This window comes from Emys orbicularis, chromosome 4 (assembly GCF_028017835.1).
Source record: "Emys orbicularis isolate rEmyOrb1 chromosome 4, rEmyOrb1.hap1, whole genome shotgun sequence".
Classification (NCBI taxonomy): domain Eukaryota; kingdom Metazoa; phylum Chordata; order Testudines; family Emydidae; genus Emys; species Emys orbicularis.
Genome location: NC_088686.1, coordinates 104,032,673 through 104,176,851, shown reverse-complemented (window position 1 = coordinate 104,176,851; position 144,179 = coordinate 104,032,673). Strand labels below are relative to the sequence as shown.

Genomic DNA, 144,179 nt, shown 5'->3' with positions numbered 1-144,179 from the left:
TCTTTTTTAACCACCTCTCCCTTCTCCTCCACCAGCTGCAAATGTTTCTCCTTCACAGAGGCTAGTGAAGATTAGAAAGAGAAAACGTAGGACGCGTGATGACATGTTCACAGAGCTACAGATGTCCTCCCACGCTGACAGAGCACAGCAGAATGCGTGGAGGCAGTCAATGTCAGACTACAGAAAAGCACAATATGAACGAGAGGAGAGGTGGCGTGCTGAATCGCGGGATGAACAGAGCAAGTTGCGGGCTGAAGATGATAGGTGGCGTCAGCTTGCAGACAGAAGGCAAGAGTCGATGCTCCGGCTGCTGGAGCATCAAACTGATATGCTCCAGCGTATGGTTGAGCTGCAGGAAAGGCAGCAGGAGCAGAGACCGCCGCTACAGCCCCTGTGTAACCAACAGCCCTCCTCCCCAAGTTCCATAGCCTCCTCACCCAGACGCCCAAGAACACGGTGGGGGGGCCTCCGGCCACCCAGTCACTCCACCCCAGATGATTGCCCTAGCATCAGAAGGCTGGCCTTCAATAAGAGTTAAAGTTTTAAACTGCAGTGTGTCCTTTTCCTTCCCTCCTCCCCCACCCATCCCGGGCTACCTTTGCAATTATCCCCCTAGTTGTGTGCTGAATTAATAAAGAATGCATGAATGTGAAGTAACAATGACTTTATTGCCTCTGCAAGCGGTGCTCGAAGGGGGAAGGGGAGGGTGGGGTGGTTGGCTTACAGGGAAGTAGAGTGAACCGGGTGGGGGGGGGGCGGAGGGTTCATCAAGGAGAAACAAACAGAAGTTTCACACCATAGCCTGGCCAGTCACAAAACTCGTTTTCAAAGCTTCTCTGATGTGCACCGCGCCATGCTGTGCTCCTCTAACCGCCCTGGTGTCTGGCTGCGCGTAATCAGCGGCCAGGCGATTTGCCTCAACCTCCCACCCCGCCATAAATGTCTCCCCCTTACTCTCACAGATATTGTGGAGCGCACAGCAAGCAGCAATAACAATGGGGATATTCTTTTCGCTAAGGTCTGAGCGAGTCAGTAAGCTGCGCCAGCGCGCTTTTAAACGTCCAAATGCACATTCCACCACCATTCGGCACTTGCTCAGCCTGTAGTTGAACAGGTCCTGACTCCTGCCCAGGCTGCCTGTGTACGGCTTCATGAGCCATGGCATTAAGGGGTAGGCTGGGTCCCCAAGGATCACGATAGGCATTTCAACATCCCCAACGGTTATTTTCTGGTCTGGGAAAAAATCCCTTCCTCCAGCTTTCGAAACAGAGCAGAGTGCCTGAAGACGCGAGCATCATGTACCTTTCCCGGCCATCCCACGTTGATGTTGGTGAAACGTCCCTTGTGATCCACCAGGGCTTGCAGCAGCATTGAAGAGTACCCCTTGCGGTTTATGTACTCGGTGGCTTGGTGCTCCAGTGCCAAGATAGGGATATGGGTTCCGTCTATGGCCCCACCACAGTTTGGGAATCCCATTGCAGCAAAGCCATCCACTATGGCCTGCACGTTTCCCAGAGTCACTACCCTTGATATCACCAGGTCTTTGATTGCCCTGGCAACTTGGATCACAGCAGCCCCCACAGTAGATTTGCCCACTCCAAATTGATTCCCGACTGACCGGTAGCTGTCTGGCGTTGCAAGCTTCCACAGGGCTATCGCCACTCGCTTCTCAACTGTGAGGGCTGCTCTCATCCTGGTATTCTGGCGCTTCAGGGCAGGGGAAAGCAAGTCACAAAGTTCCATGAAAGTGCCCTTACGCATGCGAAAGTTTCGCAGCCACTGGGAATCGTCCCACACCTGCAGCACGATGCGGTCCCACCAGTCTGTGCTTGTTTCCCGGGCCCAGAATCGGCGTTCCACGGCATGAACCTGCCCCAGTAACACCATGATTTCCACATTGCTGGGGCCTGTGCCTTGTGAGAGGTCTATGTCCATGTCAATTTCCTCATCACTCTCATCGCCGCGCTGCAATCGCCTCCTCGGCTGGTCCTGGTTTAGCTTTGGCATGTTCTGGCTCTGCATATACTCCAGGACAATGCGCGTGGTGTTCATAGTGCTCATAATTGCTGCGGTGATCTGAGCGGGCTCCATGATCCCAGTGCTAGCTATGGCGTCTGGTCTGAAAAAAGGCGCGAAACTAGTATCTGACGGACCAGGAGAAGGAGGGAGGGAGGGAGGGGCGAGTGACGACATGGCGTACAGGTACAGGGAATTAAAATCAACAAAGGTGGCTGTGCATCAGGGAGAAACAGAAACAACTGTCACACAGAATGGCCCCCCCCAAAGATTGAACTCAAAAGCCTGGGTTTAGCAGGCCGTTGATTTGACGGAGGGAGGGGGAAGCAAATGAATACAGAACAAATCTATTTTTTACATCTTAAGACGACGGTGCAGCATGACTGATAGCCCTCGGCATCTTCTGGGTGCTTGGCAGCAAATACTGGGCGCTTGGCAGTTAGTGTACTAAGACTGATAGCCACATTTTTCCTGTATGATGACGATGGCCTTCAGGCCTATTGCACGATCTGCTGCTCAAGGAAGACTCTGCTAATGTGCGATGATCCAACTTGTAATAGGTAACTACGACTGATAGCCATCATCGTCATTGTGAAGGCAGCAGAATATGACTGGGGGGATGGGGGACTGGGGGACATACGGAGTTCCAGCCACTGCTGTACGATGACGACGGTTACCAGTCGTAATACACCATCTACTGCCAAAAGGCAAAAGGCAAGGGGCTGGTGCAATGCAGCCCTACGGCTGCCAGCCCCACGGCTGCCAGCACCCAGATTGCCGATGAAGGCTACCAGTCATGCTGCACCGTCTACCGCCAAAAGGCAGTTAGCTGCTGCTGCTGTGTAGCAATGCAGTCCCACGTCTGCCGGCACCCAGATGACATATGGTGACGGTGAGCTGAGCTGAGCGGGCTCCATGCTTGCCGTGGTATGTTGTCTGCACAGGTAACCCAGGTAAAAAGGCGCGAATCTATTGTCTGCCGTTGCTCTGACGGAGGGGGAGGGGCCTGACGACATGTACCCAGAACCCCCCGCGACACTGTTTTGCATCATTCGGGCATTGGGATCTCAACCCAGAATTCCAATGGGTGGCGGACACTGCGGGAACTGTGGGATAGCTACCCATAGTGCAATGCTCCGGAAGTCGACGCTAGCCTCGGTACTGTGGACGCGGTCCGCCGACTAGAGCACTTAGAGCATTTTATGTGGGGACACACACAATCGGCTGTATACAACCGATTTCTATAAAACCGGCTTCTATTAATTCGACCTAATTTCGTAGTGTAGACATACCCTGAGTGTTTTGGGATCTCAGAGAACTGGATGCAATTTTCTCCCAGAACTGGACAAGGTGTTCTGGAAAAGTGGACTGGAAAAGTTCTCAGAGGGAATCCCAACACCACTCCCCACTAAAATGCAGTCACCTTTGAAAGAGAGTTCTCCTGCAATCTTTTAAAACAGTGCTCAGTCACACTACACAGCTATAAAATAGGAATATTGTACCCATTCTCTATTGCATGTGGGATTTAGGCTGGTAACATGTAACTACCTGAGTTGGAATTTAGGCAGGACACTGGGTTTGTGACCCTTTCTCTTACAAAAATGGTCATAGATTCCTTCTGATTCTCTAAGCACTCCCACATCCCACCTGACCATGACTCAGAGATCAGGCTATAAAATGGAGTTTGTTTTATGAGATGAGGTTTTCAATATCAACCTTAACAACATTAGGTATTGACTTGACATTTATACAGATTCTGACTCATGGGATGAGTTAACTGATTAAAAAAGAGGACAAGCAATCTACCAGAGAATGAGAAAAATGATTGATTGTGAAGCAGTAATGGTTGATACTAATAAAGGGGAGATTATGGATTCATAGGCAAATAGGTTTGGGATCTCATAGGAAGATATTAACTTGAAATAATTGCAAAAAACAGATAGAACCTCCTGCAATAATAGCACCAAATACTGCTTTTTTATGGTGATTTATGTATTAGACTAGTTTAATATTAAAAGGTCAGGTGCACTTTTAGCCAGATGTGTAAAATGAAGACTCTCTTCTTCTCAGCTACCTCTTCAAACAAAGACAAGAGGGAAGGGTTCTCCAATTTTCCAATTTAGCTACAGATCTATGTATATTAAATGAGATTCAGATATCAGAAAGCCTCTTTCACACTCTCAAGTATCATCAACAAAGTCTGGCTGCTGTACGCCTCCCTTGAGTGAGTGCAGACAATGAGTAAGGCTGCGAGTTTGTCACAGAGGTCATGGAAGTCACTGATTACGTGACTTTCCGGGTCCTACGTGACTTCTGCAGCAGCCGGTGCGGCTGGCCCAGGCCCCAGGGCCACCTGAGCAGCGTGGGCAGCCCCTGGGCCAGCCGCACCAGCTGGAGCCATCTCTGGCCACCCTCCCGCCCGGAGTTTGGGGGTGGGATGGGGCTCAGGGCTGGGGGTTGGGGCACGGGAGGGGATGAGGGCTCTGGGTGGCACTTACTTTGGGGGGCTCCCCAGAAGCGGCGACGTGTCCCTCCCTCCCTCAGCTCCTAGCTCCACATGTTGCCTCTGCCCACAGGCACCGCCCCCACAGCTCCCATTGGCCATGGTTCTCAGCCAGTGGGAGCTGTGGAGCTGGTGTTTGGGATGGGGTAAGTACACAGAGCTAGGAGCTGAGGGAGGGACATGTTGTTGCTTCCCGGGAGCTGCGAGGAGCCAGGTAGGGAGCCTGCCAGCCTCACCAATGTCCCCCCCACCCCCAGCGGGGGCCGCAGGCCATGCACCGCCCCCCAGCACCCACAGCGCCTCCCCAGGCTTCTCCCCCCCAAGTACCCCCAACACCCCCAGGCTCTCCCCCCCCCCCCCAAGATTTAGTCAGGTATATAGTACAAGTCGTGGACATGTCATGGGCCGTGAATTTTTGTGTACTGCCTGTGACCTGTCCATGACTTTTACTAAAAATACCCGTGACTAAAATGTAGCCTTAACAATGATAAACAAATGCGCCGTGGCATATTGTACAACACGGTCCATTACCATGGCCTGTCACACACTCATGTTAAAGGCATTGGTTAGGCAAATGATGAGATGTGACTTCTGCTTTCCTTCTAAATTCTGTTTATTTTCTCATCACCTTGTCTTCTCATCCATCCACATCCTAGTTGCCTGTTTTGTCCACCTGTAGCATGCTGTCTGACACCTAGACTGTGAGCTCTCTGGGGCAGGCAATGACTTTTTTTGTGTCTACAGCACTTACCTAGTCTTGATTGGGATTCCTAGGTGCTGCCTTAATTCAAATAATAATCTTAAACAGGGAGAGGAAAGAGAAGTTTTTATCAAGATGGAAGTACACCAGCTGGTGTTAGAAATGCCAAGTGCAGAATTGACAAGAGCTTTTAGTTCCAAATATTTTTATAGTGTGAATTTGCCACACAAATTATTTTCAAGTGACTCTAAGGTTGGGGTTTTTTTTTATTATTATCTGTAGCAGTGTGCTTTGCAGGCAGCAGAACTTACATCTCTATTACATTCTGTGAAGTTATTTGATCCCTCTTCTACCATTACCTTTCTGGATATAAATTGATTATCCTTCACTCTTTACTCATTTGGGTCTAGACTGTGCCTAACTCCTGTGCCAGTGTGCAATGGAGGGGAGGAGAAACAAGGATTCCATCCCTGCTGTGGAGGAGTGGAGCAGAATGAGAGTCCTTGTGCTCAGGGAGCGCACGGGACTCTGCTGGGCTAGTGCTGCTGTCAGTGGCTGGCCTTTCCAACAATGGGTGATGACGGAAATCATCCAATGGCCCCAATCTGCTCCAGACCGCAGAGTTCACTGTTACAGCTAGAGCTGGCTGAAACATTGTCAATGGAACAGGTTTCTGTTGGATAATGCCATTTCGTCAATTTCAATGACATTTTCCGTGGTAAAATTTTGAAACAATTCTAAACCAAAATGCAGTGTTTTGTTTTGACTTTCTGGTTTTGTTTTGACTTTCTGGTTTTGTTTTTTCCCCCAAAATTTCTTGTTTTGTTTGATTTATATTATATTTCATATTTATTATTAAAATGAAAGCCCAGCATTATCTAAGGGTGCCTGTCTACATGGTGCTTTACTTTGCACCAGAGGAGTCTGAATTCTAGTGTACATTAGTGGGACCCTGCTGGCATGTACTAAAAGTTCCCTAGTATGTGTTAATATTGTCCTGTTTCAAACAGTACTACATTAATGCACAGTAGGGAACTTTTAGTATACACCAACAGGTCCACACCGGCCAATTAGTGCGTGACGTGCTACGCTAGAGTTCACACCCCTCTGGTGCGGAATAAAGCACCATGTACACAAGCCCAAAAAGGAAATATTTTGACAAGGTTGTTTCAATTTTTTTCAACATTTCCACTCCAGGAAAAGTTTGACATTTTGGTCTGATTCAGGATGAAAACAAATTTCAAAATGTTGGTGTTTCCTGCAGAACAGCAATCTTGTTTTCTGACCAGCTCTGCTGACAACCTTTCCAAGGACACAATGGCTCCTGGAGCTCCCACAGTGGCTCTGCGATTCCAGACTCCCCAGGGCTATAGCTGTCTCACACTATGGAACCCTTAGGTTACTTTTATCACAGATTTTAAAGTGGGAATCGATTGATAGATTTTTAAGGTCAGAAAAGACAATTATGATCATTTAGTCTGACCGGCATAACCCAGGTGATAGAACCTCACCCAGTAATTTCTGCATCCAGGCCATATCTTGTGGCTGACCTAGAGCAGATCTTTTAGAAAGACATCTGGTTTTCATCTAAAGACTTCAAGTGATGGAGAATGAATTGCATTGGTTGGTAAGTTGCTCCAATGTTTAATTACAGGCAGCCTATCTAAATTATTAAAAATGTGTCTCTAGCTTCAGCTTCCAGCCATGGGATCTTGTTAAGCCTTTGTCTGTTAAACTAAGGAGCCCTCTTCTGTCAGAAATCTTCTCTCAGTGACTCTGATACAGTCATCTTTGAATCTTCTCTTTGGCTTGGTCTACACTTACCCCCCAATTCGAACTAAGGTACGCAACTTCAGCTACGTGAATAACGTAGCTGAAGTTCGAAGTACCTTAGTTCGAACTTACCTCGGTCCACACGCGGCAGGCAGGCTCCCCCGTCGACACCGCGGTTCCCCCGTCGACGCCGCGGTACTCCTCTCGTCTAGCTGGAGTACCGCAGTCGACGGCGATCACTTCCTGGTTCGACTTATCGCGTCCAGACAAGACGCGATAAGTCGAACCCAGAACTTCGATTCCCAGCCGCCGAACTAGCGGCTGGGTGTAGACATACCCTTTGATAAGATAAATAGACTGAAAGGGTGAAACAGCTTTGTCTTGTTACTGTTGTAGTTCATTATTTCCTCTTCCTACACTGTGTAACTGATGTGACCAATCCCATATTTGGGGTCAGGAAAGATTTTTTCCCCTGGGTCAGATTGTCTGAAACCCTGGGTTTTTTTTCGCCTTCCTCTGCGGCATGGGGCATGGGTCACTTGCAGGGTTAAACTAGTGTAAATGGTGATTTCTCTGTAACTTGAAGTCTTTAAACCATGATTTCAGGACTTCAGTAACTCAGCCAGAGGTTAGGGGTCTATTATAGGAGTGGGTGAGCTTTTGTGCCATGGTACTAAGCAGGCTGAGGTCTCTGTATTACCAAATCTTGAACCTTGTTTAAAACTGTTTAATGTTGGACAGTTTCATGCGCATCTTAACACCTTTGACTCTGTGGACCTCTTTATTCCATCTGAATTAATACAACTGGCCCCATTGTGGTAGGCACTATAGAACCATACAGTACCAGATGGTCCCTGCCCCAAAGAGCTTACAATCTAGATAAAACCCTTCCTGGATGCTAACTAATACCCCCCACCCGTATTAGCAATATGCTTGGGCAAGTCTGAGTTAAAGTATGATGCGGTAAAGCCAGAAGATGAAGGAACAGTAAGGAGAGAGGATTGGTAGAGGAATAGAGAGTGAAAGGAGAGAAGAAGGGTGAAATGATGGCAGGTAGATGGGAGCAAGATGATATCCTTGAAAATGACAAGCTTGAACTTGATACAATAAAAGACAAGGAACCATTGAAGTGATTTGGAAAGGGGCTGATGTGTTCAAAGCAGCAGGAAAGAGAAATGACTAGCCAGGAAAGTTCTGGTGTGATTGGTGTAGGCAGAGGTGAGAAGCCGGTAGACCATAACAGGGACGATTAGAATAATCCCTGCAAGAGGTGATGAGGTTTAAGCAGTGAAAAGGAAGAAACCTACAGGAAGAGCTCACTGTTCAATGCGGGGAGAAGGAGCTGTCAGAATTGTGAGTCTTGGTGATGAAGAGGATAGTGGAGTTAATACCAAGGGAGATGGGAATAAGTGAAGAAGAATTAAGAGGAAAGATGAGCACAAGGGATTTGTTCCAGGTTGGGTGGTGAACTTCCCCTTTGTTGAATAAATTACTACTGCCACTATAAATATTGTGTGAGTGAATCCACACTTATCTCCCAACTCAAGCCCAGTAGCGGCTGTCTCTTCCAGAATTTCAAGTGGATGTGAAGAGCTGTAGCGAACCAGACTGGAATTGCATTTGCATATTTGTCCAATGTCATCATGGGAGTGGTGGTTTCATACTATTCAGTGTTTTGGTTCTATTCATTTATGTTTCAGCTGCTGTAGGGGTTTTGTTATTTGTATTGTTGATGTTTATTATACATATTTAAAGAAGAGCAAAGTCCAAGATCACTGATAACTAATGCAGACAGGAGCCTCTGGGCAGCTGCTGGCTGGAACTGAAAGATTCCGGAGGGCTTGCCCATAATGAAGTATGGACTCAGTCTGGCTCCATTTGCTTAACTTCATTCTGGGCTCTGTCTTGAGAGGAGAATCAGGCCTTTTAAAAATGTTTAACAAACACAGACAATGGAAACTGGTCCATGCAATAATTCCTGTACAAATCACAACATCCAGAGGAGAATTTCTTTCGGTTCTTTCTTTATTGTTTCTAATATAATATGGGGGTTTGGACAATTAGGGGGAGATGTCCCATCTGGGATAGTTCCTGTCCAGTTAGGTCTTTAACACAGATGAGCCACAATGTTTTCCCTTCCTTTGTTCCTGGTAAGGGAGTTGTTTTGGAATCTACTATTGAAGTTTATACACTTTTCACAAAGTGATCATTCTATGTCTGACCTATCAGTCCTCATCCTCAAAGGAAACTTGTGGTACAAATACAGTGGTACGGTCCGGTATGCCATACCAGCACGATATTTATAACCAGTATGGCATAGTGGAAAGACACAGGAGGAGCCTGCCCCTCGCCCTTCCACGCAGCTGCGTCTCCGGAGTCCTCCTGCCTGGGGTCTGTGCAGCAGCCCTACTGGAGGACAGGGCTGGGGACAGTACAGCAGCCAGGCTGGAGGAGCTGTGTGTTCTGCTCCTTTTGCTGCTGCAGTTTCCGGGATAGCTCTGTGGTTCAGGGCTCTCCTGGGAATTGCAGCAGGGAAAGGAGCAGAACATGGGGCCACCGGGCAGCCCCCCGCCGGCAGCTCCTCTGGCCTCTAGCAATGGTTTATTATTACTTATGGCCCGCTCCTGTTCCTATTGAACTCAACAGTAAAATTCCCCACTCTCCTCCTGGGAGTTGGATGACTTGCTTATCACAAAATGGGTGCCCAACAGTACTTTGAGGATGATTTGTTGAGCATTTTAGTTTCCTCCTTTCCACATTCTGTTCCCCCTTCTTTACCATGCTCACTGTTGGTGTCCTGAGAGCATATGGGTTGGGTAAACCGTGATTTAGGATCAAATTCTTCTCACTTTATTGTCAGCAGAGCAGTCCATCAGTGGGACTGATATAATGAAACAGACAAACAGGCTTTGGCTCTTACTCTTATTTCTGTTTCTAATACACAATTTGAATTTCCATGTCTCTGTCTGGTACATTGTAATTTAAATGAGAGAAAACTCATTGGATAGCTTGTTAGAAGTCACAAGCTAAAAAGCATGCCTGGTAATTAGATTCCTATGCATGCACATGTATTTCTTAAAATAGGTCTGAGCTGGAGAGTTATTTATTAAGTACCTTTAAATGAGGTAATTGCTAAACTACCAATTCATACACTGTTGCTAACAAGAAAGCCAAACTGCCACATAAAAGCTGTTTACATGGTGAATGCACTGAAATATTACAGGTACAGATTCTAGAAACATATTTAAATATGCAGAGCCCTCCATTACAGATGACTGCTAATTTGGCAGTGTTAAAATGAGAAGTATCCAGTGGCATGTCTGGGGAGATGACAATGCTGAGTCTGGTGTGGAAACTGTGAATTATGAGGAAAGCATTGTTGGAGGTTTTTCCTGTGTAATTTCCATGAAATTGTCAATACAAGACATTAATAAGCTTTTTTTATGCAGGCAATCCAGATTTTTCAAGATATAAGATTGTGATCATAATATCAGAACAGATTCATATTGAGAAAGGACAGCAAAAAAAAATTAATTGAAACAAAACTGGGACATTCTCATGGATGGCCTATTGCCTTGGTTAATCATCTGTCCCAATAAAGGGAAGACTCTTAAAATGTCTGAAAAGGTTTGATATGAAGGAAAAGACCATACTGAATCCAAGTGGCATTTCAACTTATTTCTTCTTTTAAATGTTGTCTATTTCTGTGTAAAAGGACCAGTTATTAGAAAGTCACTTCTAGCTGAACACCATTTAGCACTGGCTTAATGCATGCCAGCAAGCAGTAATTTTGTACAAGAAAACTTAATTAAAATTAAAACCAAACATGTTTTGTGAGGGAGGTCACTATTGTCATCCCCATTTCAGGGCTGCTTGACTCCCAGGACTGTGAAGGGACAGGTGCAGAAATTGTCCCCAAGTTTGACAATAATGAGACAGCTTGAGACTCCCAGGAAACAGAAGCACTTTCTTAAAGCTGCTGATTATAACACAATGTGAGCAACAGGAATGATCATCTGCTTGACTCTATTTTCCCAACAACAGCGTCTCCACGTGCGCCTGTTCCCCCCAGGCTTTGCCCCTCAGCAAGCCCCCTACCCCATGGCTCCGGCTTCCCAGTGTTCTCTTCTTACCTCTAGCTCCTTCTCATGTTTAACAAAGACTGAACAAAGTGGCATGTCTGATATGACTGATGATGGCTTAGCTGTCTGGACACTGCAGAGAGTACTGTATTTCCCTGAACATTTTGAGTCTTGTTATTCATCTGATGAAGATGAGCTCTGTAGGTAAAGTTTGCCAGGGTGCTTTAGGGACTAGAGCTGAAGTCAGACACATTCTTCCCACAGAAGAAGAGAAATCATCCATTTAAAACAATTAAACTAACAAATGCCACCTAGTGCTGTTTCTGCAGTATTATGAATCATGACACACTCTGCCACTTGTGTGGGAGAGATTTAAAATGAAATGCAAGATGAATTATTTTGTGATAGACTTTATTTTTTACTGGAGAGACATCATTGTGCATTGCTATGAGCCATCATAGGCAGCTCCTGTCCGTACCCATAATAAATCATTGTATTCAGTGTTGTTGTAGCCGTGTTGGTCCCAGGATATTAGAGAGACAAGGTGGGTGAGGTAATATCTTTTATTGGACCAATTTCTGTTGGGGGAGAGAGAGAGACTTTCAAAGAGCTCTTCTTCAGGTCTGGGAAATGTACTTAGTGTCACAGCTAAATACAAGATGGAACATTGCTTAGCACAAGTAGCTAACACGTATTTCAAGGGACCATTCAAGGTGAAGCAGTCTGTTAATACCTCTCTAGTTGTAGTGGGGAAAGGAAGGGAGAGAGAGAAAAAAAGGCACGGGGTGGGTGGGGGGGCGGGGGGGGATGTTAGTGGGTTATAGCTTGTTGGACTAAGCCATAAATCCAGTATCCATGATCAGTTCATGATTTTTAGTGTCTAGCAAAGTTATGAATTTAACTCCCAGGCTCATCTTTAGAAAGCGTTGTGCAGATTTCCTTTGAGAATGAGGACTGAGAGGTCAAATATAGAGTGATTGTTTTATGAAAAATGTTCATCCACAGGTGATATGGTATTTCTATCTTGTATCATTTTCCTGTGTGAGCTCATTCGAGAGAGTAGTGATTGTCTGGTTTCACCCACATAGTTGTTATTGGGGCATTTAGTGGATGACATAAACCACATGTTGTGATAGGCATGTGTAGGATTTTGAAAGGTGTGTTATGGGGGAGTGTCGATCACTGTAGCAGTGGAGATATGTCTGCAGGTTTTGCATCTGTTGTTCTGGCAGGGTCTGGTGCTGCTTTGAGTTGGCATGTCCTGGTCTGTAGGGAGCTTGCTTCTGATGATGAATTTGGAGAGGCTGGGGGTGAAGGCCAGAAGAGGGGGTTTGGAAAAGATTTATTTCAGGATGTGGTGCCCATCAAGTATGGGTTGTAATTGTTTAATGATACCCCATATGGGTTCCAGTGTGGGGTGGTAGGTGACAACTATGGGTGTGTGGTCGGAAGGTGGTTAATTTTTGTGCGAAAGCAGGTTTTCTTGGGGCATTTGGGTGGCCCATTCCATGATGCAATCTACTTCTCCAGTGGAGTGTCCTTGTTTGGTGAAGGTGGTTTTAAGTGTGTGAAGGTGAGTATCCTGGACTTTCTCTTGGGAGCATAGTTGATAGTTGCTGGGTAGACTGCGGCAGCCATACGGCCCTGTTTGGTTTAAATGTGGCTGTGCACAGGTGCTGCAGTCTGCCTGGGCACTATCAGCTGCAAGATCAGAGCCATAGTTTTAATACTAAGAATATTTAAGTGGGGTCAAAAACGCAACCGTGATAGCTGCCCATCCTATGCCCGGGTCACCCATCCCTTAGGTTAAAACACACAAAATACTACAAAAGGGCTTCTTATTAACGTAGCCATTCTAATTCTATACCCACTTCCTCCTCAACAGCTTGACAAAAGATTGGTGTCACAGGATGGCTGGCCCCTTAAGGGTGACGTGGGCCTTAATCCACCTGTGACAAGCTTAACTCACCTCTACAGATGGGGAAAATGAAGGTCATGTGACCAGTAAATCAGGTGACCTAATCAAGTTTCTTATAAGGGAGAAGGACAAAAGAGAGCAGAGAATAAAGGAAATGGGATCCTGCTCTGAGAAGGAGGGCTAGGAACTCCCTACCTAAGGGGGAGGGGAGGAAAGATTGAACTGGGGTTGATCTTGAAGGGCCAAACTCCTGACTGGAGCGGGGGAGATTAAACTCTGACCCAGTTCCAGAAAGGAGGGCTGGGAAGAGGTACACTGAACTGGGGTAGAGGCCTGGAGGGCTAATGTGTATAACGACTAAACGAATTGGAGTGTTTTAATTATCTTTTGGACTGTGATGTAGAGTTCTTGAGGAGTCCAAAAAGGGAAACTGAGGCAGAGTGCTGTAGCATAATCTCTGGCTGGTCGGGGGTGCTTGGGTGGTGGTCTCTCTGTGACAATGGGCTTCACAGTATGCCTGGAAGGCTAACAAATCTAGACTCTGACAAACCAAGGGGTAGGGTGGGGGGTGATTTCCAATCCCAAATATGGTTATCACAATGCAATGTTAACAATGTAACAAAATGTTAGAGGCCACATTAAATATTGATTTTATTTCTGATAGAATTTTCCCCCCAAAAAAGATGATTAAACACATCATTGCTCAATTATCTAGAAAGGGTGATTTAACAGGAAGAGGGTTGTCAAGGAAGAATGGGCTGGAAACATGTAGATACAACAATTTTATTTTTTCTGATAACTGGGCTAGGAACTGATGTTTACTTTTCCAAGAGACCATACTGTATATACTCGTTCATAAGCCAAATATTTTTGGTAAAAAAGTGATGCATCAAAGAGCGGGGGTCGGCTTATAAACGGGTCTACACCAAAATTTGATGATTTTCAACTCAATGTATTAGATATTCAATTCAATCATTCCATAAGTCATTTTGTTTACCTGGAGCGTCTGCAGGCATGGAGCCCCTCAGCTCCCTGTGGCCGTGGTTCACCGTTCCCAGCCAATGGGAGCTGCGGGAAGTGCCACTTGAATATCTAATACATTGAGGGGGTCCATGCCTGTAGACGCTCCAGGTAAACAAAATGTCCCAACCCTCCAGCGGCTTACCCTGACGGGCCGGGAGCCAAAGTTTTCCAACCCCTGAAATATAGGGTCGGCTTATGAAAGGGTCATACAGTTTTTGCTATTTTTACCTATCCGTTCTTGGGGGTCAGCTTATAAATGAATGGGCTAATGAACGAGTATATATAAAGAAAGTTGATTGAACACATGGCAGGAAATTGATATTGCCCAAACCATGATTTCCAACAAACTAGGCAGTATTTTTAGGAACCGCTAAGTGTCAGAAGCCTAGTGCCAATGTTAGCATGAAAATATAGTCCAAAAAGTCTGTATCATCATCAGATAAGTAAAAATAACAAACCCAATTCCTTGGCTTCACTGTCTAATGGACTCTGGGGATGTGGGTCCAATGCTGTATACCCCTTTATACATAACAGTGGGATTGATACACCCTTTCTGGTACACTGTACCACTCAGAGCTCTACAGAACAGGGGAGCACCACTGCTGAACTATTTGTGATGAAGGTGCAGTATATATTCCCAGTTCTCTGCCAGCCAGCACTGCTATGCTAAAACTTACTGTTTTAATTCATGGGGAGCCAAGAGTTTACTAGTTTGTTTCTCTGGCTTGTAAGTTATTACTGAAAAGGTGTAAATCTGATGTGCTAATGTTTGTGCTGAAACCTCTGCTTTCCAAGTAGCTGAGCTGCAAGTCATTGATCATGCTTCACTATATTCAAGACTATTATGATGTGCAAAAATGGTTAGAATTCTGTGGGAGACCTGCCCCTACCAGCAAAGATGTGGTGGCTTCAGGTGAGATCTCTTACAAACACTCTTGTTGGAATTTAATTTCACACTTAATATTGTATCTGTTGGTTTTCTCTTCCACCACTTTATTAGGCCACAATCCTGCAAACTTTTATGCATGTGCACACAAGTAGTTCCACTGAAGGCAAAGGGGCTAGGCTAGGATTGCCAACTTTCTAATCGCATAAAACTGAACACCCTTGACCCGGCCCCTGTCCGGCCCCTTCCCGAGGCCCCACCCCTGCCCTGCTCCTTCTGAGGCCCTGCCCCCTGCTCACTCCATGCCCCCTCCCTCTGTCGCTCGCTCTCCCCCACTCTCACTCACTTTCACTGGACTGGGGCAGGGGGTTGGGGTGTGGGTTCTGGGGTGGGGCCAGGGATGAGGGGTTTGGGGTGCAGGAGGGAGCTCCAGGCTGGGGCAGGGGGTTGGGGACGGAGTGAGTGTGGGGTGTGAGCTCTGGGTGGGAGTTTGGGTGCCGGAGGGGGCTCAGGGCTGGGGCAGAGGGTTAGGAGGCAGGAGGGGGTGTGGGCTCTGGGGTAGGGCCAGGGAGGAGGGGTTTGGGGTGCAGGAGGGAGCTCCAGGCTGGGGCAGGGGTTTGGGGTGTAGGAGGGGGCTCGGGATGCGGGCTCCAGATGGGTAGAGCTTACCTCAGGGCCAGGCACTTCCCAGTCCATGACACAGCAAGGCTAAAGCAGGCTCCCTGCCTGCCCTGGCTCTGTGCAACTCCCGGAAGTGGTCAGCATGTCTGGCTCCTAGGCAGAGGGGTCAGGGGGCTCTGCATGCTGCCTGCTCCCGCAGGCACCACCCCTACAGCTCCCATTGGCTATGGTTTCCAGTCAATGGGAGCTGCGGAGCCGGCCCTCAGGTAGGGGAAGCACGCAGAGCCCCCGTTGCCGCACCTACACCCAGGGCCAGCTTTAGCAAGTGCGGGGCCCGATTCCTGGGGCCTGTACTCACCGGGTGGCGCTCCCAGTCTTCGGCAGCACTTCGGATTGCCGGCCGGGGGAGGGGGGTCGCGGGGCTTGCCGCGCTCCGGCCGGGATCACGGGGCCGCGGCGCTCCGGCTGGGGTTGAGGGGCCACGGGGCTGTCGTGCTCTGGCCAGAGCTCCAGCCGGGAGAGCGGGGCCGCAGGGCTTGCAGCGCTCCGACCGGGGTCGCAGGGCCGCGGGGCTGTCACGCTCCAGCCGGAGCTCCAGCCGGGAAAGCGGGGCCGCAGGGCTTGCCGTGCTTCGGCTGGGGTTGCAGGGCCATGGGACGGACCGCAGCCGGGGTGAATAAAAAAAATTAAAAAGTCGCCTAAGGCACGGGGCCCGATTCCAGGGAATCAGGCGAATTGGCCTAAAGCCGGCCCTGCCTGCGCCTAGGAGCCAGACATGCCGGCCGCTTCTGGGAGCTGTGTGGACCCAGGGCAGGCAAGGAATCTGCTTTAGCCCTGCTGCACCACCAACCTGACTTTAACGGCCCGGTCAGCAGTGCTGACCAGAGCCACCAGGGTCCTTTTCGACTGGGTGTTCTGGGCGAAAACCGAACACCTGGCAACCCGAGGCTACGCCCATGGATAAGTGTTTGCAGGATCAGGGCTTTTTTGACTAGGGCCCCAGTTCAGCAAGGTATTTGGGCACATGTGTAACTTTAAGCACATGATTAGTTCTGTTGACCTCAGTGAAACCACTCGTGCTTAAAGCTGTGCAAGAGTTTAAGAACCTTGCTGAATCAGGGTGTAGAACTCCCTGTTGATACCATGAATGTGCCTGTTCTACTTAACTAGTAATAAAAAAAGTATGGCTAATGGTAGGTGATTTTTATTTGTTTGGCACTTATTTGGCTGCTTAGCAGGAGTCATAGAGTTTAAGGCCAGAAGGGATCACCAGATCATCCAGTCTGACCTCCTGTATCTCAGAGGCCACCAACACCACCCAGCACCTGCTCATTAAACCCAATAACTAAAATTAGACCAAAGTATTACAGCTCATAGGAGACTAAATTATTTTGTGCCACAGGCAGAGAATAGGAGGAACTGAGGTGCACCAGTGGCCGAGGACCCTGCAATGGCAAGGAATAGATTAAGTGAGAGATCCCAGCATGTGACCCATACCTGCATGCTGCAGAGGAAGGCAAAACCCCTCCAAGGTCACTGCCTGTCTGAGCTGGGAGAAAATTTCTTTCCGAACCCACATAGGGCAATCAGTTAGACCCTGAGCATGTGAACAAAAAACATGTAGCCAAACACCTGAGAGAGAGAATGCTGGTGTCACCTCAGAGCACTGGCTCACCCTATCCAGTGTCCCATCTCCAGACAGGGCCATCCCTAATGCTTCAGAGGAAGGAGACAAAAAACAAAACCCAACAACCCCAGAACACACTGGGGTTGGGGGGAAGAATCCCTTTCTGAGTCCTGCAAGCAGTTGGCTGAAGTGTTGGTTTTTAGGAACATAAGACATAATCTGGAAGTGAGCCCCAGGACTGCCGAGCCCTGCCCCTCCCCCCACAACATCACAATCAAGCCTGTCATACAATCACACTCCTACATTTGTCCATCTCTCTCTTAAAAAGAATGAAGTTGGTTGTGTCCCCCCATTGGGAGCCTGTTCCAGACCCTCGCTCCTCTGATGGTTAGGAACCTTCTTTTAATTTCCAGCCTTAATTTGTTCATGGCCAGTTTACACCCTTTTGTTCTTGTGACAACATTGTCCTTTAGCTTAAATAGCTCTTTGCCCTCCTTAGTGTTTACCCCCCTATGTGTTTATAAAGAGCTATCATATCCCTTCACTCTTCTTTTTGCTAAACTAAACAAACCAAGCTCTTCCAGTTTCCTCTCATAAAACAGGCCCTCCATCCCCCTGATCATCAGAGTAGCTCTTCTCTGCACCTGTTCCAGTGTGAATTCACCTTTCTTGAACATGGGTGACCAGAATTGTACACAGTATTCCAGATGAGGTCTTGCCAGTGACTTGTATAATGGCATTAATATTTGCCTAATACATCCTAAGATGTCATTTACCTTTCTCGCAGCTGCGTGACTTATAGTCATCCTGTGATCAACTAACACACCCAGGTGAGCCCTAGCTTGTATCAGAAATTCTTATTATTAGATACTGTGTGTGTGACTTTGTACAATTGAATTTAATGCCATTTCTGTGATTCCAGTCTTCAAGGGCATCCAGAGCTTCCTGTATAATATTCTGATCCTCCTCTACATTGCCAATGCTTCCCAACTTTGTAACATCAGCAAATTTCATGAGCACATTCCTAGTTTTTGTGCTAAGGTCATTAATACAAATATTGAATAAGACTGGTCCCAAGACTGATGCTTCAGGAACTCCACTAGTAACCTCCCTCCATTCTGATAGTTCACCTTTCAGCACAACCCATGGTCTTCTCCCCTTTAGCCACTTCCTTATCCACTTTATAATTATTGTACTAACCCCCTTCTTCTCTAATTTAATTAATAATTTTCCATGTGTTACCGTGTCAAATGCTTTATTGAAGTCCAAGTATATTAGATCTACTGCATTTCCTGTATCTAAATATTCAGTTATTTTCTCAAAGAAGGAAATCAGGTTAATCTGACATCATTTACTTTTGGAAACCCCATGTTGCGTTACATCCCCTTTTTCATTTACCTCCATGAATTCAATCACTTTTTCCTTCACAACTTGTTCCAAAATCTCGCATACTACTGAGGTTAGACTAACAGGTCTGGAATTGCCCAGGTCAGTTTTTTTCCCTTTCTTAAATATAGGTCATTAGCTATTCTACAGTCATATGGAACTACCCCCAAATAGACAGATTGATTAAAAATCCTTGCTACTGCACCAGCACTCTTATGTGCCAGTTCTTTCAGTATTCTGGGGTGGGAATTATCTGATTCCCCCTTTCCCCCAATTTGAGCACATTACATTCTTTGAGTTTTTCTTCCACCTCAGATGTGGTAATTTCCATTTCCTTACATGCATTTCCATCAGCTGTCCTGCCTTCATGCCTATGTTCCATATTAGCAATATATTCATTCAACTTTTGGGCCATACTTAAATTATCTTAAATCTCCCCCCGCCCCCATCCACACTGCATAGTAGCCAAACCTCATCCTTCCTTATTCTTTTTATGTTCCTTAGTCTCTTTTTATTTTTGATTGATTGTTCTGTCTTTTTCCTCTCCCACCCACAAACTAAGGATTTGAGACTGAGACACAATTATCTTTTAAAATGTAAATTTTTACTTTTGCAAACTTTTTTTAATGAGAGACTAAGTTGATAACTACAGAGAATATTATATACATGTTTCTTCAATGTCTGTGTAGGAAGCCCCTTAACAAGTTTAACATTTATCTTACACTATACTTACCAGATAAGACGGAATTAAAAAAAAGTATGTTAAAAACAGTGTCGGATTACATACAAGATGTTCTGCCAGATATTAAGAAGACAGCTCCAGAAGGTATTGCATTTAAAGTGACAATGACACGTCACGGAAAATTTTGAAAAGCATTCTTTTTAGAAATATCTCTGCCTGTTTATCAGGCAATTGCTACCACGTTTGTTTTTTCTGGTTTCCTCACTTTTCAGTCTCTGGGTACAGCTGCACTTTTAAAACAGAATCTTTGTTTTTCAGCTGTTGGGGAATGGACAAGTGCAATAAGAGCATAATATTTTGTGCCAATTAATTTCTACTGCAATTATATTGATTTTGGTGGAGTTAAACCAGGAATGACTTTGGTTCCTTGTTTCCAACTAAAAACCCTGCTAAGGAAAATGCACTTCTACTGTTGCCTCCACTGTGGAGCTGCACTGGTGGTGAATTAAAGGCTTGATTTCAACAGTGTAACAAGGCCATAGAGGGCTATGGGAGAGGAAGGTTGGTTTTGTGATTAGATCACTAGACTGGGACTCAAGACCTGGGTTCAGTTCCCAGGTCTGTTACAGGCTTCTTGTGTGACATCACTTTCTCAGTTTTCTGTCTGTAAAATGGCGATAATAATATTTCCCTTGTCTTGTCTATTTAGACTACAAGCTTCATGGGACAGGGACTAGAGCCATGGGAATAACTAATTTTTGGGTTAACTGGACATTCTGAAGAAGTAAAAAAAAAAGGTTTTGGGTCAAAATAAGAGCTGTGTTAGTCCTCAGCTGAAATCTCAACCTGAACCCAAACCTTTTGATAGGTTTGAACAAGTACCTTCCTTCCCCTCCTCAGTAGGCCTCATTGGCTGAAATCCATCTCAGAGTCTCAGTAGGTTTGTCAGTCTCTCCCACTGTTACCTTTAAAACCATGTGAATTCCAAGGATCACTGCGGGCAAGGGGGAAAGGATGATATATTTTGAGGCAACTCTGACATCTATCCCTTGAGAATGCAAGATTTGAGAAGACCAGTTTTTCAGAGCTCAGCAGAGATGGTGCCACACTTGATAATGACACAGTGTTTTATGGGCATGGGGGGAGGTTGGTTGGATGTCAGGAGGAAGTGGGGCTTCAGGTGCCTGTTGAAATTGGGGGGGAAATTGGGGTTCTAGGGCCTGTTGAAGATAAGAAGGCGGCATTGTGGGCAGGCATTGAGTGCCTTTTGAAGTTCGAAGGATGGAACTGAACTTAGGAAGTCCTTATGAATAGGGCCTATATGGGGTCAGATTGTGGAAGCTAGGTCTGTGGACCTGTTGGGAGAATGCTTCTTGGAGGATCAGAAGGAGACCTGCTGGGGTGGGGCTCAATTGACAAGGAAATTACGGGGGAACACAATCGTAGGGGAAAGATACAAAGAACTGGTTGGTGGGAGAAAAGGACACAGGAAATGTCACAAGATATTAGCATCTGAATTTTTGCATCTTTATCCAAACCAAACAAATGGCTCAGCTTTTCATGTTCATCTTCCACTAATTTTTACACAATGAAATGAGATTGCTGAAGCAAATCATCACAGGCTGAGAAAACTGAGTTTCAGTGAGCAACAATGAAGACTAATTCTGGCAGGCTATGGCATTTGGAAACACAAGCTTGACTTCTGGTACTAATAAACATTCACTGTTATGTTTAGCAAGTAGTCATGACCAGTGGTTAAAGCAGACCGAAATAGGAGGGAGAGCTCCTCCAGTCAGGGGGGCTGTCATCACAGATCTTGATGTTATATAGGGATGTGGCATTACATCCTCTTCTAATGATACGATGTATAAAGACGACAATGAAGACAAGACAAAACTATATCTGAAAGGGTCCAGGTCCTCAAGAGGCATAGTCAGCCAAATGAAAAGTACATGTGTGCGTGGAGCTGTGTAGGGGTAGTCTTGCTGCACTCCAACCCTACTGTTATTTTTGAACTTGACCAGGGTGGAGAATCTCTGCTGATGTAAAATCAAATAATAATGGGAGTTTCTTCCCCCAGAAAATTTGGAAATAAATACTCAGTTAAATTGCTTGCATTTCAAAAGCCTTTAAGACATTTTAGAAGAGATACTTTGCATAAAATCACATCTATTAGGCATTATTTATCTGTTTCTGTCCCCCCTCAGCCCTTATCACCCCCACCCTTGGGGGAAGACAGCTGGAATTTCCTTCTTTCTCTACTCCTTGGAGCCGGCAGGGGAATTGTGGTGGGGTATAAACCCCACCCTGGCACTAAAAGGGGTTCTGGAGTTAGAGAGCTCAATTAAGGCACCCGGTGGCTCCTGGAGGATGAGTCAGGCCAAACTGTAGAGAAAGCCCAGCTGGAGGAGTACATGGGTGGTGAGCATCAAGGGAGGAAGCCCAGATGAGAAGGAAGCTATAGAGCAGGAGTGAGCAAACTATGGCCCACATGCCAGAACTGGCCCATCAGGGGTTTGGATCTGGCCAGCAGGCTTGCCACCCCTGTGGCACCGCGGACCCCGCACTGTTCCTGGAAGCGGCCGGCACCATGTCCCTGTGGCCCCGGGGGGCAGGGGGCAGAGGGCTCTGTGTGCTGCCCTTGCCTGCAGGCACCAACCCCCGCAGCTCTCATTGGCCGGGAATGGGGAACCGCGGCCAATGAGAGCTTCAGGGGAGATACCCACAGGAGACGGCAGTGCGCGGAGCCCTCTGCCCCTCCTCCCCCAGGGGCTGCAGGGATGTGGTGCCGGCTGCTTCTGGGAGCGGCACGGGGCCAGGGCAGGCAGGGAGCCTGGCCTGGCCCCAGTATGCGCTGCTGCCACCATGGAGCCGCTCCAGGTAAGCGGCGCCAGGCTGGAGCCTGCACCCCGAACCCCTCCTGCACCCCGTGCCCCAACCCCCTGCCCTGAGCCCCCTGCTGCACCTCGCGCACCTCGCACACCTCCTGCACCCCAACCCCCTTCCCTGAGCCCCTTCCTGCACACCGCATCCCTTCCTGCACCCTAACCCTCTGCCCCAGCCCTACATTCATGGCCCTGCATGCACTTTCCCCACCCAGATGTGGTCCTCGGGCCAAAAAGTTTGCCCACCCCTGCTATAGAGAGAGGAACTCTGCAGTGCCTCTGGTTGCTAGAGAGTTGAGGAAAGGCCTAAAGTGAGCAGATAGATGCACAACCCAGGGAGGGGCTCTGAAAAAGGGCCTGAAGGAAAACCAAGGTTGGAAGAAGTCCAGGGAGGTAGTGAGTGTGAGGAAGCAGACGGTAGCGGTTTGCCACAGGGTCCCTGGACTGGAACCCAGACGAAGGGCCTGGATTCCCCTTCCAGCCACTGCAAAAAGGTGGTGTGGAAACACCCTGATGCAAGGGGGAGAAGGACTACAGGGTCTTGGCCTCCAGGGGCAAAGTGTTGGGAGGTGTTGCTCCAGAGAAGAAGAGGAGGACAATCCCCCAGAGCCCAGGATGGGATGAAGAGTTTGTGGAGGAGTCAGTCTGGATAGGAGTGAAATGCGATATTTGAGTTTATTGGACTCTTTTTCCTTACCTCATCAGGGATGGGACTAAATGTGACCTGGCTGCATGACTGCATCAGGAGATGAGGCAGGCCTCCTCAGGGACTGGAGTGATGATTGGCAGGAGGGACTAGATGAAGACAGTCTGCTATGTCCAGCTGTGAAGGGGTGTGCCTGTGGTAAAGTTCTCCTTTCTACAGGGACAGATCTTTCTGCAGACAGGGCTAAAAACACCCATTTTCCCCCACCCCATCAGTTGCTGCTTCTACTCCACCTACTAACAGGAAACATTGGGAGACCCAGAAACTCCTCAGCCAGGCACTAGCTTTCCTCTTGCTCCCACTACATATTCCCCTGCCTGATGAGTCATTGGGGAGAGGGAGGGAGTGAGCTCCAGAGGCGGGAAGAAGAATCTGTGCTCTCCTTCTCTAACGCTTCTCATGAGTCATATTTGTTAGGAGAAAAGGCACAGAACCTTTATTAATTACACAAGTACTCAACTCAGGCTGAGACTGCTGAGGTGTGTGGAAACCTCTAGTACAAGAGACTGCTAAGGAGTCACAGTATGCCGTTCCCATATTGTTAAATAGGAGGGAGATCCCAGCTAGACCGGGGCCAGCGGAGTGTGAGCCCCCATGTACGTGTCCTGATATGATTGAGAACCACTGCTCTAGTTCACACTGGGTATGTTCAGAAATTTAACACAACTAGTAGCATAATCACACCCATGTTACTATCATGAGATCTACCCTTACATGCATAACATAGAAACAAACATCCCACCCCCAGAACTGCAGTACATGAATAACAGCTAAGTGAACAGGAACACATTAAAATCAATGGTCTTTTGTTTGGGTATTTTGTTTTGGGTATGTACTTTAGAGCTAGAATCTGATTTTTCATGGCAAATTTATGGATTTGTTTGTAGTATGTCCTATTTTAGCACTGAATCATTCAGAGGGCATATTTCTAGCTTTTTGTCTATGTGAATTCTGTTCTGAATCTGTTTTATGTGAATTTTTACTTCTTCAAATCTTCTCTGGTTATTCCAGCTATTTGCTAGTAGGATCTACCAGGAAATCTGAACAAAGTGTATTAGAGTATCAAGCCCAAATACCTTCTAGAACAGTCAACAGGTGACAGGTCTGTTATTATTAGAAACCTATTTTAAAAGATTCAGAGTGACTTCCTGGGCCCATTGAAGTCAAAGGGAGTTTCAAGGTCAAATATTACAGCTAAGCATTCCTAGTGCATTATGTTCCTGCAAGATGGTTTGGTGTGTTCATGTTAACCAGCCTGCTTTCTGTACACAGTCCACACGCAGCACTCCCTCCAACTGTTTCTACACCTGCGAAATGGTCACATGATACCAAGCTCCGCTCACAGGAACGGAGCAAATATTGCAGTATTTTACATGTGATATTTGTGTATAACGTATATAACATGCCTAACTATTCAAATGGATCCAAACGTTTCGGATCCCTTGGAGGTTCAAGGCTGGGGGGTGGAGGGAAGGGAGTTCAACTTGAAACTTCTACAGCCTGATTATCCGACGTGCTCAGCAGCCACAACTGCAGTGAGAGGTGCAGGTGTTTAGCATGTTTGAAAATTGGGTCGTAGGGGCCTGTGCAACCTTAATTCAGCCTCCTTGTGTACACGTATTATGATAAAGTTTTTAATTACATAGTCATATGCTGTTTTTCCACAGGGTCCCACCTCATTCTACGCACCGAAGGGACAGTGTTCAGCTAATGAGCAGCTATTCAATATTTTATTTTCTCCTCATTCAACGTGAGGCCTAATGCCATATTTCCTGCACACTATTCAAACCCTACTCTGAAGACAAAATTATTAATTTCCTCATGAGAAAGTGGGTGGGGTAATATCTTTTATTGGACCAACTTCTGTTTCTGTGGTGCTGTCACCATCGAATCTGAGTGCTTCATAAACGTTAATGAATTTATTTTCACAACACGCTGTCAGATTAGAGGGTATTATTCCCATTTATCAGATGGGGAATGAGGCACAGAGTGACTAAGGTCAAAAGTAGGCACTAATTTTAGGGGCCCAATTTGAGATGTCTGATTTTTCAGAGTATGTAGAAATAGATAGTATTTTATATGTTCAAAGCACAGCTTCCAAGTTGGGAGGGGTTCAGGTGTTTTGGAGGATAGGATTAAAATGATCTGGACAAACTGGAGAAATGGTCTGAAATAAATAGGATAAAATTCAATAAGGACAAATGCAAAATACTCCACTTAGGAAGGAACAATCAGTTGCACGCATACAAAATGGGAAATGACTGCCTAGGAAGGAGTACTGCAGAAAGGGATCTGGGGGTCATAGTGGACCATAAGCTAAATATGAGTCAACTCTGTAACACTGTTGCACAAACAGTGACCATCATTCTGGGATGTATTAGCAGGAGTGTTGTAAGCAAAACACAAGAAGTAACACTACTTCCACACTACTCTGTGTTGATAAGGCCTCAGCTGGAGTATTGTCTCCAGTTCTGGGTTCCACATTTCAGGAAAGATGTGGACAAATTTGAGAAAGTCCAGAGGAGAGCAACAAAAATGGCTAAAGGTCTAGACAACGTGACCTGTGAGGAAAAATTGAAAAAACTGGGGTTGTTTAATCTGGAGAAGAGAAGACTGAGAGGGGGACATAATAATTTTCAAATACATAAAAGGTTGTTACAAGGAGGAGGGAGAAAAATTGTTCTTGTTAAGCTCTGAGGATAGGACAAGAAGCAATGGGCTTAAATTGCAGTAAGGGAAGTTTAGGTTGGACATTAGTAAAAACTTCCTGTCAGGGTAGTTAAGCACTGGAACAAATTGCCTAGTGAGGTTGTGCAATCTCCATCACTGGAGGTTTTTAAGAGCAGATTAGACAAACACCTGTCAGGGATGGTCTTCTATGTTTACTTAGTCCTGCCTTGAGTGCAGGGGACTCGACTACATGACCTATTGAGGTCCCTTCCAGTCCTACTCTTCTATGACACCATTGACTTCAGTTGCAGCTGTGAGTGGTCTGCACTTCTGCAAATCAGACCCCATGGTCTCAAGTCAGGCACCCAGAAAATGAGGAATGCACAATTAGTGACCACTTGTGAAAATTTTAGTTTAAGTGACTTGACTACTGTTACTCAGGACCTCAGTAGCAGAGGCAGGGATAGAATCCAGTTTTCCAGGATAGCATTCAACTGCCTTAATCACAAGACAATCCTACAGTCCCCTACCTCATCCACAACATACCTTCCAACTTCTGCAACAAACAAAGCAGGGGTCATACAGACAATACTCCTGGAGGAATTCTGTACCACTGTGCATGCGCAAAATTTTTGTACCCTGCAGATTTCTTTGCTTCCCTGCAGAAAAGTGACTTTCTGACAGGGAAGCAAAGGGAAGCCACGAGAGCGGTCATATGACCCTCCCCAGCAGTATGTTTCGGGTGCCCTGGGCAGCCAGCATAGAGGTAAATCACTTGAATGCAGCGGGTGGGACTGGGAAAGACCCGGCTGGTGGCTCCTGCCCTGCACTGGGCTCAGCTACTAGTCCCGGCTGGGCTGGGGAGGATACGAATTCCTCTTCCCTTGCATGGCATCTGGGCCAGGTCACATGGCTATATCCAGATTTCTTCCCTGGCTGCAGGAAGCTCTGCAAACTATCCTCCCCCCATGCTTCCTGCACCCATTGCTCCTCAGCTGCAGGAGGAAGGATCACTGTACAGGGAGCTGCTCCCCCATCCGCCCAATCCCTGTGCATCCAGACCCCCTCATACCCAGACCCTCCCACTGAGCCTCGCCCCCCATACTCAGAACACCCCATCCCATTGAGCCCCACTCCCCCGCCTCTGGATCACCCTGACGAGCCACCCGGATCCCCACCCAACGACCCCCAACCAGCCGCACTTGGATCCCCATCCCACTGAGCCATATTCCCCCAGCATCTGGACCTCCCACACCCAGAGCCCTGCCGAGCTCTATCCCCCCCCACACACCCAGACCTCACCCCCCGCTGAGCCCCAACCACCTTCACCTGGACCCCCCTGCAGAGTCCCATTACTGTTGCACACAGAATACCCCAACCTCTGCATCCAGATCCCCCCTGCACCTAGATCCCCCACTGAGCTGCCCGCACCCAGATTGCCTCACACAGAAACCTCTCAACCCACACCTGGGATCCCCCCACTCTAAGCCTCTCCACACTTGGACCCTGCCTTGCTGAGCCTGCCTGCTCACACCAGGTGTACCTGGCATGGAAGGGCAGAACCCTGGGGTGTTTCTGGGGCAGGCCCAGTCCTTGCGCTATGTCAGGGTTGGGTGAACATTTGGAGAAAAATACTTCTTTGTACAGAATTTTACACCTCACTCATTCAACTAGGGTGTGAGATCTTGCAAGCACTCCAAAGAAAGCCAAAAAGGGTACAAGCTCATTTTTTCCCCCTTGCAGGTCACCTGTACTTTTAAGAAAAAGATGTATTTTGTGTGATTTAGAGCAATATTGTTTTTCCCCCCTAGTAATGTGTATGTATATATTATGGACTACTGTACTGGAGGATTGCTTGGATGTCTTGGAGCGCTTTCTTTATAAAGTATAAATGGAACTTGAAGATTGTTTTGTTTTTAAATTTCTACCAGTTGTTTACATAAGAAATTCAGGTTGTGTCTGTTCTGAAAGAGTCAATTGCAACTAGAGAACTTGCTTGTGTGTTTATATCCCTATCCTCAACTCTTCATCCATGTGTCTTGGGCCCTGATCTTGCAAACACTAAAGCCCAGGAACAATTTTATGCATGGGATAGTGTTGAGTTCAAGTCGGCTACTTCCATATGTAAAGTTAGTCCTGGTTGTAAGTGTTTGCAGGATCAGAGTAATCGTCCAGAGCTTGTCTAGCACCTAGCATAACAGAATCCCATTTGTTATTGTGGGGGGGGAGGGGGGGAGGCTTTGTGTCTGACTTTAAACATTATTCATAACAAAATATCTGACATCTTCCATCTTTGTTTTTATATGTATTTTCAGTACCTTGTGTTTGGCAAAATATTGTTTTGTTTATGAAGTTTGATTTGATTACCAGAACAGACAGAACATAAGTACCAAGAATTGTAAAACATACAAGTCTTTGCCTTAACAGTTTTTTGTATTTTTTTTTAAATGGAGAGTGCAGCTTACTTTCAATATTATCACCTTTTTATCCTAACTACCAATCATGAAGAAATCAAGACTATTTCTGTGGAATGATGAAAATATCATCTCACAAGGTTTCACTGGTATACTAGCAAGAAAAACAAATGAAAGGATGGAAAGTGAAATAGGAAAGCTAAAAAAGAGAGGCAAACATAGAGATGTTTGCTTTCTGAGTAACTTTAAACCAGTGAGGTGAACTATCCAGCGGCAGCACAGTGAGATGGTCATTCTAAGAAATCTACCATTGATGAGTAGACTTTCCATTTCAATGTAATACTGCACATTATAACTAATTCATCTGTGTTACCCAAAACTGGGCCAGCTAGTAAGCTTAGGGAGGACTAATGACCCACCAGAGTTTGGCAGAAAGTAGCACATTTATTATAGTGATAGCTAAGCTCAAAAGAAGGGGTGGGTGGGTCACACTCACGCTCCCAGGACAGGCACAGCACTGGAGATGTCAGGATCCTTCAAGGTAAGTGTCCTACAGTGCAGCGATGGACGGTGCGATGAAGCACAATGGAATGCTACGTGGCAAACCACTGGCAAGGCGGTCCGGGCGAAGGGCCTTCATAGGAGGTACAATCTTGGGAGGTACAAACTCCTGAGCACATGGCCCCCTCCCCTTTTAAGGACATGCTCCTCATGGCCTGCAACTAGAGATGACTTGGCTGCGTCTGGTTGGTCATACTCCACCTCGGACAGTGTCCATGCATTGGGCGTGTGATCGCTGCCTAATCAGAGTGTCATGGCTTGTGACTAGAGATGACTTGGCCACGTCTGGTTGGTCACACTACACCTCGGACAGTGTCCATGCATTGGGCATGTGATCGCTGCCTAATCAGAGTGCCAGACACCTTGTCTAAGGTGCCACAGGACCCTCTGTTGCTTGTCTATCTGGGAGCTCTTCTGATCTTCCAGCTGCTCAAGCAGCCCATTCACCCCACAAGCATTCCAGGAGGGAGGGGGAGGGGGAAAGCCACTTCACAGGTATTCAAAAAGGGAGAGGAGACAAAATGGGGGGTGCGGGGAGGTGTAACAGACCTTTTGAGCATACAGGTTATATATAGCATACAGATCATTGGTGCTCCTACAACACTCTGCCCCTTGATCTATGATCATTACAGTAGTTGTTGTCGTTGTAGGGCACAGGTGATCTGTTGCAAACAAACCAAACAATCATAACCAGGTGAATATAACTAAAACCATTACAATTGACTAAACACCAGATATAACATAAACACAAATAATTACAATCATAATAACTCGGAATACAATAAAACCATCACCATTACAATAATTTGGTACATCGACAAACAAAATGAGGCCCAAGTTTGATGCTGCAATAGCCATCAAACAATGAAAGTCAACCCTAACCCTTAAATACACACAACATGATTTGTAGGAGTACCACAGTTGTCATGCAAGGTTAAACTGATTTGGAAGATATAGAGTAACAGAGAACTTGGTGAAATTGCTGATACTGAAACTAACATTTAGTTGCTAAAATGTTGCAGAATCCCCTATTACTAACAGTTGTTCTCAAGAGGTCTCTGGGGGTGGGGGTGGGGAACAAATCCAAGACCTGAAAGATGAGGCCCTACAATTACGGGCCAAAGTAAAAAATCCTATTAGGAGGTGATAATGCGTGTTACAGGTTATTGGGGCCCATGAACTACCCTTCAGGGCTTGGGGAAGTAGAACCAGGGTGCATAGAGGAAAGTGTGGAATTAACAATACAAGAAAATGTAACTAACAATACAAATGTATCAATAACAAAACTCAACAACAAAATGATTATTAGAGAAACTAATAAAAAAATAAACCTGATGCATTGGGGACCAAAGTCTTTTGGACAGAGCTGGATGTGATTGATAATTTGGTTGGAGATGGGGGAAGTAGAGAAAGGAAAAGGCATTTACCCTGTCTAGTATAGTATCCCCTCTCTCTCTGTACCCAATGCTAGCACAGGACACCAACCAGAGACAGACACAGAACATGGAACACAGAATATGCAACACAGAACACTGAACACAGACTTTGTCGCGACACTATAACCATGGTATTTCTATAACTCTTCAGCTCGTACCAGCTCTCCTGATGTTCCGGTTTGGAGGCTGAAAGATAGACACTTAGAAACAAATTAGCACAGTGCTCACACTGCGGCAGACCCTGCTTGGTTGAGTTATCCACGGTGTACCCATTTTCTCTCCGGGGATTTATCTATGCCACCCAGGGTTTTTGCTAACTCTGTTGCTTGCGTGGGAGTCAACTCGGTTTCTGCCACATTGTGTCCGGTACTTGGGGCTGCCCCGCCCCCTGCGGGCACAAGCCCATAGTTTCGGACCACCCTCCGGACTGCCACAACGTGGTGTCTGGGGTCAGGCCATCCGAGGTCCGGATCCAGGGGATCCGGATCACACCAGATATTCCCGTCCCAATCATCATATGGTCCCGCACACCCCTGGGCTTTCACCCCAACGGCGGCGACCCAGGCTGAATAAGCCCCCTGAACCCTGTTCTCCCAGGTGGACCCCTCCAGGACCAGATCCTTCAGGCAGGTAACTGCCTGGCTCAGAGCGGCATTCTCTACTTCCACCCACTCCCGCTCCTCCTCTGCTGCTGCCACCTGTACTGTGGCTATAGAGAGAGAACATGCCTGGGCGCTAGCAGTCAGAGCCTGCACCTTCCACATATCCTGTTCCTTCTCCAACTCATTACATCGGTTCTTGAGTGAATCTATTTCAGTGGCGAGCTGACTCTTTGCCGCCTGCCATTGCCAGCCTGCTTGCCACAGCAGCCAGGCAGCTGCACGATCCAGTCCTGCCTTGTCGGGACCATATATAAGTACATATTTATCCAACATGAGCTCTAGTTCAGGAATTGTATTCCCAGGTGGAACCCCCCCTGGCATCCAGGGGTCTGCCCCTTTCTTTTGGAGCCATTCTAACAACACCCCGGGTGGCGGATCCGCTCCCCAAGGGAGGGAGTGTCCTCTCGCTTGGGTTGCTTCACCTTTTTCTTTCCCTTGCTCCACAGTGGCATACTTAGCAGTGGCATCCTTTTCTCCCTGCAGTGGGTTGCTAACCTACTACTTTTTCATGCAGGCTCGAGCCGGACCCACTCAAGAGACTACCGGGGGGCACCAGGGGACCTCTACTCTTGGGTCAAATACTCCACTAAGCTGCCCACATTCTCCACCAGTAATGTTACCCGAAATTGGCCAGCTAGTAAGCTTAGGGAGGACTAATGACCCACCAGAGTTTGACAGAAAGCAGCACATTTATTATACTGATAGCTAAGCTCAAAAGAAAGAGGGGGGGGGGGGTTACACTCGCATACTCATGCTCCCAGGACAGGCACAGCACTGGAGATGTCAAGATCCTTCAAGGTAAGTGTTGCACAATGCAGCGATGGACGGTGTGATGAAGGTAAGTCTTCCTGAGGCACGATGGAATGCAACGCGGTGAACCACTGGCCAGGCAGTCCAGGCGAAGGGCCTTCACAGGAGGTACAAACTTGGGAGGTACAAACTCCTGAGCACATGGCCCCCTCCCCTTTTAAGGACGTGCTCCTCATGGCCTGGGACTAGAGATGACTTGGCCACGTCTGGTTGGTCACACTCCACCTCAGACAGTGTCCATGCAGAGTCCATGCATTGGGTGTGTGATCGCTGGCTGCCTAATCAGAGTGCCAGACACCTTGTCTACCTGGGAGCTCTTCTGATCTTCCAGCTGCTCAAGCAGCCTGTTCATCCCACAAGCATTCCAGGAGGGAGGGTGAGGGTGAAGGGGAAAGCCACTTCACAGGTATTCAAAGAGGGAGAGGAGACAAAAAGGGGGTGGGAGGTGTAACAGACCTTTTGAACATACAGATTATACATAGCATACAGATCACTGGTGCTCCTACAACAGTCTGGTGTGGTGCTAATGTCAGCTTATGTTGTGTTTTTAAAAAAATGCTAATATTTAAAGATATAGCAACATATCACTAATCACATGTTCTCTAATTTCATCACATTCAATGCTTTGAATTCTCTTTAGCTAAGGATATCATTAATTTGGGGCCAGATCTTGCCGCTTCAGCTCAAATAAGATTCCCATTGAAGTCAGGAGAATTTTTAACCAGAGTAAAGACAGCATTAATGGGTCTTTCAAAAGTTATTTACTTTAAGAACTATACTTCATACTGCATTTTAAATATATATGTATATTCATTTGTATGTGTCTTCATATATAAATAATGTGACACTATGTGACAGAGTGTACCTACCCTGCACTGGTTCAGCAGGGGTAATCAAACTCTATGGGCCAAGGAAGCCATGCCCCCTTGTCCCTGCTGGGCATGCTCCAGCTGGAACCAGGATATAAAAGGGAGCAGCGCAGCTCACTTGGAGGCTGACTGCTGAAAGGAGCAGAAGTGTGTTGCAGCCTCCTGCAAAGAGACTGCTGGTGCTCCAGGATGCAGCGGTCAGCTGGGCTGAGACTCCAACCAAACCCTAGCCGCCCACTGTTGACGGAGGAGAGACCGCAGGACCTCTGAGACTACCAGTCTTGGAAGGACGGCATGGGCGCCAGGTTTGTATGATTTTTGGTGGTGTCCAGAATGGGTCCAAGCAGAGCCATCCTGTCCATAGGATGGACTGGGGCAACCGCTCTGGGCCCCGTGCTTTGGGGGGCCCTGTGCTTCAGAGGGATGTGGGGCAGCCTGAGGGGTATGTGGGGGGCTTGGCACCGGCAGCAGCGAGTGACCTGGCCCTAGCCCACCCTGCTGGCTCCTGGTGTTGCTCGGGGGAGGGGGCGGAAGCCAGAAAGAGGCAGAGACTTGGGGGAGGGTGCGGAGTGGTGGAGGAGTGGGGTGGGCTAGGGGTGGGTCACTCGCTGCTGCCAGTGCCAGGCCCCCTGCTAATCTGCCCAGGCTGCCCTGTGTCCCCCTGAAGCATGCCCCCCCCCCAAAGTGTGGCGCCTGGGGCAGTTGCCCAGGTCTGTCCTATGGATGGGAAGGCTCTGATTAAATATAAGCCCAAACATTGGTAAGCCGGGCCCACGTTCCTGAATATTGGTGGAGCACAGGCACCACAGGCCCATATAACTCGCCGCCTATGAAGGATGGGTAGGAAGTAGTCCAGGGGAACTAAACATTGCTCTGGTTGTGGAACTGGGGTTTGACTCAACGTGTTTTGGAAGGATCCCCACTGAGCCTGTGGTGGATACCCCTGTGACAGACAGGGCCCTGGGCTGGGACCTGATGGAGTAAGGAGGGCCTGGGTCACCCTACCCTGGCTGCCACTCTCCCCCCCCCCCCCCGCCTTGGCTGTGCTACCCTGCCCAGATGGGTAGTTCTGTTCACTCTGGCCCCTAGGCAACACTGCTGTGCAGAGCAGGGTAGTCCCATTGATTCCAGCCACTAGGCCGCACTGCCCTGCCTAGAAGGGTAGTCCTAGTGACACCGGCCGCTGGGCCACACTGCCCTGCAGCATGGGGTAGTCCTATTGTCTCTGACCCTTGACCCACACTGCCCTGGGAACCAGGGATTCTGTGGCGGCTCAGCCCACTTGGGCTGCCTAAGCTATACTCTAATTCCCCCACAACTTGACACCCCCTTACAGGGTGTACCTGACCCACAACACAGTGAATGGGGATGGAGATTGAAGTACCCTTTCATTGCTTCTGGTGCTTCAATACTAAGGAGATAGATTGTTGTAAATACCTTAACAGCTGCTCAGTCCCTCTCTGCAGTATATGGTTGAGCTAACGTCAAGGGAACTTGATCTGCCACTGCCCATACTATACCTGCTGTGGGGGTAGAGAGGTCCTCCGTCCTTAGATCTGTCAAGATAGTACTTTTTATGAGAGCTACATTCACTTAATGAAATCAAAAACATATCAATAGATTGTGTATGGCTGTGTGTGGCTCCAGTGTGACATTGCTCATTGCTTCCAATATTAGTTATTTCTACCGAAACAGTTGATGCTTTTTTTGGTCACTCTACCACTGTCTTGAACTTCTTTGATCTCAGATAATGATACACAAGCCAGGTGGTTGGTGTCATGGATTCATCTAGTCCGTGTACAGTGTGATTCTTCCCTCCCCCCGCCAACTACTATCTTGTCTTTTGTTTCCAAGCACCAACACTAATAGGTACCTTTTAACTGCAGCAGATGTAGTCAGATTCCTAGTTTGGTATAAATATCTGCCAACATGCAGATTTAGCCAACATGCAGTGGAATGGTGTACGGGAATCTCTTTCATGTTGCTTTCTTGTTGCCCAGAATCTCAGCTTAACAAAAAATAAGTCTCTAGCTGTTATGATTGCTGAGATACACTTGGGACACATGTGTGAGGTTAACTGTATTTACAGAATCTGACACAATAGTCCTGAAGTGCAAACTGTTCCATTCATCTCCATAGGTGCTAACTCCGAGGCCAATGACTACACTTTAAATGTCAACATTAACTTCCTGCTCAACAAAGAATATAAGAGAGGGAGGATCATATTATGAAGATGTGCACAGTCTAATGTGCATGACAACACATGTTGGAATTTCCAGAGAGTGGGCTTGGGGGAGTACTTCCATCTTCTCCCCCGCCCCCTTCCCTAGTCAAGAAGGAGCTTTGCCCAAGGAACCTAGCAGAGCTCAGTGGGACAGCTGAGTCCCCTCCATGATGTGCCAAGCTTAAGGCTAGGTCCACACTTAAAACACATCCTAGCAACATAGATATACTGACAAATACCCCAGTGTAGATGCAGTTATGCTGCTGGAAGAGTGCTGCTGTCGGCATAGCTAATATCGCTCAGGCAAATGGTGTTCCTACACCATCAGGAAAAACTCCTATTGGTGTATGTTGTGCCTACACGAGAGGGCTACATGGGGCATATGAGCCTCACAGAGGGGATGCTAGTACCACTACCTTTCCCCCCCAGACCCCTGCCCCCAGTCTGTAGTACAAACATGCTCAAGACTTGGTGTGCTCTCTTTTAAATAAACACTATCTTTGATAGGACATATCCTAACCATTTCAACCTTTGCCAACAATTATTTCAGCTTAGACACGTTGGGTGAAATCCTGGCCGCACTGAGGTCAATGGCAAAACTCTCACTGATTTTGAGGGAACTAGGATTTCACCAATTTTATGATTATCACAGATCTCATAAAATTCAAGCATATCTTAAAAACTTTGGAATACCTGAATATTACTTCAACTGAACAGGAATTTAGTCATTGCTGTGTGTTCTCAGTGATCCATGCTTCAGAGAGTTGAAATATATTGTTTCACCATGTTCTTCAGGGTCCTGGGACAATGACTGTGAGAGGGACACAGCATGTATAATGAAATTACTAGCAATCTTCCATCAGCTGAATGAAGAAACATCTAAATGTAGAACTCTGATCTGACTGTTCTCCTAGGGGTATCTTCTAGACAGTATACATATTCTGACTGGTCACAATATACATCTCTGTTATCCTTAATTTTAGGACATGTCTATATTTAAAGGCTCTTTATACTGGCTTTTATGCAGCTGGAGAATGGACTTATCTATATAGCCCCATAAATTTCAGCCAGTGCTTGGTCTGTCATTTGGTATAATATTTATCTTTTCAGTATGAAAAAGCAAATGTAAACAGTTTTCTTTTTCAGTGAAAGGACTCATACTAGTGTTCAAATGAAGTAATTTGAAAAAGGGATAATAGAGTCACTGTAGGGTGGTCTGGTGAGATCCTGCCCTATTGTAGAGAGAGCTAGTAGCAATCCCTATACATAGTGTTTTCATTGTAAGATCCTGGTTTCAGTTGCTGATAACTTTGTCAAACTTGGATATGGTGGTTTTGGTGTTTGTACTTTTTGGCATGCCTCCAGTTTTAAGCTTCTGAATAAAATCAGCATGCATGTGCTAAATTTTCTGAAAATTCCATTTGTACTGGGCATGTTCCAGTGGAGGGCTCCAGGGGCTAAATAGAACTTTTTCTGAAATTGCTCCTCCTAGCAGCCAAACAGCCTGGGGCTGTATGGTGCCAGGAACAGAAACTGGGAGCAGGGAAACTGTCCTGTGTTCCTACTGCTCCTACTGCAGTTAACTGGAAGAATGAGAAAGATAAATGACTGGAATGCAGAGGGGTGATGGGGAGGGCAGAGACAAGCTGTGGCAGTGGGATGGGGTGGGGGAGGACGTGGTGCAGAGACAGACTGTGGGGCTACACACAGGGCAAAGGGAGTAGAGTCAGGCTGGCAGGGTACATGATAGGGGAAGAGGAGACCTGTGGAGGGACAGTGAAGGAAGAGTCTGAAACCATTACCAAACACTGGAATAGAACCCAGGATTCCTGACTCTCAACATTCCTCTCCTCACAAAGAGCTGTGAAACCCAGTAATAAAGTACCTTTTCTCTCTTGTGGCTGGTTTACACAGTGGATAATAGCCTGCTACTACTAGCAGTTACTCCATTAGCCCCAGTGATAGCGGTTTATGTCATTAATGGAAAGGTTCCAACCCTATTGATGACCCTGTTTTGAACATATAGCGTGATAAAAATGCTACGTACTCTGAAAATTGGACTTTCGGTTCCTGAAATTGGATTCCTGAAATTGGATTCCTGAAATTGATGGACAATGATAATTTTGGCTCTAATCTCTTTGTTCCTCAATTCCCCATCTGTAATATAGACATAAGGATGCCTCACTGCATAAGAGGGTGGTGTGAAAATAAATTCACTCATGTCTGGGAGGCCTGTAGTTAGCACAGGGATGAGTGCTACCGAAAAGCCCACGAGGGAATTAATTCTGTATTCAACACTTGCTGAATGCCAGGCAGTAAATATGGCAGCGGGGGCCACACATTGAACCAGGTGTATAAAATTAACACTGCACAGTCAACAAGTACCCGCCATGGGGGCAGGAGCCAGCGGTGCTGGAATTAGGGGTGCTTGAGGTGGTTTGCATTATATACAGGGGTTACCGTTTGGTTCAATGGCTCTCAGCACTCCCACTACATACATTGTTCCAGTGCCCCTGGCAAGACCCGTGTGGGCAAAAGTCAATGGGATCATGTAATTGAAGACTAACATAATTTAGAAGCACCCAGGGGCTGGACTAGGGTGCCACACACAGGCCCAGCGGAGTCCCTAACTCGCCCGCCGGCTGGCCTGGAACGCAGCTCGCTGGGAGTAATAGGTTCCCGCCCGCCCGCAGCCGCGGGGCTGGGCGGCCTGTGTCTTTGCAGCCCTAGGCAGGCAGCTCGCTGGGGGGAAGCTCGGGGTTGCTATCGCAGCCCCCACCCCTGGGCGGACGCTCAGTGCCCGGCTCCCATTGCACCTGGAACTGGCGAAGCGCCAAGCCCACCCCCTGCCGCCCCCACGCCTCTGCACTGTCCTGCCCCCTCTACAGCTCCTCATGAATATTCAATAGGACGGCCCCGCCCCCCGACGGCCATTTGTGTAGCCGCGCTGGAGCCGCCGCTGCTCTCACTTGGCCCGTGGCCGCCGCGGTGAGGAGCCGGCTGGGTTGGGGCCGGCAGCGCGGATCTGCTCCCCGCCCCGCGGAGCTCTGGGCGCTGCTACTGCCGCCGCGACCCCGCCCGAGGAGCAGGAGGAGCAGGAGCGGGGCCTGTGGCTCCCAGTCCGGCCGGAGGCGGCGGCGCTGCTCGGCTCGGCTCCCCGATGGCCGCGGGCTGCAGGGACGGGCCGGGGCAGGAGAAGTATCGGCTGGTGGTGGTGGGCGGCGGCGGCGTGGGCAAGTCGGCGCTCACCATCCAGTTCATCCAGGTGAGGCGCGCCGCGCGGAGCCTCCGGGTCCCGGCTCCGGGGTGGGGCAGCCCCAGCGCCCGCCTGGCCGCCCCCGGCAGCTGGGGGGTGGAGGAGAGGCCGCGCGTTGCCTTGTCCCCAGGGGCGCCGGGGCGGGGGCCTGGCCACTGTCCTGCCTGCAGTGCCCGGGGGTGGGTCCGGTCCGGCCCTGCTCCGCTCCGTTCCCCAGGCATTGTCGGGGGGGGGGGGGGTCTGGCCTTGGCCTTTTCCCCGGCACTGGCGGGGGGCTTTCCCCCGGGAGGGGGGTGTCTGGCCTTGCCCTTTTCCCCGAGCACGGGTGTGTGTGTTGGGGGGGGGGGGGGCGGTCCTGTTTCCTGTCCCTGCTCCCCAGGCACTGGTGGGGGTTGGCTTTACCTGGTTTGGTGGGCGGTCCTGTTCCCTACTCCCTGGACACTGGCAGGAGGGGTGGCTTTGCCTCAGGGTGGGACATGCCCTATTCCTTGGGCACTGGTGCGGGGTGGTGGCTTTGCCCGGGATGGGGGTGCCTGCCGTGTTCCCAGGCTCTGAGGGGGCAGGGGCTGGACACTGCCCAGTTGGCAGAGCTCGAGGTTTGGGGTGCTGATGTGTAGAACTGGCTGAGGCTGTGAGAGCTGGTGCATTGAGGTTTGCAATGTTTGAAGAACCAGGTTTTAGACCAATGACTTTCAGTGTGACCTTGAGCCAGTGCCTTGGCCTCTTGCTGCCTCAGTTGTCCTCATCTGTGCAACAGTGTGAAAGTTGCTTTTCCAATATACTTTGTAGATGCATTGTCAACTTTAGATCTAGGTGGCTACTAGATCTAGATGTTTTCATAGAGTTCTGTTTGAAACTAATTTTTCCTTTCCAAGCTCACTGGTTGGACATGTGTAGTATTCTGTTATATCTAATGTCCCTTTTTGGGGGGCAGAGGTGTTCCCATTCATATTTGCATAGTACCTGAGGATAGGCTCCCTTCCTACCAATTGCAATATTTTTAAATGCTTTCCCATTAGAATTTGCTGCTTGTAGCATTGTCTGACATGTCATTGGCATCTAATGGCTTTCCCCAGCTAAAAAGGCTACGACAGTGAATGAACTCTATACAACCGGGGGGAAATATTGAAGGGTTTCACTTGTATGTCAGAAGCTGCTACCTGCTGGACAGTAATTACTAAAGATAACAGATTGTGGAAAATGAAGAGACCTGTTAGAACTTGTTAACAGGAAATTACATACTTGGAAATAAACAATAAAATGGCTGGATTTATGGGGGCAATGGAGGTTTAAGGATAGAGGGGTGGCTGGGGGGCATGCATAGCAAAGTGAAGAAGAATGTTGGTATTCTGGCCTCTGTCCAGCTGAATGTTTTTATTAAAATGAGTGATTTACCTAATGATGTTGACATAATAATTTGTTCAGCTGCAGAGTTGCCACATTCAGAATGGGGGTGGTTTATGCCTCTCAGTTGCTTCCATCTATAGACACACTAAGCATAATATAGGATCAAATTTGGAAGGCTTTTTTTTGGTAACAATATAGGTTAAAAAGAGAGAGAATTCTGCAAGAACTGATGGACTTGCTAGAGAAGTACTGACTTGCTGTATAGCTGTTGACTGGCTCAAGTCAACCTTGTTTGAGGCTATGTCTTAGCTAGAAATGCTAAAGCTGGGCTGCTGTAACCCTTCACTGTACACATGCACCATAGGCATGGGAGAGCTCCTCCCATCACTGAAGTTAATCCACCTCTCTGAGAGGTGGTAACTAGGTTTTCTGAAGAATTCTTCAGTCAGCCTAGTGCTCTCTACACCAGGGCATAGGTTGTCTTAACTACTCTGCTCAGGAGTGTGGATTTTTCACACCCCCAAGGGATGTAACATCTAAATTGGTTTGTTGCTGTGTGCTTAAACTCCAGATCATTAGAACCACTATTCTGTTACTTTCCTGCTTCAGGAAAAGCAACAGAACAGGCAATAGGGTTATGTATTTCAGTCCTATTAGAAACGTCCCCTTTCCTGTTTTGCCTTTTTCTACACCCATATCTCATTTAACTTTTCTCTCATTCCTCTTCTCCGTTTCATTGCTTTTGACGTTTGTAGTACTGATTTGAAGGCATTTAAAAAACAACCCTCTGTAGCTGTTCACATCATACCTGGGTACTTTGAATTTTATTCATTGTGCTGGTATGGATGACAGTGGAGCAACATCTTGTGGGAGAGGAAGGCGTATGGGGTGGATTTTCAGTACACTTCTTCCCTCTAGATAGGAGTATGACAGCAGTATAGAAAGTGCTACTTGGAATCCTAATGTCACCTTTGTGCATGCTCATTTAGGCATATTAAATAACGTTCTGATGGGGTAGTAGAATCTGCAGCGTGAGCCAACTGGGGTTTTCTGTACAACTTTTTTCCAAAGCTGGGAAGAGGCATTGGGTATATGATCGCCTAGAAAAGCCAGTGTTCTACAAGGTGTTATAATTGGTCTTTTAAAAGCTACTTATAGTCTTAATAACAATTGATATCCTTGTTGGACAGTTGAGTTGTACATTTAGGACTATTTGGATGAAGCATTTTAAGCCAGAATGGAGAAACTGGGAAGTAGAAACTGAAATTCAGTCATTAAATGAGCCATAAGTATCTGTTATGTGATGTAGCTGCCTTTATTTGATGGACATATTGTTTTTGGCTAGGTGCCAAATTTTATTTTTGGTTATTAGTTTGGAGTACTGCAAAGTTTTTTTTTCTGCTAGTGTTGCAGGAGAGTAATCCACACAGAGGTGGTAAGATTAGAATAATTGTAAACCTTTTGCTAAATCCTTCCTTGCTTGTAGATGCAAATAATTAGTTTATCCCTGGATGAGTGAAGCTAAAATTTACAGATTACCATTCAGGTTCAAATTTGATACTGTTGCCTTAGATGGTATTGCCTGTGCAGCCTTGCCTGCACACACACATTACATGAAGCAGGCAGTGTGTGTCAGCATGGGTATAGCAGCACTAGTGCTAAACAAGGTTTAACTGCAAGTATGGCGCTCTGGATATCCGTGTGTGACCCAAGGGCTTGTTTTTTGTTCATGCTTTCTTGGACTTGATCCCTGTCCGGTGCCTTTAGTACTATAGGGTATTGCAGGTGCTGCTTGTGACTTGAAGAGGATGGGAGGGGACTGTCATCTTTATAAGAGTCCTTATAGGAGAGTTTGGCTCTTAAGGTGTATCTACACTTGGAGCTGGGGGTGTGATTCCGAGCTCCAGGAGACATACTTCGACTTGCTTTCATTAAGCTAGTGTGCTAAAAATGTAGCCTCCGTAGGATGAGTTAGCTACCGCGAGTATATGCCTGGGGTCTCTGGGCAGCAAGTACCTTGGGGCTGCTAGCCCAGTGTTTCTCAAATGCAGCCACCAGGGGCTTTTCTTGTGGCTGTAGTCTCCTGGGTGGTGAATGGGGCAGGGGGGGCGCAAAGCAGCAGCCTTTCCCCAGGGCTGCCAGCAGGGGTTGGGTCTTGCACCCTCTGGGGAGACACATGTTGGTGGAGCAGGCAGCCAGTGAGTTCCCCACCTTCCTGGGGGCAGTGGGGTCAGGCTTCTACCCTGGGGCGGTGAGCGGCAAGCTCCAGCTGCGTGGTTTTGGGCTCCATCCCCTGGGCTTCGGGCTCTGTCCCTCAGCCATGCAGCGTTGGGCTCCAGCTCTAGGCTCCTTCCCCCCCATTGCCCCAGGCCCCGCTGCCTCCCTACCCACATTCCCATCTAGGGCTTAATTTGTCCCCTGGCTGCTGGGCCGGAGTAAGTCTGCTGTGGAAAGTGATATTTGTATGTTAATACAAATTTTCACAGCAGACTTAGTAGCTAGCTTGGAGGCTGTGAAAAGTGATATTAACATACAAGCGTCGCTTTTCACAGCTTACTAGCCAGCAACTAACTCACACACACACACTCTCTCTCTCTCTCTCTCTCTATATATAAGGCAACAAGAGAAGCAACAACAACAAAAGAAAAACCTTATTTGTGTGTCTATTCTTTACTGGACCTAAACAGAAGAGAGACAACTGTACATTATTTTTATTATTGAGTCTGCAAAAAAAAATCCTTACATAAATAAATTACAATAATTTGGACATGTATATGTGCATATTTATTTGTTTTTCCTAAAATTAATTAAATATTTTAGGCAAAATTGTCAGAGTGGCCACCGGTAAGAATTGGTGGCCACACTCTGAGACCACCAAAAAAATTATTGAGAACCCCTAGCCCTTCCCACTGCTTGCACTGCAGCAGCTATCTTCTACTTTTAGTACGCTAGCTGGATGAGAGCCAGCAAGAGTAATCTCCTTGAGCTGGAAATTATGCCTACTGCTCCAAGTATAGACATACCCTTAGAATTTAAAGCATTTTTAAAGTTGGTTCTTCAATACTTGCTATATGGTTCTAGGGATAGCAAAAGATGCTATTTAATAGGTCCCTCCTGTCACAGGACCAGGGACTAGAGCAGGGATTGGCAACCTTTGGCACACTGCCCACCAGGGTAAGCACCCTGGAGTGCCGGGCCGGTTTGTTTACCTGCCGCGTCCGCAGGTTCGGCCGATTGCAGCTCCTGCTGTCCATGGTTCGCTGCTCCAGGCCAATGGGAGCAGTGGGAAGCGGCATGGGCTGAGGGATGTGCTGGCCACTGCTTCCCGCCGCTCCCATTGGCCTGGAGCTGTGAACCACGGCCAGTGGGAGCCGTGATCGGCCGAACCTGCAGATGCAGCAGGTAAACAAACCGGCCCGGCCCACCAGGGGGCTTACCTTGGCGAGCTGCGTGCCAAAGGTTGCCGTTCCCTGGACTAGAGGCTAGGAAGGCCTTATGTCTACAGTGTTACAAAGGCAGTTGTCTTGTAGCATAGAGATTCATTCTTTTGCTGCTTTTCTGTGGCAAATCAAGTATTTTTTTTTAAACGGTTGCTAAATAAATCTCTCTTCTTTAAGAAATGTATAAAAACTACAGTCATATACTTTTTTTTTTTTTTAAGCAAGTTGCACAGTTCACTTCAGAACTTCATAGGATTAAGGAGTAAACTCAGCTGAGGATTGCATTACCTAATACCAAATAAAAAGGTTCTGTCCCCATTACATATGTTAACTGGGTTATAACCAGCATGATGTGGCAGGATCTAAACATGGCTTTTGTTTGCACAGTATGGGGTTAAACTCTTAGTAACATTGGCAGTATTTCACCCCGTCATAGGGCTAATTTGGCACTGTTGCTGTAACCAGTTTTGCGGGCTGTTTTTGCAGTCGAGACAGGGACGCCTAACTACGTTTGTGTAACTGGTCAGGTTGGTGGAGTTTCCTCCCAGCACTATGTGGTAGAATGTCCAAAGTGTGTTGCCTCACATGATTCTCTGTGTGTAATGTCAGGACACTGTCCCTGCTGAGGCAATATGGGGCAGCTGTCCAGACTTCCCCAGAATGCACTATATAGTTAGGGTGGTAGGTACAAATGGACAAGCACTGTTGTGATGGCAGAAAGGCTACTATGTGGAGACAAACTGCTGTAAACAAGGTGCTTTTTTTTTTTTTTATCAGTTACAAAATCTTGATTGAAAGTTGAAATATGGACAAAGCATTGATGTTCTCACTTAAGTGTGCCATAGCCTGTAAACTGACTGAAGACATATTGTCCAGCAAAAAGGCTTTTGGAAGTTATTTTATTCTAAAATGCATGCAAAGTACACCTTTTACTTGAGTACTAAATCAATGTTCCTCCTTCAAGACCTGAATATGCTATTACCTTTACCAAGTAAACTAATCCCAGTCTTTTTTCTTTTGGAGTAAGAATTATGGGGATGGGAGGTCAGTGGTGGAGAAAGGAAGCTGAGCTACTGGTTTATCTCTAGCAAGAAAGAGCACAATCAGTTTCTATTGTGAAGCCTCACTAGTGTTCAAAATATGATATTCTGTTGGACAAGATTTTGTCCCACCTACTAATTAATTAACATTTACACTGCAGATTATTGCACTGTTAATTGGCCCAAAATGTCAAAAGGCCTAGTTCCCTTCAGCATTCTAAAGCTGCTTTGACTTCTGACAATAGACCCCAGACACTGATTTTTCCTTTATCCCACCTGTTCTTACTAGTTTTTTTGTATTGTGGTAGTGCCGAAATGTCCCCATCAGGGTTTGGGGCTGCACTGTGTACACACAACAAAAACTGTCCCTGCCAAAAAGACTCTTCCTGCCCCAAAGATCTTACAATCTGATCTCTAACAAAGATATGTGATAGGTCACTCTCCCCTAAAAGAAACGACGACTGTTTGGTTACTTGGAGTGCAGTCATAAGGATCTCACGTCTATAGCCAGTTTAAAAACTAATTATATTTTCATGGTAGTACAACATTAAGGAAAAGCTAGCTTACACTGTAAATGTTGATGAAACGTTTCCCTTTATTTTAACTTTTAAAATAGTTGATTGTCATAAAATTACACAGAATCTGTTTAGAGTCTGATTGAATAGGCCAGTGTTATAGGTCTAATAGGAATCTTTTGAGCAGTCAGATGATCAGTTTGTCATCCCTAGAAATTCTTGGGGTGAAATCCTGGCTCCGTGGAAGTCATTGGGAGCTTTGCTATTGATGACAAAGTGGCGCCAGGATTTTATTTATTACTATTGTTGTAGTGCGTATGAGCCCTAATCAGTTTCATCCTGGAAGTAAAAGCCACTTCATCTATTTCTAGGATTCAGTCCTTTTTTTAAACACTGCTCAGCAACACAACAGTTTAGGGCAGGAAATGAGGAAAATAGTATATCCAAATGAAATTGTAGAAAGAATGTAGTCAAGTTGGAATTTGTCCAAAACATCATAACTTTAATGCTAATACTTGCAGATCTTGAAATATAGTAGTAAACCATGCTACAAAATGAAATTAAGAGCTTAATTTGTTGTTCGATGTTAGGGCTTTAATGTAAACTGTAAATTACTATTACCCCCAATCTCATACTTTTCATAAAATTATAAATTTCCTCAGGCAAATGTCGTTAAGTATTTTTTTAATCCTCTAGCTCAGGGGTTCTCAACCTTTTTCTTTCTGGGTCTATAAAATTCCAGGCCAAGCAGGGCGGGCTTGGGGCTCTGGCTGCCGGGCAGGGTGGGAGTGTCGGGGCTTTGGGTGGGTGGGTGGGGGCCCTCGGACATAGGCATAGACTGACTTCTGTTTTCAGGGGGCTGGGCCTGGTGGGGCTTTGGCCAGCTTTGCATGGCGGGGCCTGGGGAGGGAGCACTACCTCCACCCCCCGACTCACCTCAGCAGGCCACCTAGCCTGTCTGGGTTGGGTGGGAGTAGGGGGTAACCAAAAATTATAACTCAAAGGGGGGGAGGGGTTTTTGGCGGCTCAGCTCAAAAAGTTTGAAAGCCACTCAGGGTGTGGGGAGAGGCATAGCTAGGGGTTGTGTGCTGGGAGGGACCCCTCTGAGTTTGCTGCTCCCTGCAGGCCCTGCCGGCCCCAGCCCTGGAGCGGTTCTTGCCGGCTGCGCGAGCAGTCAAAGCCGAAGAGCAGCTGCAGCTCTGGGCGGCAGCAGCAGCAGGAGGAGGAGACAGGAGAGTGTTGTGGCTGCCCACTCCATGGCACCAGCCCGAGCAGCAGCTGCCTCACACTGGCCAGCTCTGGCCTCCTGTCTCTGACCTGACCAGAGGGCCCTTAGTGGGGAGTGGAGGAGGTGCGGGGTGTGTGGAACTCCCCAGGGACTGACCTACTCTGTGCAAAGCTCTGCAGTTTAGGAGGGCAATGCCCTCCAGTGTCCCCCTCGAACTCTGCCCAGGGGCTCGGGGCTTCTGCCCCTCGGGGCGCCGCAGCTCATGGAACCTCTGAAACATGGACCTCCAGGGGACTGCGGATACTGGTTGAGAACCACTGCCCTAGCTTTTAAGTAATGGTGGTGCACTAAAGTGAAGTTGTATGATAGTTCTGACTTTCCCCCCTCAGAAATACAGTAAATGACTGAACACATTCAGATCCAAAAGTCAGCGGACAGATTACATTTAAAATAAAGAGGGCAGTTTAACAGGTTGCGGTTTAGTGAACTAAAAATAGCTGGAAATTAGTGACTTTATTTTGTGTGGGTAGGGGGTGCTGTGCAGCACACACAGCTGTTGCCACAATAGCTTTTCTCCAGCTGTCACGCACTGGCCTGTCACAAAATACCCCACATTCCCTTCTTACTCAACCCTCTGTAACATTCCATATTTCCTTGCTCAAAGAAATGGATCCTAGTGAATACTTAACCATTCTTTCCACTTTTACTTTACAATCTTGTAGTTTTTAATGCCTAAACTGAGAGATCTGTATTATAAACAATGTACCGATGTTCTGTCGGTGCCCCTAAGGCTTTACTAGGAACACTTCAAGCTACTCTACAAAACAATGGAAGTATTTAGTCTGAAATATTACAAGTTTAGACAACACCTCTACAATACTAGCAATTGTAACAGAATCCTGAAAGTCATCCATACAATTGTTTCTCTCTTAGAATCTACTCTGTCACAAAAGTAACATAATCTGGTATATTGAGTAGACTGCACTGATTTACAAGAATGTACTCATTTGTAAATGTCACTTAAACCTTGAGATAGCATTGATTGGATGTAACTCAGTACAGGTCAGTTGAGTTTTTAGTTCAACACCATTAAATTTTAAAACATGTTAATGCAACAATATGCTAAAGGAGGCTGAATGTGTAAGAATACTTCAAAATGAATTTAATTTAGTAAAATCAGTGAGGAAAAGTGAGTGTAAAAATGACTTTGCGTCCTGTGTAATTTCATTGTCATCTTTACCAGTTTGGCTCAGTTTACAAGTGAGAGATTATTGTAAGCACCAGAGCTACAAATCAAGCCGTGTTCTTTCCATTGCTTACATAATCACCAGTAAGAGAGATTCTGAAATTGGAACGGAGTTGACCATTTTGTTGATGCATTATGTCAGTAGAATGAATTGGATGCAGTCATCCACAGCTTTATTGGCTCTGCAGTACTAAAAGTCATAAAGATTTGTCAGTGGAGCAAGAATATGACTTGCATACACGTGGTGAACAGGTGTTAAGGGGTCACTTCTTATGCTGCCATTTTTCTGAGAATAACTGTACTTGAAGAGTTTTAATTCTCATTGACTGGAACCAAACTAAGACTTTTTAAAGTAAGTTATCCAAGAGCTGATGGACCAAAAAAAAATAACGAAAACAAAAACTGAATCTGTGGTGATGTCCTGTGCTGAAGCTGAGAAGGGGAGGCAGTTGTTACTTTTTAATCTGAAAATTCAAGTTGACTTTAGAGTACTTACTAAATGTTTTGACAGTCCCCGATGGCTAATGCTTTGTGCAACTTGAGCATGGCATATTCAGTAGTTTTGTAGAGGCTTTTATACAATTTCTGGCCTCTGAGTAAGCTTCACTACCCACCCAGGAACACATCCTTCAAATAAATCATCAAAATCCAGATGGATGAGATGCCATAGATTCTCAGGCTATGACTGTGTGTGCAGCATGCCAGTTCTGGTATAGTCCTTACACTTTGATACACAGAATGAATTTTTTTCTTCTTCTGTATAATAGCACAGTCCAAAGGGCTTTCACATCTAAAACAAAAGGGGAGACGGGTATTAAAAAGGGTATGGTACAGGAAGAAAGGACAAAGATTATTAGGCCCCTGCCAAATTCATGGCCATGAAAAACACGTCAGAGACGATGAAATATGGTATCTTGTGTTCTGTTACCCTATACTATACAGATTTCACAGGGGAGACCAGCGTTTCTCAAATTGAGGGATCTGACCCAAAAGGGAGTTGCAGGTGGAGGGGATCGCAAGGTTTTTTTAGGTGGAGTCACAGTACTACCATCCTTACTTCTGTGCTGCCTTCAGATCTGGGCGGCTTGAGAGTGGTGGCTGTTAACCAGGCACCCAGCTCTGAAGGCAGCGCCCTGCAAGCAGCAGCGCAGAAGTAGGGGTGGCCATACCATACCATGCCATCTTTACTTTTTCACGGCTGCTGGTGGTGGCACTGCCTTCAGAGATGGGCTCCTGGCCAGCAGCCGCAGCTCTCCAGCTGCCCAGCTCTGAAGGCAGTGCCACTGCCAGCAGCAGCACAGAAGTAAAGGTAGCAGTACCGCAACTGCCCCATTACAGTAATCTTGCAGCCCCCCCTGCACCCCACCACACAACTCCTTTTTGGATCAGAACCCCTAAAATTACATCACTGTGAAATTTCAGATTTTAATAGCTGAAATCATGAAATTTTACATTTTAAAAAAAAATCTTATCACTGTGAAATTGACCAAAATGGACTATGAATTTGATAGGGCCCTAAAGATTATACAGCAAGAACATGTGGTTGCTTTGTCTAGCTAGGAATGCTTCTGAAAGGTTCCTAGAGTTTTTTTATTTAGAATATTGAGAGTGAGGTATAGAGGCTGCTTGTGTGTTTGTCAGCAGTTTAGCAGTCTGAGGATGTGAAACTAATTGACCTTGAAAGCTGAAGTCCTACCTGTTCTGCTTGTGGGCTACTTTTTATTTCCATTGAGTGTAGCAATGTGCCGTGGTGTCCTTCAACAAAATCTCTCTGCACCAGCCACTCCTGTGTACTCTCAGCAATCTGCCCATATTCTTCCTGCCACCTCTGTGGTTGCAGTTCAGTGCTGGTGCAGGAATAGTTGTAAAATGCTCTGAGATGGCAGATCTCATAAATGTGGGAGCATTTCTTTGCCCTTTCTGTCATTTAAGAACTCTTAGTAGAGAGCAAATATAGAGAGGTTTACTTAAGCTGGACTGGTTCTCTTGACTTTCTCTGCTCTCTACATTTGAAGGACACCTCATGCTTGTGTATTTAGACTAGTCACGTAATCACATGCAGAAATAAAATGTTTTTATGGACTTCAGAAAGGGTCTTCGCAAACTTGGACGGTTAAGTATGGTCTATGCGTTACTGTTTTTAATATCTCACTGAAAGCTCCTTCTAAAAAACATTCTACGTTAGCGTTTCCTTTATTAGTTCACTTTTTAAGTGACTAATACAGTTCATGTTTAGTGCTGCAGGCTACACAGACTGCCTGGAAGAACTGTATTCAGACTCTAAACATGTTTAAACATTTTGTATAATGTAAATATTAGAAATCTTTAGAGGAGGAGCCAAGTGGTGGTGTAGCAGCACATTGTGCTATCCTATCCCTCATGAAGTGGCTGTGATGAGCATTTGGCCTATGGTGTGCTCAGCTCCTCCTCTTGTTTCAGTGGAAGAACCACAATGGAAAGGCCCTTGTACCTCTCTCAAAGCAGCTCAGTGAGGCATCCAAAGCCTCAGATGGCGTGGGAGCAGGGTGGAGATGAATAAAGAGGTGAGGTGAAGAGGAAATAGATTTTAATTCCCTTAATCTTCCTTCCCTAGCCATGTGCAAGGAGAACAAGCTGTAGACCTCAGCATTGTTTAAAAGGATTAATATATCACAAAACTAGTATATGTGGTTGACTTTTTGTATTACTGTAGTGCCCAGGAATTGTGGTTTTGGACCAGGACCCCACTGTTCTATGTGTACTGTACAGACAGAAATAGATTGTAAGCTCTTTAGACCAGGAATCATAAGTATAAGATGAGACAATAGTTTCGCTCAGACTGGAGTACAAGAAAACAATGAGACAAAGTTGGTTAGCATGATAGGCCACTGGTGTGCCAAGACGATTACCTGACCATAGTTCTTTGTAAGCAAAGGAGAGTTACTTAAGAGAGGTTTTAAAGAAGGATAATGATGTAGCTTTGCAGATGTTTATAGGGAGCTCCTTCCAAGCATGAAGGGCATCCTGGGAGAAAGCATGGGAGGTGCTTGTTTGAGAAGTTAAGAGGTAGATGATGGAGGCTGGTATTATGGGCCAATCAGAGGCTAGAGTTGACATCTCAATAATGGGTGAGAGATGATGGGTGGGGATAGGCCATGAAAGGCCTTGAAAGTGAAGACAAATAGCTTGTTTCCTGTGATAGAGAAGAGGGAGACAGTTGAGGGTTGGAAAGTGGGCGGTGATACGGTCAAAGCCATGTGCTGGGACAATGATCTTTGCAACAGCATTCTGAATGGATATGAGTAGGGCAAGTTTGAATTTCTTAAGATCCAAAAATAATGTTGCAGTAATCGAGATGAGTCTGGACAAGATTTTCAGCTTTTTAGATGGCTAGGAAAAGCTGGGATTAAAAATGTCACATAGAAAGACTTTACAATCTCTTTATTAAAGTCTGTCAGGTAATAAGTACTAAATGCTAACTGGATGCCAGAGGAAGGGGTTGGAATGGGGTCAGGGAAGGGGTGGGAAGAGGTGGGGCAGGGGCGGGGCCTCATGGAAGGGGTGGAGTGGGGGCGGGGCAGAGAGCGGCGGCGGGGAGGTGTCAGTAAATGCGGCCCTCGGGCCAATGTACTAGTCCTCATGTGGCCCTCGTGGTCATTTGAGTTCGAGACCCCTGACCTAGAAACTGGGAAGGACTCTACTATGAGCCGAATGTATGAACACTGTAGTTTTGTGAAAAGCCTTATGCAGGAGACAGCTGTGAGACATTTTCAGTTATTGAGACTCAAAGCTCAGGTATTAATGACTCTATTTATTATTGTCACATGAAGATCTCTGTGGTTCACATTTGTTACTGAAAGCACTATAATCACAACTGGTAAAAGATACCTCACTCAGGAGCTTCCTTTAGATGTGTAAGGAAATCCTTGCATTATTGCATGGTGTAATGTGAAAAACTTCTGTTATCTTGCAATTGCAATAACTCAAAATATTGAGAGCTAAGTTTAACTTCAGGTTTTTCTGGTAAACTTAACTCTCTCCATGGTATGAACTGAGCATTACATATTTTGTAGATAATCAAAATTATTTACTGAAAGCTGAAAAATGGCAGTTAAACCTGGCTACTGTATTTGTTTAATTTCATCCGTCAGAATAAAAGGTGAAAAAGTAGACCAGTGGTAACTATATGAAATCCTACATGTGCAGATCAAGGCAGTAGTGGTTATTAAATATCTTCTGCTAAAATTGTTGTCTTCACAATATAAGGAAAATAAATGGATTGCAACAAGATCTATGTTTGGAAGTGGTTATTCCTGTTCCCTTTTTTAAGGAGACCCCTTTACTTGTCTTGTGAACATGAAAGGCATTTCATGGTAGGCTTGTGTTTGTGCTGCCACCTAAAGTGCTGCAGATGATAGAATCTTTGTTGGGATTAGTCAATTAAGACTATGTAGAAGGGCTTTCATTCAATAGTTCACACCTGCAACTACTTGTTTGGGTACCATAAGGAGACCGCAAGAACTGGGGTGGGTGGGTGTGTGTGTGTGTGTGTGTGTGTGTGTGTGTATATATATATATATATATATATATATGCGCACACACACATATATATTGTTTTTTATAAAGTGACGTATGATTTAGAGTGAACTAGTGAATGCAGGATAATACTAGCAGGACAGTTGTTTACTGGAACACTGACAATAGGATGTGCATTTGCTCTTAAACTCTTTGGTACAGCGGTCTAGACAGCGGTTCTCAGCCGGGGGTCCGTGGCCCTCTGGGGGTCCATGAGCTCTTTTCAGGGGATCCGCAGGTCCCCACCGCTGAAACCCAGTGCCTCGAGCTCTGGTGGCACCCCCTTCTTCCCCCCCCCGTGGGGCTGAAACTGGGAGTGGCGCAGGGCTGAAACCTTAAGCCCATGGGCAGAGTTGAAGAGGCACAAGGGTGTTGCCCTCCCAAACTGAAATGCCTTACTGAGAGTGGGGCAGTCCTGAGGACAGCTCCATCTCCCCACCTCCTCCTCTCCTCCAGCCCCCCCTTAGGCACTGCCCTCTGGCCAGGTCCTAGGTGGGAAGCGGGATCCAGGCAGTGCAGAGCAGCTGCTCCTTTGGCTGGTAGTGCCATGGAGTGGGCAGCCTTGGCATTCCCCGTCTGCTGCTGGTGCCCGGGGTTGCGGCTGCTCCTCATTCCCAGCCTCCTTTTACTGCTCACGCAGCTGGTCAGAGCTGCCTGGGTGGCTCTGGGACTGGTAGAGTCCGCAGGGAGCAGCCACCGGCACACAGTCCCAGACAGGTGGGTGGCCTGCTGAGGTGAGTCAGGGGGTGGAGGCGGCGCTCCCCCCTGGACCCCACTGTGCGGAGCTGGACTGAGCCTCGCTGGCCCTTGCCTCCCCCCTGCCAAAATAGAAGTCAAACTACACCTATACCCAAGGGTCCCACCCCTGTCCTGGAGCCCTGAGTCTCTCCCTTCCAAACCCCCGTCCCCATGCTGGACCCTGGAGTTTTGCTAGCATGTTGAGGGGGGCTTCAGAAAGAAAAAGGCTGAGAACCCCTGGTCTAGACTAGTTTCTTACATAAAGAGTAGCCTTCTGACTGGCAAAGTCTTCCCTTGATTCCATCATGGATGGAAATCCTTACTGGTTTCTAATATTGATCATGCACTTTCCAGATATTATTAGAAATGACTAGTGGTGAACCCTATTTAGTGTGTGCCTCCCTTAAGGCATGCTGTTATAGCTCAGTTTAAGCAATGGATTAATGCTGGGTATTTTGTCCCACTGATGCAGCCATCCTATGGAAACCTTAATCTGTAAATAAGATCCTTGAAAGGTCAATTCTATGCTATTTGTCAGGTACACACAATGTCCAAATAACTGAAGTATTGAGTGTTCTCAGTTTTGTTTCCTTAGACACTAACTAATTAGGCCTATGTGTGAGCAAAAGATCTATTCTAGTATTGGTTGTTACCACGCATTCCTAACTATTGTTTAGTAGGATTATCACTTGAGGACAATGTCCAGGCTCATGCAATCGTTCGTCAGTGATGGTAGCAGCTGTCAGGTTAGTCACAAAATACTAGGTTTTTGCAAAGTAGCTACTATAATTGTAGTTCATTACATATTTAATTTGTGTATTTATAGAATAGGTACCTAATAGCTTTTATAAATCTGAAGAAATAAACTAAAATACATAGTACAAAATAAAAAATAACTGAACATCACACCTTTTCAGCGTTCCCTGAAGTTTAGCAATCTGAGCTGTGCATTGCTCAGCTTCACACATGGAAAGCAATATCTGGATTGTCCAGGGAGAAAACAAAGCCAGAGACCTGAATAATGAGGTGAGAGATTCTCTTCTAATCTTGGAACATTGAGATCTGTCAATCAAGGCTACTACGTATATCCAAGGCAAAAACAACAAAGTGTTTACTGGAGGCAAGGGAGTGAGAGCTAAGTCAAATGGTCTTAAAATTAAGTTAACGGAGTTATGATGTCCCTTTTCCTCCTCCCCCTTCTTTCAGTATAGACCTCTTCTCTGCATGTTGGATCAGGTACTGAAGAGGTAGAACTTACTTTCTTGGTCACCCGGGTAGGGAGAGCGGATGCACTATTTTAGGTCTTTTGGCTTGCTTTCCCTTTTACCAGATTAGCCTGCAAGATAAATTGGGGCCAAGTAACAGTAATATTTATTCCACAGTGGTCCAGATACCTGTGTTTCCCTAGGGTTCTTCAAATGATTGCTTGTCACCTTGGACCCTCTGTCTCAAGATCTGTTTTTCCCCTCTTGTGAATTTTTTTAAAATCTCAAACTTAATATTGCACTGACAATACTTAATACAGGCTAACAGTGGCAAATACTCTAAGGCTTGTTTTCTTAGAGTTCTCATCTTTTATATGCTAACCATCCACATTATTATTTCAGGTTGTGTGAGATACACTATTAAGCTGCCAAAGGCTTTGGTCACAGTGAAGTTATGGATGTGTCAGCCTGTGTCTGTATCAATGGTGAGCTTTAAATAAAGCTGTTCCGTGGCTGCATCAGTGCATTCTTCTGCAATTAAACATAACTGGAAAGGATTTCAAAATTTCACATGCTTACAAAGCTATCAAGTTTTTTTGTCTTACTGTTTGATGTATTTCACAGCTGACCTCTTTAGATCAGTGCAATACCACATCTCTTCCCAATATTCCTGATAAACCTTTAAACTATATTACATGTTTGAAATTACTGCAGGAGAGTAGTATCTCATCTGGAGAGCTCTCTGTAGCAGAAGATGACATCAATATGGAGTTGTTTAAAAGCAGCCTCACCATTATCTGGCCTATTTGAGGCCCATGGCAGCTGATGAGTTTTCTAAACAATCTAGTTTTGATGCTCAGGGAATTACTACTACAAAACTCCCCTTTACTTTTGATTAGCATTAAATTCATAAATGCCTCCCTTTCTATTCACTCTACCTGCCATCTTTTTGTTGTGACAGGATAATCTAAGCTTTGCCTGTTGGGTATGAATAACAGGACTGGATGAGACAGAACTTGTATGATCTTAATCAAGGCCTGTAAAACTTACCCAACTTCTTCTAGCCTCTGGACTAAGCCTAGGAGTCATACTACAAAATACTTGTACTGTTGTGTTCAAAGACGCCTTGTAATTTTAAATAGATAAAACAGCTGTATATTACTTACCGTGTGCCATATCTAATTAAGTTGGTTGATACATTTCCCCCCCCCCCCCAATGTGCCTTATCATGTCTCTTGCCTTTGTTATAATTGTTCTCTTACTGACTTCACTGTTTTCTGCAGTTCATCACTTTCTTTCCTTTCTTACACTGTTGTAGAGCTCCTCCCCTATATCTTTTTGTCTCTTTGCTCTTCCCCCTGCTCCTCCACACACTCCTCTGAATTACCACATCAATCTCTCCCCTCCTACACTGGTCTTAGAATTATAGCTAGAAACTTAACATAAATAGCCTAGGATTGATACAGAAAGTGGAGGGAATCCATATGTGAGAAGCTGGAATTCCTCCAAGAGAACTGACCCGGGACCTTGCATGGGGGAAGGGTTTCCATCTTTTGTACTGGACTCTGGCTATTAGGTGTCTGATAAATTTGAACCCCCTCCTCCAACCTTCTTTGGCTTCAGGAAAGAAAAAAGTATTCTTTTCCATGACACAGCCTTCACAGTGCTGTAGGCCTTGTGTAACCAGTTTCATGGCCGTGGAACCATTTTTGAGCAAAATACAACAGCTAAGGGTATGCACAATTCCCTGGATCCTAATGTTCCATAGACTCAGGGTATTAGTAGCCAGGGTCCTGTGTGTCCCTCAGTTTTTCTGTCTGTCAGAGTAGTTGTATAACTAACCTCTCACTTTCTCCAGTATGTTAGTTTTCATAGAATAACTGAACCGTTCAGAAGTAGCTTAGGTATAATATATATACTCAAGTCTTAGTTTATCTTTTGTTTTTCTATTTTGTGGAATCTGTGTTTGTGGGCTCTACCTTGGACTTTGATCAGTCTGATAGATCCAGCTAAGATAATGAGGTTTCAAAGGTTTCCCTTGATCTGCTATGTTTTCTGCTTCAGGTGACATGAAAGTGCCTCTTATGCCTCATGTAGCCGGTCCCACTCTTACCACTGTTAATTGTACCTGTTGGGAGCTTTTTCTGCACTAGGTCTCCTGCTCATGCTACCATTGATTCAGCTCAGGTGGTGATGACTGACTGGTGCCAAATGTCTTGGAAAATAACATAGGGTAGACATAGCGTACAAACTTTATTTTATTTCTCATCCTTGCCAGATAACTTCACTAAGAGGAATCTATACCCCCGTTCTGGATTGGGTAGGCTTGCTTTCAGCTGGAGCAGGGGAAATGGTAGACACAATTGAGATCACAAACACCATAATTTAAATAGCTTGAATTTGAGTAAGGCGTTGCATTTCTAATTTAGAAGTGGTTACTGTAACCTCGGCAGAGCGAATTTCATTTGTTTTACGGTTTTGTTTCTAAAAAGAAATCTACTAATGGGCAGGATACTTAACTTTAAGTATACCATCAAATACTAGATTGGGATTTTTGGGAGCACTTCCTTGGTGAGAGGAGAGTTTAATATTGTCAGTCTGGAATTGGAATCTTTATAGTTACAGGGACGTGATCCACGTGAAAACAGGCTGTAGATAGGGGACTTAGTGGCCATCTGAATTCTTCTAACTGAAAGATTGGAGGGAATATTTTTCTATTGTTTACGTTTTGCAGTTGTCAGCAATCTGTGCATAGTCAGTTTTGTTGTTACCCTTCAGTCAGTTTGTGCCTTGCTGAGAAAGCCCATATAAATAGTGGAGCAGAAAAATCCATGATACGTTCTTATTTTAAAAATAAACTTAAAAGACATTTTGACTAGAATGCCCTATGGAAAAAATGAACTTTGTCAAACTGACTTTTGTGTGTGTGTCCTTTTAGGTACTTAAGAACACAAGTGTGCTTTGCTTGCATATTAACCTTGTCTAATTCTTTCCAGTCTTCATTCACCTTCATAAACGAGTGCACCCACTCTTCAGAATAGCAGAATAAAAGTTGATGTATGGCATACTAGAATATTAATGTACTTGACTGAGCAGGATTTTTCTGTGTTGGGTGAAATCTTTTTCATTAATATTTGTCTGACATTCAAGATAACTAATACTAGTGGTAGCTTCAGCTTTTCGGTGACTTTGGGGAGCTCTCACTTTCTATCCTGACAGCTGACATAATACAGAACACAGAAGTGGGCTGCCTTATCTGCCACCTTCCCAACAGGTTGCATTCCATACATTTCCTAGCAGCTGCCCCTCATCCTCTGCTGCTTTGACTTGTGTTGGGGGAGTGTTTGAAGACTGATACTTTGACATTGAATAGTTATTGGTTTCCCTTCCTGATAAATAAGTGTGATAGCAAATAAATGTTCGTTTGTCTTTGTATGACTGTATAATAAATACCCTTCTTGTGTGCAAGTTATTGGCAGTAGCTGGGGAGGTAAATATAGTAGGGAGGTGAACATATTGAGCAATCTAAACCTGCAAGAATAGGGCTAGGTATTAATTTAATCTAAACTTGATCTGAAAAACACCCGTAATGAAAGCAATGAATCTCAGTAGCGTTTCCGGACTTTAACTAAATCTTTTAATAATTAAAAAAAAGCTTTTACAAAGAGCATTTTGTACATCAAGAACTAGTCTTACAGTTAATGTTTTTCCAATGGGGAGAGGGGTAAGTAAGGGTTAGTATGGGGTCTGCCTAGTTAAGTCGGGGCCCCACTGTTTGATCCCTAGCTGATAGAGGGTTTGTATGCATTATGATGGATTTTAGGTTTTTTGTCTGAGCCTTAACAGGGTTGTCAGGCTTTTATTAAGATTTCCTTTTTTACTAGACTAAAGATTCCTAACATTTTGTCCCACTTAATCCTAAATTTCTCCGCCATGTATAATGTTGAGATGGACAAGCCTCCTATTGTTCAGAAGAACATAAGAATGGCCGTACTGGGTCAGACCAAAAGTCCATCCAGCCCAGTATCCTGTCTACCGACTGGCCAATTCCAGGTGCCCCAGAGGGAGTGAACCTAACAGGTAATAATCAAGTGATCTCTCTCCTGCCATCCATCTCCACCCTCTGACAAACAGAGGCTAGGGACACCATTCCTTACCCATTCTGGCTGATCGCCATTAATGAACTTAACCTCCATGAATTTATCTAGTTCTCTTTTAAACCTTGTTATAGTCCTAGCCTTCACAACCTCCTCAGGCAAGGCGTTCCACAGGTTGACTGTGCGCTGTGTGAAGGACTTCCTTTTATTTGTTTTAAATCTGCTGCCCATTAATTTCATTTGGTGGCCCCTAGTTGTTATATTATGGGAACAAGTAAATAACTTTTCCTTATTCACTTTCTCCACATCACTCATGATTTTATATACCTCTATCATATCCCCCCTTAGTTTCCTCTTGTCCAGGCTGAAAAGTCCTAGCCTCTTGAATCTCTCCTCATATGGGACCTGTTCCAAACCCCTAATCATTTTAGTTGCCCTTCTCTGAACCTTTTCTAGTGCCATTATATCTTTTTTGAGATGAGAAGACCACATCTGTACGCAGTATTCAAGGTGTGGGCGTACCATGGATTTATGTAAGGGCAATAAGATATTCTCTGTCTTATTCTCTATCCCTTTTTGAATGATTCCTAACATCCTGTTTGCTTTTTTGACTGCCGCTGCCCGCTTCATGGACATCTTCAGAGAACTATCCACGATGACTCCAAGATCTCTTCCCTGAATAGTTGTAGCTAAATTAGCCCCCATCGTATTGTATGTATAGTTGGGGTTATTTTTTCCAATGTGCATTACTTTACATTTATCCACATTAAATTTCATTTGCCATTTTGTTGCCCAATCACTTAGTTTTGTGAGATCTTTTTGAAGTTCTTCACAGTCTGCTTTGGTCTTTACTTAACTAGAAGAAACTATAGTCTTCTACCAACAGAGATCCTGGCTCCCCTCACCTGCTGGGAGACGTAAGGACTGCAGAAAAGTAATCCTATAACCTGCTACCCTGTCTCCTGTGCCATTGGGTGTGTTTGAGTGTGGGGAAGAGGCAGCTGGTGTTTCCCCTAATAAATTGAAAGGGGAAATGCAATTGCTTGCCTTCCCACACCTCTCCAGCCCCTTTGCCACCTGGGTTTCTGTTCATCTCCATCTCATCTCTTTGGAGGAGGAGGGGCTGCAGCTGCTCCAAGGACTGAAAGGTGGTGGTAGGTTGAGTGAGGCTGCTTTCTTGTCTCATCGGTCTGCTCTGGCAGAGCTGAGAAGCTGTCTCACTCAGCAGGAGGGGCAGTGATTTCTAGAGCCAGAAAGAACTGCCACAAATCTTTTCACTGCCCCCACCCTCCCAATTGTTCATGTCAGGCATATCGAGTTGTCCAGGTCTAGCACTGGTACGCAACAGAAAACCTGGGATTATCCCAAGCAAATGGGGACTGTTCAGAGTGGTAGGACTAGGGTGACCAGATCACCCAAGTCAAATATTGGGACGTGGGGGGGGGCGGAAGAGGAAAAAAACATGGCGGCAGAGCAAAAAAAAAAACAAGACCCCCCCCATTCCTCCTCCCTCCGCAAGCGTTAGAGGGAGGCCCGGGAGACTCAGGGGAGTGCGAGGCCGGGGTGAGTGAGTCCGGCCTGGCCCCGAGCAGGCAGGACTTGGGCGGTACCTGGAGGGAGAGTAGGGGGCGGCCCGTGGGGCGGGGCGGCTGTTCTCCCCACCTGGGCACCAGGACTTGGGAGCAGCCGCTGCTGTAGCTCCCACTGCTGTGGGGGGAGGAAGCAGCCAAGCACATGGTGCTTGGCGACTGTGGCTCTGGCGCCCGCGAACCCCCCGAGCCTGGCCCTGCTGCGGGGACCCAGCGTGCACGCTGCGCACGCCCAGCCCCTGGCCAGTTACGTCTGGGCTGCTGCCCAGCTGGTGCAATCCTGTGGGCGACCCCTGAGTGGGGGCAGCAGGCCCCAGCCCCCCCATCCCGCTCGGGTCCCGCAGGGTCTCCGCCCCGGGGCCGCCCGCGGGATTGCACCAGCTGGGCAGCTAGCCCAGACGCGACTGGCCAGGGGCTGGGCGCAGCGTGCGCGCTGCTGGGTCCCCGCAGCAGGCCCGGGTTCGGGCCCGGGCGCCAGAGCCGCAGCCACCGAGCGCCACGTGCTTGGCCGCTTCCTCCCCCTGCGGCAGTGGGAGCTGCGGCAGCGGCTGCTCCCGAGTCCCTCTGCCCAGGTGGGGAGAACAGCCGCCGCTTGACCCCGCTGGCCGCCCCCCTACTCTCCCTCCAGCTACCCCCCGCCCAAGTCTTGCCTGCTCGGGGCCAGGCCGGACTCTCTCACCCCGGCCCCGCGCTCCCCTGCGTCTCCTGGGCATGGTGTGCTTGGGAAGAGGCGGGGATTTGGGGAGGGATCCAATGGCGGAAGGAGGGGGCGGATTCGGGGCGGGGGGGGCACGAGCCCTTCCGGGCTCCGCCTGTGCGCAGGAGCCTTGCTTGTTTGTCCAGTGTCCTGACCTAACATTGGTTGGGACACGGGACAAACAAGCAAATATCAGGACAGTCCCGATAAAATCGGGACGTCTGGACACCCTAGATAGGACCATCTCATTAAGCCAGTGTTAGGTTTCAAAACTGCAGGTACATATTTTCTAAGAACTTCTGGAAAATATATTTCATGTAATTAGTTACAGGTGGTTTGTTTACATTCCCTGAGTTACTAAGTCTGTGGCCCTGGAGAAAATAATAAATGGGCGCTCGCCTTATTTATATATATGGATGTATATTAGTCTTGCTAGCACTAGCTATGCAGATGTTACAAAGGGAAAGAAGGGATGATATTGAAGTTTTGAGGGTCACTCATCACATGAATTTATTTCCTGCAGCCAGAAGAGTTTAAGAAACTGTAGTCCAGTATAAACATCTTTGCAGGCTGGACAAATAAGGTATAAAGGACTAATAAAATCAGTTTACTTTTGTTGACTTGAATGTCCTTTCCGTGTATGATCTTGTATCTCAGATGAATACCTACCACCTGTTGCCAGCCTGTGTAATGAGTAGACTCAACTGATGGAAGATATAAATGTATTCATTGTTCTCATTGCAGTTGTGCTTGTGTCAGTGGAGGCACATGTTAAGTACATAAATTGATCCGCTGCAAAGGAGAGAAAACAGAACTGTAGGAAAAACATCTTTGGTAATGGCAAAATAGACTGTTGTTAAAAAAAATATTGGGCTTGTCCATGTAAAAGGTTTAAATCTTTTTCTACACATGTAGGGACTTACTGATAGTGTTCTGACCTCTGTGTGTGGAATAGATGGGGCTGGTATCCCAGCTTTAAGGTTGGCTGACAGTGCACCTTAGGCTCAGTTTTCAGTTGCATATAATTTTGAAAATTTCAGTCCAAATGGTTAAAGCTTGGTAATGTTGGGTGTCTGCCTCAGACTGCTGCTGCTGCTGCTGCTTCTTCTTTTCTTTTTTCTTGGGAGCTTCAGCCAAAATGGTTCAGCCATTTTCCAGAGCAAGGTTAGGGGGAAATGTTGATCTTGTCATTTAAAAAAACCAGAACCTTTTGGCAACTTTTCCCTTGAAAAAATCTAGTGCCTCTGTGCTTTGGAGTCATGATCTGGGATGTGCCTTTTGTTCCTGTAAAATTCTACTCAAATTTGGCAAAGATATGAGCCTTTGGGAAAAAAATCTGTTTGCACATGCTCATTAGAGACCTAGCTTGGCAATTAAAATATTCAAAGATTGAATCCTCATTGAGCATGTTCCATCCCCCAGAGCAGCTAAGCATGCTCAGATACTCACTTTTCCTGCAGTTGCGGCTTTTGGTTGCTGGGTGTTAGGTACTGAGCGGGAGACTCCTGTGCTCTCAGTTACCATGCTGCTGGTGCCCAGGCAGCATGGAGAAGGAAACCACCTGAACTGAATATAATGGGGGTGAAAGCTGGACTGGGGAGGGGAGAGGAGGGAAGCTAGAGTGGGACAAGGAGCCTGGTGAGATTGAACTTGGAGGTGGTGGTGGGGAGAGGAAGAGACACTGACTGGACATTGGGAATGGTGGGGAAATGGACTGAGGTTGGTTGGGGAAGAAGAGTGGGATTGAGGGCCGGGGAAGGGGAGGTTGAGACTGGCTGAGCAACAAGACTGCAAGCCTGTGAGGGTTGTGTAGTGAAGGAGGCTGTTGAGGCAGGAGTCCTAGAAACATTTTTTTTTTTTTTTTTTTTTTTTTTTTTTTTGCTCAAGTTGTAAAGTGCATAGTGAATGAGGCAGAAGGTTGCAGGAAGAGAAGGGATGGTCTCATGATTAAGGCAGTTGAATGCTGCCTTGAAGAATTGGATTCTGTCCCTAGTATTTATGAATTTCCTAGTTTACAATCTCTAGTAATCACCGTAAATGTTACACGAGTCATTTGAGGTTATGTTCTTTGATATAAAATATCTTGTGATAAAAAAGTGTATGTCAGCACAGAAATAATAATACATATCTTTTCAGTCGTCTTAATTGTTTTGCATTTATTATTGTCATTTTGTTAATGAGTTATGCATCCAGTTTAAGTTATTAGTAACTTGGGCATATGAACCACTATTGGTAACTTACTACTTAAATGCTTGTATTCAGTTTCATTAAATTTCTTTTAATAAAACTAACTTACTAGTCTGTTAGTATAGTTTCCCTGTGCTTACATAGCAAAGGTACAAGTTATGCTTTTTAATAACTGCTGAGTTTACTCAGTGTCTAGATTGTTTTACTCAGTGTGGATTTTTAAGGCAGTTTGTATTGATGACAGCCTGAATACTTTGACTAATAGAATAGCCTGTCTGATGTGTGAAATAGCACTGAGTATTACAGAGAAGGAAATGTGGTGTCCATATAAAGCATAAGCAGTATAATCCTTAGGAACTTTCCTATGATCTAACCGGGTTATTAAACCTTAAATTTTGCTTGGACAGTAATGCTAACAACTTGGTATTTAATTTGTTAGGTATATGCAATATGTAACTGCAGAGTTTAAAAAAACCTTTATCTGACACTTACTAGTTTGAGGATTAAGACTACTGGTCAGGGTTAAAATTCCTAAAGTGCAATTTAACGGAATAAAACATTGAATTTTTAAAATGACTTTTTACTATGGCTGGTCAAACAGCAAAAAATATTTGTTGAACATAATTGCATGATTTCACCTGCATTAAACCACACAAATATAGCCGAAATAGTATTTGATCAGCTAAAGGGTTAGCTGGGCACCTCAGTGTATGTCAATTTTATTTTACTAATACAGTGAAAATTGTTTAATACAATTGCTGAATACCTATCAGCCAGTGATATTTACTACATCTCTTGCTTTTGTTATACCTTGTTTCCTTTCCTGTTTTCACATCACTTTTTCCTGCCTATACTTGACCATGGCGTATTCTTTTTACCCCTAAGTTACCTTTGGCATTTTTAAGTTGTGTTCTCTACCCATATCCCTTAGATTTTCACTCTGATTCTCTCTGCCACAAGTGTCTTTAGTTTATTCTGTCACTGAAGTCCACACACCTCAGGGCTGGTGGACTAAACCTACTAACCCAGATGGATAGCAGAGTTGGCAGGAGGTTGACAGAGTGTAAGAAGGTCAGCCTTCTGCTCTAGCAGCTGGGTAAGGGGAGGATGCTGAGATTAGTACCAAGGTACTGTCCCTCAGTCTTGCTTTCATGTGCCCTCCTCTGAGTCAGTCTCGAGGTAGCAGGCATTTGATAAACTCCCAAACCAAATCCTGAGTGGAGTGGTTCTCGATTCTTTCCACCCCAGAAGATGCTCCATGCTACTAAAAGGCTGGTGGTGGGAGTCTGTGCTACTCGACCATGCAGACTCTGTTTTTAGACTATAATTCCCTTCTGTCCGTCTGCTTTGGCTCTTGGCTTTCCAAACAGCTCCAGAACAAAATTGACCTGATTGTCAGTTTCACAGTTTCCAACTGAATAGCAGCAGTGAAAACTGACAAGACTCTGTGGTCAGTTTTCATGTTGTTACAGCTTGACAAAGCTGTGAGCAAGAGCAGAGGAGTTAGAGCAGTGCAGCCCATCAGGGTAATCTGATTGCTGGCTGCGAGACATTTTGCTGACGTTGACTGTCCGCAGGCACGGCCCCCCGCAGCTCCCAGTGGCTGCGGTTCATTGTTCCCGGCCAATGGGAGCTGCAGGAAGCGGCGGCCAGTATGTCCTGGTGGCCCGCTGCTTCCCACAGCTCCCACTGGTCGGGAATGGCAAACCGCGGCCAGTTGGAGCTGCAGGGGGCCATGCCTGCAGATGTTTCATGGCCCGCAATCAGATTATCTTGATGGGCCACATGCGGGCCGCAGGTTGCCCACCACTGAGTTAGAGCCATCTGTCTGAAGAGGTAGGAAACTACGACAGGTACATGGTTTCATTTTTGGAGGATGTTTTATTCAATAAGGACTAGAAATTCATTTTTCTTTTAAATGTAAGTTTATATTCTGCAAAAGTTATCACTGAAGAATGTTACTTATCCTAGAGAATAAAATTTGTCAAGCCCTGTGTAACTGTATTTAACATGACAAGATCCAGACTTTCAAAAGTGCTCAGCATCTCACAGTTCCTGTTTTCAATTAGAGCTGCTTGGTGCAATGCACTTTTGAGAATCTGACCATATAATTTCTGAGTGAATAAACACATTTTATTTGGAGTCCATGGGATAGATTTTCAAAAGTACAAGTGGCAGTTAAGTGCCTAAGAAATTGAAAATCTATCCCCATAACATAAATAAGCTTCTGTCCCTAACACTCAGCTGGGTAATCAGTCACTTTGGTCGTCTTTTTGAGAAATTTTGCACAATGACACACCACAAACATTGCTGTTCTATAGTGGTAGCCCTGGATGTGGGGCTGGTGGGAGTGGGGGGTCGTCACAGGGGCAGACATTTACTCCACTGTCTTCCAGACACACTCTGAAAGTACTTGGCCTGTGCTTGCTGGTAATCCACATAATACTGAATAGAACGGTCATTCTAGGCATGCTGTATTTGGAGAATGTGTTGCTAATCTCTAAAAATATGAGAATTTAACTTGCTCTACTGTGGTTTTAAGCACCCAAGCCTGGTTGCTCGTCTATTCCACGCTCCGTCTTCTGTTCACTGAACGCCTTCACCACAGATCACTACTTCACAGGCATATGTGAACGGAAATAGCAATAGGCAAAAAACCTCAAATGTATATTTAAACAGCTCATTCTACAGAAGGTAAACAAACTGAAGAAAAGTTTTGTACTTTGCACACTTATAAATTTCACACATTTAGGGGGCAAGTTCACATGCTGAATGTGTTTTGCTTCTTGCTCATGCTTTTAAATAGAATGTGTATGGGTGTCATCCTCTGGAGGAACTGGTCAAATAATACTTACTATATTTAAACAAAGTATTAGTTTACTTCATAATGGGTTAGTTACACTTGTTGGGGGATATACATAACATACTCTTGTTTAGAATTTTCCTGTCTTTTAGAAATGGAAGTTGGGTAGCTCCTTTCAGTTCTTAATAAGTTAATGTTAATTGAAACTGAAATGCAACCCCCTCCCACATTAAGCTATTCCTTTCTATTTCACTTCTTAAAATTCTCTTTATCCTACTCCCTCCACACACCTTGTTTCTATGCATCTTTCCCTCCCTTGTTACTGTATTTCTCCGTTCCATCTTTTTCAGTGTCATCTTTTTCCATGTTGTTTTTCCTTCCCTTTCTCTTCTTCCCCTCTAATTTCTTCACATTATGGAAATCATTCCTTGGGATAAGCAAAATCCCATGCTGCACATTGGAGCCAGTAAATGCTTCTGCACTATCAGTTCCTTGAAGGTTCCTTCTCCTTGCTGAGTGGGGATTGCATACTCTACTGTTCTGCTTCCATTTCTTTCCAAAACTGATCACCCTATGTAATAGCATCTGGTCATGCCTGTAATCTTGCCTGCATTTGATACCCAAGGGCACCATTAGGTGAGAGCATTACTTATTAGACTGACCTATTCTTATTCTATCACTGTGCTTCAGTCTGGTACTACTTGGGTGATTGGTAGTCCAGGGTAAAAATGAGATTACTGCTGTCCCATGTAGAACTTAAAAATTCAAGAAGATTGTTGTGTTTTTTAAGGCTAACTGGGTTATTTCATATGGAAAGAAATCTGTGTGAAATACAGAAATCTCGGTACTGTCTTATTGATGTTGGACACATGCTAATTTCCCTCTCCTTTTACTGATTGCTATCTGGTTTGGGTTAGAAGAGCCTAATCAATACAAGATAGACAAGTAAGTCTGATATATCTTGCTCATAAGACTTTTCTGAAAAGTTATATTTCCAAAAAAAATAAACCAAACTAAATTCCTACTCTTACAGTAGCTGTCCACAAAATCTAATTCTGTAAATGAGGTAGATTTTAATTACTGTCTGGTTAACAAAGCTAATGTGAAGCTTCAAGAAACTGAGGAAGTAACCTGTAACCCCTTGTGGCCAGTCAGGGTATGACTTATCGTGGCTGGTTCATGATGGTCAGGTGTTGTATGGTGTCTTAGCCCTTTGGCTAAAAAGCTCTGGAGTCCTACCCCTTCCAGGGTGTTAAACTTCAAAACAAAAAGAGAAACAGTGACCTTAAGTCAGGGTAGTTTGAGGATTTGTTGGCAGGGCCCTGCCTTTCTGTTCTGGGCTTGTTTCCATATGGCTAGTCCTTTCTTGTCTGTCTTCATGGGCTTAGTTATTCCATCCACCAAATGGCAGGTACTAGGCTCTTGGCTGGAACCAGGCTGCCCTTGTCAAGGAAGTAGCAGTTTTGCTCTCCTTTCTGGATGGCTTCAGTTGGGCTAGATCTGCTCGGTTTAACTCCACTCTCCACACCTACCATTGGCCACAGGTATAGCGGAGCAGAGTCAACTGTGTCTATAGGCTCTCCTTAGGTCCTACACTGGCAATGTGACAAGGTTATCTGTCCCATCACAGGAACAATAGAAGTCTTACAACTCCAGATCTACTGATGGCTGCAAAGTTTTCTTGATCATGCTAGCCATACGCTTTTCGCGCTCGCTCTATATATATTTAGAACCCTACATATTTTTCAATAGAAAACTTAAACTCTCGTTCATCTTCACTCTATCATGAATGCCTGGTACATTTTTATGGCATAGCTAATTTGTACATTGAGGTTTAGTAAGTGGGTAGTTTAAGCAAAAATTAAGTATTTCTGAACTGCTTATCATAGTACACTTGGCCCAGTGTGTTTCCCAGATATTTATGCTACTCCCTTCAATTGACTTTTTGCTAAAAGGAATTTTACATGAAGAGGTCCTAATCACGTGGCCTTGAAAACACACATTCAGTAAGAGTTCCTGTTGTATGCAGGCCGATCACTGCTTGCAAATTTAGAAAACAGGTTTATTTCAGAATTTACTTTATGTAAATTATGATAAGAAATGAGAACAGATTAGGAACAGAAATGAACAAGGGGGAAAGCACCTTACTGGAAACCCCCTGCATTAGTTGTCTGAAGATACTTGTAGCACTGCTGTACTGAAGAGTGTGAATTTAGAGTTTTTAGCTAGATTCCAGAGTTTTATAGCTTGCACAGAGCCTGGACTGGGTTTTAAACAAATCTTTGGACGGAGAAGGAAACTATTCAGCTAACTTCTAGTCTAGTAGCACAAAATGTTTCCTGGATTTTTAATTGCTTGGTGGGTTTGTTTTTTTACTTCTAGCTGTATGTTGTGTTTTTTGTTTTGTTTTTTTTGTTTTTAATCTTTGCAAATTTTTGAAAGTAGTTGGTTTGCCATGCGGACAATACACACCTGGAATTTTTTACTGAAGTCTGAAAATGCTTTAACTGCAGTTAGTGCAGATAGTCTTATCTTCTGTTAGTTAGGAGAAATTGTCAGTGGTAAGCTTATCTTGAGGATCTGTCAATGCTTCAAAATACCAGGTCCAGATATGAGTCGCTATACTGTGCTTAGGCATGCCTCCAAGTTCCTCTTGTTTTGTTAGTGTTTATCCCCATTGAAGACTGAGGTAAACAGCATATAAATCATATGTCCACAAGTTACTAAATTTGGGATGAGAGGGGTTTGCCAAGAGCAGTGAGAGCAGAAATACATAGGGCCCTAGGGAGGTTAGTCGTCATGAGCAGGATTTAACAAAGTAATATTCAACTGATCAATTAGTGTGCCTTTATCCAAGGGGGTGTGTGTGTGTGTGTGTAAACAGCAATACAAAAAGGGCAGGGTAGGTGAGAGGAGAAACTCTGAAAGTACTAATGGTGAAAGACTGAAATGATATTCTCTGATATCTGTACCGTGCTTTGAAGATTTAACTCCACTAGTGAGAGAGGATCCCAGTTAAAGGTGTGCAAATTAGGGGGTAGGTTAAGTGAGTATAACTGGGTGTAAAGGAAGAAGTGTGGAGAATAAATCTTTCCTAATTCTTAAGATAAATTTTGCTGCTGAGATCTACTTGATTATAGAATACTCCTTAATGGAACTGGTGGGGGCATCATCACTGAGACTTAAAATTAGACTGAATGATGCTCTAGAAAATACACTGGGGAGAACAATTCTCCATTGGCAGGGGGATGAACAAGACATAAAAACAAGTTGAAGATGGAGAAACCTCTTTGAAACATCTGCAAAAGTCAGAGGCATAGACTGACAGCTGCCTAGGAATGCCTTTTTAAAAGGCCCTTTATCTTTAAAGTAGTAGTTTTAAAAAAAAATTCTCATCAACTCATGTAACAAGTAAGAAGTAATGTAGAAGTTGAGGATAAAACTGTATGTATGTATGTATGTCTCATTTGTGCATCCCAAGGACCTCCTAACAGTGGGTTCTATAGAACCAATGATACTGCAACACTTGAACCAGCTAGGGGAATTAAGGAGATGGCTTTTTGCCATCACTAACATTTTTCTGGTGTATTTTAGAACTTGAGACTACCACCCTCCTTGAGTGGTGGCATGTTGTTGAGGCTAGTAGGAGACGTTGGCTGAATTCCTTTGAGTCTAAGCAAGGCATGATGCTTGGAGGAAGAGCATTCTTGTAATGGACCCTGATTAACAGTATTAACTCTTGTGTTGGTCTGGTCTTGGGGCTAAACTGCAAGTCCCATCTAGTTAGGCTTTGCCTGATGAGACTGATTGTGGGAAATGGTGAGAGATGCATTTACAGTGACATATCAATCTACAATAGAACTTTCATCACAAAATTATAGTATCGTGCTGTGTTTGGGTGCACTTCGTAATTTCTGGAACACACACCTAGTTCAAACCATGAAGCAGAACATCCTTCACAAGCCAGCCTTTGCTTTCTTGTGTGGAGAACTGATTTCACTTGAGCTTCTAGTCTTCTACCTAGCAAAATGTTGAATTGAGTATTTCACTCATTCTCAAGCGTATATGTAGCTTTTGAACAATACAATCCATAAATTGAGTTTATTTTATCCTATCTTTAGTCTTACTGTCCCCCATAAGTTACTGTAATTGATAATTTTCAAACTAGAAGTTAAGTTTTACATATTGATAAACATTAATATGCTGAGAGAACGTACACTTGACTCACCTTGCACTCATGGAAAATCATGTAACTTGCATGACTGTTCATGATGAAGGTAAGAGCTAGGACTGATCAGAAAGTATTGTAATTCTAGCTCAGAATGAATGTTGCAGAATGAGGGAAAATAGCCTATAGATGTGGTATTTTGAGGCAAATTATTTGTCTTTTCAGTTACTATTTGAAATTAGCTGTTCTCATTTAAAAGCAATATTGCTAAAACTAAAACTGCAGCAATTTTTCTTCTGACATCTTTACTTCTACCATAAATGGCAATACTGTAAAAACATTGGTTAAGAGCTTCTGGTGTGTGACTATATAGAGCCTTAGCTGGATGTTTACTTGCAGTTTCTTCATGTGGTTCACTATAGATGTGGCTTTCTGTAGTAGAAAAGTAGGCATGTTAACATAAAGCAACAGTATAATTTTTGGCATAGTATGGTGTGAAGAGGATATTAAACACCAAGAATACAGGTGCTATCTGACTCTGGGTGTCTCTAACATAATAGCTTGTTTGCTTGTTTTTGTCAATAGGACGCAAGGGTAAGGCCTTTGATAGCATACAAACGGTCTCAAATTCATACCCTTCAAATTATTTTTCTGGCTCAACTGTAGCAGTATCGGGACATCCGGATAATTACAGTAAACTAATGCAAGAGATCAGAATTAGGATTGTTGGTTAGGGGAATGGAGTCGAACAGTTGAAGGTGATAAGACATTGCTAGTTAACTGCTTAGGTCCCCAATGGAAAAGAATTAGAGGCAACACTGATATAAAATGGGCAGCTTTCGTTAAAACTGTTGCTGCATTAGCTGACTTAATGGCATTAATATTGATACTCCTATACAGACAAAACCCCCTCAAAACTCTCTCAACCCTTTAATAACTAAGCAGAAAACTAAAACATTTTTTCTTTTGTGCTTCCCATGCATTCTCCCTCTTCTTCCCCCTCCCCCATATTTCCCATGGTCAGTCCTTCCTTGTAGTCTGGAGTGATGGTGACTAAGAGCAGTACTAAGCTACCTGCAGGTGCAGAAATGAAGGGGAAGAAATATTGTGGGTTGATTTTAGTATAAACAAATATTTGCTGTTAAGTCTGCTTTTTTTTTAGGTGGAAAGTGGAGCTTATTTAAGCGTATAGATCAGTTGAAACCCAAGACCACAAATAGTTTATTACTCAGGGGCAGACACACCATTTAGAAAGTGACCAGAAGGTTTCAGCTTTTTTAAATTGAATTCCTAAACAAAACTTCTGTGACTAAGGGTTACAGGTGGTAGCTGCAAGGGGGATGAGAGGTAACAGTAGCCAGCCATCCTAGCCATCTTTGTTTCTCCTTCCTATTATTTGTAGAACCATTTCCAACCTCCCTGAGCAGGTGTGATGGTGCTGCCCGTGGGAGCCAGCTGAGGTCACTCAATCAGGGTGAACTGCAAACAAAATGGGGCAGACAAACCCCAAACGCTGGTGGATATTCCAATTCCAATACCAATACCAAGCCAGCACAAAACAGCTCCTGTAGTACCTCACTGGTTACTCAGAAGTCCAAACAACGCAGTTCCCTTAAAGTACCCAGCCTCAGGCCTCTGTCCAGACACACCTGTCAGATATGATGATGATTACTGAAAATCTTACTTCATCATATAAAAGAAAAGGTTCTTCCAATCCCAAAGGATCAGCCACATACCCAGGTTCACTTATAACTTGGATCTTACCCAAAATACACACTATAGTCAATTCTTATTAACTAAGCTCTAAAATTTATTAAAAAAGAAAAGTGTGTTGGTTAAAAGATCAATATACATACAGGCTTGAATTCAATTCTTGAGGTTCAGATACATAGCAGAGGTGATCTTGTAGTTGCCAAAAGTCCTTTTAGAAATAGTCCATAGGTTATAGTTCAATGTCCATATTCAGGGTGGCTCCAGTCAAAGACTGGGGATCTCAATCCTTGTGGCTTAAGGTTCCCCCCTCTTGAAACCCAAAGCAGATCTGAGATGAAGAAGGATCGTGTCCCAGGATTCTTATACATTTCCAGCAGCCTTACGGCCTGAGAAAACAATAGGCTTAATTCTCCTTCCAAACATCCTGGCAATTAGCACAGGGTAATTTATCCATTAAACAGTTCAGATACAGGTTACCACAACCTTCAAAGAGACATATAGACAATAATACTATTTCACTTAAGTATCATCATAAATGTTAATATTCCTTTCTTGATCTTTGAATTAAAGTTATAGCGATAGACAAGACTTGTTTGCTTACATTACAAGCCCTGAGCAAACATCTACCCTTTTACCTCTAACAATGCAGACTTGCATTTCAAAGCTCTGTTCATTTACATATCTTCCTAACCAGTCCTTAAGGTTCATCCATGTGTCAGGTCAGTCTGAGTTAGTTAACTCTTTCTGGCCCTGTCACCTTCCAATGAAATATTATATTACACTCATAACATCACAGCAGGTCCATAGCTTAAGCATGCTTCTATGCTGGGAAATCCTGTTTATACACTGAGATTGGGATATGTCTATGAATACAATCCCAGTTTAGTTTGTGCTATGGCAGATATCTCCAAATTCTCCAGTTAGAGATTTGCAACATAATAGCCCCTCTTTCATGGTTTTTTTTTTTTTTTTTTTTTAAAGATCACCTCTAATAAGGAGGCTAATCTAACTCCTGCTACTGCAGGAAGAGCAGTAAAAGGCCATCTGCTTTTTATGAGCAGTGCCACATTGCCCATCAAGAACCCCCCCCCCCCCCCCCGCCCTCATCAGTACTGGTGGGTCTGCTGCTGGCCAGATCCCTGCTTGCCAGCTGCCTGCCCACCAGCAGTGAATGGGGTGGTCCAGTGGCTGACGATGGGTGTGGGTGTGCAAGGCTGGTGGCAGGGCAAAGTTGCAGCTCAGGGGGCCAGCAGCTCCCCTTGCCTGTCCACAGTCCCCGCTGTGTGCCGGCTCTCGGCCAGCAGGGTCCTGTCCCACCCATCCTGTTTCTGGCAGGCACTGACACTGTGCTGTGAGCTGCGGTGGCTAGTGAGGATGGGCAGGTGCCAGGCAGCGGCCAGTTACATGTCACCTCTGCTGCTCATCGGTCCTTTTACGTGCTCCCTCTCTCGCTGTCCTCTCCCCACCCCAGCCCCACTGCTCCTGCATATCTCCCCCTCCCTGGCCCCCACCAGCAGGGCACGTTCTGCTCCCAGCGCTATACAGAGAACCAGCCCCTGGTCAGAGTGCTCAGCTCACCAACAGCCTGGCCGGCAGGCTCCTTCCTTCCCCCACTGCCTCTGGCTGGGCCGGCACCCCACGTAAGCCCAAGACCCTCTGGCCTGGGGTGCTGGCCAGGCGATGCCGAGCCCTGCACAGCGCTGGCACAAGGAAGTCTCTCTGCCCGTCAGCTAAGCTCTGGGGTGGCCGGAGGGGAAATGGGGGGGGGAGGGAGAAGAGTGATTTCCAGCATGTTCACGCCCTAAACTTGCAGGCGCCACAGCAGCCCCATGGGTAGGGGCTTAGCACCCTCTTCCCTCCTCTAGCCCCCCCTCCCCCAGCCCTTTGTCCTGCCACCAGGGAGCATGGGCCTGCTCTGTCCCCTAGGCACCCTGCCCTGCTGAGTACCTCTCTGGCCCAGTTTGCTGAAGCCCCTGCAGTCAGGTTCCCTGGGCCCCGGTGCACAATGCATCCTTAGGGCTTAACCCAGTGGTTCTCAAACTTGTGTACTGGTGACCCCTTTCATATAGCAAGCCTCTGAGTGTGACCCTCCCCCCAATAAATTAAAAATACCTTTTCTATATATATATTTCACACCATTATAAATGCTGGATGCAAAGTGGGGTTTGCTCGCAAAGTAGCTCGCAACCCCTATGTAATAACCTCATGACCCCCTGAGGGGTCCCAACCCCCAGTTTGCGAACCCCTGGCTTAACCCCTTCCTGCCTGTGCTGTAGCCGGCGGACAGGAGGCGGCTGGGTTATGTCGGTGGCCAGCAGCCTGGAGGTGTTAGCTGCCTTTCAGCACTGTGTGGGCGGGAAGGGACAAGCTGCTTCGAGCCATGGGGCGGGGGGAAGAAACAGGGACGAGGGGGAAGAGATGAGCTCTGCAAAGACATGGGCCAGGTCATTCCTGCCCCCATTCCGCGGCTGGAAGCAGATCCCTTCCCTTCCCTCCCGCACAGTGCCGAAAGGCTGCTGCTGGCCATGTTCTGGTGTGAACCCTGGCAGAAATCTGGGGATGGGGGCATGTGACCCTGCGTGCCCCCCCATGTGTTGCCTTGAGAGGTTGCTGGGCCAGGTACAAGATGAGGTGGGTCCATCCCAGGGGCGCAGCCAGGCACGGAGAGTGGAGAGCGCTGGCCAGGGGGGATTGTGTTGGTCAGTCACCCGCCCCCCTCCTGCCCCCTTTGAGAGAGGTGTGTGAGTGTCGCCTTTCCCCGTGTGAACCAGAAACCCTTAAAGATAAGAAAAATAAAAAGAATCCAACTATGGAGTATTTCTTTAACAGGGGCTCAGTCAACTTGATGTTAATTTGAACTTTGTATTGCATAGTTCTGATTGATTTGCCACTGAACTCGCTTGAATGAGTAATTTTACCAGGTGTGCTGTATTCAGCATAGGGAAATATGGCCATCCTACGAAGACTGGCAAGTGAGAGTGCAGCAGAAGACTTTAAACCTCTATATTGTCTTTTACGAATATGTTCCTTGGTTATGTTTTGTAGGTCTACAGTGCTAGAGTAATAGGACCAGTTAGGTTTCTTTTTTTAAATTTTGTTTTAAAATGTAAACATTTATCCTGAGTGTCCTGTTTCCCCCCTGCTATAAGAAGGATACGTTTAGAGATCTGGTACCTTTCAATTTTAGGGGTTACTTGCTTGACAGACTTCAAAGGTATAGAAGGTGGTATTGTAACTGGTAGCTTTCTGGTTTTTTAGAAGGGAATCCTAGATTTCACAAACAGTCTTAATTACTCTCCTAAAGATACTGCCTAGAATATATCACTTGATGCACATTAAAGGTCCTGGAGGCATACTTCTATTGGGAGGGGCAGAGGTGTTACCCGCACAAAATTCTGCTATTCACACACTCTAGGGGTTCCCACCCTTATCTATTCCTAAGGCTTAAAGTGTAACCATCTTAATTTAGGCACCCAACCATACCCCATTCCTAGGGCTCAGGTGTAACCTTATACTCTAGGCACCCCCATTACCCTGTTCCTAGGGCTCAGGCATAACCCTATTAATTTAGGCACCCACTCTCACCCTTCTGTGGGCTCAGGACGTAATCTTACACTCTGCGGGTTTGTGGGGTCTTTTGCCAGTGAAAGAGCCTGACACAGTAATATCCTACTTAACCTCTGTTTATTAACAATTACCAAAACAGAATGCACACGTTACACATACAATGCTCACCACTCCCAGTAAAGCAGATGAACTTTTCCCTGCTGGCCAGTCAGGATCAGGTCATCTGGGGGACTCCAGCTTCTGCACGGTGCGATTGGAAGGGTGTTGAGGTTTGGCAGCTCTGATTTTGAGGCTGTGTCCTGGAGTTGGTTCCCAAGAACTTCCTTTTGGACCCCAGTTTATATAGTGAAACTTGAGTTCTGCTTAGTTATACTGTAACCAGTCATTTTACTAAAATGTTACTAACCAATCCTAACATATTGTAACAATTCTCTAAACAATCATCTCCCATCACTTAATTTACACCTAGCAAAATTGTTTGTCTGTTACATAATTAAAGAACCAGACCGAGATCATACAGACAAACAGTGAAGAAGTGGGGATCATAGAGACAAGCGTCTATGAACATCCTCTGTATTTAACTGGAAACTAAAAGTTGCTTTTAAAATAGTACAATAAGAACAGGACCTAAACCATTAGTATGGTTGGTGCACTTAATGGCGGATTTGGTAAATGGGGAGAAACTTCATTGTCTAGTAGCTAAATTACTATGCATGTTAACTCTTAATGTTACTAAAATGGATGCTTTTTTTTTTTTTTATAGCTCGCGTGTAGGATCAGTAACTTTGGCTTTTATTAAAAACAAGCTAAACCCTGTATTTGTCTGATGTGTAGTCCCACTTGAGATGTTACGGTAACAGGTGGGTTGGGAATTTCCACTGCTAGGGCCAACACAAAAGGTATTAACAATATTGCTCTAAAAAAAAAAAATCCAATGCTCAAGCATAGTAAGACCATAATTTTTTAACTGTACAAATTTGATCTTCAGTAGTGCTTCTCATAACTTTCTCCAGTTTAGATGACTCTGACATGCTGATCTAAAACTAAAAAAAACCTGGCTTATTGTTTAAGTGTAACATTCTTGTGACGGGTTGGGTCACAGAGACCCCCTTGGGATTGTCACCGGATGTGCTGAGACTACCTCTGAGCCCGTTTTCTCTGCCAGTTTGGGCCTCCAGAACCCTGCCTTATTGAGCCAGACACGCCAGTCTGCTCCAACACAGACTCAGGGTCTGAACCACGCACCCCAAAGCTGCAGACTTAACTGAAAACAGCTTAAGAAGTGCTCCTGTCTCTAGCACCCAGATACCCAGTTCCCAATGGGATCCAAACTCCAAATAAATCCATTTTACTCTGTATAAAGCTTATACAGGGTAAACTCATAAATTGTCCATCCTCTATAACACTGAGAGAGATCTGCACAGCTGTTTGCTCCCCCAGGTGTTAGTCACTAACTCTGGGTTCAATAATAAGCAAAAAGTGATCTTAAGTATAAAAAGTAGGATTTTAAGTGGTTCCAAGTAATAACAGACAGAACAAAGTAAGTTACCAAGCAAAATAAAACAAAAACATGCAAGTCTAAGCCTAATACATTAAGAAACTGATTACAGATAAATCTCACCCTCAGAGATGTTCCAATAAGCTTCTTTCACAGACTAGACTGCTTTCTAGTCTGGGCCCAATCCTTTCCTCTGGTACAGTCCTTGTTCCAGTTCAGGTGTTAGCTAGGGGATTTCTCATGACTGCAGCCCCCTTTGTTCTGTTCCACCCCCTTATATAGCTTTGACACAAGGCGGGAATCTTTTGTCGTTCTGGGTCCCCACCCCTCCTCCTAAATGGAAAAGCACCAGGTTTAAGATGGATTCCAGTACCAGGTGACCTGGTCACATGTCCTGTGAGAGCCCAAGCCTTCATTCTTCTTGGCCTTACTCACAGGAAGGCTTGCAAGTAAACAGCCATTTACAACCAGTTGTCCTAGTTGATGGGAGCCATCAAGATTTCAAACCACCATTAATGGCCCACACTTTGCATAATTACAATAGGACCTCAGAGTTCTATTTCATATTTCTAGTTTCAGATACAAGAATGATACATTTATACAAATAGGATGACCACACTCAGTAGATTATAAGCTTTGTAATGATACCTTACAAGAGACCTTTTGCATGAAGCATATTCCAGTTACATTACATTCACACTCATTAGCATATTTTCATAAGATCATATGGAGTGCAACATTACAATTCTGTCTCTTAAAAAATTATATTGGTGAGAAGTGCTGGAATGACCACCTTGAAAACTGAAGTCCCATGTCTATCTCCAGAGCAGATAATTACGACTGCAGTTTGTCTTCCAAAGTGTCTGAGTCCACTTCTGCAATTTCTTTAATAGAAAATATTCCTTAAACCCTATTTACTTCTTTGCAGAGGCAGCCAATGAGTGCTGAAAGAAGTGGTTTTGTAAGTGGACACTTGCACACTAAGAACTGGACTGTGACTGCCAAGTCACTTCATGCCAAGAACTGTAGCTTCCAAAAGCTATCACTATCTGATGGCTATCAACTTAAATCAGACTGTAACTGAAGGACTAGGGTGATAGGCTTTGTCATTTAGTTCAGTAACTAGGTATTCATCAACTGAATCAACTAAAATCAACTGAATTTAATATGGAATTAGCACCTTTGTGTTTAAGGTGAAATTTTAAAATTGTTAGCTGGTGCTGTACCTACTGCATGAGAGCATCTAGAGTCTCATGGCACAGTGAAACAAAGTAGAACAGATGACTTGCTTTTAAAGTCCAGTGTGTTTGGTTCTCATTTCCCTCTCTACGCTCATTTAACTTTTTCCTACTTAGAGTGAATTTTCTTGGGTTTTCTTAATACCATTTCTATCCTATTCAGTTGTCATTTCTTAGATGAAACATGATTATTTTGCTGGTTGAAGTTTTAATAGCTCCACCTAACTGATAAGATTCAAATAGCTGCCACTTGAGCTGTGAAAGGAAAATAGCATCTCAAGTGTTTGACCATCTCATGTAAACAGAATACATGATCCTAATACAGTATCACTCTTGTAATTTACCGTTCACATGTACTTGATCTTTGTTCAGGAAATCTATCTGAATAATTCTGCTAAACATACTCTGGCAAATGTGAAGAAGTCATTATCTTGATCTGTAAATTTGTTGCCATAGCAATAAAAGAATAAAATACGCTAAGCCTAAGAAGGCATTTTGTGAGGGAGGGAAGGGTGTCATGTCATTGCAACCATTGTACACTGAAAAACAAGGCATTCCTTTTTGTTATGGCAGCTGAGCTGAAATTTGATGGTTCCTCCCCCCTCTCCTCCCCCCCCCCCCCCCAGGGAATTGCCAAAGGGTTCAGTTAAGATTTGTGGGTCTTTATTATACATTTCTGTGCTGTTTGAGTTTCCTGGTTCCTTTAATTCTGAATTTCTTGCATTTCTAATGGTTGTGTTTTTGATGAAGAATACCGTATTACCTAAACTCTACTGTTGAATTGTATTCAACTGAGGCTTTAGCTTGAAATGCTGATTATGACATAGGGTGTCCTATAGATCTATGCACACTCTGAAAATCAGTTCTACCAATTGTCTGCCAGTTTCATACCCTTTGTCACAGTTACAGGGCTAGCTGTATTTCTAATCTCTGTATACCGCCCCTCAGATCTTGTGTGTTTACTTAGCCTTGGGAGAATTGGTGAATTCCATCCCAGGATATCGTAACCTGTGTTTCAGCTGCTCTTACTCATTAGGTCTAACTGAATTCAGGCACCTGCAGTGATTTGCTTTAGGAGTCTGTGACCAGTGGTATGCAATGATCAGACAGCCTTCTTAAAACAAAAGTATTGTTTATTTTAGCAGTGGGAACAAAGCTTTTAGAGGTAAAAGGGTTAAACCGATCTGCACATGTGTGTCTTAACTAAAGGATTACTGTCCTATCTAACACCCGAGTGGAGTGTTGTCTCTCATTTTTCAGTCTCCCAAACAGTGACCTTTCCCTCTCTTTAGTGTTCCTTTTTAAACCTGCCAGAGTTGTTTTCATCCCCTGTATTGACTGACCTTTTCCCTCTCCTGGTTCAAACTAGTTTTGTAGGTTAGCTATATAAAGGAGGCACAATCCTCAAAGCTAATGATCCTGGCATTGTCCCTTAACTCTCAAGTGCTTGTGCAGAGGTGGTTTAGCTAGAGCCATTCTTTTCCTTCCTGACGTTTTTCAAACAGTCTCCTCTTGTGTTAAACCAATAAGTCAAACAGAAAACACTGATAACCAGGCCCACATAGTGTGTATAAATTATTACAGAGCAGTTCCACGTCAGTCACATCTTTATTCCTAGTCTCCTCCCACCATTACCTTCTTGTGAACCTTCTAACATTCCCAGTTCTAACATTCCCAGTTGCAGTCTGTAGTATGTCAAGGAAAACCACGGGTCTGTTGTTGACGCCGCTAAGGTCTATAATAGCTTCCTTTGTTCTCTTAGGGCACGTCTTCACTACCCGCCGGATCGGCGGGTAGCAATCGATCTATTGGGGATTGATTTATCACGTCTGGTGAAGACGTGATAAAATCGATCCCCGATGGCTCTGCCGTCGACTCCGGAAATCCACCGCTGCAAGAGGCGGAAGCGGAGTCGACGGCGGTGTGGCAGCGGTCGATTTGCCGCCGTCATCACAGCCAGGTAAGTCGACCTAAAATACGCAACTTCAGCTACGCTATTCACGTAGCTGAAGTGGCGTATCTTAGGTCGACCCCCCCCCCCCCCCCCCCCCCGTAGTGTAGACCTAGCCTTAAAGTCAAAGGCAAACTGGAAGTTGGGAGTAGAAATTAGGTATTGAATCTGGGAAAGAGTAAGGGATAGAGGACTTGGGGCACCTAGATTGGAAGCCAAGAGCATTTTAGAATCTGTTGGGGAGTTCAGTGGAAGGAACGTGGACATGCGTTCACTGCCAACAAAGCGGGGGGGTTTCAGTGTAAAATCCTAGTGGAGACAAGGTGCCTGTAGGTTTTGACCTCTAGATAGCTAGTCAAGGGTTGAACCCTGGGTTGGGGTTACGCTGCTGATCTCGACTAGCTACACTGAGGCAAAAATTTAGTGTCATGTTTCTTCTAGAACTGTACATTGAGATAGCTATATTGATGTAAAAAAGCCATGCTTTTTTTTGTTGACAGTGAAGGCATGTTAGTAGCACAACAGTGCTGCAGGAGATATTTGGTGCAAGGCATATTGGAATCCATCTGGCTGCATTGGGCTCTTGGCTTTGCCGCCTCATTATTCACTCCCTGCACATGGGAGCATGCTAAATGCTCTGGACTTACCTTTTGGAATTGTTCTCACAGACACAACTGATGATACAGCACCATTTTTAAGGAGCTTTGTAACCTTCTGTCTTTTACATTTTGCTTGGTCAGGTCAGAGAGATGCTATTACCATGGGCGAGATGCAATCAAATGTCTGTTCTGTGGCTATGTGCTGATTCTGCCGTCACCTTTTCCCCGAACATGTGGGAACATGCAAAGATTCCAGTGTCATTAGCCTCCACCATGCAGGATACTGAAGATGGTATACTACATGCCTTTTGTTTTGTAGGGTTTTTTGAAGATACTGCTATTTCAGTGGCAGAATCTATACTCTGCTGCCTAGGAAGGGACTTTCACTGAGATAAAACTGCTGCTAAGATAATAAGGCCTGGTACTGCAAGACCCAACGGACATGGAGGTGGGGAATACTTTTCCTCTCTGCTCTGTTCCCACAAATGTGGTGGTGGTGAGTCATTTCCTGAAGCTGTCTTAGCACTAGCAATCCTTCAGGAAACATCCTGACTTCTCTCTCCACACCCTCCATTTTCATCACAACTCTTCTTAGTGCTTCAGACAACTGTTTCCACAGAGAGAAGGGTTCTGACAAATTTCCCTGGTTGTATTGTTCTGATAGCTGGTATCACTGGTCTACAATTTTTGAGAAGTCGTCTGCTTCAGAGATAAAATGTGCTATTTATTATGTATTTTGATGTGCTGTCATATTTGAATTCAATTAAAACAACTGATGGGCTACTGTTTCTAAGATATTTAAGTTTTTACATTTTATGTCTATGTATATTGTGTAGATAGTAGAGTTTTAATCATAAATTGTAAACCTAGGTCTTTTCATGTGTTTATGGTTGCTTTACATGATAATATTTCACCTGTCCTGTTTATGTAACACTTTAAAAATCAGCAAAAGGGTTATATAAATAAAATTTATTATGAAACACAAGGCAAAAAACTATTCTGTACGTAGTTTAGTCCTATTCAGTGTCTACTCGGCGCTTCTTGGCTTGTCTCTTGTATTCATTAAATGGAGCATCTCTTGTCACTGTCCAGCAATAGTCTGCAAGCATTGATGGGCTCCATTTGCCCTGATAGCGTTTCTCCATTGTTGCAATGTCCTGGTGAAATCGCTCACCGTGCTCGTCGCTCAGTGCTCCGCAGTTCGGTGGAAAAAAATCTAGATGAGAGTGCAAAAAATGTATCTTTAGTGACACGTTGCAACCAAGGCTTTTGTATGCCTTGAGGAGGTTTTCCACCAACAACCTGTAGTTGTCTGCCTTGTTGTTTCCGAGAAAATTTCTTGCCACTAACTGGAAGGCTTTCCATGCTGTCTTTTCCTTGCCACGCAGTGCATGGTCAAATGCATCATCTCGAAGAAGTTCACGAATCTGAGGACCAACAAAGACACCTTCCTTTATCTTAGCTTCACTTAACCTTGGAAATTTTCCACGGAGGTACTTGAAAGCTGCTTGTGTTTTGTCAATGGCCTTGACAAAGTTCTTCATCAGACCCAGCTTGATGTGTAAGGGTGGTAACAAAATCTTCCTTGATTCAACAAGTGGTGGATGCTTAACACTTTTCCTCCCAGGCTCCAATGACTGTCGGAGTGGCCAATCTTTCTTGATGTAGTGGGAATCTCTTGCACGACTATCCCATTCGCAGAGAAAACAGCAGTACTTTGTGTATCCAGTCTGCAGACCAAGCAAGAGAGCAACAACCTTCAAATCGCCACAAAGCTGCCACTGATGTTGGTCATAGTTTATGCACCTCAAAAGTTGTTTCATGTTGTCATAGGTTTCCTTCATATGGACTGCATGACCAACTGGAATTGATGGCAAAACATTGCCATTATGCAGTAAAACAGCTTTAAGACTCGTCTTCGATGAATCAATGAACAGTCTCCACTCATCTGGATCGTGAACGATGTTGAGGGCTGCCATCACACCATCGATGTTGTTGCAGGCTACAAGATCACCTTGATGGTCACGGAACATGGAAACCCTAACATCACCTGTCAGTAGATTCCACTGCTGTAGTCTGGAGCCCAACAGCTCTGCCTTACTCTTGGGTAGTTCCAAATCCCTGACAAGGTCATTCAGTTCACCTTGTGTTATGAGGTGTGGTTCAGAGGAGGAGGATGGGAGAAAATGTGGGTCCTGTGACATTGATGGTTCAGGACCAGAAGTTTCTTCCTCTTCCTCGTCTGACTCAAGTGAGAGTGATTCTGGTGCATCAGGAACCGGCAGTCCTTCTCCGTGGGGTACTGGCCGTATAGCTGATGGAATGTTTGGATAATGCACAGTCCACTTTTTCTTCTTTGACACACCTTTCCCAACTGGAGGCACCATGCAGAAGTAACAATTGCTGGTATGATCTGTTGGCTCTCTCCAAATCATTGGCACTGCAAAAGGCATAGATTTCCTTTTCCTGTTCAACCACTGGCGAAGATTTGTTGCACAAGTGTTGCAGCATATGTGTGGGGCCCACCTCTTGTCCTGATCTCCAATTTTGCAGCTAAAATAAAGGTGATAGGCTTTCTTAACCATAGTGGTTATACTGCGCTTTTGTGATGCAAAAGTCACTTCACCACAAACATAGCAGAAGTTATCTGCACTGTTCACACAAGTACGAGGCATCTCTGCTCACTTTGGCTAAACAGAAATGTGTCCCTTTGCAAAATCAAACACTGACAAATAAGAGAGCACGACACTGTATGATTTCTAGAGCTGATATAGGGCAATTTGTTCAGCAGAGTGATGTAAGCTTCATTATGATAGCATCATCCATGACTTCTAGGAATAACATGATGCAATTCATATCATGTCTGACGCAATACCAGCTTCAGATTGCATCATTCATTGTTTTGCCTAAAAAGCAAGTGCTGTCCAAACCCAGTCATAGATTTATTCATAGATCCAGTCAAAGATGTATTTTAGTCATTTCTGGTTTAAATTGAGATCCCTTCCCTTTATAACTCACTTATCCTCCGCCATTCCCAAGTCAAGGGTCGTATATACTGACCCAATAGCATATCTTGAAAACTAGAGCCAATCAACAATTTTAAGCATCATTTTCGTTCTCAGTGACACAGAATTAGTAAAGTTTGACTACATTTATTTCAGAAGCATTTTGGCTGTAGAGCAGTGTATTAGGCAATGGAGCACCTGATGAGGATGTCCAGAAAAATGATCATAAGAAATCTCCCTAGCATCACTATTCTATCACCTACCTTTGCAAGGGAAAAAGAGCAAGAATGGGTTTTTTAAAAATGAGTTTGCGTCTCCATTGCTTACTTGGCACTCTTCTGAAGTCAGCGGACTAGTCTGATGAATGACTGAATAACAGTGACTGATGTGCCAAGTAAGCCTTCTCAATTCTCATAGTTGGTCCTGTGGACTAGACTTGTAAAATCTTTTAGTTAAGTATCACTTGACGTTTTCTAAGTCAGATTTTATTTTGAGACCAGATACAGCAAATGATTCAGAACTTTCAAAGCCTGTAATTTTTGAAATCTATCTTTCCAGAACAGCTAGTATAAATCCTCAGATTTGAGAGAAAATTCATTACCTAGCCCCAAACCTCTGGCATCTTTGTGGAAATGACTTTCTGTGGATTTGGGGATTAGGAAGCCAAAAATAGCCTTACTACCTTTCAATCTATTTTAGTATAAATATACAAAATGAACTTAGTGCTGAGGAAAGATATGGAATGACTGCTTTAGCAATTGAAGTAATATGTCCCGAGAACAAGTGTAACACGAGGCTCTCCTACACTTTTAATCTTAGATGCACTATAAATTTAATGCAGACTAGCTGGTTCATGAAATTTACATGCTCTGATATGGCTAATTAAGCGTCATCCGATTTCTTTTCCTTTGGAAGTGAGGGAAATCTTGGAAATTAAAAGCAATATTGTATTAGTGAAAGACTTTAAGGTGGCATAGTTACATTGCTGCAGTGGAACCTTAACTCTTGCTTGTAATTTTAACTCGGCACATAGGTGCAACACAACTCAGCTGTTGTCTATTCTTGTTTTTTCTTTTCTGTGTAATTGCAATAGAAAGTATACTACTTGTTATAGACACTTGTACCATTACAAATGTGCAGTATTGCTCATAGAATCTGAACTCCCGCATTTCCTGAATTTGCTTTTGTCTTTGCTGCCGTTACATAGCCCTTTTATATGTTTAATTGTATAAAACAGATTTTTATAAGTGTTTTGATGTAATCAGGAATGTTGTTCACTAACTCAGTTTTTATGGCAGCCTGCCCTTTTGAAGACCTTTGCTACCTCAGGTAAGCAACTCCAGCAATTGTATCCTCTTCCCCCTTCAAAACAAATAGAAAATGTCACATTGCATTGAAGTTAAATCAGCTGAAATTATCTGGAAGGCTAGTGGGCAAAAATGTTGTTTAACCCATTGTCACTTTTGTCAGTTGCTGTGCTTGAAGACTGTTGCCTCGGCTACAGAACTCCCATAGTGCTAGATGGATTTCCCAGGACCATGTACTTATGTACTCTCCAAGTCAATTTACCTTTGCTGAAAATTCAGACTATTATGCCTTGCTCAGATTCTTTATCCGGGTTAGTGTCTTGCCTGTACCTTTAAAAACTAAGGTGTCAGGATAAAGGTCTGGGTTACATGTCATCAAGAGTTGGCCATGTTTACAAGCACTTGAGGTCAGTTCAGATGCTGGAGCACAAAGGTGGCCAAAAGCTATGAACTTTCAACCCTAGCCACCAGAGGGCACATTGGTCATATGCATACTGATATATTGCAATGAGGTGTGCAGTTGCTTAATTTAATTCTCTGGAACAAACTATGGTCAAAGTTTAAAATTTGAATTACTTAGCCAGATACATTCTTCCAGCACCTCAAACTCACTTCCAGGCCTCCTCCTGCCTCTGTCATAAGGAGACCTGAAACAGCTTGGGAGAGGGTGTCTGAGACAAGCATGAAACTGGAAACCAGCCTTGAAAATGTGTTCTATTTCCCCCATGACCACCACATTTTATTGAGCAGTAGGCATGGAGCAAGGACTGTCTTGCTCTGGGTCGACCCTGAGGTCCCAGCACAGTCAACGTATAGTTGAGGTCCAAATCCCACTGACTGGTGCTGACATCCTGAAACCCTCAATTCGGTGCCCAGAATCCCAAGTCTCTCCAGGTTGATAGAATTTGATATGATCCCAATGTACTACTAGAGGTTGACCTTGTTTGTTGCTGAGTTTTTAACACTGTTAGCATTTTGTGGAAGCTTAGTGGATTTTGTCAAAGGTGGAGGTTTTTAACCAAATATTCAGGACCATGAATTCTGCCAGGCTGCATGGGTTGTGATTCAGTTTCCACCCTCATAGCCTTGGGAGCAACAGTCCTCATTCACCTTGCAATATCATAGTTTTGGAAAGGATTGCTCCTTGTGCCAGTAGAGTTACTTGAGGCAACTGCTTTGCTGGATTTCTTTATGGAATCTGGATTTGATTATGTTGCGAGTGGCAGAGAGTTGATGTATTCATTTATCTGCCCAGAGGGTATTTCATCGAGTGCATGTATCATTTAAAAAATATTTTTTTAAAATTTGGGTTGGAGTCTTTTTCCAAGGCTCTTGACCTCTCGTCTGCTCGTGGTGGTCATCTGTACCATACACCTGAGAAGAGGACATTTCCCATAGCAATAACTACAGCCCATGGAGTTGGTGAGCTACAGATCAGATGTCCAGTCCTCTCTAAACTATAGTTCATATGGGAAATGTGATTGGGTCAGTCATTGCCCTCAGATACTCATTTTCAGTTTCAAGTCATCTGTTTCCATTTCAAAGAGGCATCTGACCTGCTTGTATTTTCCCTAGTCTCTTGTACACCCTTAAGATTTGCCAGATGTTCATTCACCTGGATATTAAAAGTATTCAGCTAATTTGAAGACTACATCCATTGGTGGCTATTTATCTTTTTCATAGAACCTGCAAAGCTTTAGATGTATTTTGGAATCAGATGTGGGAGGATATTATGGTTGCTTCCAATATACTCTTGACCTGCAGTCTATAGTTGATACTCGTTTTGATGGTTTTGCAGTCCTTGTTCACTAGAAGACAGACCATTTTCCTGTTGTATGCTAATCTTTTACAAGTGGGAATATGCGGAGGCCACTCAGAAGCTTTACCAATAGCTATTGTTCTTAGCAAGTTGTATCTACATAGTCACACTCCCTCCTACCTTCTCCTTTGCAGTCTTGGATAAAGAATTCCCAAATTAGTAGTGGCTCCCCTCAGGTCCATCCCCCTTTCTATGACTTCCAAATTGACTATGGGCAGGGAGAGTGGCCCCATGGGACACTCCTCACTAGTAAAATTCCACTGCTCGATGCCAGGCATCTTATGTTCCACAAGTGTGAATATTCAGAGGCAACGCTATAGAGGAACTAACGCAGTAAGCAACCTCTTTTCTCCTCTGCGTAGAGAACTGCCACGTTCGCAGGATCATGAGGCAGCATTGAACTAAACATCATTGTCTTTTATATAGTGAAATCGTTATTTCTGGTTCATGAAAACTCTGCATTACTCGTGTGTGTTATTCAGTTTGGAAAAATTTGTTTTGTAAGAACTGTTCTGTGGGAACCTTGCTGGACCTTGGTTTCTTCCTCTGTTTTATTAAAACCACTTCCATAGTTGCACTGTCAGCAGTCCTGGCACCCACAGCCACAGCACTTTAAGAAGTCCCAAGATTTTCATGGTAGTCCTTAAAGGCTGAGAGAGAAGCCCAAATATCTTGAGATTTCAGGCCAAAAGGCTGAAGTTAAGCAGGTGTGTTCCCCATCCCAAAATAAGGTAATAGGAATAGTAGCTAGGATTCAACCTGTTTTCTGATATGATTGTTAGTCACGTTGCTATATAAGATTTTTTTTTTATAAAAGTACTGTTTCACAGCTTTTACAAACATTTTAGTTTCTAAGGCGCAGTCATTAAATCTTGGCAAATGGCAGAAAATATAAAAATATATTCTAGAGTATGCACAGGAAACCTACTTAATCCAACACCTTCACATTGGATTGCGTCCAAACTGGTGTTTAAAAATTCCATAGGGATTAACTACCATACTCCCAATAAAAATTACTGGACAAGAGCTAGTATATTGTGATTTATGACTACAAGGCCATGAGATCATTATGTAGATCAGGTGTCTTGCTGACTGTAAATGGGGTTGTCTTAGCTTTAATTCCATAGCTGTGAGCAGACCTGTCACTGAAATGGGATTGGATTTTTTTGTACTTAATTTTTAAACAAATGGATAGGTATAGAAAGCAATTGAAAATTATTTGCCATTTGGTCCACCTTTTGTGTAGCTTAGAGAGAGCGTACAAAATCTAAATACACGCTTTCCTTTTAAAAAAAACCTCTTGAATGGCAGCCAGGATTTCACCCTAATTGTCAAGTCAGTTGGAGTTTTGCTATTGAGTTCAATAGGGTCAGAACTTGATGTATTATGCTGAAAAAAGAGTTCTTAGATTTTTGACTTAATTGGTGTATGCAAAGATAGTCCTGAAACGTTCAAGCAGACTATTTTAGATAGCTTGTCTCTTTGGGTGCCTGAGTCTGCCCTTGTAGGGTGATAAATAGTTGAAAATCTTGATTTGACTTGTTTGCAACCAGTTGCTAATTACTTAAAATGGCTGGTGACCACTCAAAATAATATTGTAAAGGGGAGCTTATGATCTGCTGTTATACTAGCTGTCGGTTTCCAAGATCAATGTTATTTCTATCATCCAACACGTGACATGTCCTGTTCTGAAGAGTGGTGAGATTAACTGTTTTCTCAGGCACTGACCTCCCTCAAGTTGAGGTGCAGCACTTCTGAGTAGTGTAGCTGGAAAGAGCTGTTCTGGCCAATGCCTATTCAAATAGGGTGCGGTGGTGGGAGGGAGGGTCTAAGGTCTCATCCATATGGTTTTGTACCAATTTTAATAAGATGTGTTCAGAAACCAACGTCTGTTAAATCTTTGCAGCCCCTAGTGTGGCTGTGGTTATCCCAGTTAAGTTCTTATAGTGGTATTGCTTATGTTGGTAAATTTACCCCTTCTTGATAGTGTGCTTAGAGGAGGAGGATTTTAGTGGCTGTTGCCTTTCAGGGAAGGGAGTGGGAGTTGGCATTGTGGTGCTTCCCGGAGATACCCGGCATTGTGAGGTGCCTCGCTACCACTTGCCCTTAGTGTGAGGAAGCCTTGTCTGTACCTGCCAGGGTCCAGCTCCCCGACTCCATTGGTCATGATCATCATAAGCACTTCTTTCTAGGCCTGGGCAGGTGTGTGTGTGTGTGTCTCTCTCTCTCTCTCTCTCTCTCTCTCTCTCTCTCTCTCTCGTTAGCAGTGGGCACACTCCAACCTCCCAGAATCTCCCTGGAGTATCCAGCCCCTACTCCACTGGACATTTGCAGTGTTCACAGATTCGCTGCTTCCAAAGAAGCAGTACACCCCAGCTTACCACTTCACTGCTCCATTTTTGACACACAGCACTTAGCTACGTTTATAGTGAAAAGAGAAAGTTTAACAGAGATTCAAGTGACCGCATATGGAAGTATTGCAAACAAATGGTCAGTAATAAAATAAAATTGTAAGATACATTCTAGAACCAAGATTTACATCACTAGATACTTTCCTGTCTATAGAGCAGTGCTTACCCAAAGTCCTTCCATTGTTTTACAGCCAGGCTTGACTGTGACCCCTCTGTTCATGACAAGTCACACTGTCCGCTTGCTTCCTCAGTAAATGATTCCAGGTGTCTGTTTTCACTCCCAGATATATCAGAACAATTCTGTCTTTATTCATAAACAAAATGTCCTCTGGTGGTGGTTTTTTTCCTTGATACTCCTTTGTGTAGATTTCACAATCTCTTAATTAGCATCTGGCTCAGTATAAAAATAGGCATACACTGTGAGAGACACAGACAAGCATCTGTTATCTCCTGCCTGAAACAAACCTGTCCAAGACATGTCATCACCTGGTTATCTGCCTAAAGAACATAATTTTCAGTACAGACAAAACTCCTTAATATTATCTGAACATGCATTTTGCAGTGATTATGATGACCCGTGGACTTCTGACTCTCGGTAGATACTTCACATGCCACCCTTCAGTGAACTATTATGCGTATATCTGACACACCAGATCCCTATAAAACCCAGTACACCCCCTGTGCCCTCTGCCAGTTGGCACAAGGGCTCCCTGGGTCACAGGCTCTTGTGCTCTTCTCCATCAGCCCTTTTCACAAATAAGCACTTCATAAAGTGTTTGTTCTTTAGGGGTTAATGATACCATTAAACCAGAGGATGATGTCAAATCCTCTCCCCAAAATATCTTGTGAGAATGAGTTTGTGGCAGTTCCTAGATGCTGAAAAGGCACTCAAGGCCTCTAAATAGAAAGATAAAGACACTTTTTGGGTGTGTAAGAGAAAGCAAAAAGAGCAGAAGCAAGCCACCTTAGACCTGGTTGGTGACTTTGTTCTGCATTGCATCCCTGAAATGAATGAGCTCACAATTCTTTAGAGTTTCCTCCAGTTTTGTTCACAGATGTATCTTGAATAAAGAGCTGAAAGAATACAGTATTGTCACCTTACATGGGGCCTTGGAGCTGCCTACTATTACCTTTCAGTTTGGATCTGTAATTTCCGGATACTCAGTTCTTAGTTTCTAAGGGAGTTCTTAGTTTCTAAGGGTACGTCTATACTACCTGCCGGATCGGAAGGTAGCGATCGATCTATCGGGGATCGATTTATCATGTGTAGCGTAGACTCGATAAATCTATCCCTGATTGCTCTCCCGTCGACTGCTGAACTCCAGCTCGGCGAGAGGCGGAAGCAAAGTCGACGGGGGAGTCGCGGCCGTCGATCCCAAGACGCGAAGTAAGTAATTTTAATTTGATCTAAGATACGTCGACTTCAGCTACGCTATTCTTGTAGCTGAAGTTGCGTATCTTAGATCGATTTCCCCCTCCCTCTGCCCCCGTGTAGACCAGGCCTAAGACCAGAAGGTACCACTGTGATGATCTAGTCTTGTGTATAACACAGGCTATAAAACTTCCCTGAAATAATTCCTGTTTCAACTAAAATTCAGTAGTGCCTGAATGCCACCTTTTTATTCGTTAGATAGAACTTACGGCTTGTGAGATTCCATATTGGTGGGGCCTCAGGGTGCAGAAAAAAACCTATTGTGTAATATCCCTGCTTCTCTGGTTCATAAATTCAGAATCTCCCATACATTTTTGTTCCTATTCCCACATGTTGGAGAGGGTTTTCAATAATGTTAACTGAGTTTATGGAGGGGTAATTTGTGGTTTCTTCAGTAGGTTGTATTCCTTCATATTTCTTTACAAACTCCAAGTGAACAATGGAAGCTAGAGGGATAGATGAGGTGATGTTAAAGAGCTGTAAAATTGTTTCTGTTGCATCAATAAAAGCTTGAATAGCACACTGGTAGTCCTGAATTAATTTTAGTTGTGGAAATAGTTAAGAACAGAAGAGCTATTAAGTAATTACTGGTCCTAATTTTCTGTAACTCTTGTAAACCATACTCTTGGCCTTTAGTTATATTTTGAACTTACCTAGGGTTCTTGCTTTTAAATTGTAATAGCTTCATTCTAGTTAACCATTTATGGCGGCCTCCTTTTTTTCCTGATTGAAATCTAAAATTGCCTTTTGTGAAGGTAGCTGTTGGTATGCTTTTTTAGCAACCGAATTGCAGTATAGGCTGTCGTGATTTTGTGCAGAACAGTCACAGATTCAACTGCTTCGTCTGTAACACTAAGAAATACATCAAAGTGGCAGATCCTTTCACTTTTCTAACACCAGAAAATGTGAGCGTTTACTGCATAGTCCATTACATGCGTGTCTACTGAAAAATCTTAAAGAAAAATTGACTTCGAGAATCTCCTACTGAGACTTGAAACAGTGTTTCCACAAAAAGCAATTTGCTCTTACCTCTAGTTTTGCCTAATATAGTATTAATAAGGGCTTCCTTCTTCTCAACTCACCTTTCTCATTCTGCTTTATTTTACACTGAAGTTATCCAGTAGCTTGTTGCCTTGGAACATATTTATCATAAATACATCACTGTACTTCTCTGTAAGATAGAGATAAGGGGTTGCAATGAAAGAAAACCTTAAACAACCTGAATAGTGAGTAAAAAAAGAATAAATAAAAGAAATGGGTTGCTTAAGTTACCTGTTAGTTTTTTCTTTAATTTGAAAGTCTCTCCAAGCTACTTTTTCTCAGTGGAGGGTTGTAACCTCTTTGTATTCATTTTCCTATTGCCTTGTGCACTAAAGAAGTCTTAAGGCGTGAAGTGAGGAAATCTTTTATCCCTTTTCAACTATCTCCTGGAGCATAGAACATTGACTATTCAACGCTGAGACATTGACAAAGATAGTGAAGTTTTTTTGTAATGAAGCCAAAGAAAATCTAAGGGCACGTCTGCACTATAGTGTCACAGCTACAGGGCTGCAGCTATATTGCTATAGTGTAAATGCTTCCTACGTCAACAAAAGTGTGGTTTTTAAAATTTTTTTGTTTTTTTCCCCATCAGTGTAGGTAATCCACCTCTTTGAGAGGCGGTAACTAGGTTGACAGAAGAGTTCTTCTGTCAACCTAGCTGCACCTACAGTGAAGGTTAGGTCAACCTAACTACGTTGCACAAGGTGCAGAAATTTTCACAGCCCTGAATGATGTAGCTAGCTGACCTAAGTTTTAGATGTAGACAAGGCCTGAGACTTCAATCTCTTCCAGGTACACTTCTGAGTTGGAGATTACCTCCCCAAGCCCACACTGCCTTTCTCTGAAACATTCAGCAAACATAGTGCTGAGAATGATTGTTTATACACTATATTTCCTTCACCTCCAAAATATTTTCCTTACTCTGTAGCTCAACAGTGGTGATTTCTTTAAGCTTTCCTTATCTGAGAAAAGAGTGAGGAGAATTTTATTTCAGGATTAATGCCTCCTATACTGGATCTGCTTTTGTAAAAATTCCTTAGCTACCGCTTTAACATTGGCTTCTTATGTTCTCTACTTCAAAGATGCTGCTGCCTTGTACTATTGTATGCCTTAGTACTTCTGCTTTATGATGGATCACATTCTTTTACTATAAACGTCAGTCTTGACATCACGCCATGCTTCAGATTCCTACAGGGATTTTGTAAACTTAAATGTGAAGAAAGAGCGAGAGAGAGAAGACTTTGGTTACTTAATTAACTAATCTGAGGAGATCCATTTTGCCCAACCACCTATCCTGTTTGCTTTCAAGTTCTCAAAATAATTCAGTTCAGAAACTTGTGAACCAGGCTTGCTATATGTTGATAGTGCTATGATGCATCTTTTCAGGGAATTAGCAGCTCCTATTTTAAATTTTACTGCTAAAAAGAGTGCCCCTTAAGTAAGGGAAAGTAAGGCCATGCCTAGATTAGGGAAATGTACGCTATTTATTAAACTATATTGATATAGCTATACATGTGCAAACTTCCATAATCTAGACAAAACATAGTTTGGAGACATCCCAATTTACAGGTAAGCTAACCTAGTATTTGCATGTGCTTTTATTTCTTTGAGCTCAGTACTGAACAATATGGTATTTAATATGCTGACTTGAATTGTAAATTCTTGTGAGCTTCCACTCAAATGTCAAGCCTTTGTTTCGGAATTTGACAGGCATCTAATGGTATAATGTTAACTACAAACTCTGATCGTTTTTGAGCTGTGTATGAGGGGGAAAGGCTGTCTCCTGAAAGAGGGAAGAAAATACTTATATTTATGATACCAAATCCTCTAATATTAATCTTTTCTGTCTTGACTCTGATTTGACTCATTTTTCTTTTCTATTTAACTCACTAGAATATTTCCTCTTTTGCCCTGCTTTATGGATATAAATTGTAATACTTGCTTTAAATTACACTATATGTTGGAGGTGTTCATTTTTATATCTGTATTTGACTAAATGACAAGCCAGTAATTTAATTTGATTTATTCACGTAGTAAAGTTGCATCTAAAAATGTGTGGGTTTTTTTTTTTTTTTTTTTTTTAAATCTTTCCCCTTTTTTTCTTTTCTCTTAGAACTTATTTCCCAGTATGTAATCCAGCTAGGCTTTTCTCACTGTCATAGTCCTAAAATTGAATACCCACTTCTGAAAACTTGCCTGGCTTTTGCAAAGTACAAAGCTGAGACAGTTTTGGTACTATCATATTTTTATGGCCTTGCATGAATTTGTGGTATGGAAACTATAGATGTGGCAGACTAGATTATATAGGTGATGTTTCTGTCAAATGCTCTAAATATCTTGACATCCATGACAGTGCTCAAAACCAGTAACATTTTAATGTATGCAAAGTAAAAATACCAAATCCTTCTATTCTTGCAGACTTTTGATTATAATTATGTTGCGACTTTCTGTTTTGAAACTACGGACAAATCTGTTACTTTGTTTGAAATGTGTTTATTTCATTTGTGCAGGCAGGATATAACATACTTTTTGCTTAATTTGACAAACAGCTTAGACTTGAGATTGCATAGCGTGGGTTTTTTTTTTTGGCAAGAGCTCTGGTGGTTTTTGTGTGTTAATTAGTGTTGTATTAATGACAACTAATATTCATGACTTTACTTAGTACACACCTCTACCCGGATATAACGCGACCCGATACAACACAAATTCGTATAGAACGCGGTAAAGCAGTGCTCCGGGGAGGTGTGGGGGGGCTGCACACTCTGGTGGATCAAAGCAAGTTCGATATAACATGGTTTCACCTATAATGCGGTAAGATTTTTGGCTCCCGAGGACATCGTTATATCGAGGTAGAGGTGTAGTTTAACAGGTGCAGAATGTATTTAGCTGTATACTGATCCATTAGTTTCAAAGGAACTCAAAGTGCATATAATCAGACACATGGCAAATAACACTTCACAAGTGGCTTGATACCAATATATTGCACAAGATGCTTTTGCTAAAGCTGCTGGTTTCTAAGGAAACTAGTACTTAATTGTTCCGCATATGATCCAACATTTATCTTAACTGAGTCAGTTGACTTTGGGGGTAGAAACTACTCCAAATATACAGAAGAGATTGTATAGTGGTGAATACAGTTGGTGACATGCTAAAACACTGTAATTATAGGTGGAGCTGAAAGTGGTGCCTACAGGTAAGGTTGCCTCATGGCAATGTTCTAAGACCCAGTTTTCAATTGGCTTGTAGTTATGTCAAACTTTAACAATTATGGCTGAAATTTTCCTTGCTGGGCATCTGCCTGAGACTTGACTTATTTTAAAATTTTCAGTCAAAACTGAGGTTAGGGGGAAATGAATATCAGTTTGCCTGTGTTAAAAATTCTTACCACCATTTCAATGACCAGCTCTAGCAACTCCAGGATTCTGGTCAGGGACTCAAAATTTGGGAAGGGGGCTGCGTTTGTGTCAGATGTACCTCTTGCTGTCTCCTTAAAAGTCCACCAAAATTTGACAGTTATGACTCTCTGAAAATTTTGTTTGCATGTTTCAAAGTTTATAAACCTCTGAAAATGACCCTCTCAAATGAAAAAGCACAGGCAACCACAACTATAAGTGGAGCTTACAGGAATGCTGATAAATAATTCTGCTAAGTACTGTATTATAAAACGGAGTTAGTGGTAGCTGGTTAATATGTTAACGGTCTCTTTTATGGGTGTATGTAAATCTTGCATAGGTCACTCATTTTTACCGTTGTAGCGAAGTCCAAAATGGACATAATACCATTACACAGCTTGATGTAGTTGCAGCTTCTGAGGGACATACCCTGTACTTGGCTAACAATCTGATCTGAAGTCTTTTGGCAGATCAACAAGGAAATGAACACAGTAAACTCTTCATGTATTTTGAATCTGGCAGTCTGTTTCCATATTGCCCCTCTCTATTTAACCTCCTTAAATGAATATCCTTTTTTTACACTGCTCATAATTGATTATATAAGATCTTAATTATTTGGATGTGCCAATATGATTTTTCTGTATGTTCATGAGGCACAGGTGGTGACATGGCTTGATGCTTTGTCCATGGGGGGGAACACTGCTAATATCCAGAACAGAAGGATGAGAGGCGATGGAGCTAGAAACTTGTGAGTGGTTGTGGGAGATGTATATTGTAAAGTTTTTTGGAAATGTCCGTTGAGCAATGTACATACAACTTAAACATAATTTGTCATTCCAAGTTTAGTAAGTTGTTTTCCCTGCCCTGAAGAGATTGCATTATTTTAGGTTGTGAAATCTAGATGCCGCCCAATAGTTCAGGAATGGAAGGGTGATGAGATTTGGTGGAGGAGGAAGAAAGAAGGGATGGTTTATTGTTGGATAAATGGAAATTTTTATTCCAGACCCCAAGTGCCTTAAGTTCCATTGCCTTTCGATAGACTTGTCTCCTAAGTGATGTAGGTGCTTTTGAATATTTCTCCCTAAGGAGGAGAGAACAAAGGTGCTTATTTGGAGATGGCTTGAATTGTATAGAGCAGCATGACAAAAGGAACAAAGTGAAAATGGGAGAGAAACTAAAGTAATGTGAAAGGATTGGGGAGAAATGAAGATGATAGGGAGGCAAAACTACGTGGACCTTAAAGTAGAGTGGAATGAATTTGATAGCTTCCTTAAATTTAAGGGATTTAAAAAGGGATATATGCATGTGGAAGGGAATTCAATAGTTTTATTGTACTTGTTAGGCAATTCCACTTGGAATTACTTTATTGCCCCTGTTCAGAATGTGGAGGTGACAGAACTGTGGTGGATATATTTCAATGGATAGTTGATATCTGCAGTGAAAAGTGATCAAATTACAATGCATATACTGATCTCTGGGTAGTTAAAACCATTTTCTTGTATGTTTCTGATTTCCTTACTCTTATGATAAGCATCAGACAATTGTAGCAGTAGTTGCAAATTAAATATATCTGACTTTCTCTAGGGACCGTGATAACATTGCTTTTATAAATTTGAACAGTGGGAAGTACTGTAAACTGAGGAAGTGGCTGTGATTGCATAGCAACACTGAGTCTGCCTTGAATTAGAGCTTCAGAAGAATGGAAAGAATGGCTTTACTGTTACTACTGCAAAGGAAAATTATATTCTTTAAGAATTGGTGTGAATGTGGGATGACAATTGGACTAGAGTATACAACACTCAAAACAGTTAGAAACCAGAATTTCACTTGCAGTTTAAATGTTATAATTGGTTGGTAAGATGGTAAGTCAAAACAATTTTAATGGCTGTCTTTTAGTAGGTAGCTGTCCTTCCATGGTACAATCCTCTTTGTTTTTGCAGATGCTGTGATCTTTGTTAGCTACTGATACTTATAATTCTAGTGCTTAATATGTCTTCTCTTCTCCTCCTTTTAGTATTCCCTATAACCACATCCGATGGCTGGGCTTACTTCTGTCAGCAACACACACACAAAACTGGCTCATTCCTCTCTTGAATTGTCTAGCAAGGGAAATGGGCCTAGCCCCATAGCACTTACTTCAAACCCTTCCCCCTAAGCAGGTTTCAGAGCTTAGATTTCAACCCCAGTGGGAACATTGACACTGCTTTGGTTTAGCCCCATAGAGCCCAGGTCAACTGACAGTCTCGCACTGCAGGTTTTTTGCAATGTAGATGTTGCAGTTTCTGTGATGATACGTAGAAAGTTAGTGGGTTGTCTAAAACAATGACTGTTGAGGCTTTTGGATGGTTCATGTTTTAACTACAACATTATGTTGATGTATAAGTGAAATAGTTGCAGCTTTCATGCTGACAAAGCCGTGTTTGGAGGGTGTACTTTTAGATTTAGTTTTGTTTGAATTATGGGGTTAAAAGAAAAGGATGCTGCCTGTGGTGGCTGTGAATCCAGAAGTAAACAAGGGATTATTCCCTACTGTTGTTCTAAATGACTGTTTTGTGTGGTCTACAGGTTCATTCAGCTTCTAGGCAGCAAGTAAAAGCTAACATGTAGGCTGTGAAGTGCTTAAAGAATTTACTTTTCACTTAAACAATGGAATTGATTTGCATCCTCAAATAGGTGCTTGTCCATTGATGCACAAACAGCCAATTGACTTTTTAAATTCCAAAAATGGTGCAGAGTTTATTTTTAAACTTCAACAATGGTGGTGTAGGACTGGCATAGCAAAACTATAAAAGCACTGATGTGTTGTCTGAAGGGGCAATGAAACGGTCTAAAATACTTGTATAATTTTGGAATATTTCTCTAGAAAACCAGCTAAAACTCATGTGATTTGACTGAGATAAGAGTAATAGTGTACATGCTAATTCCTCCAGTGAATATTTAGATTAGTTATAAATGTCCTCCCCAAAACAATGGGGGTTAATATGTATTATCACATTAATGACAACATGTATCCATGATTCATAACAAATGTTCCCTCTGATATGCTGTTTGCCCATGTCCATATCAAGCCATTACCAGAGATTGCCAAATGATACTTAACCTTTTTAGATGTATTGGCTAGTCTAATTTGGATGAAATACTTCTGAGTTTATATCATTTTTTGAGTGCAGAAAATAACTCTGCAGAAAACAGCTTGCTAGACTACAAATACTTAACTTACTGCATTAAACAGTGTATTGTATGTATGTTTTTCTGCAGTCCTACTTTGTCACGGATTATGATCCGACAATTGAAGACTCTTACACCAAACAGTGTGTGATAGATGAGAAAGCAGCACGGTTGGACAGTAAGTGGTTTTTTTTTTTAAAGCATAATTAAATATTGATATTTAAATGGTCTGTAACTGTTATTTATTTGAACTTGAATTTTAAGAGGGTGGTACTGGATCAAATTGTATTGTGCTATGTATTTTGATTTGATGCTTTCATGACTACCTGATTTAAAACTTATACTCTAGTCTTAATTGCATATTCATTGACTATCAAAGAGCTAATCAAACTTAAAACTTTCTTTAAATTGACACTAAGCCTAAATGCCTAATGTAAATAATGTGTCTGCAACCTAATAAATAGCGTCTGTTTTTAGAGATGCTGAGCACCTGCAGCTTCTATTCTCTAGAGATCTCCTCTGCATTAGGGGCCTTATTCTTGGGCCTTATTTTCTGAGTACAAGACTACCAGAACTTCCTTAACTCTTATGAGCAGTGATTCTGGGATACAATTTAATGGCTGTCATGTTTGCCACCCGTGCAGAGTATAAATGCTGCCCTCCAAATATTCCAGTGAGATCCCTCTTGTTAACAATCAATGTAAGACTCCCATCTAGGTATGCACAATAGCTATTTTTGCCTGGCATGAACTGGTGAAAGGGAGACCATTGTTTCTTCAGGTCTGGTTCATGCCAGACTTAATGCTTATGACTGGATCACTGCCGTGAAGAGTCAAAAAACCTTGAGTTACGAGTCCCACCAGCATCTTGCTAAGCTCCAGGAGTAAGAATCTTGCAATATATCTTCATTGGAAGAAAAACTACAGATAAGTCATTTTCCATATGCTGGGGAAGGTCATAGTTTATAAAATAACACCCCTTTTAAAAAAGAAGCTGCTGTGCTCCAACTATTTCAGGAGGAAAAGTTTCACAAACTTGGAGCATGAAGTATAGTAATTAGTTTTTCTACTTCTGTTCAGTTCTGGATACAGCAGGACAAGAAGAATTTGGAGCTATGCGAGAACAGTATATGAGGACTGGGGAGGGTTTTCTTCTTGTCTTCTCAGTCACTGATAGAGGAAGGTAAGCCTGAAATCAACTATGAAAGCATGTGCCGGTACTCCATCTGTTTGCTAAGTCAGTTTCTACTAGAATAACCACATGGTCCTTGTTGCAGACACAAACTCTGATGCCATTGCTTCCTGGTCTTAAGTGGCTAATTAATATTGAGCTGAGGGGTGAAGACATTGTCTACTTCCCTCAAATTGTGGTAAAGAGGGAGTTGGGGGTAATACAGCTAGACAAAATTCAACTGTTAATTGTCTACATCAATGGTTCTCAACCTTTCCAGACTACTGTATCCCTTTCAGGAGGCTGATTTGTCTAGTGTACCCCAAATTTCACCTTACTTAAAATTACTTGCTTATGAAAACAGACATAAAAATACAAAAGTGTCACAGCTGACATGTTACTAAAAAATTGCTTACTTTCTCATTTTTACCATATGATTATAAAATAAATCACGGCCCCCAGGTTGAGAAACATTGATATAGAGCAGTATGAACAAGTCACTGTATGAAATTTCAATTTGTACTGACTTTTAGTGCTTTTCACATAACCTCTTGTAAAATTTGGCAAATATGTAGATGAGTTGATGTGCCCCCTGGAAGACCTCGGTGTACCCTCAGAGTTACATGTACCCTTGGTTAAGAACCACTGGTCTACATTTTATTTCAGTTTCATTAAAGCACCTATCCAATGCTATAAGTGACTTTAAACTATAAATAGGAAAACAAGAGCGGGGGAAGGGGACCCAAATACCTCCCCCAAATATTAACTTGAACTTTTAAAGCTGGCTCGGTATGTCATGCCAGGTTTATTGAGCAGTTCTTGATAAGGGCATGTGACATCTATGCTTGGTGTCCTTCATTGATTGCACTAGTAGCGTTTTGTTTTGGTCAGCCCTTTCTCCTTCCCTTTTCCCTAAGGCAGCTCTATTCTCTTTGCTTCACTCCTCAGCCCCTCTGGGCACCCTGCACTCTGCCCGCTCAGCGTTGCTGTGCTTGGTGTTACTAGGCTTGCTGCTGTCCTTTTCTGGCAGGCAGCAAACCTGACCATTAATTTACTTGGATAGCGCTTCCACTTTTCTTCTATTTCTCAGCAATAGGGTTATCCCCAGCTGGATGGGTTTTTATAATTAAAAGCAAAGGTTTAAAACACTAGAAAAAGCTGTAGAGGCTTTGTTGGGAAGACCAATTGGCTTTCTTGGATGCGATCTGAAATTTTGGCCTCCATAGTCTTGTATGGAATGGATACAGTGTATTTTTGGCTAGTAATTTCAAACCTGGGTGCCTAGAATTAAGAGCCTAAATCATATTTGATTTTTTTTTTTAAATTGTCCTATATGCTTTGAGTGCAAGAATAAAATCGGTATCCTTCCTAGCCATATGGAAACTAGCAAAAGGCTCTTGCTGCCTAAACACAACCTTCTGTTGACTTAAGTGAAGCGCCTTTCCAACTTATGTATACACATAGCTGACATTAATGTTGAGTTGCGGTTCAATGAAGAAAATAGACACCTGTAAAGTTGCATGAACCCTATCCTTAGGCTAAGCAGGGCATGCTCCGTTGCAACTCTCTAAAAGACCAGAATAGGTCCTATAGATTACACAGTACTGATTTGTGTTAAGAATCATTTTAATTGGATGAACTAGCTCAGTGGTTCCCTAATCATGGAGCCATGGTGACCCAGGATGAAACAATATTTTATTTTAGGACACTTACAACCCTGTCTCTTTATCCATAAACATGAAGGGTGGTTGTAATCCCACTCCAATTTTTCATGACCCCATAGATCAAGAACCCATGAACAAGTACATGCAAATCTTCCTTCCTTTTTTTTTTTTCCTCCCCCCCCAGTTTTGAAGAAATCTACAAGTTTCAAAGGCAGATACTTAGAGTGAAAGACCGTGATGAATTTCCTATGATTCTAGTTGGTAACAAAGCAGATCTGGATCATCAAAGACAGGTAAAATCTTGGCATTTTGTATATCAAGAATCCTAATTCTTTGTTATGGTTTTTGTAGAAATTGTTGTCAAGAAGATTAACTTCAAATTTTAAAATTAGTAATTGGAGCAAATGACTTTTTCATAAAATATTTGTAATTAATCACAATGGAAGAGAAATACAGGAAATTCGATAACTGCTATAGTTGAGAGGTTCTTAACGTTTCTCTTTAGGGAGAACTCTTTCTGGATCAAAATGTTGATACAGCAGCTTCTTTTATTGAATCTTGGAAGTGAGGCTGAGGCTAAATTTATTGAGAGATCTAAGGCATGAGTGTGTCTAATTCTCCTACTCTTAACATAATAACGTAATAACGTAATATATTATAATAACGTAATATATTACTCATCAAATTGGCTTGTGCCAAGCAGAAAATTCTATCACTAAAAGGTGTGGTGGTTACTCTAAAAGTTTTACTCAGTGCATTTCTTATTGTAAAAGCAACAGTAATTTTGTGTATAACTGAGTTACACACATATAAAGCAGATTATGCAGCCAATGGTATCCTTTAAAGTCTGGAGGTACGCAGAATTAATGTAGCCCATATTAAATAGATTGAAAACTGATAAATTGTGGAAAAGCCATTATAAATGGGAGTAGTTATCAGCTGTTCTCTAGTGGGGTCATGGAGGTATCTATTCTTGTCCCAGTGCTATTCAATATTTTACTATTGGTGTGGAAGAATATATAAAATCATTGCTGGTAAAATTTGCAGATGACTCCAAAAATAATGGAAAGGTAAATAACAGGGACAGGTTAACTATATACAGACCAAACTGGATCACTTGATAAGAGGTTTATTGGGACAGCATGTGTTTTAATACAGCCAAATGCAAGGTCATACATTTAGGACCATAGAATGACCATAATACAATATGGGGGACAATATCTTGGACTGTAGTGACACTGAAAAGGACTTAAGGTAATGGTAGATAATCAGTTGAACATAAACTCCCTATGCAGTTCTTTAGGTGAGAGAGTGAATGCAATCCTTGGATATATAAGCAGAGAAATATCAAGTAGGAGTCAGGGGAGGAGGTGGTATTTTTGTATACGTATTAGCGAGACCATTACTAGAATATTATGTTTGGTTCTGGTGGTGTTTTAAAAAGGATGTAGAAAAACTGGAAAGGGCTCAACAATGTCTTTGCGTTTGGAATCCATGCCTTAAAGTGAGAGACTGAAGAAGCTCAATCTACTTAGTTTATCAAAGAGAAGTTTAGGAGGTGACTTGATCAGTGTCTATAAGCACCTATGTGGGGAAAGGATTTCTAATAGTAGACAGCTCTTCAATCTAGCAGAAAAATGTACCAGAATTTTCCACAGTTTGAAGCTGAAGCAAGACAAATTCAGGCTAGAAATGAGGTGCAACTTGTAGCAAAAAATTTAAAAAGCTACATCATAGTCCCTTCTGGCTATAAAAATCTATGAAACTAAACTTTTCTATCACTTTGTGGGCTTTAAAAGTTTGAAACCACTTCCATAAACCTTCAAAATGTTGCTTCTAACTTTGTTTTGGTGGCAGAGAATTCCTAATCTCTCATGTCTATATAAGCACTTTATACTATTTTATATTTGGAGTTTTAGTTACAGCTGAACACTGTGGTTCACATAAAATGGTTAACAATGTTGATATTTAAGAGTAACACCGTTGGTATCTGAGGTAGTATCTATTTAGATGAAAGGGCACTTCATGCACCACAGACCTACTATTTCATGTTCTGTACACTCAGGCAGACATCAGTGCCTCAGCTGTTCTGTTTACATTTCCAAAGTAGTCTTTGCCATCATAAAAACTTTCTGATGGTTCACATAAAATGAACCCACATAAAATGAACCCTTGTCAGTGGCAAGGGTCCACACTAGTATGGACCCTTGCCACTGACAGCATTATGTATTTGATATCTTTATTCATTTTAGCCTTTGTGTAAGCCAAAAGCCAAAGATACTATCAGGCTTTGCTTTGCTACTATCAATATTTCAAGGTCTTAAAATAAAAAGCTCATTAGCTTTGGTTGTGCTTATTTTTCCTGCATCTTCATACCGTGGGTACTATTGAAATGCTATGCAGAGACAGAGTTCTGAGAATCCAATTAATCAATGACAATTCTGTAAGAAATAACACAATTAAACTTTTTAGCTGCTGTTCCATAATCCATTGCTGAAATCAAAACCACGGTGTATTTTTATTTTAATTGATGGAGAGGGTACGAGGGAAGACGAGCCTTGTAACATATTGACCTGTTGCAAAAGACTTTATAGGCAGTGCTAATGCAGTTAAACACCTGTGTGCACTTGCTGCAGGTCTATAGGGTGGTGTGATTCACAAATATAATGTCCGCATTGGCTGCATGATGAAGGGAAAAAAAATACTATGAGTTACAAAGGGATATACAAACATTAAACCACAAAATGCCCCTGTGAGGTAAGTAATGAGATTTCAGCAGTATTACTGGATCCTTCTATAGTTTTGGGGGTTCCAAGACAGCCTTATATATGCTTAATTACATTCCTCGCCCTCTTGTCATTATTTCTAGGCATTTGGATTTAAGAGGATGGTGTTAGTATTGGCTAAAAAATCAAGTCCTCAGACTGCTACTACAGCCAGTCACAGCTTGGTAAAAAGGACCTCCAGTTTGGCACAAAAGACTTGGTGAACACTGTATCCTCAAAAAGAACAGGAGTACTTGTGGCACCTTAGAGACTAACAAATTTATTTGAGCATAAGTTTTCGTGGGCTACAGCCCACTTCATCAGATGCATAGAATGGAACATATTGTTCACCTGCACATCTACCAATGTGATATATGCCATCATGTGCCAGCAATGCCCCTCTGCCATGTACGTTGGCCAAACCGGACAGTCTCTACGCAAAAGAATAAATGGACACAAATCTGACATCAGGAATCATAACATTCAAAAACCAGTAGGAGAACACTTCAGCCTCTCTGGTCACTCAGTAACAGACTTAAAGGTGGCAATCTTGCAACAGAAAAGCTTCAAAAACAGACTCCAACGAGAAACTGCTGAACTTGAATTAATATGCAAACTAGATACCATCAATTTAGGCTTGAATAGAGACTGGGAATGGCTGAGCCATTACACACACTGAATCGAATTTCCCCATGTTAAGTATCCTCACACTTTCTTGTTTACTATATGTTCCATTCTATGCATCAGATGAAGTGGGCTGTAGCCCATAAAAGGTTATACGCAAATAAATTTGTTAGTCTCTAAGATGCCACAAGTACTCCTGGTCTTTTTGCGGATACAGACTAACATGGCTGCTACTCGGAAAACTGTATCCTCAGCTGCTTGCTTTTTATAAATGCATGCTGTATAGTAGTTTCTCATAAAGCGTTGTTTCAGTATAACTTAAATAACATTGATTCCCTTTAAAAAGGAGGAGAGTTGAACAAGGCACTAGATGTTTCAGCAGCTTTTTCCAGTAACATGATAGGGGCAGCCTTATCAGCTAATCACAAACTAAATGGGGTTAGGCCTTTATCGGCCCCTGGGTGGGAGGCTTTCAAGGAAGATCCAAGGTGCTGCACGGAAGTGGCTTGTGGTTTAGTAGGTGGTAGTTTTCCTCTGAGTCAGTACTTAACTAATGCACTAGCACAACACTGTGTTGCCAGAGGTGTTATCTTTGGAGTGAGACTTAAAACAGAAGTCCTTGTGATTCAGTTTAGGTAACCGAATTCTGCCTGCCTAAATTCCCATTTTCTATTGTAAACTTTTGTGTACCACTCTCGTTTGTTAAACTTCTGCCACATTCCACCAAAAGATGGCTGTAGTTTATTAGGGGACAAAGTGATTGCAATTAGGGAAGAACATGCACTTACGTGGGAGTTTTGACTTCTGTGGATTAATTAGCTTGCAATGCAGTCCTTTTAGATTTGTTTTTTAGCTGATTTAGCAAAATGGACTTCCAGTCAATAGCAGAACTCCATTCTTTTCATATATATTTCTTTTAACGCTTATGTAGCATTAGATATATTGGGAATTCTGTATGAACTCTAGTCCTGATACTGCAGGGGTGGCCAACCTGAGCCTGAGAAGGAGCCAGAATTTACCAATGTACCTTGCCAAAGAGCCGCAGTAATACGTCAGCCACCCCCCCATTATCAGCTCCTCCCTCCCCCACTCCCAAGGCCTCAGGCAGCACCACTGATCAGCGCCTCCCCCTCCCTCCCCGCATCTCCTGATAAGCTGTTTCATGGCGTGCAGGAGGCTCTGGGGGGGATGGGAGGGGGAGGAGCAAGGGCATGGCAGGCTTGGGGAGGGGGTGGGAAGGGGTGGAGTGGAGGCAGGGCCTGTGGCAGAGCCAGGGGTTGAGCAGTGAGGATCCCTCGGCACATTGGAAAGTCGGTGCCTATACAAGGAGCCACATATTAACTTCTGAAGAGCCGCATGTGGCTCCGGAGCCACTGGTTGGCCACCCCTGTGATACTGCCTTGTAAGGAAGGGAAGATTATTCCTGTTTTGTTTTGTATTTTTAAGATGAAGAAACTTAAGCAAGTGTTACATGACTTGCCCAAGAGCACACCGAGTCAATGGAGGACTAAAATTTGGGTTGTGTACGAAGCTGAGAAGCAGATACTCCCATCAGGCCATACAGTAATGTTTGAATACTATAGGACCAAACGTGGCTTGCATTTGTCATTTTCTGTTTGGATATTGAGCTCTGAAAGAGAACATACGCCAGATACAATTAATTAATTAATTAATTGTAAAAACAGATTTTTCCTTTAATGGGCTAATCCAGCGCTAATGGTACACACACAGTCCCCAGGGATCATGACATTTGAAAGATTGGCTAAAGCTCCAGGACAAGGTCTGCAGATGATGGCTCTGCTCCTCAGGCATGATGGAGCTGGCCACAGCAAGGGTAAAATTCTTTTCCACTGGAGATGGCGCTTTCTTGTTGCTGGTCTAAGACAGTGAATGAATTCCCACAGGACTTCAGTGCCCCAGACCTCCTCATCTGCTGCTCCAAATAAAATGAACTACTCTGGCCTTGCTTTTGCTAAAAAATACTTACTACAGAGCATGTAGAACTTACAAAACTATTTGAAAATTTTTAATATTGAAGCGACTTGACAGTGCTCTTTTAAAATTAGTCTAGAAGCAAAGCACTACAAGGATTATTTGCGGATTAAGCAATTACTGTACATTCATCTGCTGTTGCAAAATATATTAAGTACAATAAATATTGTAGTATTGCTTTATCAGACTTAAACATGCAATTTTTTATAGATTTTAAAGTAAAAGCCGCTTATTGTGGAAGCTTAGATCTATACTTTTTTTGGTGATGCATTCATACTACTGATTGCGTCTCTTATCCTTGTACAGTCTCACTGAAGTACAAGATGTTTCAGTGTTTTTGTGCAAATTGTAGCCTTTTAATTAAATTTAATTAAATATGCAGGATATTTCTAATAAAATGTCATCTTATATCCCCTAGGGCAAAATTAGTCACCATCTTCTTGGTGTACTTTTCTTTTTTCCTTAAGACTTTACATTTCTTAATTTTCTACATGCTTTTCTGCCCTGTCTTTCATAATTATTTCAGGTACTTTCACCCCATCAATTCACTCACTCGTTTTATTGCAGATTTAAATTTTAACATCTGAATTCCCAGGATTATTAGCCATTTGAGTTACAATGGAGGAAAATAGAGTATTGTAGGTATATCTGCAAAAGCTCAGGATGAGAACCTCACCCTGTTTCATCCTTTTTATATTCAAGGGGTATAAAGGGCTGAGGAGTGTTATAAAAGGTACTTAATAGCCCAGATTCGAGCCTATGAGAGGATTCCACTGGTACAGGCATTTTAGAAGATTCCATAAGGCTGCCTCCCAAGGATACCCCTTCGCAAGCCCTAGGATAGGGGGGCATGTTGGTTGGGGCCACGTGAACGCTGAGTGCAGCAGGCAGCGCTGTGAAGATTTTAGTCAGGGCTGCAGCCCATAGGATAGAAAACTGAAACTGCCATAACTTAGGCAGGCCCCTAGGGCTTTGTAAGTTCTACTAGGACACAGGAGCAGCCCAGGAACTGTACGGTGCACAGGTGGCTTGAAGCCACCATAGCCCCTTCTTTCTCCTGTGATGAAAGTTCTGTGCTCTGCCTCTTAGCGCCACAGCGCACAATCTCATTTGAAATGTTTGAACAGTTTAGTCCTATTTATTTTTTAAGCACCTTTTGTCTGGTAACTGAAGCATTATCACTTTATTCCTTTTTACCTGTTACTTCTGCCGTCCAGGTGCTCAGCAGCAGATATATGTATTGTGTACCCCAATCACAAGGATGCAAACTCCCCAAATCACAACAAACATCTTCATAACATTCCCTTCAGGTAAAAAACTGAGTAAATAGCTAAGCCTTGTAATGTGCCTTGAAGGTTGTTGGTGCCTAAGTCTGTCGGCGCTGCAGTGACAGAGAACTGAAAGATTCCCTGTGCGACAGACTGACAATATTCTGTAGTACCCTGAACAAACTTTATGGAATGAAGATAAATTTTATTGACTTGAGGTAAGCCGTATTGATTTAGGGTTAATATCTCTGGGGTACATTGCATTAAAAATGCAATTGCGTGTATGTTGTGGCATTGTATGTACCCTTTCTAGTAGGGAGGGGGATGCTAATGAGCTTGTTCTATTGTCAGCCTTTGAAGCCACCCTTCTGGGGAGATATGCATATACTAGTTCAGACTGGATTCTCTTGGGACTACTATAATAAAGACTTAAGCTTTGTCTACGCTGCACTTTTGTCGTTCACTTTTGTCACTCGGGGGTGTGAAAAAACACCCCTCCCACACGACAAAAGTTTTAACAACAAAAAGCACCAGCGTGGATAGAGCTTAATTGGCGGGAGCCCCTCTCCTGTCGACTAAGTTACTGCTCCTCGTTGGGGGTGGTTTTATTTTAGTCGCCGGGAGAGTTCTTTCCCAGCAAGAGAGAACAGCTACACTGCTTACCTTACAATGGTGTGGTAAGGTGCACAGTGTAGGCATAGCCTCAGATGAAAGCCTGTGTTTTATACTAAAAAGAACAGGAGTACTTGTGGATCTCTTGTGTGGACTGGTCCAGGCTGAGGTTGATGGTGGGGTGGAAATTGTTGAAATCATGGTGGAATTCCTCAAGGGCTTCTTTTCCATGGGTCCACACAAGAGATCCACTTCCTGGACACTACACTGCTAATAAGCGATGGTCACATAAACACCACCCTATACCGGAAACCTACTGACCGCAATACTTACTACATGCCTCCAGCTTTCATCCAGACCACACCACACGATCCGTTGTCTACAGCCAAGCTCTACAATACAATCGCATTTGCTTCAACCCCTCAGAGACAAACACCTACAAGATCTCTATCAAGTGTTCTTACAACTACAGTACCCACCTGCTGAAGTGAAGAAACCGTTTGACAGAGCCAGAAGAGTACCCAGAAGTCACCTACTACAGGACAGGCCCAACAAAGAAAGTAACAGAACGCCACTAGCTGTCACCTTCAGCCCCCAACTAAAACCTCTCCAGCGCATCATCAAGGATCTACAACCTATCCTGATGGACGATCCATCACTCTCAGATCTTGGGAGACAGGCCAGTCCTTGCTTACAGACAGCCCCCAAACCTGAAACAAATACTCACCAGCAATCACACAACAAAAACACTAACCCAGCAACAAAGCCCGTTGCCAACTCTCTGCCCACATATCTATTCAGAGGACACCATCGTAGGACCTAATCATATCAGCCACACTATCAGAGGCTCGTTCACCTGCACATCTACCAATGTGATATATGCCATCATGTGCCAGCAATGCCCCTCTGCCATGTACATTGGCCAAACTGGACAGTCTCTACGTAAAAGAATAAATGGACACAAATCAGATGTTAAGAATTATAACATTCAAAAACCAGTTGGCGAACACTTCAGTCTCCCTGGTCACTCGATTACAGACCTAAAAGTCGCAATATTACAACAAAAAAACTTCAAAAACAGACTCCAACGAGAGACTGCTGAATTGGAATTAATTTGCAAACTGGACACCATTAAATTAGGCTTGAATAAAGACTGGGAGTGGATGGGTCATTACACAAAGTAAAACTATTTCCCCATGTTTATTTTTTCCCCCTACTGCTCCTCACACCTTCTTGTTAACTGCTGGAAATGGGCCATTTTGATTACCACTACAGTTTTTTTTTTCTCTCCTGCTGGTAATAGCTCACCTTAACAGATCACTCGTTATAGTGTGTATGGTAACCATTGTTTCATGGTGTGTGTGTTCGTTCTTACTGTATTTTCCACTGCATGCATCTGATGAAGTGGGTTTTAGCCCACGAAAGCTTATGCTCAAATAAATTTTAGTCTCTAAGGTGCCACAAGTACTCCTGTTCTTTTTGCTGATACAGACTAACACGGCTGCTACTCTGAAACCTGTGTCTTATACTGACTCAGGGCCTTCTTCCTGATCCAGCAAATGGCCAGGACCCCGGTATATGGAGGGCCCCAATCCTTATGCAAGGATTGGAAGGACTGGGCCTACTGAAGCCTCATAAGACTGTGAACTTGTTCTGTGTTGAAACTTTGATCTTGTAACCTCCCCCCCCCACCCCCCCCAAAAAACACCTAGGGTGAGGTGATGCATAGTAGCTTAGTGTGCATGTATGTTCTTTTATTGTTTTTAGTATGTCTTCTCTGTTATGCTTTTTACCTTAAGAATAAAGTAGGTGTGCTTAGAAAGAACTGTGTGGTAACTTGTGTCTGCAGCAATCACTCTGTTATCAGTCTCTGAAAAGAAAGCAAGTAGATCGGTTTAGGGCGGCAGAGTCTTTGCTGGGAAATACACAGTGAAAGCAGGGAACTGTGCAGCCTGGACATCGCCCTCGTCTGAAGGGAGTGAGATGCAGGTCTCCACCCAAAAGGCAACAGCTGAGGAGCTGGAAGCCTGAGTGTGTGGGGGCCCTTGCTGGACCAAAGGGGGAAAATACAGATGTAGTTGCCGTGAACTGTGGCACCCTGTCTTTCTAGTTTAGAGTGCCTTACCTTTTAGATGTACAGATCTGGGAATTGCCGACAAAAGCATACCAGCTGATCTCTGTTGTGGAGCTGCTACAGACAGCTTGGATCAATCTTGTAAGGCAGCAGATCAAGGTTAGCACTTTGAGTTACACCAACTAAGCAGGAAACCAGTGAATCCTTCAGAGTCCCCTGAGGCACCCATTGGAAGTGGGTTTTGCTATTAAATATATTTTTATCAATTGTTTGGAAGAAAATATAAAGTCACTGCTGATTTTAAAAAGAAAAAATGTGAGGACCACCAAAACTGGTAGAGTGGTAAAAGATTGGTCAATTATACAGAGTGGTCTAGGTTGCTTGGTAAACTGCGCTTATTTGAACATTTTTTTTAAACCATGCATTTGGCTGTATTTATATTTAGTAACAAAGAATGTAGGTCACATTTACAGGATGGGGTGACTCTGGAAAGGACTTGGAGGTCATGGTGAATAACCCACTAAACATGAGCTCCCAATGTGATGTTGTGACAAGGAGCGCTAACATGAGCCTTCGGTGTATAAATGGGCCTATTGAGTAGAAGTAGGGAGGTTGTGCCATATACAGAGGTAATAGCAAGACTTGCTAAGGTAGTGTTCAGTCCTATTGTCAGTACTTCAAAAAAGGATGTGGAAAAACTGGAAATGAGCTACAGGAATAGTTGATCTAGAAAAACTGCCTTGCAGAGAGAGACTTGAGAATTGCAATCTATTTAACGTATCCAAAGGGAGGATAAGGGTTGACTGGATTGTCTATAAATGCCTACATAGGGAAAAGGATCTGCTAATAAGGGTCTGTTTACTTTAGCAGACAAAGGCATAACATGATCCAATGGCTGGAATCTGAAGCTAGACACATTCACACTAGTAATAAGGTGCACGTTTTTAACACTGATGGTAGTTAACCTGGGGTTGTGGTAGATTCTCAATCACTTGAAATCTATAAATCAAGATTAGGTCTTTCTAAAAGATACACGGAGCTACAGTGTATCTTTTAGAATCTATCTTTTAGAGCTACAATCAGAAGTATAGGTTCAATGCAGGAATTACTGGTGGAAACTCTGCCTATTATACAGCAGGTCAGAAAGGCTATAAAATCAATAAAAAGCATTTCCCCTCTCCTCTTCCAGCCTCTGCACTCCCTGGGTACCTCTCTTCACATTAACTGACCTAATTTATGTAAAGCATTTTTATTCTTAATTTGTGTCTCTCATACTAATCTGCTGACCACCCACAAGTCTACCTCTTTATCCCTGCCCTGCCCCTCATCTGTCCAGTGTCTTATCTCTGTCTGCCTCTGACATCTCTTTGAGATTGCACCTGGACATCCAGTTAAATCTCTCCTAAACTACACTTTATCTTTTCTCTCGACCGCTGTCCTCCTGCACTTCTCTTGCCATTGACATCTGTTATTCTTCCAGTCAGACCAAGGTGTAATCTTTGACTATCTTTCTTTGTAGCCAGTATTTTACCAAGATCTGTTGCTTCATCTTTACCACTAAAAATCTGCTCTTTCGTCCTCATGTGGCCATTCAACATCTTAACAGATGAAAGGAGATGCAACAAAGTCAGTCTGTCAAGGGTGCTTAGCGGTGGTATGGGAAAAGAGCCTGATGCGAGCGGCAAACCTTCCCACAGTGGCTACAGGTCCCCTCACCAGATAGAATTTGAAGCATACTCTGCTTTCTGGCTTGCCTGCTGAGCTCTCTGATGGCTCTTTTTAACCCAGCTTCTCCAAACTGAATGATTTTGGGCAGGATTTTTACAGTTGTCAGTGGAAATGCTGGATATCTTGAGACCTTGCTTCATTCACCTTGTTGCTATATTAGACCTTTGGCCTTCCTTTGTGTCATGGGCAGTTCTTAAGTTGGCCATAGAGCACAGCCTTCAGCAGATTATCTTGGGGCATGCGTTCCTCGTGTCCCAAGCAGTGAAGCCTGCAAATGTCCAGTGTAGTCTGCAGGGACTGTAGGCTGGTTCTCTCAAGGATCTCATTATTGTGAGCTGTTGGTCCCAAGTAACTCCGAGGATTTTTCTAAGGCCTTGGCTACACTTGCAGATGTACGGCACTGTGAGTTAAACCTGACTTCGTGCAGCTGAGTAGGGAAAGCGCTGCAGTCTGTCCACACTGACAGCTGCCCAGCGCACTGTCGTGGCCACACTTGTGGCAATTGCAGCGCTATTGGGAGCGGTGCATTATGGGCAGCTATCCCACAGAGCACCTTTTCCCATTCTGGCGCCGTGGGTTGTGGGAAGGGGGCGTGGGTGCGGGGGATTCTGGGTCCTGTCCCAATGCCCCGTGATGCATCGCTTCGCATCCCAGAAATCCCTTTGTTTCCGTCCACCTTTGGCGCCATCTTTCAACGGTTTCTGTGCAGCGCGATCTGTCTGTGGGAAATGGAGTCCGAACTGCTGAGGCGTATGCTGATGAGTCTCGCCAGCACGTCACGTTTGGCTGTCGAACTATTCCTTAAGATCCAAAGTAACAGTGAGGGTGAGGAGTCCGACGATGCTATCGAGCTGCGTAACGCGTACGACAAGAAATTGCTTGTGGCATTCACGGACATGGGCAGTTCTTAAGTTCTTAAGTTCTAAAAGCACCGCTTTTGGGCTCGGGAAACAAGCACCGAGTGGTGAGATCACATCGCCATGGAAGTCTGGGATGACGAGCAGTGGCTGCAGAACTTTCGGATGAGAAAAGCCACTTCCATGGGACTGTGTGAGGAGCTGGCCCCCCCCCACCCCCCACCCCCACCCCGCGGCGCAAGGACATGAGATTGAGAGCTGCCCTGCCAGTGGAGAAGCGGGTGGCTATTGCAGTCTGGAAGCTCGCAACTCCAGACAGCTGTCGGTCGCAAACCAGTTTGGAGTGGGAAAGTCGACCGTTGGAATCGTGTTGATGCAAGTTTGCAAGGCCATTAATCGCATCCTACTCAGAAGAACCGTGACTCTGGGTAATGTGCAGGAAATAGTGGATGGCTTTGCACAAATGGGATTCCCTAACTGTGGAGAGGCGATAGATGGGGGACACATTCCTATTCTGGCACCACCCTATCTAGGATCCGAGTACGTTAATCGGAAGGGGTATTTCTCTATGGTTCTCCAGGCGCTTGTGGATCGCCGTGGGCGTCTCATTGACATTAACACAGGCTGGCCCGGAAAGGTGCATGACGCACGCATCTTTCGGAACACTTGGCTGTTCAGGAAGATGCAGGCCAGGACTTTTTTCCCAGAGCGGAAGATCACGGTAGGGGAAATTGAAATGCCCATTGTGATCCTTGGAGATCCCGCTTACCCGTTAATGCCGTGGCTCATGAAACCCTACACAGGGAGCCTTGACAGCAGCAAGGAACGGTTCAACTACAGGCTGAGCTGGTGCCGAAAGACTGTGGAGTGTGCCTTTGGCCGTTTAAAGGGCCGCTGGCGATCTCTGTATGGGAAGCTGGACTTGGCCGAAAACAGCATCCCCGCGGTTATATCCGCATGCTGTGCCCTCCATAATATTTGTGAAGGGAAGGGTGAAAGCTTCACTCAGGCATGGACCTCCGAGGTTCAACACCTGGAGGCTGAATTTGCACAGCCAGAGAGCAGGGCTATTACAGGGGCCCAGCGTGGGGCTGCAAGGATTAGGGATGCCTTGAGGGAGCAATTTGAGGCTGAAAACCAGCAGTGATATCTGGTGCCCTGCACGGGAGTGAAGTGCAGTAGTTCCAATCTTTAGGAATCAGTGTCTGCTTAGCAGACAAGCAGACTTGCAGTGCCTGTTTATTTCCTGGGCTAAGGAGTCTTTTACTTTATGCAATAATAAAGAATGTTTTCAAAGCCAAAGAATCCATTTATTGAAAAGAAAAAAAAATTATTTATTGAAAAGAAACAAGGGGGTGGAGTGGGGAACAGTACAATCACAGATTCGCGTATGTCCTGTCTGGTGTGCTGTGCAGTGAGTGCTGCACTTCAGGACAGCTATACTGCATGGTGATGGGGGTTGAGTGCAGAGGGTAAGGGTTGTGGTTTTCAGGGCTGGGTGGTGAAGATACTGGTGTTGGAGGCAGCGGGTGGCGTGAAGAACACGGAAGTTGGGGAAAGTGGGTTGGAGGTGACAGTGGGCACAATGGAAAGAGTTTGGGGACAAGGGCTGTGGGGGGGGGGTGGCGTTTGCGTTTGCGGTACTGCTCCTCTTTCTGCATGGCTACGAGCTCCTGGATAGCATCTGCTTGGCGCTCCAGGATGCTTATGAGCCTATCAGTGCTTTGCTGCCGGTGCGCGGTGCTTTGCCGCCGGTGCGCTGCATTTTCCTGGCGGATCCTGCTTTCTCTCTCTCTCCAGTCCTGTGCTTTCTCGTTCTCTTTAATAGATTGCCGCATCACTTCTTGCAGCATGTCGTCTTTGCTTTTTCGCAGTCTCTTCCTGAGTCTTTGCAGTCTCTGAGCAGGCAATAAGAGGGACAGCTGAGGTCTCAAGGTTGATGCAGCAGTATAGGCAAAATGCAACATTTAACAGAGGCAGCATTGTTTATACCAGACAGAGTAATGATTCCCCCCGTACTTAAGGAGTAGAAAACACACAGGGTCTACACAATAGCATAATTTTCCCGTCCGAAACAGAGCGCACATATCCCACGGGAGCCTCAAAATGGTGAGTAAGGGGGAGTGATTGTTTCAGGGCTGCACTGTCCTCTGGGTTTCTGTGCCTTGGGGAGAGCCAACAGCTTCAGGGGGTACCTACACTGAACACTGTCCCAACATTTTCCACAGGAGTTCATCCTGGATGATATCTCGCTACTGAGGGTGACCTGGGAAGCAAGGGAGGGTCTTCTACTGCAATGCGGCTTCCGCCCTGGCCCATATGCAGCTTGCCTGTGTGCAGCAATGGTCCCCCCCGCCCCTCGTGGCACAGTGGCGCAGACACGTTAGCCTGGCTGGGACAAGGACCACGGTGGCTCTCCCGATAAACCTGCGCAAGCGCATTGCACACGTTCTGGATGAGACATTCGAGGAGATTACCGAGGCCGATTACCGCAATGTGATAAACCACATCAATGCACTATTCCGCATCTAGGCATGCATGCCTAACCCTCCTCTCCCAAAGAGCCTGCACCGAAAAAATTCCTTCCCGGAAAAAAAAAAAACGCTTACCGGGAACCTGCTCTTCTGTTTGTCCTCCACCAAGTACCGGCTGCTGCGACTGGCTACCTTCCTCCTGGCTCGAGAAGAGCTCCTGGCTGTATGGCTCCAGGGATTCCAGGGTGTCTCCATCCTGCCCACCACCATCGCTCCCGTTTTCCTCCTCCTCTGAAGTGGCTCTGAAGTGTCCATGGTGGTGCTCGGAGTGGAGGTGGGGTTAACCCCAAGTATCGCATCCAGCTCTTTGTAGAATCGGCAGGTCGCGGGGGGAGCACCTGAGCAGCCGTTTGCGTCGCGGGCTTTGCGGAAGGCACTCCGCAGCTCCTTCACTTTAATACTGCACTGCAGGGCGTCCCGGTCATGGCCCCTTTCCATCATGTCCTTTGATACCTTCCCAAAGGTATCGTAATTCCTACGGCTGGAGCGCAGCTGGGACTATACAGCTTCCTCCCCCCAAACACTGATGAGGTCCAGCAACTCGCCATTGCTCCATGCTGGGGCTCGCTTGGCACGTGGAGGCATGGTCACCTGGAAAGATTCGCTGATAGCACTACACACCACGCCGGGCTGAGCAAACAGGAAGGGGATTTTTAAAATTCCCGGGGAATGTAAAGGTTCGGTCACATGATTGGTTACCTGAGGCCAGGGCAGTAGAGTTTGAACTGATGACCAGAGTGGCTAGAACAGGCATTGTGGGATACTGCCGAATAATTCTGGAGGCCATTCACAGTGCATTGGGCAGCCACACTGGCGCCGCAGCGCTGCAGCGGCAGTGCAATACATGCTATTCCTCTCGGAGAGGTGGAGTACATGCAGCGCTGCAACCACGGAGATACAGCGCTGCAAATGCCTTGCCAGTGTGGACAGGGAGTGAGTTACAGTGCTGGGGGAGCCTTTACAGCGTTGTAACTCGCAAGTGTAGCCAAGGCCTTAGTCAGCAGAGGTGGAAACTGTTCAATCTCCACTCCTGCTTGGAGTATGTAACCCAGCTTTCACAACTGTATAGGAGGGTACTAAGGACACAAGCCTGATTAAAGAGACACCTTTGTGTTCAGGGTTAGCAAATATATGAGGTAAGTTTGCCAAAGGTAACAGAAGCTTTGCTGATTCTAGCATCAAGTTCCCTATCCAAGATTAAATGAGCTAGTAAGAATTGAGCTGAGATAGCAGAAGTAATCCATGTTATCCAGAGCCTTTGACACGGTTAGCAGGAATGGTATCTGTAAGATCCTGTTGAAAATTGACTGTCCACAAAAGGTGCTCCTCCTATTCAAGGAGTTCCATGAGGGAATGAAGGCAGCCATCCAGTATTGAAATGAAAGGTCATCTGAGTTTAATATTGATACTGGTATGAAGCAAGGCTGCGTCTTAGCACCCACTGGCTTTGTCATCTTCTCTAGTCTTAAGTATTCCTTTGGAAATTATCAATATGGTGTATTAATTGAATTGATGATGGGTGGGTGGCAGCTTGTTTAGCATCAAACGATTCCAGCTCAGAAGGCATGTCATCCAGCTTACTATTCGGGATCTGCTTGTCACAGATCAGCACTTTGGGCTGCGTTGTGTATTGCTGTTAGAATATTTTTTCACTGAAACTTGTACCATCGTATCAGGGCAAAGCTACTCAGTTTTCTTATAGATATTTCTGTAGTACTGTGTAACCACCTCTCATCTTCTGGAGTTCAAACTATATTTCTAAACAGCTGTGCTTTATATCTTGCACACTTGGTTCTTATCTAGCAGCAGCTATTTGAGTCTTCGTAGCTTTGGTTCGTAGCAAACTTCATTATTTATTTTGCTTTACTACCGCAAAACCAGGGGCAGCAGGTTTGTATAATTTTTGGTGGTGTCCAGAACATGTCCAAGTCCCGCCTCCTCCCTTCCCCCCCCCCCCCCCACCTGCCTTGTAAGCCAATATACAATAACTCCTCACTTAAAGTCGTCCCGGTTAACTTTGTTTTGTTGTTACATTGCTGATCAATTACAGCAGTGATTCCCAAACTTTTTTTTCCACAGATCACTTGAAAATTGCTGAGGGTCTTGCTAATGATCTTTCCAAATGTTGTATGTACCGTTAGCTAACTATTGTAAAGTGCTTTGGATAAAAGTGGTACACCTCTACCCCCATATAACGCAACCCGATATAACACAGGTTCGCATACAACGCGGTAAAGCTCTGACACGCTGCTCTGAGCAGCGTGTTAAGGGTGCCGGGCCGGAGCAGTGGGTCTTGGGGGCGGTCAAGGGCTCCCCCCTCAGGGTCTAGGAGGCAGGAGTTGTGGGGGGGCAATTTTGGGGGCCCCGCAGTCCCAGAGTGGCCCAGGGGATTAAGCTGGGGGCCGGGAGCAGCCCGCTCTGCTTCCCTCGTCCTAGCCCCAGCCATGTCCCTCGGGGGAGAGGGCTTGGGGGAAGGGTTCCCCACCGCACTTACTGGCAGAGGCGGAAGCGGAGCAGCCTGGCCCCAGCCCGCTCCACTCCGCCAGCTCCCAGCTGCGGTGCTCCGCTTCCCGCTGCAGGTGAGTAAGGGGGGGCATCCTTTCCCCAACCTTCCCGCACTCACTGGCGGCTGGGAGCTGGCAGAGTAGAGTGGGCTGGGGCCGCGTTGCTCTGCTTCCCGCCGCAGGTGAGTGCGGAGGGCGTCCTTTCCCCAACCTCCCCGCACTCATCGGCAGTGGGAAGCAGAGCAGCCCGGCCCCAGCCCACTCCAGTCCGCCAGCTCTCAGCCGCGGCGCTCCGCTTCCCGCCGCCGGTGAGTGTGGGACCTTTCCCCAACAACCCCCTTCCCCCCCCCCCCCCCCCCGACACAGCTGGGGCCGGGGCAAGGAAAGCGGAGCGGGCTCGGGCCGCATTGCTCCGCTTCCTGCCACTGCCGCTGAGTGCCTGTCAGGGGTGTGGGGTGTGGATAGGGGTCGGAGCAGTCAGGGGACAGGGAACAGGGGGGTTGGGTAGGGGGTGGGATCTGGGGGCGATTAGGGACAGGGGTCTCTGGAGGGGGCAGTCAGGGAACAAGGAACGGGGGGAGCCAAAGCAAGTTCGATATAACGCGGTCTCACCTAGAACGCGGTGAGATTTTTTTTGTCTCCGGAGGACTGCGTTATATCAGGGTAGAGGCGTATATAAAAAAACCCCTAAATTAACCTTTTTGTTCTACACATAAGCACACAACTCATATTTTAATATCAGTAGTCTTAACCTTTCTAATGCGATGGATATGCCCTCTCTCCCTTGCCGCAGCAGCCCCCAAGCTGGGACTGGGAAGAAGGGGGGTTCTCTCCCTCTCTCCCCCACTGCAGCAGCCCCTGAGCTCTGGCTGGAAAGGAGCGGGGGGGGGGGTGTCTCTCCCCTGCCACAGCAGCCACAAAGCTGAAGCTGGGAAGGAAGGGGGTCTCTCCCCAGCAGCTGCAGCCCTGAGCCTCTTTCTCTGGCCGCTGTAGCCCTACACATCCCAAATACCCCCCACCCCCTCTTCTCACACTACTGCCCCTCTTACCTACTCCCTATTCCCCTCAAGGCCACCACCTCACCTTATATGTGCAACTTCTCCAGGGTCCAGGCACCTAATTAGAGGTGCATGGCTCCACTAATTAGGTAGGTGGCCCTTCATTCTCTCATGTGCGGCCCCCCAGGAGTGCACCTTAGAGGGAACTATCCGCGGACCACTGGTGGTCCGTGGACCACAGTTTGAGAACCTCTGAATTGGAGAACATGCTCACTTAAAGTTGCCCAATGCTCCCTTATAGTGTTGTTTGGCAGCCGCCTGCTTTGTCCATTGCTTGCAGACAGAGCAGCTCATTGGAGCTAGCTGGTGGGGGCTTGGAACCAGGGTGGGCTGTCAGCTCCCCTAAGTTCCCTGTGCGGCTGCCGCCCAGCAGGCTATCAATTGCTGGGCAGTTCAGGTGTCCCTTCTACCACTGCTGTGTGCTGTTCTGCCCTCTGCCTTGGAGCTGCTCCGGGAGCCTCCTGCTTGCTGTGCAGCCAGGAGGGGAGGGGGAAGAGGGGTGATGTTGTCAGGGTGTCCCCCCTCCCCCGTTCCTGCCCCCCCCCTCCACAGAGCAGGGGGGACATGACAGGGCTCAGAATGGAGGGAGCTTGCTGGCAGCAGCTGCTGTCTCAGTCTCACACTCACACTCTCTCTCTCTCTCTCTCTCTCTCTCACACTCACACTCACACTCACACACACAGTGTCTCTGTCGCTCTCTGCCATGCTGTCTTCCTTCCTCCCCACTCCATTCCTGCTGCCTTATAGAGTGTGAGGCTGTATTAACAACAATGTGTTAACCCTTGAGGGCTCAGCCGAGTGCTAGTTCATCATTTAGCAGTAAGGCATTCCCTGGGAAATATCCCACCCTCTGACTTCATCACCTCAGCCAAGCCTCACAATCATCATTGCTGTGTACAGTATTAAATTTTGTTTAAAATGTATACTGTGTGTGTGTGTGTGTGTGTGTGTGTTTGTTATTTATATAGTCTTTTTTGTCTGGCAAAAAAAATTCTCTGGAACCTAACCCCCCATTTACATTAATTCTTATGGGGAAATTGGATCCGCTTAACATCGTTTCACTTAAAGTAGCATTTTTCAGGAACATAACTACAACATTAAGTGAGGAGTTACTATATCTTTTTTTAAAATGTGAGGGCTCTGGGGTGGGGCTGGTGATGAGGGGCTTGGGATGTGGGAGGGGGCTCAGGGCTAGGGCAGAGGTGTGGGGTACAGGGGGTGAGGGCTCTTGGGTGGGGCTGAGGGATTTGGGGTGGGGGAGGGGCTAGGGCAGAGGGTTGAGGTGCAGGCTCTGGGGTGGGACAGGGCTCGGGATGAGGAGTTTGGGGTGCAGACAGGCTGCCCCGGGGCAAGGGCCAGAGAGGAGGATTCCCCACAGGCAGCAGTGAGCTCCGGGGGAGGGGCCCCCCACTTCCCCCCTGCACCACACTCACCTCGCACCACTGTCACTGCACGTGCTCCTAGGGCCCCTCTCAGGTACAGGAAGCCCCTTTGTCTCGGGGGGGGGGGGAGCGGTGGGGCTGCCATCACATGTGTGCCTCCTCCCCTGCTGCTGCCCCTCACTGAAGCCTCACTAGGGGTGGGGCTGCCCCTTGTCCAGCGGTGACTGCAGGTGGGGGGGCCCTGTGCTGGTGGAGGGTCCCATTGGAAAATGAAAGGGTCTGAGGGGGAAGGACAGGCTCAGGGTCAGCCTGCCCTGGCAGTAGTGGCTGGGGGGCACTAGGATCCTGCAGTGGCAGTTGATGTAGGAGGCAACATGGAGCTGCCTGGGAGGCTCTGCTCCGGGACCGGGAAGGCAAGCGGGGGCAGCAAGTGCAGGCCAGGGAACACTTTGGGGAGGCGCATGGGGGCAGCAGGTGGGGCTGGGGGAGAGACCCGGCCCCAAACATTGGTGGGGCTGGGTTCCTGGGCCCTGAATATTGCTGAAGCCCGGGCACCACCAGCACATACAACTCACCGCCTATGTGCAAAACCTAAGTGATGTATGTACTGTTCAGGTTTGGCTGGGCTGGGGAAAAGAATAGGTTTTACCAGTATTGACAGCCTAGTGGATACTACTGGGTTATCCAGAAAATTGTAATTGTTCATCTGTTTGAGCAGGGATTGTTATACTCAGGCTTTCCTATTTAAGAAGTAAACCCTGGTCATATGAGCTGTTACACAGAATTTGAAAAGTATTTAATAAAATGGAAAATGGGGAAATGGTTTAAAGATGGTATATGGACAGAGCTTTCTGACTCCTGTGAATGTTCTTCTCTACACTTAAAAAAAGTTAACTTGCATTTTAAATTCTTACAGTTTTTTGTATTTTTGGTGGGTAGCTTTATTTTTTTTAAATACCATGCTTGAGAAGTTATACTCAACACCGGTTGATAGTTTAATTTTATCCCTGAGGGATTCAGTAGTTGAATATTATCTAGCCGTTAAGGTGATTCATACGCAATATTTAGGGAAACAGCTACTTATTTTTTCATAGACACCATGCTCACAGTGTACAAATCAGGATATGTCAGTGGAATGCTTGGAGCTTACTCTTAATGATTGCTTTTGATTTCAGGTAACACAAGAGGAAGGCCAGCAATTAGCACGACAGCTTAAAGTAACATATATGGAAGCCTCAGCAAAAATACGATTGAATGTAGACCAAGCCTTTCATGAACTTGTCAGAGTTATAAGGTAGGTCAACGGTGTTCTGAGGAAACTTAAAGAACTCATGAGCTTTAACAGATAACAAACTGCTGTCTTGGAAAGAAAATACAACTAGGGATAATCAGGGCAAATTCTGCTATCCGTTAACACTGCAAATGTTAACTGATCCTCTGCTGACCATGTGGGTTTGAGAGGAGAACTTTTTCCTTTAATCCTTCAAGATTTCTGGTGCTAGGTATTGAACATACAGTCAATGAAATCTGCTGATGCTTAAATAGTGTAGCTGGTATTCAGCAACTGAATATTGGCTTTGTGTAAAAAGCCAGATACCCTTTTATTAATCATCCCTTTGTCAAGGGAACCAAAAGGGGTTAGGGATCGAAAGATAGCAGATTAGAGCAGGGGTAGGCAACCTATGGCACGTGTGCCGAAGGCGGCACGCGAGCTGATTTTCAGTGGCACTCACGCTGCCCGGGTCCTGGCCACCGGTCCGGGGGGCTCTGCATTTTAACTTAATTTTAAATGATGCTTCTTAAACCTTTAAAAAAACTTATTTACTTTACATACAACAATAGTTTAGTTATATATTATAGACTTAGAGAAAGAGACCTTCTAAAAACATTAAAATGTATTACTTGCATGCAAAACCTTAAATTAGAGTGAATAAATGAAGACTCGGCACACCACTTCTGAAAGGTTGCTGACCCCTGGGCTAGAGCCTTGTTACTAAGCTCTCAGCCTAGCAGGCTGCTTGGTTCAGTGCACAGCCCCCAAACAGACCACAGTATAGTCTTGCAAGCAAGCATACAACAAACCAAACCAACAGATCAAGGATTATGTAGTTATTCCTCCTTCACCTAGAGAACTGCCTTGTAAAACCCTTGTTTACTGCTCCTGTCTTGCAGGTGAATCCCATAGTGCTAGCACCTCTTTAACACAGCAAGAAGTTCAAAAAGACACTCCCTAGAAACTTGGTATGCACTTATCCAACAAGCTCTATTCTCATGTAAAAAATATAAATAGCTTAATCAATGGTAAAACTAAATGCCTCCTGGAAGTGGTTGCACTTCCTTGGTAAAATATCTCCCTTTTTCTCCCAGTCAGAAGGCTGAGTGGATAGTCAAATTACATGTGCCTGTTAGACCAATATGAGGTGCTTTACTGAGAGTGCTTTTGCTTCCACTCTGTAGATTTTTTTTTTTTTAAATATAGAGACTGTTGGCAAAAATGCCCTTGCTGACTTCGGTTAGTGCCACCACAGGAAGGGGGGGAAAAAGTTGGATGTACCAGGAGGGAGAATTTTCTGTCAATGGAGAAAAAAGGCAAATTGGGAAGAGGCAGGCTAGTTGGAAAAGGCTGGCCCTAAGCAAACTTCAGAGCATGTATGCACATGCTCTTCATAAATGTTTCTTCATTACCACACACATGCAGCCTCCTTTCCTTCCCCTGTTGTTGACCACATGAGAGCTTGTGCTTTGTGTCAGATATTCACTTTCTACCTTTCCTCCATGTCTCATCAGGCTTTCTTGCTCTCCTGTCATCCCCTTTCACTCTCCCTCCTCTAGCCTCCAGCCTTTAACTCCTGGTGCTCTTCAGCATAGCAGCAAGGAATATGTTACTGGGCAGGAGGAGGAAGCACTGCTGACACCAGTACCCTAGGAGATGGCTAACACTAATAGGACTTTGGAAGAGGAGACTGAGAAACGTTTGGTCTAAAGAGAGAATTGAGGAAGGAGCAGCTGCAGGGTGTCATGTTTTAGGGAGGGGAAGGGAACCTGTGCATTTTTAATTCCATTAGGGCAGGCAAAGTTGTGTGTGTGGTGGGGGGAGCATTCTTTTTTCCTTCCCTGTGGTTGTGCCTATGGACCTAAATAAAACACAGTACCTTGAATAACAACCAGAAGTGACTAGGAAGGGAGTGAAACCCTGGAGCACATGCCTATGTTTCCTATGGCCAAAGCTGCTAAGCAAGCAAAAAGTCACCACCTGAGCTTTCTGAAGCTTTGGAGTATCAAAGAAAGCTCCATGTAGAGTGTAATGCAGTGATTCCAATAGGACGTCACAAAAGCATGGATAACTATGATGAGAGTATTATGTAATGTTCTCCTATAAGTGCATGGAAAAAGATGGCTCAGGTTCCTAGTGTCTTCTGTCAGCGCAGAGAGGAGTTCTGGAAAAGGGTTTAAAATCTCAATTGAAGGAAATTGCTTCCTTTGATGGTATCCTGCCCTCCAGAATCTGTCAATAACTGACCCAATTCCTCCCTAGTCGATTTTTTTAGTAGCCATCAGGGACATGGGTCTCAATTGCAAATTGAAGCTCCCATCACACTTACACACCCTCTGGGTGAAACTGGAAAAATAAAGGTTCTATTCATCATAGAAATACTGCTTTGGCACTTCAGGAAGGGAATTCTACCTAAAATCCCATAGCCTAGCCAAAGGATGCTAACTTCTTTCCCTGCGGACATACTCTTCTTGGCTTATTGGTCATAAGGGTGGTACAGTTTTGGTTTTGAGGCAAAACCCCATCAGAGTAGTATCTTGCTGTAGTTATCCAGGTAGCATAAACACCATTTTAAAAATCTGGTTTATAGTGTGGTCATAGGCCAGAGACAAGTAATATATTTTCAAGAGCTATCACAGATTATCCTGTCCTTTTTGGCTAGAGGCAGAAAAGAGTAAAATATAGAGCATTCATCCTCTACCATCAGGATTTGCCTCTTTTTATTCTTAAAATTATATTTCAAATTTGATTTCAATTTAAATGGTACTCGAAAACAAACATGTCTATTCCACTTCTCCAAAGAGGATGTTATGTCATCATTTGGATGTTGAATAACTTCAGAACTAAACTTGTTGGCTAAATCAGTCAAGCTGGCTGTAAGTAACCCATTTTGAACCATTTTAAATTGCATCAGAGCAACTTACTCTGTTTCATGGAATTTCCATTTTGGTTCAAGGAAAGCCCAGGTTATCAGAAGCATTGTAAGAAGAGCTAACTAAAATGTTTGATTCTAATACTTGTTGATGTAGCTTCTAGAACCAGGCATGAATTATGATTATGTTGATCAGCCATTATTAATAATAATATTATTGCTTATGCCCCCGGAAAGAACAGGATTTGGGGGAATCTCTGTAAGATATGGTTTGCAGAGAGACAGCATCTTAAAGATTTATCCACGAGAATTGGTTATTCAAGCTGTTAACATTGAGGTACAAATATAGGCCCATTGTCCAGTATTTGGTTACAGGCACAACACCCTTTTTTACCTTTGAGCATGCCCAGAAGGGTAGTAGTCTAACCTTACCTGAAAACCTTGCTGGGTCTGACATGAACTGATAGAAGTATGCCTAATAGTATTCATGAGCAGTAATATCTCTAGACAGGGACTCTTACTTTGTTTGTACAGTACCTAGCACACAGTCTCTAGGTTCTGCGGCAATACAAATAATAATTTGAAAGTCCTGGAACTTGTCAAGTCAACATAGGTAATGGTGGTTAAGACTAATTTTGCTAGAGCAAGAGTATCCTAAATAAACTTACTTAAATATATAGCGGATTTCAGTTAGAAATATATGAACTGAACTTTCATTTTTGTAGAAAATTTCAAGAACAAGAGTGCCCTCCTTCACCAGAACCAACACGGAAAGAAAAAGACAAGAAAGGCTGTCATTGTGTCATTTTCTAAGAATCCCATGAATCAAGCTATCAACTGCCAGATTAATTTTTCTTTCCACCATTTTGCATCACTTTGGGTATGTCTAGCCTTTTGTGCCATGTCCTATAAATGGCCACCAAAATAGCCTTAGTCCAAGAAGCTGGCTGAATACAGTCCTAGAAGACAACTAGTCATCTTAGGGCAGACTTCAAAGCAAAACACTAAGGCTGCTTCTTTAAAATCACAGTTCCTATTTTTGCTCCCTTTAAGAGCTTGCACCTTGTGGAATTTTATTCATAAAGGAGATGAAACAAAACCTAAGAGGACAAGGTGTTCAAGTGAAGCATAAAAGTTGTCTTATGTTAATTAATTTATTTTTCACTTCTGACATTTCATTAGCTACTATCAAGGAGACCTCTAATCAAAGTGTAAAGTGTATTTAATAAAAAAGTGTATTGGCTTTTTGCCCTTCAGTTAAATTAGAGTTCAGCTAGCCTTAAGAAACCAACACTGAATTTTTGTCAGCAAAAATGTTTCAGCTCTTGTTTATGCTTCAGCTTTTTTTTTCCAGTGGCCAAAAGTCTACTTACTGTATTTATTTTATGGATCCAGAATAGCTACAGGATTATTACTACTACTACTATTATAATGTGGCCAAATACCTGGGCTCATTCTGGACTAGCCATTTCAGTTTATTAGAAAAATTTCACATTATTGTTGGGGGAAAAAATTCATGTGTCTTCCTTTGATGTATTTCTGGGTAAGGGATTAAAGAAAACTAAAATTGTAGCTGTTTTTGTTTCATGTAATATAAAAAGATGGATTTGATCTTTCCAATGTCAGAGATGATTAAATGTTTTTGCTATATACTTTTATACATTATTTTCTTATCAAACTAGTTAACAAGTATTTTTATATGTTTGTAAGCAAATATGCTTTCACAGCATAACTTGTGTATATGTAAAGATGAATATTTAATTCACGGTTCACGTTTAACTGACAAAATAATGCGGGATATGCTGAACTGTGGTAGAACTTCTCCTCACTGTTCTGGTTGTACCCAGCAATGGCCAATCCATGTGCCTGCCCAACTTACCTATAAAAAGTGAAGTTTGGCATGCTTTCAAGTAATGTTTAGTATCCCTTATGAAAGACTGACCATTATGTGAACTATATTAAACTGTAAGACTTTTAAATGACTGTTTAGTTTAACTGTGGATGGTTTATGAATTTTGAGTTCTGTGGATTGTGTTTAAACAATTCAAGAGTATGTTCCCTGACTCTGAAATACTGAGTGGTATTGCACAGTTGTCACCTTATTGAATGTGTCCAACAGTTCTATGGAGTTTGGTTATTAAGCATACCTTTGTATAACTTGAGGTGCTAGAATTAAAGATGATCTAACCATTATCAAGAGGTAAGCACATTGCACCTTTGTTTGTCTTTTAAAAACTGAATCTCTCCTTGGGAGAAAGGGTTAACAATAGCTGGAAGGGGGATAGGACAATACAGGCAAACTTTTACATACTTTCAGCCTGACAAGAGCTTGAAATTTGGCCTACAGTGATATAACCTGAATGGACTTAAAAGCATCTAAGTAGAAATGGCTTCCTGATTCAACTGATGCTGTGACCAGCGGCTGACACCAGAGGACTACAGAATGATAGTTCACAAAATAGACCATTCAAAATAAACTTCTTGTACTTGGCTATGTTTTGGCGTATGCTAATTGTTGATTGCTCTGCCAATAAAAAAAATTCTATAACTCTGCTCTGGTAATAAAATCTTGAAGACCACTAGATTGTGTAACAAGCCAGGTTAATACTAGGAGTGACGCTAGGAGATGTTTATAGTAGAGGAAATTAAGTTGCAGTAGGAAGCTTAACTTGGCTCATTGACTCTGCATACACACCATGGTTATTTTTCTGAGAAATGACTTAATGTTTTACAGACATCATGTAAAATATGTTATGAGTGGGCGCTGGGTCGTTATTTGAGTAACATTTAGAAAACTTGAAATCAAGACCCTGTGGAATGTTTGGCAGATGTATTACATTCTCCAAGTCTAAGAAATGATGGCCTTTAGCAAAGATGGTGGGTTTTTGTTTCTCAAATGTGTAAAGCACTTGGGATTATGGGAAGTCATTAAATGTAAGGTTTTGCATTATGTTCATAAGCAGGCCCACTGACAGAAATTCTGGGCCCCAGGGCCAGGGCTGTCCCTAGGGGGGCAGGGCCCAGAGCGGAAGTGACGAATTAGTCACTTCCAGGACCACCCATGGGGGCCCCCCAAAGCATGGGGCCCAGAGCGGTCTCATGCACCTAGGCGCCCTGCGGCCTGCCCAGGCAATTTAAAATGGCCTGGGGCTCCCTGGCCGCTGCTGCTACCACGGCAGTGGCGGCAGCCGGGGTCCCCCCGGCCCTTTTAAATCACCCTGGCCCCAGGGCAATTGTGGGGCTCCCTGCCCCATCGGCAGGCATGTTCATAAGATTCAAATTAAGTTCTCTGGAGACTTTCAATTTTGTGTGACTAAGTAGCAAGTCTTGTGCACAATTTTTAATGAAGCTGCATGCTTCATCTGTTTTTAATCACTTCTTTGAGATTGTGAGATCTTCACTATTTGACAAATTAACTTCTAAAATAAAGAGAAGATGCTCTTTATTGGGCTGTTTTCAGCACACCTGTAAAGGGAAAGTAGAGCATAAGAACTCAATACTTTTTCTTCCACACACACAGCCCTCTTTTGCCACAGTTGAATGGAGCCTGGTAACCTGTCCAATCTGTTACAGCACATTTAGTAAGTTATGTTTCAACTCAGCTGTAATAAGTTGAACAGTGTTGGGGCTACCACGATCTGCTATGGCAGCACACGGTGTACCACAGTACCTAGACAAACATTCAAGCTTCAGAATGTAAGCCATCCACTGACTACAGAGAGGAGGAGGAGGAGGATGGAGAAGTGAAATCTTCCTATATGCAGATTACTGCATAATTTAGTATTGAGAAGGGTTCACATATTCCACTGAAGGAGGCAGGATGTAGGACTCCTGTACTTCATCTAACACTTTAATTCATAATGGCAGTTTCTGTCCTCTTGTTGCAAGCACAGTGCCCAATAAGCCTTTATCTGTTCATACAAATAGTGTGGTGGCAGAGAAATGGAGCAGCTTTTGTGCTGCTGTTCAGCAAGAAAAGCAAGCTGGTTACCTAGGGCCAAAGAGGGATGGAATCCCTGCTCATGTTGTGTGTACATATTATAGGGCAGAAGGAACTCTGCCTTAAATACACCAGTGACTGGTTTGTCATCTTGCACTATCTATTTCATAATCCCCAGTGTGATACCAAGAGTTCAAATGTAAATGATTTTCAATTAGAAAGTAATCCTCTTATAAAGTGATGCATAAAGCATATTAAAAAGTCAGACTGCCAGTGACCAAATTATCCAAGGATAAGTGGCCACCTCCTGGACTTCTCCCTAGAATTCAGTGTAGTTGATAATGGAATAATACTACACTTCCCAATCTAGGGGATGGTGGGCTCAAGGAAAGGCTTTCTAAAATGGCTTGAACCCTTCCTTGTGGTTGACTTCAAGAATTCAAATGTCATTAATCTATAGATATACACAGCTATCTGTCATTCACAGCTGATAACCACAGTTGCCCACTTATTCTAGCATTTGGCTGAGATCAGCACATAAATGAGGTAGAGCAGTCTGAAATTAAACTCCAGCAAGACAGAAGTGGACAGAAGGAAACACTTCAAAAAGTTTGCTTTTTCTAGCTCCAGGAGACATACTCACAGATCATCAAGCCAGTCCACGATTTGGGAGTTTTGCTGGGCATCTGAGTAATTTTATTATCACTCTCCATCCTTGTTAAACTCAAGGTCTGGTTTCTTCTTTCCAAAGCACTGAATGGCCTGTCCTTGGGATACTGCCTCTCCTCTTGGGACCTCAACCTCTGTGAAGTCATTGCTTTTCTAGAACACTTGAATGCTGGAGCAATGGGAAGCATTGTGGAATTTTTACCACAAGGGCAAAGCTTGTCTGCATAGGGAGTGGCGCTTTCTCTGATGAGTGCCTGAAACTGGAACGTTGCTCTCCCACAGGAACTCATACGTACCCCAAACCTCAATATGCTGTGGTCCGAATGTGAAATGCACATTTTACCTTGCCTTCCTTAAGAACTACACAAAGACCCAAGTTTATGTGCTGCTAATAATCTACATGTGTGATGTTTTTTTCTCGGGGGTAGGGGGGCACATGGTGAAGAAACCGTGTGAGAAATGTTGTCCACCTTCTTTAACTCAATTCTGCAAGGTGCTCATATTATAGTGTGGGGCACAGTATGAAAATTTAAGTAGAACCAACTGTGTTATGGATTTGTGAACTTGCCCACAGAGAAGGGAGTTGCTGTGGTGGTTTGTATTTCTTTCAGATCTTCCTTAAGGACTATATCCCCCAGTGTAGTGGCAGCTGGCTGTGCTCTGGATCCTAGCTCTGCAGCAAGCTAACCTTTCTGCTCCAGACTAAAAATAACACACTGTGATGAGGCGGTGCAGAGCTGTGCAAAGGAATGGAATGGATGATCTTTCCTCTGCCTATTCAATCTATCCCCCTTGCCCCCCAAGAATAGAGCTGTACTAAGACCCTGCATGGAGCCTTGGTGGATTGGCTGTAGCCCAGATTAAGGTGTCAATTTAAAGGATAGGGCAAAAATAAATCTGTGATTGAGGAATTTTGGCAGGCTATTCCTTTCCTTGATTGCCATTTTAGCTGGGATGGTTCCTTTTAGGCTAATAGTTCTTGCTTCTGCCTCCCTGTGCTTCAGAATACTGGTGCTGCTATTCAAGGAGATCCACTGTCCTTGCAGCTTGACCTTTGCTTAAAGGTTTCCCTTGAGTTTCATTGCCAGTCTCACAAGACAATGAGAGGAGCACAGCACCTTAAGCAGTAAGTGCACCCCTCCGAGTATCCTCTTGAGATTAATTGACATAAAATGCCTGTAATCAGCATTAAATGGCTGATATGCTGCAAGAAGGAGTATGTGCCTATGAACTGCATAGCTTCTGTGGGTTAGATGGACTGGTTTAGTCTGGATTGGGTCCAAAAGTTGCCCACTTTAATGATTAGTCTTCTGCCATCATTTTTCCCCATGGCTGCATTCTAAGATTTATAAAGCTGTAGCCACAATTGACTATAACAAGATTCCTTCTCCATTATGTGGAGCGGTTAAAGCTTTTTAGAAATCCTGGGCTTTTTTCCATGTTGAAATAAGCACATTAGGTAAACTAGTATCCATAAAAGAGCTCTACTGCAACAGTTGTCTGCACTTCTTACTGCTCTTTAGCAGAAATGTTGGTTGAAAAGATTCAGAAACCTGCCTTACATTCAACCTAGCGTTTACCTTAACAGGGAGAAGGTTAAGAGGTAATTTGATCAGTCTAAGTACCTAGATGGAGAAAAATTCTCACAGTAAAAAGCTCTTTAGCAGACAAAAACATAACCAGATCCAATAGCTGGAAGCTGAAGATAGACAAATTCAGGCTAGAAACTGGCACGCTACCTCCACCCCACCCCCCTTTTAAAAGTGAGTATTAAACCGGTGAACAGCCTCAGTAGGTGAATGGATTCTCCATCATTTGAAGTCTTTCGTCAACACTGGGTGGATTTCTTAAGCGATGTTCTACCTTAACCAGAAGGTATGGGCTTAATGTGGGGATTTTTGGTTAGTTCTATGATCTGTGCTATGCATCAGGTCAGAATAGTGATCATAATTGTCCCTTCTGGTGTTAAAATCATGAGCAAGCTCTAGTTTCTCTTCAACTCGTATAAATCTTTGACCTTTCATTAGGGCTCTTGCAGTGAGAATAACTAGCCAGTCGATCCTACCCCCCAGATATTTTCAGATCAGCCAATTTTTGAAATGTGATGGTCTCCAAGCAGGAGCATGCTGGGGGGGGGGCGGTCGGGGGAGGGGGGTAGGTGTGAAGTGAATTCAGAAAAGAAGAGTTTGCAGTAAATGGAAAAAACTGGAAGAGATAAGGGGAAATGAAGTGAGAGGAAGGAGCAGCAGGATGGAGGGGAAATCAGGACCCATTCCTACTCCCCGGATGAGTGACAATGAGGCCCAGTCAGATGGGGGAAATGGAGGAGGGAGTGGCTGTTTAGATGGAGAAAGGGAGAAACTGAACTAAAACTGAACAGGCAGACATGGAATAGGAGCAGTGGAGTAAATTAAGGAAAGAGGAAGAACATAAAGTTCAGGAGGAACAGTAAACAAACACAACATTTCTGTTGTACAGAAAGTCTGGTGCCAGAATGTTACGATAAAATGCTTTAGTGTTTGATTCAGATCTCATGGATGCAATTGTGTTTGGGAAGACCTGTCTGTGGAGGGGCAATGAGTGCAGGAGTCTAGAGGTCTTGCATATAGAGGAGAGGATGCAGCTATTCCCTTCAGCAATATTCCTGACCCAGTCAAGAGTTCACTGCAGAACTAAATGAATCTCTCCCTTTGTTAGGGGAAGAGAGCACATTACCAGCCTGATACTTCAAAGGTAAGGGGCTAATTCCAAGCTTTACCTACCTCCCAGATGATCTGATTTATCTAATAATTTTATAACCATTGACAATTGTACTAAGTACTTTCCCTTAAAGCACTTTACAAAACAACTTACCTAATTCTCAAAACACCTCCTGAGAAGTAGATAATATGCCTACATTTCAGATGAAGAAATTTAAAGCAGAGAGCTTAATTTACCCAACACTTCAAAGTAAGTCAATGGCAGAGCCAAGATAGAATGGGAGTTTGTCTCCTGGTCTTTTTGCACAGCTCTCTATGGGAACAAGAGAAGAAGCTTTTATCTTGCTAAAATGCAGTTACCATCTATAACTAGAAAAATGGTCTGGTAAAAAAACACTAACTTTGAATACATACAGTACACTAAAGTGTTCAAATAGATTTACTTGTTTCAATGCTGTTAAATTTTCTTGTAATACTTTTAGCAGGACGATTCCTTTATCCGACCAACTTAATCTTGTGATTTTCATTTAGATGATGCATGAGACGTGATTTAATTCACGTCCTAATAGTAGGTATTGTATTGCAATAACTTGAAATACTTGTATATGCTTGACTATTATATTGACAACCACTGGATGTCACTATTACTAGACACAACAAAGATGTTTAAAGTGTCTGATGTAATTTGTGTTTACTTTTGTTACCCTTTAGCTTGAGACCCTTTTACAAAACTAAATATTTTCCTTTGGCTTCTTCCCCTTGTTTAGGCAAAGATATGCAAAATTCACAAAGCAATCTAGCTGCTAATTATAGTCCTTGTCAAAGGGCAACTGTATCAATAACAGTCTAAACCATCTTGGGCTGTAATCCTGTCAGATTTCATAAATTAAGTAATAAGGCCTGGATGGGAAACCACCAGGGAAAATCCAACTTCTGTAAGAAGTCATGGTGGTAGTTTCAGCACGATATGCCTCTCTGCTTCTTAGAGTGTGATATTTGAGGGCATTTTGTTGCTAGACGAACTGAGAATTTAAAGGATTTTACTTTTTTTTTTTTTTTTTTTTTAAATCAGATTATCCATTTCACTCTTTTTTGCAAGAGCAGATGAGTTAACTTTGGTGTCCCAAACAAATTTGGACTGGGATACTAGGTTTCAGCCCACCTAAGTGTACTCTGTAGTTTTAACTGGGTGAGCATTCTTCACTTCCTGTCTGAAACTACCATATGGGGTATGTGTATGTGTGCTGTTAAACAACAGCTGCACTGCTGTGCCACTGGTGGGTGAAGTGATTTCTGTCTGTAGGGGCTGATCCAATGGCCTTTTGTCAATAAGTAGTCCCATGGAAGTTTGTGGGACTACTTATGAGTTAAGGTTTCGTGTTTGGACACGAAGGCCTCATTCCTCCAAACCCTTAGGCATTGGTGTAACTTCAACCATTTAGGTTGTCCTATTGACTTCAACAGAACTACTCAAATGCATGAAGTTACACACTTGCTTTAATGTTTTAAAGATCAGGTTACAATTGGTAAATCTACTTAAGTGATTTTTTTGGATCCTTCTACATGAAAGGTGCTACGTAAATGTAAGTTTTATCACTGATGTAAGAACAGCTGGAAATAGTGTTTGAGAAACGAATTGCTGCAGAAGCAGAACAACCTTTTGTATAAACAAGAAGAGTTATATGGGAACTGGAAAGTATGGAATGTTGGAAAACAAAAGCAAAAGGGATTACCCCAGGGCTTAAAAATGATGTGCCTTAAAACAATAGGTCACGGAGAGAAAACAAGTGAACTCTCACATTGAGGATTTCTGAATTCAGATGTGATCTTGCAGTTCCAAGTAAAGCTAATTCCAATTAACATCTTATGGATGTGAGATGTTAGAAATAAGTGCATTGGGAGAGAAGCTCCCAGGTTTGGATAGCTCTTTCACTAGCAAATTTGAATAACACTAACTTTTTGTATCAGAGGGGTAGCCGTGTTAGTCTGGATCTGTAAAAAGCAACAGAGAGTCCTGTGGCACCTTTAAGACTAACAGATGTATTGGAGCATAAGCTTTCGTGGGTGAATACCCACTTCGTCAGACATGCGTCTGGCCGTTACATGCGTCTGACGAAGTGGGTATTCACCCACGAAAGCTTATGCTCCAATACATCTGTTAGTCTTAAGGGTGCCACAGGACTCTGTTACTAACTTTTTGAGTGATTAGCAAATCAAGTAGTGACAGTATAATACTGAGAAATTGAGGCACTATAGCCAAACCTTTCAAAGGTTGCCAGAGAGAGATGTCTCAACTTATGGGTGCTCAGCTTGAGGCTTCAAGAGCCTAAATTTTAGAGCTGCTAAGGGTATGTCTACACTACGGGATTAATCCGAATTTATATAATTCGAATTTGTAAAACAGATTGTATAAAGTCAAATGTATGCAACCACACTAAGCACATTAATTCGGCGGTGTGCATCCATGTACCGGGGCTAGCGTCAATTTCTGGAGCGTTGCACTGTGGGTAGCTATCCCGTAGTTCCCGCAGTCTCCTCCGCCCATTGGAATTCTGGGTTGAGATCCCAATGCCTGATGGGACCAAAAACATTGTCGCGGGTGGTTCTGGGTATATCCTCCCCCCTCTCCAGGAAGCAACGGCAGACAACCGTTTCGCGCCTTTTTCCTGGGTGAACAGTGCGGACGCCATACCACGGCAAGCATGGAGCCCGCTCAGCTCAAGACAGCAGTCATGAACATTGTAAATACCTCGCGCCTTATCGTGCAGTTTATGCTGAACAAGAACCTGGAAAACCAGGCTACGGCAGCGCGGCGACGAGAGTGATGAGGATATGGACATGGAATTCTATCGAACCGCGGGACCTGGTGCTTTGGAGTTCATGCTGTTAATGGGGCAGGTTATAGCCGTGGAACGCCGATTCTGGGCCCGGGAAACAAGCACAGACTGGTGGGACCGCATAGTGTTGCAGGTGTGGGACGATTCCCAGTGGCTGCGAAACTTTCGCATGCGTAAGGGCACTTTCTTGGAACTTTGTGACTTGCTTTCCCCTGCCCTGAAGCGCCAGAATACCAAGATGAGAGCAGCCCTCACAGTTGAGAAGCGAGAGGCAATAGCCCTGTGGAAGCTTGCAACGCCAGACAGCTACCGGTCAGTCGGGAATCAATTTGGAGTGGGCAAATCTACTGTGGGGACTGCTGTGATGCAAGTAGCCAAAGCAATCACTGAGGTGCTGCTACGAAAGCTAGTGACTCTGGGAGATGTGCAGGTCATAGTGGATGGCTTTGCTGCAATGGGATTCCCTAACTGTGGTGGGGCGATAGATGGAACCCACATCCCTATCTTGGCACCGGAGCACCAGGGTACCCAGTACATAAACCGCAAGGGGTACTTTTCAATGGTGCTGCAAGCACTTGTGGATCACAAGGTACGTTTCACCAACATCAACGCGGGCTGGCCGGGAAGGGTTCATGATGCTCGCGTCTTCAGGAACACTACTCTGTTTAAAGGGCTGCAGCAAGGGACTTACTTCCCGGACCAGAAAATGACCGTTGGGGATGTTGAAATGCCAATAGTTATTCTTGGAGACCCAGCCTACCCCTTAATGCCATGGCTCATGAAGCCATACACAGGCAGCCTGGACAGGAGTCAGGAGCTGTTTAACTACAGGCTGAGCAAGTGCAGAATGGTGGTAGAATGTGCATTTGGCCGTTTAAAAGGTCGCTGGCGATCGCTACTGACTCGCTCTGACCTCAGCCAAAGAAATCTCCCCATTGTTATTTCTGCTTGCTGTGTGCTCCACAATCTCTGTGAAAGTAAGGGGGAGACCTTTATGGCAGGGTGGGAGGCTGAGGCAAATAGCCTGGCTGCTGATTACGCGCAGCCAGACACCAGGGCGATTAGAAGAGCACACCAGGAAGTGCTGTGCATCAGAGAAGCTTTGAAAACCAGTTTCATGACTGGCCAGGCTACAGTGTGAAATTTCTGTTTGTTTCTCCCTTCATGAAAACCCGCCCCCTTTATTGACTCATTCATTCTCTGTAAGGAACCCACCCTCCCCGTTCCCCCAGCTTTCTTTCAAAGGAAATAAAGTCACTATCGTTTAAAAATCATGTATTCTTTATTAAGTGATTATAAACATAGGGAGAGAACCAAGAAGGTAATCTGGGTGAGGTTTGGGAGGAGGATAGGAGGGAAGTAAAAGGCCACTGAACAAATTCAATATAATGACAGCCTTTTGGTTGGGCTGTCCACTGGGGTGGAGTGGGAGCGTGCACGGAGCCTCCCCCCCCGCGTTCTTACACGTCTGGGTGAGGAGGATATGGAACATGGTGAGGGGGGAGGGAGGTTATACAGCGGCTGCAGTGGCACTCTGTCATCCTGCTGCCGTTCCTGAAGCTCCACCAGACGCCGGAGCATGTCCGTTTGCTCACGCAGCAGCCCCAGCGTTGCAGCCTGCCACCTCTCATCTCGAGCGTCCCTCATGACCTCACGTTCACTGGCATCTTTCCTAAATTTAGATACAGTGTCCTTCCACTCATTCAAATGAGCTCTTTCATTTCGGGTGCATTCCATTATTTCCGTGAACATGTTGTCTCGCGTCCTCTTTCTACGCCGCCTTATCTGAGAGAGCCTTCGGGACGGAGGAGGGAGGCTTGAAAAATTTGCAGCTGCTGGAGGGAGGGTTGAAAAAAAGGAGAGAAGTTTTTAAAATGATACATTTTACAGAACAATGCTTATACTCTTTCATGGTGAAAAACACTATTCACATTACATAGCACATGTGATTTCAGTACAAGGTCGCATTTTCCATCTTAATATTGAGTGCCTGTGGCTTTGGTGTTAGAGATCACAGACGCAGATCCGGGCAACAGAATTCAGCTTGCAGGCAGCCATGGTAAGCCATTGTCTTTCGGCTTCTGCGCCCTCCTTTCCCACATACCAAGCAAAGCCTGTTGACTGCTGCGGTTTTCCTGTTAACCTTCAGCAGCAGAAAACAAACTAACCCCCCCCCCCCCATCCAATTCTCTGGGATGATCGCTTTATCCCTCCCCCCACCGCGTGGCAGGTATCAGGGAAGATCCCTGCAGAAACCAAACTAACCCCCCCCCCCCTCCCGCCATGAATTCTCTGGGATGATCAATGTACCCCTCCCCCCACTGCGTGGCTGGTAACAGGGAAGATCCCTGCTAGCCAAACGCGAAAAGCTCAGGGCCAATTCCCCCCCCTGTGCTTGGCTAACTGCAGGGAAGGATTTCTTTTCAGCCACAGGCAAACAGCCCAGTAGGAACGGCCACCTCTGTCCCCTTAATTAAATTCCCGTATTTCAACCAGGTTACCATGAGCAATATCACTCTCCTGCGGATTACACAGCAAGATAAAGAACGGATGTTGCTTGAATGCCAGCAAACACCGGGACCATACGCTGCCAGGCTTTGTCAGGCAATGATACCAGATTACTTGCTGCAAGCATGGTGTGGTCAAGTGTCCTACCATGGAGGACGGAATAAGGCTGCACTGCCCAGAAACCTTGTGGCAAGGCTTTTGGAGTACCTCCAGGAGAGCTTCATGGAGATGTCCCTGGAGGATTTCCGCTCCATCCCCAGACACGTTAACAGACTTTTCCAGTAGCTGTACTGGCCGCGAATGCATCCCAAGTCCTCAGGGCAAAGTAATCATTAAAAAATGCTTGCTTTTAAAACAAGTTTTATATTTTAAAAGGTAAACTCACCTGAGGTCCCTTCCATGGGGTCATGGTCTTGGATACTGGCTTGGGAGGGTACTTCAGTCAGGCTGAGAAAAAGATCCTGGCTGTTGGGGAGAATGGAGTGCTGGGTGCTCTCTGCAAGCTCGTCCTCCTCCTCCTCCTCCTCCTCTTCCCCATCCGCAGAATCCTCAGGTGTAGCTGATGAGACTATCCCCGACCCGGAATCCACGGTCACAGGTGGGATAGTGGTGGCGGCCCCCCCTAGAATTGCATGCAGCTCGGCGTAGAAGCGGCATGTCCGTGGCTCTGACCCGGAGCGACCGTTTGCCTCCTTTGTTTTTTGATAGGCTTGTCTGAGCTCCTTGACTTTCACGCGGCACTGATCTGAGTCCCTATTGTGGCCTCTCTCCATCATGCCCTTGGAGATTTTTTCAAAAGTTTTGGCATTTCGTCTTTTCGAACGAAGTTCTGCTAGCACTGAATCCTCTCCCCATATAGCGATCAGATCCAGTACCTCCCGTACGGTCCATGCTGGTGCTCTTTTTTGATTATCAGCCTGCATGGTTACCTGTGCTGATGAGCTGAGCTATCTGTGGTCACCTGTGCTCTCCACGCTGGGCAAACAGGAAATGAAATTCAAATTTTCCTGGGGCTTTTCCTGTCTACCTGGCCAGTGCATGCGAGTTCAGATTGCTGTCCAGAGCGGTCACAATGGTGCACTCTGGGACAGCTCCCGGAGGCCAATACCATCGAATTGCGGCCACACTAACCCTAATTCGAAATGACAAAATCGATTTTGGCGCTACTCCGCTCGCCGGGGTGGAGTACAGAAATCAATTTTAAGAGCCCTTTATTTCGAAATAAATGGCTCCGTTGTGTGGACGGGTGCAGGGTTAATTCGATTTAACGCTGCTAACTCCGAATTAGTCATAGTGTAGACCAGGCCTAAGCTTCTAGAACTCCAGTTAGTCTTGGGAATTGTGGGTGCTCAGCTCTCATGAAAATCAGCAACTTGATGTTTCAAGTTGGTCAAAAAATAAGGCACCCAATTGACAACTGTTCCTGAAAAAACATTTGAAACGTATTTCCATCAAGGGTTGTCCCAAATGCTTCTGCCTAGCTATTTCAGTGCAAATGTAAACCAGAGATTAACTGCATTATTTAACTGAAAACTCTTCCTTGAACAGCTAGGTTGATCAATAGGTGCTGTAATTTTCAGATTGCCTGACAAATTCTGAAGTTAGTCTTGGTGTGCATCAGAGAAATCATTGAGATGGCAACATGGTGTCCTTTGTTCTCAAATGGTTCCATTTTCACTTACAGAATATAGCCTCTAACAAAATGACTTCTTCTGCCAAATGACTTATCTGACAGACTAATAGCTGTATTAAAAAATAAAATAATTAATGTGAACAGCAGTAATCTATGCACCCCGGGACGCTAGATGGAAACTTACAATCAAACTGCAAATTAAGATATGTTCTAAAAAAGTAAGTGCTTTTCTTTAACTTTTTTTTTTTTTTTTTAAGTGAAATACTTTTCCAGTTTCTTTTCAGGTTGCTAAATGTTTTGGAAGTTCCCCTGCAGTTTGCCAGAAGGTTTGTGGCATCCAAAGTGAACACTTTTTTATGGTGGTATATAAGAACTTCTAGTAGTTTTATAAACACTAAAGACAGTCCCTATCCCAATGAATGCATAATCTAGCTCAGATGCAATAGAAATGCCAAAACAGTAGATGCCCATGTAAATCATCATTGATAAGTGTTTTATTGAGGGGTTTTACATTCTTTTCACTTACGTGATCACATTTGCCTAGGCGCTGGTTCTCAGGGTTACAGATAATCTCAGTTTTGTACTTATCACTGTTCGATGAAAGGATCCTATTTATTTTGAACAAGGAATAAAATTCAGTTCTAAACCAGTTTCTTAGGCATTCTGCTCCTTAATGTAACTATTGCTGCACTTGCTGCTACATTTAAAACAAAACGGAATGGTATGTGCTGCTAGTATTTGTCATAAGATTTTTTTAAAATTTAAAATTTAAAATATCACTGTGGGAAAGAATTGCTCCTTTTTTTTTTATTCCAAACGTGGTGTATCCTTCGCGCATTCCTCCATTCCTATCTGCTCGCTCGCTCACTCAGAACTGTACTATTCCCTTGCTCCTAAGGTTCACTTCTGCTACCTTTATTTACAAAAATTTCAAATATCTTGGACTTGACAGCTCACCCCACTGAGAGAAATACCTACCAGCAAGAAATAATAGTAAAAGACCTCTCCAACCCTCAAGCTACTACTCCATCCCCAAATCCAAGGGCGGGGGGAACTGTGGAGGGGAAATGAGTTTTGCAACACACAATCTGAAGGATCAAGTCAGGGGAGTGACCTCCAAAGCTGCGGACTGCATGAGAATGATGTGCCAGTAATTTCCTTGCCTTTTAAATGAAGGGGAGCTCCAGTGTGAGTACCTCCAATAATCTCATCTGCTCCAATGTTGCCTAGGGATAGAGTAGGTCGTTTCAAGTACCCAGTCTCAAAACCATTTAGAGATTCATAGGGTAAAACCAGCACCTTGAATTCTGCATGTCCTGGCTGCCAACGTGAATACTGGAGTGCTGTTATAATGTGATCCTGGTGTGAAACTGCTTAATAGATGAGCATCTGTCTGCTGCATTTCGTTTCTAAATGATTTCAATGAGTGTATCCCCATGCCAAGTGCATTCCTGTAATCAAATGTCGAGGTGACGAAACAGGCATAGAGAATTGTGGCACTCAAAGTAACACTGCTTGCCAGAAATTTTTTTTTTTTCTTCAATTCTCCTGGTCATCCAGAAGGAACCCAGGATCTGATGCACCTCAGTTGTGCCCTTGTTTCACAAATAACAGTCGTGTTCATTCCATTGGAGTGCCAGAATAACTTTCGCCAACTCTTTTGACTGTTTCCCTCAGTCCATCAACCTTGTCTGTTTCACCTAGGTTAAGTCACAGCCAGGTTGAATATCATCCAAGCCTACAACTCATATAGACCATGTGACATTTGGGTAAAATTTTTCCAAAGCACCTAAATCAATTTTAAAAAAGGGACTTAACTCAGTAGGACTTAGGCATTTTTGAAAACTTTACTCTTGTTCCAATTCATCAACTGGATCTGCTGGGTGGCATTACTGTACTGAACACAGGGCAGCCCATGTCTCCTGTGAGAACTTTTAAAGGTAGTTGTAGTTCAAAATACCCATTGGTTAAGTAATTTTAATAATCTGCCCATGCCCTGTTTGTCACGAATGAATTGGATTTTTATGTTTAGTGGAATGCAGATTTGAAAATTATGAAATTATACTATGTTGATTTGAATAGAATTTAAAGTCAAATAATAAATTACAGAAGGTTAAATAATGGTAGTTTTTGTAAAGTTGACTCCTGTTGGCCTAACTCTGCTCCTACTGAAGTCAGTGATAGTTATGGTATAAGTGTATTCTCAACACAAGTCTCTCTCAATTTTTTTCATCAAAACTTAGGGGGCAGTTAAAGACCGCCGAACCCAAACTTATGAGAAATGTAGTGGAATGTAAATTTAATCCAAAGCTTCATTCCCAGAGATGTTTTGTAACCACACCTTCCGTTTGTTCACACACAAATCTTACAAATTAACTTCTGTGTCTGTTTCTCTACATATAAAAGGGAGAGGCTGATGCTTATTACCCACTGTTTATCAAGTGCTGAGAGATCTATGGATGAATTTGTTAGTCTCTAAGGTGCCACAAGTACTCCTGTTATTTTTGCGGATACAGACTAACACGGCTGCTACTCTGAAACCTATGGATGAAAGGCATCCTGTCAGTAGTAAGCTGAGGTGATGGTGTCAGCCAACAGCTCTGATCGAGACATAATAAAACAGTTGCCAATTATATCCTGACTAAGTAACCTTAGGAGAGCGCATTCTAGAGGTTATCACAAGTCAACTACATCTGTCGCAAACTGCTGGTGACTCTTGTTGTTTGCTCTTAAGATACTTGATCAATTTTTCCAGTTCTCTTTGAATTGCATAATATTACTAATGCAATGAAGGCATTTGTGTGTCTGGAGTGAGGGATATTTGCTATATCTATTAGAAGAATTTGGTTTCAGGGCTAAATGCATTAAGTGGATTGGAATGCCCATAGAAGAATCATTGTCAAATCCTAACCTTTCAAAACAGTTTCAGCTGGCCTGTGGCACTAGGCACAGGTGCACATTATCCTCAGTTTCATTTGTTGTAATGGTCAAACACTTGATCAACTGGAAAAATAACTGCATTTTTTTCCTTTCTTGAACTTGGTCTTGTAAGTTCAGCTCTGACGTGCATACTCCCTCTGAGATTTGTCTGAAGGATCAGCTTGTCAATGCACTTCAAGGTTTTGTTGACTTGTAACTGCTATCTGAAAACATTATTACCTCTGCCAGAAATGTTAGGGAGCCATGAGCACTTTAGTCAGTATTTTCATCAGTTTAGTGTGTGGCCCCAGTTCAGCAATGCATTTAAGCGTATGTTTAAGTGCTTTGCTGAACTGGGGACCATATCAGTGCACAGGAATCAATGGCTCTATAGCATTCTACTACAAGGTCACTGGTTCAAATCCAGCACAGGTTTGAAGGGGGGGGAAAAAGCTACCATCCGGCAGCTATTAACAGTGGCCTGTGCAACTGGCATCGTTTTGAGGTGAGTTTCATGGCTTCATTCCAGTTACTATTGGAGAGGTGCTGCTAATACAAACCAGCCTCTGAACTGATAACTGGAACCCAGGATAGTCTTGCCAGAGAAAGCAAATGTGAATGGCAGGGAAACAAAATTAACCATTGATCCTTAACAGGTCAGGGTTGAGGCATATGGGTGAGGCAATGTGGGAAGCTTTCACAGCTAACCTGAGTGAATGAACAGAGCATTTCCGTCTTTAGTGCTATCAATCCACTGTTGTTCATGAAGGGGAAATTAATACAGAATGTTTGGTGCCAAACAAGTGTCGCCTTCTGATAGCTTATTTTATCAAGCTGAGTTTTGGTTCTGTGAGATCAACAGGCTAATTCTTAGTGACAACTTAACTTTGTGGCCTGATGAAAAGCTCTGCCATCATGAGCTCTTCTGAACAGGTGCAGGAGAAAGTTAAAAGGATGGGGATTTTCAGAATCATATGGAGCGATGATGAACACCTCGGAGTGCAATTGTGGTGACAGCACATTCTCCTGGGTTGCACACAGTCAAAACATGAGACTTGGTGGAACTGACCAGTGCAAATTGATTAGTTTATTTGGTTTTGTCAGCTCTTATTGAAGTACAGCACTTGCGTTGTACAGTACATCTCAAGCCAGGTTTTACTTTCACATAACTTCTTCACATTGAGAGATGACATTCACACTTTCTTCAGCAGAGGGAGCCTTCTAAAAACACTGTAGGCAAGATGAAGAATTTTCACTTGATTATGCAGTTCAGAAAAAGCTGGGGTGTGTTTTGGGTTTTGGCAGCCAGAGCATCCTTAATGTGTATTCCTGACTCCAACTACTGCTGATGGAGTCCCCAGGGGGTGGGTAAGACAGCTAGTGAGTTGGCCAGGGAGTGTTTGTACCCTTTTTAAATTTCATTCAGCTTCAGTCAATGAAAATAGCCCAGTCAGCTTAACTGGAAATCCTAACAAGTCATCATTTGGTGCTCATATACTACTAGAAATGCTATTTGTGTTTGGGTTTCCACTGCTGCATGTTCTCTTTAAATCGGAAGAACCCCCCGCTTACCCTGTAATTAAAATAAGCATTTGGTTTAGATCGTGTTTTGTAAGCATCCAGGCCCACCCCCCTCCCCCTTCTGCTTTTCAACTCTGTTCTAAACAGCAATATTGTTTTTTAAAATGCTCCTCTGACACGCAAAATCTGTCCTCTCTGCAGAATGAAAATGCACTGCTGTTAAAATTCCAACTGCTATAATAGGAAGCCAGCCAATGGCAAAGCCAGGTCACTGGGTTGTTACAACTTTGGACATGTTTCATTAACTGTCCCCTTCATCTGCCAGCTGTGATCACGTTACTGACACACACAACAGCCTCAGACACCTCGTCTGCTTTCAAGAACACAGCAAAAGGAAAGGATGTGAGAGTTTTGACTCTCCTTCCTTCCCCGGAGGAATTACTGAAGTATAGGGAGGAGGGGGGTGGCTTGCCTACCTGGAGATGCCCTTAATAGTCCGATGCCCTTGTCAGGAGCTGAAAAACTCTTCTCTAGTGGGGCTGCCATTAAAATCTCTAGTTTTTTCTTAACCTTTTTGTTTGCAAACCTTAACATTATCCCTCGCTAAGTAATGCAAGTCTTTGCTCTGGCAGGTTCCTTGGATGATGACAGTGATGCCCTGGTAAAGCATAAGAAGAATACTGAGCTGCCCAGATTTCTGTGCGCGCAGTGGAAATGTCTCACTGTACCCTTGTATTAAAAATCCAAGAATAATATCTAGACTGTTGTGAGAATAGTCTCTGATCAAGCAATAGACTGTGTTATAGTACAGTTCCCTATACCACACTTGTATTCAGATTTTATTACGGAAGTCCCAGAAGGACTTGAGTAGATGGGGACTCATAGGCATAAACTGGATTCTTGGACAGGTTTGGGAGGTGGAATATTCAGTTTCTGAAGGTTTTGGAAAAAGAAAATACTCCAGAAATAAAAAAATACCATCCCTGTCTTTCTCTTCTCCAATAATTTAAGCACTTAGAGATCTATGCTGTAATCAGTGTTAACTACAGTCACATGCCCTCCATTATCGTAAACACAAGTTTTATTTGGCTGCGGTGGGAGCAGACATGATGTGGGGATTCCTCCTTTGCCCTGGATGGACTCCCTTTGCCTCTTAAAAGTACAATAAAATGATGGATGATGTCACAGGGCAGGGCTTCTTCCAAGCATACAGTGCCAGGCCCAGTCTCCTTTCAGAAGGTTTATTATCCAAACAGCAGTGAATAAAACAAACTGCCTTGGCTCACCCTTTGTCCTAGGGTTTCACAGCCTCCCCTCCCAGGGGTCTCTGGTGATCCTGCTTCTTAAAGCTTCTCTGTTCCAGTCAGCTCTGCTCCCTTTCTGGAACACCAGCTCCAGGACTGCCTTCCTGGGTACCTTACATCCACTCCCCAGGCACAGCCTGTCCTAGTAACTCCTCCTCTTCCTGCCTGCTGACAGACCTTTATAAGCCCCATGTGCAGCCCTGCCTCTTTTAATTAGCACCATTAGACCCACCAGTACTGACAGAAGGGAACTGGGTCTGGTCTACTTACAGGGACCAGCTACCCTGTGACAGATGTGATTTTAGGATCACTGAGTTATTCCCTTGCCCTGCCATGATGGTATTCAGATGAAGGTTACATCATATCAGGGTGGTGGTATCTGATCTTAACCAAAGGGCAAGGAGTGAAGTTTACAAATATCTGTATTATACAAATTTTCTCTCCATTCTTTTTCTGTCCTGTTTGCCCACTTGTTTCATTGCCTATCTTTCTTTTGCACATTCCATTCTCTTCTCCCTTGCTTACCTTTGGACTTCGTTGCTTCTTCCTTGAGCGTCCTACTTCTTTCTTTAGCTTTTTCTCACTTTGCCTCCTCTCCCTCCACTTCCCCAATATGGCTGCTGCTAAGGATGTTGAGATGTCCCTTCTGCCTCTATATACCAGCACTTTCAACCTGAGGGCAAGCCTACACTACAAAATTAAGTCAACCTAAGTTACATCGACCTTCAGCCACTTCAGTAATTAAATCGCTTTTACATGGCCCCACTACACTCCTTGTGTTGGAGCACTTGCACTGATTTAACTATCAGTGTGGGGCATTGTGGGATGGCTTCTGAAAGGCAGCAACAGTCCATGTAAGCAATGCAGTGTCCGCGTTGACACTGCGTCACCCTAACTACATCGACCTAAGTGCTATGCCTCTCATGGAGGTGGCGTTATGAGATCGGTGTAGCAGGAGACTTACATCGGCGGGAGCAACATTGTAGTATAAATGCTTACAGAGTTAGGTTGACGTAAGCTGTCTCGCATCAACCTAACTCTGTAGTGTAGACCAGTCATAAGTAAGC

General features: G+C 44.3%; 1 protein-coding gene across 1 annotated transcript; it reads left to right on the top strand.

The window, feature by feature from the left end:
* The first annotated feature begins 37,614 nt into the window (after nt 1–37,614).
* RRAS2 (RAS related 2) lies at nt 37,615–125,638 on the top strand. The gene is made up of 6 exons (XM_065402684.1): nt 37,615–37,719; nt 96,796–96,883; nt 97,785–97,887; nt 99,724–99,832; nt 120,113–120,231; nt 123,808–125,638. The coding sequence occupies exons 1-6, from the start codon at nt 37,615–37,617 to the stop codon at nt 123,893–123,895; spliced, it is 612 nt and encodes a 203-aa protein (XP_065258756.1). The 3' UTR covers nt 123,896–125,638.
* The last annotated feature ends 18,541 nt before the right edge of the window (nt 125,639–144,179 follow it).

What these genes read in the sequence shown, in the direction of transcription:
- RRAS2 (XM_065402684.1), top strand. Translation starts at nt 37,615, where the DNA reads ATGGCCGCGGGCTGCAGGGACGGGCCGGGGCAGGAGAAGTATCGGCTG. An exon ending in TCAGTCACTGATAGAGGAAG is followed by an intron (nt 97,888 to 99,723) that starts GTAAGCCTGAAA and finishes CTCCCCCCCCAG; the next exon opens with TTTTGAAGAAATCTACAAGT. An exon ending in ATCTGGATCATCAAAGACAG is followed by an intron (nt 99,833 to 120,112) that starts GTAAAATCTTGG and finishes TTTTGATTTCAG; the next exon opens with GTAACACAAGAGGAAGGCCA.